The sequence below is a fragment of the Prenolepis imparis genome, unplaced genomic scaffold (assembly GCF_030444845.1).
Source record: "Prenolepis imparis isolate NDT839.2.m4 unplaced genomic scaffold, iyPreImpa1.0 SCAF_16, whole genome shotgun sequence".
NCBI lineage: Eukaryota > Metazoa > Arthropoda > Insecta > Hymenoptera > Formicidae > Prenolepis > Prenolepis imparis.
In genome coordinates this window covers 1,199,431-1,306,694 of record NW_028141174.1, presented here as the reverse complement: position 1 = coordinate 1,306,694, position 107,264 = coordinate 1,199,431, and the positions used below count along the sequence as shown (strand labels likewise).

General features: G+C 37.8%; 5 protein-coding genes and 3 pseudogenes across 5 annotated transcripts; 3 read left to right on the top strand and 5 right to left on the bottom strand.

The window, feature by feature from the left end:
- Nucleotides 1-19,883: 19,883 nt before the first annotated feature.
- On the bottom strand, nt 19,884-30,110 carry LOC145946474 (uncharacterized). Its single transcript, XM_083056085.1, has 12 exons — nt 29,787-30,110; nt 29,642-29,704; nt 27,744-27,947; nt 25,412-25,730; nt 25,093-25,302; nt 24,752-24,805; nt 24,568-24,624; nt 24,399-24,452; nt 24,191-24,283; nt 23,983-24,072; nt 23,714-23,859; nt 19,884-20,009 (listed from the first exon to the last, which is right to left on the bottom strand). The coding sequence occupies exons 1-12, from the start codon at nt 30,108-30,110 to the stop codon at nt 19,884-19,886; spliced, it is 1,740 nt and encodes a 579-aa protein (XP_082912211.1).
- Nucleotides 30,111-43,118: 13,008 nt separating this feature from the next.
- LOC145946473 (uncharacterized) lies at nt 43,119-51,041 on the top strand (annotated as a pseudogene).
- Nucleotides 51,042-57,447: 6,406 nt separating this feature from the next.
- Nucleotides 57,448-58,023, bottom strand: LOC145946472 (uncharacterized). The gene has a single exon (XM_083056084.1). It carries the CDS (start codon nt 58,021-58,023, stop codon nt 57,448-57,450), a length of 576 nt encoding a protein of 191 aa, XP_082912210.1.
- Nucleotides 58,024-61,573: 3,550 nt separating this feature from the next.
- On the bottom strand, nt 61,574-63,117 carry LOC145946471 (uncharacterized). The gene is made up of 3 exons (XM_083056082.1): nt 63,050-63,117; nt 62,009-62,956; nt 61,574-61,934 (listed from the first exon to the last, which is right to left on the bottom strand). The coding sequence occupies exons 1-3, from the start codon at nt 63,115-63,117 to the stop codon at nt 61,574-61,576; spliced, it is 1,377 nt and encodes a 458-aa protein (XP_082912208.1).
- A 15,288-nt stretch (nt 63,118-78,405) lies between these two features.
- LOC145946470 (uncharacterized) lies at nt 78,406-78,988 on the bottom strand (annotated as a pseudogene).
- Nucleotides 78,989-81,023: 2,035 nt separating this feature from the next.
- On the bottom strand, nt 81,024-82,148 carry LOC145946469 (uncharacterized). The gene has a single exon (XM_083056081.1). The coding sequence runs from the start codon at nt 82,146-82,148 to the stop codon at nt 81,024-81,026; it is 1,125 nt and encodes a 374-aa protein (XP_082912207.1).
- Nucleotides 82,149-85,956: 3,808 nt separating this feature from the next.
- On the top strand, nt 85,957-88,019 carry LOC145946467 (uncharacterized; annotated as a pseudogene).
- A 6,529-nt stretch (nt 88,020-94,548) lies between these two features.
- LOC145946466 (uncharacterized) lies at nt 94,549-95,914 on the top strand. The gene is made up of 2 exons (XM_083056080.1): nt 94,549-95,580; nt 95,897-95,914. Exons 1-2 carry the CDS (start codon nt 94,549-94,551, stop codon nt 95,912-95,914), a joined length of 1,050 nt encoding a protein of 349 aa, XP_082912206.1.
- Nucleotides 95,915-107,264: the final 11,350 nt, after the last annotated feature.

The window sequence follows — 107,264 nt, the reverse complement described above, 5'->3', positions numbered from 1 at the left end:
ATAATTATATAATAAACATATAATGTCAAGGCTCTGACTATTCAAAATTAATAAATAAACGGGCTAATAAGAGCCGAGCGCGGATAGAAGCGCGACAAAAAAAGAAACGAACTTAGAGTTACAAAGTTAATTTATTCAAACGTTTCGGTCCCTGATTCGGGCCATCCTCAGTAAGATAAAAGAAAGAAAGAATGATTCATAAGAATCGTGCGGCAAAAAACGGCGAAGAGCCCCGCAGCCAATGTATAATCGCAACAGCGTCACCTCTCATCGTTACCAAACGGAAAGATAACGTTTGTGAATGCATATTATTGCAAACCGATGCTAGAAAACACAGAGGCCTACGGGAACGTGACATATAATTGCACTTGTTAAACGATACATCGCGATGTTTAACAAGTGCAATTATATGTCACGTTCCCGTAGGCCTCTGTGTTTTCTAGCATCGGTTTGCAATAATATGCATTCACAAACGTTATCTTTCCGTTTGGTAACGATGAGAGGTGACGCTGTTGCGATTATACATTGGCTGCGGGGCTCTTCGCCGTTTTTTGCCGCACGATTCTTATGAATCATTCTTTCTTTCTTTTATCTTACTGAGGATGGCCCGAATCAGGGACCGAAACGTTTGAATAAATTAACTTTGTAACTCTAAGTTCGTTTCTTTTTTTGTCGCGCTTCTATCCACGCTCGGCTCTTATTAGCCCGTTTATTTATTAATTTTAAATAATTATATACTTTATGTGCTTGGCTCATAGGCCGAATTTAAGAATCACATTCAGTTATTAAATACTGAGAGCCGATAAAAATATTTAATTTATGTGTAAATAATAAATCTATAAAAAATTTCAAAATATGATAAATAATATCATTCATAAAAAAAAATTTCTTACTTTTATATATCGATATACCTATATTTGAAAACACTCATAAGCACCTATGTAGTCATACATTGTTTTTATGTACTTGGCATTACGATACTATCGCTTTAATAGATGTTCAATATTTTTAAAATTACTAAACTGACAATGAGACATTTTTGTATATTTCAGTGCAATAAAGTCCAGATGATATGCATGATGAATTGTGACAAAATTATATAATCAGAACATTTATCAAAAAAATAATTTTATATAGATTAAATTTCAGGAACAATTTTATATATCGTAATTATTTGCTTTTCTCTTTTTAAACACGTTACTTAACTTAAATCTGTTCTCTGTCTGTGAATCTTATAAATACCATAATATGCTATAAATATGTTTGTGTATAAAGCCATTTCTTAAAGTAACGTTAGTTTTAATACAAGTTTATAAAACGTGATTACACATATTCAAATACTAATTTCCACTTTGACGAGAATAGAAATATTGAATCCAGATGTATGAAAACAAAAATCGAACACTTCTTTAAAATTCTTGTACATCAATGCGTCAGTTTAATAGTTTGAGCGCCTTATATACTTTCTTCGACTGTTTCTTACTACGGAAAGATTATTCGCCGCGAAGCCATCTCGCGGTACAATGGCGGTACTAACTGTGCCAGCGTAAAGCACTCGCGAGAAACTCATTTTAAATACTTAACAAATAATTGCCGTGTGTTCAGACAGATTTACTTAAATAGTAAGTTTTTTCAACAATTTTTAAGACAATCTAAAATATTAAACATAAATTAAAATGCAAAATAAATCTAATATTGAATTTCTAAACAAAATATTGAAGATTGACATAAAAAAAAAATTATTAAATATTGAATTGGAAATAATTATTTATAAACTCTAAACGAGGTTATTAAAGTTGTGAATTTTTCTAATAAAAATAGAGAAAAAACAAACTTAGAAGATTCAGTAAATTCATTAGACATTTAATTTCAAAATATTTGTTGGATGTGTGCTTTGCTCTAATATATTTTACAAAGAACAAGACATTTTTAACATGCTTCAAATGATATTAAAATTATTAAGTCTATATTAAAAGTATACAAAAATAATATAAAAATAAAATGTCAAATTTGTTAAAATACTAGAAATATTAATTGCAATATAGTCTAAGGCTATTATTTTTGACAATTTCGAAGATTGAAGCTTTGAATCTTTAAAAAGATAACGCATATTAATATTTGTCTTCAAGATGTTTTCAAAATTTTGAAAAACATATTTGTGTGAATGACGAATTCATTCAGAGAAAACTAAAAATATTGTAAATAAAAAGAATATACTCATATATATATACAGGGTGGTTTACGTAACGGTTGCCACGATTTTTGAGACATTTCCGCCAGTTTAAAAAAAAGTATATACAGTGAAAATTAATCTGCTTTACGCAAGCTATAACATGCAATAAAAAAATTAAAAAAAAATTTTATTTTATAAACAAATCAATGTCACCTTGAATTTTTAAATGGAACCACCATATTTTTTTTATATAAATCGATTCCTCACAATATTCTACATAAAAAATTATATGGGTAGGATGGTCAAAAAGTGAATAGTTTACGAGATATTTTATACTTTAATTTCACATAATCTTATAAGGGTGGTTCTCGTAACGATAGCCACGATTTTTAGGGTACTTACAATAATCTGACAAAAAATGTCATAAATCAAAAATTTATCAGTTTGGAACCGTCAACAAATTGCAATAATAAAAATTTGCCTTCTTATTCAAATGTGAATCTCAGCGAAAAATCATCGTATCGAGATTATTAAAAAAGCATTTTAAAGAAGAGACTCTGTACTATCATATGCTTTTTATTCCATTGAGTTAGAACATTTGACTCACGCCATGTGCCGTAGCAAACTCGGACCATTATTTTCCAATTTTGCATGCTCTCGTTTTGTTATTCGCCATTTTCAATAAATTTATCTCGCAACATTAAAATGAATAAATTCTTAAAGTAGAGATTCCAAGCTTCAGTTTCGTTTTTTATTATATAAACCTTTCTATCTTTATTATTTACGAAGTTATTATCATTTGAAATTTGATAATTTTTTCCCAAATTTTAATAAATATACCGCTTTTTTTGGAGTGAGTGTATCTTTGAAAAATGCTTCAACTGAGGAACGATTTTAAATCACGATATTGTTCTTCGAAATTGTACAATTTTTATATAAAACATTTTTTTAAAATGTTTTTTTTTATGATAATCTACTGTATCAAATAAAATACCTTGTATATACAGGGTGTTCAAAAAAGACCGGAACCCCTGAATAACTCAGAATAATCGAATTCCAGGAAGAAATACCCCAGACAAAAGTTGTAGGGTTAAAAAAAGGGACATGATGGTGACCTAGAACTTGACCTTGAGGTCAAGTTTAGAGGTCATTTGAAGGTCAACTTGATTTTTTAAAATGGAAACCCCTATTTTTGACCCCGGATTCGGAAAAAGCGGGAAATTTTACGTTTAGAATAGTACTTAAGTCTTGAATTAAGATGACCTTTAGGGGTAATTTAGGGGTCAAATCATATAGGACAGAAGAATCTATCAATAACTAACTTTAATCATGTTCTAGGGGGAAAACACCCCAGACAAAAGTTGTAGCATTAAAAAAAAGGGACTTGATGGTAACCTAGAACTTGACCTTGAGGTCAAGTTTAGAGGTCATTTGAAGGTCAACTCGAATTTTTTAAATGGGAATTCCTATTTTTGACCCCAGATTCGGAAAGAGCGGAAAATTTTACGTTCAGAAAGGTGCTTAAGTCATGGGTCAAGATGACCTTTAAGAATCATTTAGGGGTCAAATTGTATAGGACAGAAGAATCTATTAATAACTAACTTTAATCATGTTCTAGGGCAGAGCTGTCCACGTTTTGCACTTTTCGGCCGATTTCCGAGGCTCACCGCCTAGCGGCCCCCACTTACGCTCGAGACCTTAGCAACTACGGTTATCGGGCCACGCGTTGCTAAGGTCTCGAGCGTAAGTGGGGGCCGCTAGGCGGTGAGCCTCGGAAATCGGCCGAAAAGTGCAAAACGTGGACAGCTCTGTTCTAGGGGGAAAACCCTTAAAACACCCCAGATAAAAATTGTTGCATTTAAGAAACTTGGCTCGGTCGTTACCTTAAACTTGGAGTTTAGGTAAAATGTAAGTCCTCGTGAGTGGCGAAAAGGATTATTTCTGAGCAAGATTAAGTTCAAATTTCATCTCGAGATACTTTGAATTTGTTACGGAAAAGTAATCTAAAAAAATTTGATTTTAAAATAATCTTGTCAATGTGATATTATTTTACTCTCAAGTTAATTGTTTAATGTCAATATAATAAAATCGATATTCTGTGGTGTTTTCCCTCTAGAACATGATTAAAGTTAGTTATTGGTAGATTCTTCTGTCCTATACAATTTGACCCCTAAAGGTCATCATAATTCAAGACTTAAGTACCATTCTGAACGTAAAATTTCCCGCTCTTTTGAAATCCGGGGTCAAAAATGAGGGTTTCCATTTAAAAAATTCGAGTTGACGTTCAAATGACCTCTAAACTTGACCTCAAGGTCAAGTTCTAGGTCACCATCAAGTCCCTTTTTTTAACCCTACAACTTTTGTCTGGGGTATTTCTTCCTAGAATTCGATTATTCTGAGTTATTCAGGGGTTCCGGTCTTTTTTGAACACCTGTATATACGTATTATGTATGTATGCATACATGTATGTAAATATAAGAAATGTATATGACGCATGCAGATATGTGTGCATATATATAAAATATAAAACATAAAACATCTTTAAAAAAATTGTGCAAATGGAAAGGAGGATGGGTAAAATCACCGGATTTTGGCCCAAACGATGGAACCTTTTTTATGCATGTCTTCTTATATTTTTGGATGTGTTGAATTCAAATCAAACGTTATTTTCAAGGTGCACCGATGGGAAAATATTGAAAATCGCATTTAAATTGCAGTTCTGCTCTTAGCATGACCCTTCGTCGTATTTATTTGGAATTGTGCTTTGAACAGCTTGAGTTTGGTCACGATGAGATTTTCTGTAACATATTACGCATTCAAACATATTATCACTTACATGACGATATGATGATCTTGCTTTTTTAGCTAAGCTTACGCCACAAATGTTACAAATCTTATCTATTGCGATCAATAAAAAAATGAAGAAATATATTATAACGCCACGCCGGAGTAATTATTGCCGAAAAATATGAAAAGATAAATCTAAGCGCTCTAATAAAAATAGTTTTTTTTTTAATAGAGCCGAATTTGACTGTAAGTCAGTCTAAATGTGAGAATAAAACTAATTTTTTTCTGAAATATCCCAATAATATCTTGTGTGGCAAGTGTGGAAAACAATGAATTACGTCGCGCGTGAAGTTGTAGCATGAGCCGAAGGCACAAGTACGAGTGTGAATGTATCTTATCATAAGCTGAGGCGAATGCGGTAACTTCACGCGCGACGTAATTCGTTGTCTTCCGCACATGCCACATACAATATTTTTTGTAATGCTTGACTTTTAACACACACACATACACACACACACACACACGAGATGAGATAGCCGCCACGTCTACGTCATTGATCTTGGGTCATGCTAAGAGCAGAACTGCAATTTAAATGCGATTTTCAATATTTTCCCATCGGTGCACCTTGAAAGTAACGTTTGATTTGAATTCAGCACATCCAAAAATATAAGAAAACATGCATAAAAAAGGTTCCATCACTTGGGCCAAAATCCGATGATTTTACCCATCCTCCTTTAAAGTATCATCGAATATGAAATTCTTATGCTTTTATTCCATATATTCCTACAATTTTTGAAGATCTTACATTGAAAATTATTGTACGGAATTCACAAATTTGACATAATAACTTTATAAAAGCGTATTTATTTCGTTCTTAAATCGAATTTTTTTTTTATGCAAAGAATAATATTATAAAATCGTAAATCCCCTTACTAATCTTGATCATTGAATAAATCTCACCATTTATCTACATTTCCCTTCAATCAGAAATTTATATAAATTTAAAATCATACTATATTATCGTATGCAATTAATTACAACTGCGATTTAGTGCGATTATATATATATATTTATAATAAAAATGGAAAAATGTTTATATTTGTTTTATTTGAATATAAATGCATAACGAGAAGACTAGAGGAGACCGGGGCTAGTAGGCTCAGTTCAAAGATATTATAAAATACCTCTTTTGTTATAAAATATATTTTTTTTTGTTTTGAACATGCGTTTTAGATTGGTCATCACTATATTTAAATAAAAATATATTATATAACTAATTTTTATCAGATCTATATTGATATTTTATTTCTTCGAATATAACAATATTGATATGTGTGCAATTGAAAACTATTAAAATCATCAAAAAAGCCCGATCTCTAAAAGTTAATAAATTATATAATTTTTTCCGTGATTCACGTATATGGCACCACTGTGCGACATCACTCTCGCGCTATCTCTCTCACGGTCCCTAGCCTCGCGCTATCTCTCTCTCTTTCGTATACCTCACGCTCTCTCATGAACGCCTCGCGTTATCTCTCGTAAACGCCTCACGCTCTCTCTTTTCTAAGCGTTCTCATGGTCCTTTCCGCAGGTATAAACAAAACAGCGTATGGCGTATAGCATTACGGTGAGCGTTGATGTCCAACCGCTCGAATTTATAAACAGATATTTATTACTACGATTTATCTGAAGGGATGGGGCTGAAGCTTATGGAGAGAGGGTCTGTCTCTGCGATGTTCATCACAAAGTTTAAAGCAGTCGCCGAGCTAAGTATCGCTAAGTGTCGTCGAGCTAAGTTATTAAGTGCAGTGCAAAATGCCTTTTGGATCGGGAGACATTTTGGGCCCAAATTTTTTTTAACAAGAATGTCCTTAGGACTTCATGAAATAATAGACATAATATCTTGGAAGACCCACCTGCTAGAAAATTTATTGAGGACTCTGTTCCTTATATTCACAATGCCGGTAAGTTTTTATTATTATATAATAAATTTGTTTATTGATATTATCTACTAAATTTGTCGATTTTCAGAAGATAACCGAGGAATCCGTCCAAATCGGTGGATACCTTAATCTTCGGCATATGGAACAAGTACGAAATTATCGGTGGTGCGATCGGCAGGAATTGGCCGAGCTATGGGACGACGCGGAGGGGATCGTGGAATGGGCACAGGATTACTGGTGAGATGACGTCTTCTGCCTCAGAAAATTGTTCGGCGAGGAATCATATCCTCCCAAACCTGTCAGGGAGGAATTATGGGTCTAGTGAGTATCTCTTTATAATTTTAAAAATTATTAAAATAATAAAATAATTAATAAAAATTAAAAATGTTTAAAGTTGTTTTTATATCGCTAGTACAATAATCAAAGGGGTAGTTGTAAATTAATCGACCAAACTAGCCAAAATTTGTTTATTTAATAGAAGTTACAACGCTTCGACCATATGGTTGTGGTCCTTTTCAAGTATAAACTGAAATAATAATTAATTTACAAAAAAACGGTTTGAATACAAAAAACAGTAATATACATAAATGGATTTGCTATAAAATTTTGAGAACATACGTTCTTATTGAAACACTTCACAAATTTGAATTAAAACAAATCATTAACATCTTGTTGAATTTTAAAGAGAGAGAAACATTGTATCAGTATGAAACTTTGTCAGTGACTGAAATATAAAAATAGGAAACCAAGCTAAACGACCTTTATTATTTTGTCATAGATTTTATTTAAGCTATCTGTGTCCTTTTGTAGGTTGATTGTATTATTGAATTTTTTAATATACAACATTTCCGCGATTTCTCTCTTCCTCACATATTTCTCATTATGTAATATATTAGGTTATGTCCAAATCAAATTCATGTCCGAATTCCAACTTATGTTTACTTATAACGGAATGATTGGTTTCATGCAATTTTATATTGTTAAAATGCTCTTTCACTCGAGTACGTAAGCGCCTTTTTGTTTGGCCGATATATGACGCATTACAGTTTTTGCAATCTAATTTATATACAACATTAGTTCTCTGATCATTATGTAAACTATCTTTATCACGTTTAATCAATGTATTTAGTTTTTTTTTTTTTTTTGGTTATTTTATAGACGTTGAATGCCACGCATAACACGACATAGATCATAACTCACATCTTTAGCATATGGCAATGAAATAAAAGATGTTCAGATTGTCCACGATTCATATCACAATCATTATTGTGATTACGATTTTTTAATACATTAATTCTTTTTTGTATATGTTGTTTGATGATGTGTTTAGGGAACAATTATTAAGTAAGATATCATTCACCATCTCAATGTTTTTATGATGGAAAGTGTCATTGGATAGTAGAATGACATGATTATACATCCACCAGATCAACCAGATTATAAATAGTATTAATTTTATATTTTAAAGGGTGGTTAGAAAAAAAAGTTTTATCTTCCAGAACATGTAGGTTTCCTGTACCAATTAGTAATGAGTCTATTGTCAGAACGAATGATCGTTGTATTTAGGAAATTAATGGAAGAACTGACTTCAATTTCATATGTGAAATTCAAGCGTTGGTGGTAATTATTAAAAGTCATTAATATCTCATCTATTTTTGTACGTGGCAATATAGCAAAAACGTCATCTACATATCTATAATATATGGGGACAGTGAAACTTAACAAACTTAACATTGTGTCTCCAAATCATCCATCACAATATCTGCTATGATAGGTGATAAAAGAGAACGAGTGATAAACGTTAAAAATATTGAAGATACTTTTATTAATGATAATGATATAATGATATCTTTAGATGTTAGTTCATTATTCACAAATATTCCTAAAGAGTTGGTTTTAGATGCCATTAAAAAACGTTGGATTGACATTGCTAAGAAAACAAATTTCAATTTAGCTCAATTTTTACATGCAATAGAATTGATTTTAGATTCAACTAGTTTCAGCTTCAATGGTCAGTTTTATGAACAAATATTTGGCAGCCCGATGGGTTCTCTTTTATCACCTATCATAGCAGATATTGTGATGGATGATTTGGAGACACAATGTTTAAGTTTGTTAAGTTTCACTGTCCCCATATATTATAGATATGTAGACGACGTTTTTGCTATATTGCCACGTACAAAAATAGATGAGATATTAATGATTTATATGATGAGATTTTAATAATTACCACCAACGCTTGAATTTCACATATGAAATTGAAGTCAGTTCTTCCATTAATTTCCTAAATACAACGATCATTCGTTCTGACAATAGACTCATTACTAATTGGTACAGGAAACCTACATGTTCTGGAAGATAAAACTTTTTTTTTCTAACCACCCTTTAAAATATAAAATTAATACTATTTATAATCTGGTTGATCATGTCATTCTACTATCCAATGACATTTTCCATCATAAAAACATTGAGATGGTGAATGATATCTTACTTAATAATTGTTTCCCTAAACACATCATCAAACAACATATACAAAAAAGAATTAATGTATTAAAAAATCGTAATCACAATAATGATTGTGATATGAATCGTGGACAATCTGAACATCTTTTATTTCATTGCCATATGCTAAAGGTGTGAGTTATGATCTATGTCGTGTTATGCGTGGCATGGGCTTCAACGTCTATAAAATAACCAAAAAAAAAACTAAATACATTGATTAAACGTGGTAAAGATAGTTTACATAATGATCAGAAAACTAATGTTGTATATAAATTAGATTGCAAAAACTGTAATGCGTCATATATCAGCCAAACAAAAAGGCGCTTATGTACTCGAGTGAAAGAGCATTTTAATAATATAAAATTGCATGAAACCAATCATTCCGTTATAAGTAAACATAAGTTGGAATTCGGACATGAATTTGATTTGGACATAACCTAATATATTACATAATGAGAAAGAGAGAAATCTCGGAAATGTTGTATATTATAAAATTCAATAATACAATCAACCTACAAAAGGACACAGATAGCTTAAATAAAATCTATGACAAAATAATAAAGGTCGTTTAGCTTGGTTTCCTATTTTTATATTTCAGTCACTGACAAAGTTTCATACTGATACAATGTTTCTCTCTCTTTAAAATTCAACAAGATGTTAATGATTTGTTTTAACTCAAATTTGTGAAGTGTTTCAATAAGAACGTATGTACTCAAAATTTTATAGCAAATCCATTTATGTATATTACTGTTTTTTGTATTCAAACCGTTTTTTAATAAATTAATTATTATTTCAGTTTATACTTGAAAAGGACCACAACCATATGGTCAAAGCGTTGTAACTTCTATTAAATAAACAAATTTTGGCTAGTATGGTCGATTAATTTACAACTACCCCTTTGATTATTGTACTAGCGATATAAAAACAACTTAAAAAATTTAAAGTTTTTATTAATTATTTTATTATTTTAATAATTTTTAAAATTAAAAAGAGATACTCACTAGACCCATAATTCCTCCCTGACAGGTTCGGGAGGATATGATTCCTCGCCGAACAATTTTCTGAGGCAGAAGACGTCATCTCACCAGTAATCCTGTGCCCATTCCACGATCCCCTCCGCGTCGTCCCATAGCTCGGCCAATTCCCGCCGATCACACCACCGATAATTTCGTACTTGTTCCATATGCCGAAGATTAAGATATCCACCGATTTGGACGGATTCCTCGGTTATCTTCTGAAAATCGACAAATTTAGTAGTAGATAATATCAATAAACAAATTTATTATATAATAATCAAGAGACACATAATAATTACTTTCTTGTTACGCTGCCATCCTACTATTTCTTTCATAAGTATATAATTGTTAATATAAAATAAAGAAACAGTATATTTTGTATATATGTACGTACTCTAATGATTTAAATATGTTTTACATTACAGGTACAGAATGAGGACATTGTAATCTTTTGAAATAGTACTAGAGTTGCTCAAAAAGTAATGCCCTACATTATTTTTTCAGAATATTTATTCAACAATTTATACACAATATACATGGTAATCTCAATCAACTTCTATTTCTTTATGCCAGTACGATACATTATATGTATTTACTTGCCTTTACTGTACCAACTTTTGTCCTTTCCACGTAATCATGTTTTCACATTTGAATCACGCCCTCTTCATCTTCCAAACCGTATTTCGCGAAGTGCATTTAATTAAGTGGTTCAAAAAGTTAAATATTGGAAGCTATCGCTAAACTGTGTTAAACATATAATTTAAAGATCTCTGCGAAACAAGATTGGGAAGATGATGAGGGGATGATTGAAGCTGTGATGACATGGTTACGTAGAAAAAACAAGAGTTGATACAGTAAAGGCATACATATACTTGTATCGTGCTGGTATAAGGTTATAGAAGTTGATTGAGATTATATTAAAAAATAATATATATTTAAAGAGAAGAAATATCCATGTATGTTTAAAAACATTTCAAACCTGTTTAATAAATAGTTTCTGAAAAAAATGGCATTATTTGAGCAACCCTAGTAAATCTAAATCATATACAAAAATGAATGATATCCCTATAAAAACTTACCTTTAAAAAAAAGGTAAAAAAAGGCGCCTAGTACGGGCACGCCAGTAGTGAAAAATTACCCATTGCAAACCCATGTAGAATTGTAGTATAAAAAATTACCTATTGCAAACCCATGTAGAATCATATGAAAAATTATCCATTGCAAACCCATGTAGAATCGTACTACAAAAGTAATGATATAAAAAAAAATTGCGCGCCAAGTAAAAGTAGAAACTTTTGTACCAGTGGAAAATTTAAGTTGCAAACCTATAGAGTCGTATAATGAACCAGTGAAAAATTCAAGTTGCAAACCCATGTAGAATAGTATAAAATTTAAAAAATTATTAAAATACAAATAAAAAAAAATAAAAAAATTTTAATTAAAAAAACTAGGCACTGCTAAATTAAACAATATGCTAAAGTTAATTTTGAAATTTAGCTGTGCCTAGTTTTTTTAATTAAAATTTTTTTATTTTTTTTTATTTGTATTAATTTTAATAATTTTTTAAATTTTATACTATTCTACATGGGTTTGCAACTTGAATTTTTCACTGGTTCATTATACGACTCTATAGGTTTGCAACTTAAATTTTCCACTGGTACAAAAGTTTCTACTTTTACTTGGCGCGCAATTTTTTTTTATATCATTACTTTTGTAGTACGATTCTACATGGGTTTGCAATGGGTAATTTTTCACTACTGGCGTGCCCGTACTAGGCGCCTTTTTTTACCTTTTTTTTAAAGCTAAGTTTTTATAGGGTAAAAACTTACCGGCATTGTGAATATAAGGAACAGAGTCCTCAATAAATTTTCTAGCTGGTGGGTTTTCCAAGATATTATGTGTATTATTTCATGAAGTCCTAAGGACATTCTTGTTAAAAAAATTTGGGCCCAAAATGTCTCCCGATCCAAAAGGCATTTTGCACTGCACTTAATAACTTAGCTCGACGACACTTAGCGATACTTAGCTCGGCGACTGCTTTAAACTTTGTGATGAACATCGCAGAGACAGACACTCTCTCCATAAGCTTCAGCCCCATCCCTTCAGATAAATCGTAGTAATAAATATCTGTTTATAAATTCGAGCGGTTGGACATCAGCGCTCACCGTAATGCTATACACCATATGCTGTTTTGTTTATACTTGCGGAAAGGACCATGAAAACGCTTAGAAGAGAGAGAGAGCGTGAGGCGTTTACGAGAGATAACGCGAGGCTTTCATGAGAAAGCGTGAGGTATACGAAAGAGAGAGAGATAGCGCGAGGCTATGGACCGTCCCCCTCGTTGGTCACCACGTTGGCGTGGTGGGGGGGCTCACCCTTCGCAAAGGGATAGCCTTGCGAAGGGTGCCAAGAGTGACCGGTGCCTCGAATTAGGAGGCACACCTGCCCCCAGTTTCTGGGGGCTCCTCCTGGACTGTGGGAGTCTTTCCACGGCCCGGGGGGACGGGGCCCACTTCCCCGCAGAGCCACGGCTCGTGTGTGGTGGGGGTCGGGGTTTATTCCCGGGAGTGTCCCCCCCGGGGTTTCGGGGTGGGGTCTTGTGCGGCGGGGGCCGCGGGGTGGGTGAACGGTCGTGACTACCCGAGGGGCTTTGCCCGGAGGGAGTCACGGCGGTCAGTCGCCGGGGCCGCTCGGACATATTCCGAGGGGAGGCCCGGCGACGAGTAGGAGCCTCAGGGTGCTGGTGGAGGGTTCGCCCTCGTCCCAGCGTCCCTGGGGTGGGCCGCACCCGGGCCACTCGGAATTATTCCGAGCCCGGGCCGGGAGCGGCGGAGAAGGCCTGCATGGTTACCCGAGGGACTTTGCCCGGAGGGGTTACCCAAGGGGCATTGCCCGGAGGGTGCCATGCGGGTCTGTCGTCGGGGCCGCTCGGACGTTTCCGAGGCGGGGCCCGACGACGAGAGAAGAGCCCCGGGGCGCCGGTCGGGGGTCCCAGGCTAGGTAGCCTGGGTCCCCGTCCCAGTTCCCTGGGGCTGGCCGTTCCCGGGCCACTCGGACGTATTCCGAGCTCGGGCCGGGGCGGCGGAGAAGGCCACGCGTGGCTACCCGAGGGGCTTCGCCCGGAGGGGTTACCCAAGGGGCATTGCCCGGAGGGTGCCATGCGGGTCTGCCGCTGGGGTCGCTCGGACGTTTCCGAGGCGGGGCCCAGCGGCGAGAGTATGTACTCCTGGCCGGTCGGGACCGTTTCCCCTTCCGAACCGGCCGGTCAGGAGAAGGTGTGGCCCTTTCACCGGCAGTGATTAACCGGCGGGTGGGCGGCTGGTCGCCACGGCGTGTAGGGCAGGGCCGGGGAGCGGCGACCCTGTCCGAAGCGTCCGTGGGGCTCCCCGAGTGGCGTCACCTGCGGAGGTGCCCCCGTTGTCGGAGGCGGGGGACCCCTGAAACCCCATGGGGGAGTAAGGGGCTCGGAGTCCTGTGCCGGGGGTGCGGTATCCCCCCCGGCCCGCGACATAAGCCGGCCCCCCGGGAGTCCCCGGGGCACCGGTTTCGGGGGCGATTCCGGTCATGTTTCGGGTCGTCCCCTGGCCGGTGGGAGATACGCCGGCCGGTCGAGCCTCCGCAGGGAGCGGAAACAAGTTAAAATGAGCTGCAACAGAAACACAAACATAAACGAAGAAATGGGGGAGGTGATGATCAAAGGCCCCAAGCCGGGACCGCGATCATCAAAAATCGTTGTGAAAACGATTAAACCGGTCTCGGTAGTTATCCGAAAAGAGGACTTGGTGCCTCGAAAAGGCTCTACGGTGGAGTCTCAACAAGAGACACCCGGCACAGTGAAGGGGGATGAGCCGATGAACATCATCATTGACGATAACGCAAGTGTCCGGTATTTGGAGGGCGAACCTTTCCCCAAAAAGAGAAGACAGGGGCGTCCCGTTACTACCCGGGAATACAGGAAGTTGCAGGCTAGAAAGGCTGAAGAACTTATCGTTAAGGAACTCCAGGAGGAGAAGAGAATGTTGGATCCTGCTGTGCCTTTAACCAACAACCAGGCATGGCAGAGGCTCGATGCAAAGGAAGCCGAGTTCTCCGAGGAGATACTGCAAGCGCCGGCAGTCGACATAACAGCGAAGGGCCTGGAGAGTGTCACGATACTTAAAAGGTGCGCCATACTCTCCAAAAACTTAAAGGGCACTGCACAGAAAGAGATGCAAGAGGCGGCCTGCTTTTTGCAGGCCGCAATAGCCGCTCTGGCCGCGGCAACGCCGACGGCCACAATTCCGGACAACAGAGAAGGGGAGAGCAAGACGGAGACGCTCCAGCGACATAACAGAGCACTTCGGTCCGAAGTGCTCATGCTGAAGAACGAGACCAAACGCCTCAAAGAAGAGGGGGGCAAGTTGTCAGTGGGGAAAAAACCCAAGACAGCCCCTCCTAAAGCAATAGGCGCTAAGGGAAGCGAGGACGTGGATGCGAGGGATGCTCCCCTCCCACTCTCGTCAATGATGGATATGGAGATGGATGAGGCGGTGGATGCCCCACTGCCGGTAGCACCACCACCAATCAACAGGCCTCCGATAAAGGGGGCGGTAAAGAAGCTGGAGGATTACCCTCCAGGCATAAAGGAAGAGGACATGCAACAATACGACGAGTTGACCTCGCGTATCCAGAGGCTCTTAGACCAAAGAGAGGACCTCAAGAGGGGAGCCAAAGGCCTCACACAGAGACCTCCCCCAGGAAAAAGAGCCCTTTCCGTCGACAATCCCCAGTACGCCGTGCCCCCGAAAGGACCGGTCCCTGGAAAAAGCGGCGGGGAAGCAGGAGGGAAAAGGAAGGTAAAAACACAAAGGCAGCAGCTCAAAGAAGGAAGGAATGGGAAACGCCGAGCCTAAGGCGAAGGCCACGACCCGCAAAGCGGACCTCCTCCCCCAGAAATCTCCCCCTCCGCTCCCACAGCCTTCAGCAAATTCCCAGGAATCATCCTGGGTGAAAGTGGTTGGGAGAAAGGAGGCGAAGAGAAATAGGGTGCAAGCCACATCCAAGGCACCCACGCCCTCCTCAGCGAACGGTAGCAGGGCCCAGAAAGCCTCCCCCCTCTCAAGGAGAGGGCCGAGGGTAAGGCCGGCCCAAAGGCTGCCATGAGGAGGGCAAACAGGAGAGTTCCACGGACTGCGGCGGTAGTGATAACCTGTCCCGAGGGACAGTACAGCGAAGCAATATCGCTCGCAAAAGTATTGATCTCTCGGGACTAGGAATCGAAAATGTTAAGGCCCGAAGGGCAGTCACCGGGGCGATTATCTACGAAATCCCCGGGCAGGACAAGGCCCAGAAGGCAGACACGTTCGCGCAAAAGCTTACGGAGGTACTGCAGGGAAGAGGAGTCCGTGTTGCCCGGCCATGCAAGAAGGGCGATTTAAGGATACACGGGCTCGACGAGTCCGCCACGGCTGAGGAGGTCGTGGCGGAAATAGCGCGAGTCGGAGGTTGCCTAACCCCCGACATAAAAGCCGGGAAAGTCCGGTTTAACAAGGGAAATATGGGCACTCTGTGGGTGCAGAGTGGAGAGGGGCCAGTGAGAGATCAATGCAGCAGCCAAGTCGACAGAAGTCGTTGCTGCTATAATTGCGGCTCACCCGGCCACAAGGCCACAGAATGCCAGGGAAGACACGATGTGTCTTGTGCGAGGAGGCTGGCATGCCGGCAAACCACCGAGTCGGCAGCGAGGGCTGCCACCCGAAGAAAAAGAAGAAGGCTGCTAAGAGCAGCAGCAGCCAGAGAGAGGCGAGAGGAGGACCTAAGGGGGGCTCCGGGGATGGCGTGGCCTCCCCCGGGCCTTCCCAAGGCAAAAAAGTAGTAGAGGAGAGAGGAGGAGCCAAGGGGGGCTCCGGGGATGGCCTTGCCTCCCCCGGGCTCGCCCAAGGCCAGACAAAGGAGACGCCTAAACCCCAACGCAAGCGTAGGGAAAGGGGCGCTCCCAATCAAACGAAGAAGGCAGAAGAGGACACGCCTCCAGCTCAGAGCAATGAGCTAATGGAGGTGACCATGGAGGAGGTCTAGATTGCGTCCATTATGACGCAGATAGGCCTCCTCCAGACGAATTTGAATCACTGCGCCAGGGCCCAGGATCTTTTCCTACACACCCTGGCGCAGTGGAAATATGTAATAGGGATCGCGGCCGAGCCCTATCGTGTCCCACCGGATAACCCGTGTTGGGCCACTAATGATGCGGGCTCGGTCGCGATCACGTGGAGAAGAGAGGAGAGCTCTCCTCCCTGTCGCAAGATAGGGAGTGGGAGAGCATTTACAGCCGCTGAGTGGGACCCACTGTGGATCGTGGGATGTTACATCCCCCCCAGTGTGGACTCTGCCCAGTTCGGGGATATTCTCGATGAGATTGCTATTCTCGTGCAGAGAAGACTCCCCGAACCGATCGTAGTCGCCGGGGACTTCAATGCAAAATCTAGCCATTGGGGTTCCCGGCTGACGGATCATAAGGGCAGAGTCTTAGAAGACTGGGCTGCGGTGCTCGGCCTCGTTATAATAAACCAGGGGTCGAGCTGCACGCTGGTTCGACCGCAGGGGGAGTCCGTGATCGATCTAACATGGGCATCACCCTCTGCGGTGAATAGGATCAGCAAGTGGCGAGTGATGGACCAAGAAACCCTCTCGGACCATATGTACATCCGAATGAGGATGGACATCACTCGCCGCGGGATGCTAAACCGCTCCCAAGGGGGGGATCAGGCTCCCAAAAGGTGGGCCCTTAAGAAATTGGACAGGGACAGGCTAATGGCAGCCGTGCTCTCGGTCACCTGGCCAGGCACAGATATGCCAACAGATATAGATGACCAGGTGGCTTGGCTTGGGGACACGATGACGAAGGCGTGTGACTTCGCAATGCCCCGAGCCAAACCGAGGCCGCAAAGGGCGGCGTACTGGTGGACGGAGGAAATAGCCGAACTTAGGCATGCCTCCGTCCGAGCCAGGCGCCGCTACAAAAGAGTAAAGAGACGCGGTCTCGACGAGGGCACGGAGGAGGCACTCGAGCAGTATCGCACATCAAGAAACGCTCTGAGTGCCGCCATTAGAAGAGCTAAGGCAAGGGCCTGGGACGAACAACTACAGGCCTTAAACTCGGACCCATGGGGGCGTCCATATAAAATAGTTATGAAAAAACTAAAATATTGGACGCCCCCCGCGACGGAGGTGATGGATGCCCAAACACTAGAAGACACTCTGTCGACCCTGTTTCCTAGGGTCGACGAGGCTCCCGAACAACACCAAAGGGAGCCCATCGAATGGAGTGAAGAGTTTGAGGTGTCCAGCACCGAAATGACCGGGATTACGAAAAGATTAAGGTCCCGGGGAAACAAAGCCCCGGGGCCGGATGGTATTCCCGGTCGGGTCTGGGTATTGGCCATGGCTCACCTGTCCTGTCCAATACAGCGGCTATTTACGGCGTGCCTGAAAGAAGGCAAATTCCCCCCAGTCTGGGAAAAGGCCAATTTGGTTTTAATTCCCAAAGGGGGCGGTACGAAAGGAAGGCCTTCCGCATATAGGCCGATTTGCTTGCTGGACGAGATCGGAAAACTATTCGAAAGAATAATAGTTGACCGACTCGTCCGGCACCTAAGGGATGTGGGGCCGAACCTTCACGAGGAGCAATTCGGATTCCGCGAGGGAAGGTCCACCACGGACGCAATAAACCGGGTGCGATCCCTCGTGGAGTCCGACACTAGCGAGGGCAGGGTGGTCGTAGCGGTAGCGCTCAATATCACGAACGCTTTCAACACCCTGCCCTGGGATAAGGTGAGGGACGCTCTGTTAGAACATAGCGTCCCTCAATATCTCGTGGAGGTTATAGGCTCTTACTTCCAAGCAAGAGGCCTAGAGTACCGTGACAGAAACGGTACTCTTTGCGGAAGGCGGATGTATTACGGTGTCCCACAGGGGTCGGTACTCGGCCCCATGTTGTGGGACATCGCATATGATAAGATACTCCGTACTGCCCTCCCCACCGGCTGCAGTGTCGTCTGCTATGCAGAGCAGACGACACAATAGTGCTCGCCGGGGGGAGAGACTGGGGGGAGGCGAGAAGGATCGCCGAAATAACGGTGGCCTGCGTTGTGCGCGCAATCAAAGGGCTAGGCCTGAAGGTAGCTCCCAAAAAGACTGAGGCCATCTTCTTCCACGATGGCACTCGAGGGACGCCACCACAGGCCCAGATAATGGTGGACGACATTCCCGTCAGGCTGGGACAAAGTATGAAATACTTGGGTCTCTGGCTGGACGGGACCTGGAGATTTGACGAGCACTTTAGTCGTCTGGTCGGAAAGGTAGATGGGGTGGCGGCTGCACTTAACCGCCTTTTACCCAACCTGGGACGACCGGACGACAGAGTGCGAAGGTTGTATGCGAATACAGTAAATTCGGTGGCCCTCTACGGGGCCCCGGGCGGACAAGGCGGTGGCCACAAGGCGCATCAGAGACGCGCTGCGCAGAGTGTAGAGGAGGGTGGCCATCCGCGTCGTCCGCGGCTATCGAACGGTTTCGCATGCGGCGGCCTCGATCCTGGCGGGACTACCCCCCATGGAGCTCCTGGCTCTTACACACAAGAGAGTGTATGAGCGAATCAGGGAGCTCAGTGGGATGAACTTCATCGTGACGGACAGGGTTCGGGGCACAGTCAGACTCCAGGCCCGGCGACGGATGGTGGAGGACTGGGGGGAGCACCTGTTGGGTGTCCCCCCACGTCCTCAGGGAACAGGGTTGTCGGGGCCGTGAGGCCACTACTGCAAGAATGGGTAGACAGGCCTCACGGCAAAATGTCGTTTCATCTTACGCAGGTGCTCGCCGGACATGGATGTTTCGGCGAGTACTTGTGTAAAATAGGGAAGGAGCGCACAACGCAGTGTCACCACTGCGACGAGGACAGGGACACGGCGCAGCACACGCTGGAGTTTTGCCCAGCGTGGGCAACAGAGCGCCGTGTCCTTGTCCAGGTAATCGGGGAAGACCTCTCGCTCCCGACCATCTTTGCAACGATGGTCGGGAGCGAGGACGCGTGGAAGGCGGTCTCCTCCTTCTGCTACAACGTCATGACGCAGAAGAAGGAGGCCGAAAGAGAGCGGGAGAGACGGGGAAGAAGAAGGAGACTCCCCCTCTCCCCTGAATCCCGGGAGGAGAGGGACGACCCCTCCTGGCTGCCCGGGAGAGGAAACCGCCGTGGTGGGGGCCGGGATATAAAGATATAGGTCTTTCGAGGTTAGGAAATGTGTCAGCGATATTTAATTATATAATCATCTCTCTCATTGCATCTATATTATTAAAACGATTAATTTAATCATATTTTGTGAGCATTAAAATATGTGAATATCATTAAGTTTTAAACTTGACAGAAATTTTTCTCTATTTTAATTAATATAATATAATACAGCGTCGGCGCGTACACTCGCCCGCCCTTCACTGCCAGGACTCAGCGACTTGGAGACTAGGAGGTGCATGCATCGTATCCAGCATCCTTATCAATAACAGCATCAGCGTCATCAACGTCATCGTCAATATTACTCTTATTATTATCCGCGTTATCTTTCAACATCGTACAATTACAATTATGAATACGAAGAGGACGAAGAGTGCGACGACAGGTTTCAACGATACCGTCAGCCTTTGCGAAGCGCACCGGGGACGTTAACGTTTGTGAATCTTCTCGTCAAGAGATTTCTGTGTATTCTCACTTGCTCGCCCTGCAGATTGCGCGGCGCGGCCTAACACGGTGCTGAAACACGGATCAAATTTTCTCAAGAGCGCGCACAATGTAGTATTGCACGCTGGTAAATCGTATTGAAGGTATTCTCCATGTATTTTTCCCTCTCTTAAAAAAAATACAAATTTAACGCTTTAATTGCACTACGATAAGTCTGTATTTGTTTCGCGTTGGCATGTATATGTAAACTTCATTTCTCGCAAAACCTTAATGTTAAAACGGAACAAAGTGTATTTTAATGTGTCTGATGAATAGATAATGATTAAGAGTGTTTTATAAGAAGAATGATTTAGAGAATAACGTAATATAACATAAACGCTGTATATAAGACTGCGAAATTATATATCGTTCATTGCATATAATTAAAACAATTCTCTATTCGAAAGCACAGATAACGTATTTCCTAAGGTTGCAAAATTTTATTTTGGATAATTATTCTTTATTTATAAATTATTTAATCTTTTACAATAAAGAGCAATGATGAAGAGGAATTTTTTAAACAATTAAACGATAATGACCTAAAGAATAGTATATTTATTACACGTAAATAGTAATATATTTATTGCAGGAGTTATTGCACGTAAAAAATTATTACATTACACTCGCTTTATATTAAGGGCCACCGCACAAGTTTTTTTTATAACGCGTTACTTTCAACGTTACGATTTTCTTTGTGCGTTGACTGAAGTTACGTACGAGTTTAAGTTAACGGTCAGTGCTTAATGTAATATAACGCGTTACAAAAAAGCTTGTGCGGTGGCCCTAACACACAACATCTAATTTTGTTGCACCTATGAAATCTACAAAATACTTTTTTGCATAAGAGTGTGAGCACAAAGGCGACGTAACAGCGTAAATCGTAGATGTAAACAGCGCATAAGCTTCGGCGTATGTCGTAAGTTTAACATGCTATATAGTTATTATGGAATTTAATAACATTTTTCGGAAATATTGTAATATTGACTTACGTCTTTTACGTCGCCCTTGTGCTCATACACTTAGACAACGAGAATATGAAGCAAGAAATTAAATAGAACCAAACAACTGTTTCTGCCGAATTAACTAAAATCTACGTCGCTACTTATAAAACGAATCAGAGTCGAAACGCTGTCACAAATACATTCGGTAGTTATAATTACAATAAAAAAAACATTCGATTTTTATTACACATTGTCTTTACTATTATTTTTAATATTTATATGATATATTATAGATATGAATAAGTATCACATGCTCAAATGCACAGCCATGTGTCGGAGAGAGAGATAAAATAAGACCGAAAAAAGATGAATGCCGAGCGTAAAAGAGAACTGAAAATTACACGTTGATGCTATACCAAATATATTTTGCTACAAATCAATCTTCGGGAATCGATCGTACATTTACGGTCGTTCAACTTGGACGAGCCAACTCTCATTTTTCAGAAACAAAATCCCGACTGCTTATATTTCCCGAAAGATTATATTTCTCCTTACATCTCTCTCTCCGCGATCACGCGTTATTATTAGATATACTCGGATCGTGCCGCAAAGCTCTACTTTTTTTCCTTTTTCTTTTTGCACTATGCATACGCTTAGTGGAGATATACGTTTAACTATATTATTTACGCTTATTTCTGCAGGTCCTTCGGTTTCGACAATTTTGGCTTTGTCGAACTGCTATTTTCATTGCAAGAAAAGTTTTATTTGTAGTTTTCGATGAACTGTGAGTATTTCTGTAAGAAATAAATATACTTTTCATGCTTATGAAAGAACTATTGTAGTATTATATTACGTTAATACACATTGACCCGCTGGTATGGAATTCGTTTTGAGTGCACAAGTGCTACTTCAATAGCTAGGCTGCGGTCAAGACTGCACTACGAATGCTTTGAAACATGATTCTATCTTAGTTCTACATTCCATGAGAATAAAGATAGAATGATGTGTCGAAGCATTCGTAGTCCAGTCTTGACCGCAGCCCTAATCGATATAGAAAATCTGTAAGGTCCCTATTTGATAGCCAATTGGTGTGTTCAAAAACCTTGCACTTTTACACTTGAAAAGGATTCAATATCTACAGTTCACTGTACATTACATTATGTACTATATTAATACATTAATAGAGCATAGAATTTAAGGAAACAATTTAAGGATTTTAGCTTCAAGTTTAGTAATAAAATAATTATAAATATAAATTTTTTGTATTAAGTTTTGTAATCAGTTTTGCATAAAAAATTTTTGCTTATTTTGCAAAAAATCTCTTTATAACGACTACGTTTACACATTTCTATTAATCGGATTTCATAACGTTCGTAGAACTATCTGATTCAAAATATTTCTCCTGTTTGTGATCTTAATGTTCAAATGTGAGCCTACTGTGATACCAAAAAGAAGCCTGAGAGCGGCCATGCCACATGATTTTCTTGTGAAGTCTTACGCACATCCACTTTTTAATACTGCTAGAATTGCCCTACTTAGGCTATTCCGAAATTCACTGCCAGTACTAGAAATCTATAGTTTACGTTACGTATATTGTATACACAGCCATAATATGTCTATCTAAAAAAAAAAGTAGCAGCCATAATATATATAAAAATAAAAAATATGGAAATATGTTATATGTACAGATTTTATTGCAAATATAGCACAAATGTTACCAAATAGCAATTTCAACAATATTAAATAGATATAAAATAATTGTAAAATCACAAGATCACCAATGTGATTTCTTTCTCTGCTGCCAAACTGTTTTTTAATAAAATATCTGTTATATTTATAATCAAAATTCGTACACATATTCCATATTTTTGATTTATATATAATTGGATAAACATTTATTAGTAGTATTAAAGAGTGATTAGGCGTCACAAGAAAATCATATGGATGCTTTCAGATTTCTCTGTGATAACCTAAACAGTCGGATTAATCTCTTTTGATATGTACATATATATTAGAAATTGTAAATTACGTATCAAAGTAAGCTTACATTTAAACATTAAGGTAGAAGAAAAATTTTGATTTATATAGTACAACGAATTTTATTAAACCTGATTAACGGAGATATGTAAACATAACTCCTCCCATACAGTAAACATTAAATAACAATAATGTAACATAAGTGTTATAATTTTCTAACAATGTAACTGTTATATACAATAAGACGTGTTATATTGCTACATTGTTGATTGACATTACATTGGAAAATTATAACACACACACACACACACACACACACACACACATTGATGTTATATTATGTTTATTCAATGATTCTATTTTAATTTTGTAGACATAAAATAAAATAAAAATAGTCGGAATAGTTTAATAGAATATTGTATTAAAAATTTTAATTAAAAATTAGTTTTCAAATTGCACAACTTTTAAAGATTAATTTTTATGCATTCAACCATTCCTGTGTCTTATTTTATAATATATAGAAATAATTTTTTCTATTTGTATAAATTAGATACATACGTCTTATCCCTTAAAGGAATCCTTCTTCTCTTTTGAAGTGTATCATCAAGTCTTGAAAGAGAAATTTTTACTTTTTTCATATTTTTAACAGAGATGTAATTGTTATTAACTTTTCCCTTTCCATAAATCCTTCTTTCTGTTAGTATATCACTAGAAATATAATTATTTCCTCCACATCCTGAATTGTCATCATAAACGCAGTTATCTCCTTCATATTCTGAAAAAGATAAAATCATAGCAAATTAAAAATATGTAATTTTAAATTTAATTTTAAATTTTATAATATGCAATGTACATATGTGTGTGTGTGTGTATGTGTGTGTAAATACAAAATATGTACCTGAGACTCTTTCTGTTAGTATATTACTAGAAATAGAATCATTTCCTCCACATCCTGAATTATCATAAACGCAATTATCTCCTTCATATTCTGAAAAAGATAAAATCAACAAATTAAAAATATGTAATTTTAAATTTAATTTTAAATTTTATAATAATATGCAATGGACATATGTGTGTGTGTATGTGTGTAAATAAAAAATATGTACCTGAGACTCTTTCTGTTAGTATATTACTAGAAATAGAATCATTTCCTCCACATCCTGAATTGTCATCATAAACGCAGTTATCTCCTTCATATTCTGAAAAAGATAAAATCATAGAAAATTAAAAATATGTAATTTAAAATTTAATTATAAATTTTATAATATGCAATGTATATATATATGTGTGTGTGTGTAAATAAAAAATATGTACCTGAGACTCTTTCTGTTAATATATTACTAGAAATAGAATCATTTTCTCCACATCCTGAAAAAAGTAAAATTATGAAATATTAAAAACAATTATATAGATTAAATTTCAACACACTTATTACAAAATATTTAATTATATATATATATATATACAAATAAAATTACTGTACCTTCATTTATCATTGTTACTATATTATTGCCATACACGCAGTCATCTTCTGCATATTCTAAGGAAATTATAATTATAGACCATTAGAAATGATTACGTGTGTATATTTCAACACTTGTTATATAATTATATCTTATAATTGTAATTTATATATACATAGGTGTGAATAAAATAAAATGTTATACCTCTGACGCTCTCTGTTACTGTATCATTGGGATAAAAGCAATCTACCGTATATTCTAAAAAAGAAGAAATTTATAAATATCTAAAAATATGTATTTTTTACTATAAAAGATATAAGTATATACATATATACTTATATATATATATATATACTACACACGCACGCGCACACACACACAATGGCTGAGTTCGAAGAGACGCTATTAGTGCTTCTATCTTTGTTACTTATTGAAAGTTGAACAAAGATAGAACGACACTGTTAGCGTCTGATAGCATCTCCCCGAACAACGCCTATATATATATATATATATATATATATATATATATATAAAGTTAGACATACCTTCAGATATTTTTTCTTCACATTCAGTTCGTACAAATATCTGTAAGAATTGTTGCAATGATATTCTTCCAGTAACTAAGTTTATCTGTGCTTGTTCGATTTTTTTGTTTTTATAAGAGTGAAATTTTGTTTGTAATCGTTTTAAGGAGTGGCCAAGCTGAAGGCGTTCATAATTTAGCGTCTGATTAATTATAAGATGATTGACTCCATCTAGACATTTTTGTGATTTTATATTATTGGATAATATATTACTTATATTACTTGTATATTATATATATTGATATATTTGAATTATGAACAACTTATAATAACAACAAACCTAAAAATTTCCACAGATTAGAAGAAGTGGGTCCTAGCTTTTTAATACTCCCGTAAAAACTTTCAACCAAATTGTTTGTACGGTTGGGACATCCATATACGGATACTTTAGATGCAATTGGTAACCATGTATTTTTAATATACTGTATAAAATCAGCAATTGCTGGATATTTATTTGTTAAATTATTAGAAAATATTTGCATAATATTTAATGACTCTTCAAACAAATCACTCGGCGCCAAAGCCATTGTTTTTGCCATAGACAATAATTCACTAGGTGCATCATCCAAACCTAACCGTCGCCATCTTCTAATAAGAGCCTGTAATATCAAAAAATAATTTTATTAAGAAATTATGAAAATGCTGTTGTAAATGCATTTGTAATAAATTTTATTTTATTTATTACAAAATTTATAGTAAAAATTTTCTCCCTCCCTTTTTTCTTTTCTCTCTCTTTATAAAAGAAAACAAAATTATTTCCTAAATAGTAGAGGAATTGTTCCACAAGTGTAATACCATTTTGTTTTTGAGCAGTTTTTAGCTAAAAGTAGAAAATGAGAAATGATGTGCAGATAATACTAAAGACTTCTTATAATATATCAAAATTTTTGTTAAATTATTTTGAAATGTTGAGCATATGACGTTTTTATGAAATGTGCGAATATCGAGGTCTAAGAAATTGCGCATTATAAACAGAAGGAAAAGTTTATTTACACACCATAACATTTGTGCACCTTATAAGCACGGATCAATCAGATTACATAGTTACCCCGATAGGAAAACATTTATAAAATTATGATTTATGTGAATGAAATTTGGAATGCTTCTATTATGTCTCTATATTTAGAACAATACATGTAGAAATTAAATCTTTCATCAACTATATTAATAAATATTTGCACAATTTATTTCTAAATAGTATTTCAACAAAACAGCAGCATTATGGCAAATCATCTTGGCGAAATATTTGCAAAATTAAATTTGGAAAGAAATTACTCAATAATTGATAAATACATTTGTTCTATTACTTTTAAAATGTGAAATAAAATAAATCAATGTATAGTTTAAAAAATGTACAATTATTCTGAAATTATAATTTTGAAATGTTATAATTTAAAATATTACAATCATTATATAATAAATATAACAATAATTGTGAATTATTTATATTCTAAATTGAATATATCAATTTTTGGACAAATATCATTTAGAAATTTTATCCTGACAAAATCGCTGCGTTATGGAGAAGCATCTTAATGGAATTTTATTCTATGGCCGCTACTCCACTATTGGTATACATACTTCCTCTAATTTTTCCAATTTCTTCTCTAATAATAATAATTAATATATTGTCATTTACATATTATTGTACGACACATTTATTGTTTTGTCTTGCATGAGTTTCTATGTGAGTAGATATATAAGTAATATATGTATGTCTGTGAGTCACACATATGATTGATCGGTAATAATATGAAACACATCTCTAACTTTCATTAACAATCACAAAAAAGTTTCATATTTTCAAAATATATTATTTTAACACTAAAGTAAATAAATTTCCAAACACTTCTTCGATTATTAAAATGTACATTGTAATAAAACAGTAACATAAAAAATTACCTAATTCTTCAAAGAAAAATAAATACAAAACAATACAAAGAAAAATAAATATTTATTAGCAGTGACTATTTTTCGATTGTATAATTACATTTGTCAATCTTTTACTACTTAAATATTTTACTTTACTTTATAGGGCTTACAATTCCAGAGAGCCAAATATGTCAAGAAATAGATTTTTGCAAGTATCTAATACAAATTTTGGAAAAATGTCAAAACAGAAATCTAACAAAATCTGTCAAAAAAGAACAATAGCAAATTGACAGCAAAAACGAGAGGTCTTATTCCTAAGACCTCTAAGACGGTCTAAGACCTGCTGTTCTATGACTTTTTAAATGCATTTTAATTAAATACACAACAGACTGTGCGCATTTTTTGCTGCTAATTTGTGTCGTGTCGATAGATTTTGATAGTAAAAAACAAGCTTAACGAAGACACAGATGACATCAATTTTTGTGACTAAATTCTGATCGAATGTGCTGCCAATCTGTCAGGATATTGTTAATGATTTGTTTACTAATAGTAGATATTAATATTCGAAATCCTCTAAAATAAAACGCAATGCTTGTGAAACATCAGCAAATAAAGATTGATAAATGTGATTATAACAGTAATATTTGATAATAGCAATATTTGATAAATTTATATCATAAAAAGCTCTCAAAAATATAACAAGTTATTTAAATCTAATTAATTATTATTATTCAAAATACCTGTGAGTAATGAAACCAGCAACCATGGATAGTAACTGTTGGGAATTGCTCACTCATTGCTGATATCGCCGCTTTCTCATAATCCGCCATGATAAATTTGAGATTTTTATTCAGACCAGGTGCAAGTGAAACAATTTTCTCCCACATTGCTTTATAGAGAGAAGCAGAACGTGCCTCACATAGCACAAAAACTGTTGCTATTCCCTATAAATTGTGTGTCTTAATAAAATGTAACATATACAAAATAAGGCAATAACAATTGCCATATCTTGAATATCTCAGAAAATACATATCATAGCAAAAAATGTTTTAGATAAAAATTGTAAGGCTTCGAGCGTTATTGGTTTAAACATAGATAGTTTTTGAAGACTACGTCAAGGTCAACTTGAATTTTTTAGGATTTTTAAATAGGATCTTATCTTTTATTACACAGAATGATTCTTGTCATTTTGCATAAAAATGTCAGAGATAAACAAGAAAAACATGGATATTTCTGTATTTTGCATCAATCGATTACTCTCGTCTCATTCTACATATAAAAATATTAAAATAAGATCTTCGAAAACTGAGTACTTTACAAGATATTTCAAATTTTATGATAAGTATGAGCATAAAATGTGAAATGCTGACACTTTTATCCGCAGAATGACGACTAGAATCATTCTACATAATAAAAAAATAGGAATTCCCATTAAAAAAATTCAAGTTTATCTTGACTTTCAAAAAGTTGTATATCTCTATGTTTAAACCAATAAAATTATCTTATGTCTCCCTCCAAACCTTACAACTTTTGTCTAAAACATTTTTTGTTATGATGTGTTTTTCTGAGATATTCAACGTGGCAATATAGTAATTGCCTCACCCTGTATATATTATAAACACATATTATAACGCATATATTAAAAACAGTTTATAATTAAAGATGAGATTGCTAACACAATTCATTGCTTGTGTGTTGAGCGTTAAGCGAGAAACGATAATAAAAAGAATAAAATAATTATCTGTGGTCAGCTCTGTCATTGATTGAGGATGTTCAGCGAGAAGGTAAATTGTTAAGTATTGGACTGCATTGGCGATCTCATTCGAACTAAACTTATAACACAGATATTATAGTGTCACAAAATAAATATGCTACATTGCTACCATGTATTCTATTCAAAAAAATAAAACGACTTTGTTTTTAGCACTATTTCGCTGATGTTTTCTTGAAGAGTTAATTTATTTCTTCTGATCGAGTACGGTTTCTCCAATTTAGTAAAGAGCAATAGTTCGTACTGTTAACAACAGTTGAATGCCAAATATCTTGTCATGCATTGCCAATTTAAATAAGATTTGAAAATAAGAATTTAAATAAGAAATAAATTATAATAAAATAAATATTAATTAACAACAAATAAAACATCGAACAGCCTAGTTTTTAATAAGTTGCTTTTATGCAATACAACAAATAAGATAAGGTATAAGTATGTGTGGAAACATTTTTTAAAAATTGATACAGAGCAAGTTTGATAGAAAAAGATATTGAAAAGCCAGAAAAAGTAAAAAAATTTTATATGTTCAGACATCAACTGCGCTAAAAGTATTTGTAAGCATTTTCGTTTAAAAGATTTTGCAGAATCTTAACATGACACTTGGTGTTCAACTGTTATCAACGGTACAAATTGTTGCTTTCTACTAAATCGGATAGAAATTGTGCTCGTTCAGAACAAATAAATTAACTTTTTAAGAAAGCGTTAAAGCGAAAAATTGCAAAAAAAGTTGATTTATTTTTTCGAGTAAACTACATAGTAACAATATAACATACTTACTTTGTGACATCCTGTATATTAGCATATGTATCTGCATCTTATATAAATAAAATAATTTTTTAGTAACAAACACAGGTATGCATTACATACTGTATCTATATAGCGAACGTGTATGGTATACAACTGGGCAATACTAGGTTTCTTTGGCACAATCTGGAAATATAAATGTTTATTTGATATTTGTAAATATAAATAAAAAAATAAAACATTTAAAATATGTAAAAAAACAAATTACCGAAAATGTTCCATCCACAAAAATTTCACATGCTTCAGAGAGTACATTTAATAATACATCATTACTAAAAATAAGCGCTATTTTGTTATCAGACGACGTTGCATAACTTTTATAAATATTATTTGTAGGTATATACGTTTTTAATTGTTCGTGCAAAGAATGTAAATCAGCAGGAATATCTGGACGTGATTTGGCCCTGTAACGACTGAGAATGGATTTTATACCATTGTATGAAATATATGGTGCAACTCTCAAATTATTACGAGAGACTGTATCAAATATATGTCTAGAAGATTCTGTTGTTTCTTTACACAAATGAACCATTTCTTTTTTCATTTTATGAATTTCAACAATGTATTGCTTTTCAGAATGATTATGTCTATGTTTCAAAGTATAAGATTCTCCTTCTTTCTCTAATACTGCAGAACATTTCTCAGTTCTGCGTTTTGAGCACCGATAAATATGATCATATCTATTGTCCCTACAATAGGTATAATTCTTATAAACATACAATTGAGATCCATTTTGTTTTCCTTCTATAATTTCCATCTGGAAACATAATAAATAAAAATATAAGTACTCTGATCACGCTTAGCAAAAATTAGTGCCTAATACATTAATAATTAATTATATTTAAATTCAGCAAAAATTTAAAAGTTAGGGATCAATTACATTAATGAGTAACTAAGTGCTTATTAAAGCATTGATTTCTGCTCAATCTCCAATTATTATTTACTGAAAAAAAAGATTATTTTCTATAATATCTTCTTTCTAACCCAATATTCTTAAAATGAAATATGAAAATTTTCTCATGTCGTAAAAAAATGTTCAAAACAATAATACAAGAGGTATGCCAAAAAGAACTAAAGTAAAATTAAAAAATACATATTTTAAGTCATATAAAACAACACATTTCTCAATTTACTTCATATACAATATGCAACATATTTGCAAAAAATTGTAACAAATAAAATTTACAATAAAATAGAAGACTCTGGTGTTAAGTATTACAAACAAAATAATATAAACATGCATGCTTCTCATGACCCTTAAAACTATTTGCGCACAACTTATCGCACTAGGCTCTTAATTAGCATAGTACGCAAATATTTTTAAGGATCATGAGAAGCATGCATGTTTATATCACCTATTATGCATATTTGTCTTATATATAATAAAGCAAATTTTTTCATCTATTTTACAATTATCTTTATCTAATCTATTGCTGAAGATGGTCCGAAATTAAAACCGAAACGTACAAAATAAACTAAACGTTAACAACAAAGAGATATTTGTGCACAACTTACAGCGCTAGACTTATCAGTCATCAACAGGTAAACAGAGTTTAATACTTAATGAGTGTGAAAATAAGAGAATGAGGTATACTTTAAAATCGTTTTAAGATGAGAAATTCAAAAATAGAACACAAAACACGCGTGTGACGCGTTCAAACACGTCCGATCCCGTCCACGTCCACATAGTCCACAAACGGCACGAATTCATACATACAGGCATCTGCGTCTGCGCAAGCGTCATACAATCACTTTTAACAGTGTTGCCAGATGGCTAAAACTGAATTTCTCCAACTTGTTAATAAATTTTCCCCAAATTTATCATATTTTAGAAAAATTTACCAAAATATACATAATGTGTGTTTATATATAAAAATAATATGCCTATTTTAACAAATGTCACGCTTGCTCTGGGATACACACGCACACGCACGCGCACGCACACGCACACACACACACACACACACACACACACACACACACACACAAAATACACGCCTACATAAGTTAATGAAGTGTAGGATCTACTAGACGCTGCAAATGCTTCAAAGCGGCGTATAGACCAATCACAGTCTTTCTTTCAATGCTTCTAAGCGTTTGTAACTTCAAATAAATCCTAAATAAATATAAAAAAAATAAGGTTTTTTTTTCTGAGACGGCACGCGGGGCGCGATACTCAAAGAATTGTATATAGAGCAGCCAGTACCGGCAGTAAACAAAAAATCGTTGTTATTGGCGCGTAATGTAGTGCGGTAATATATAATGCTTTAATTTATAATTATAATGTTTTAATTGGTACTCATTTTTGCATCAAGAATATATTCAAAATAAAAAAAAAGTAATACGTATATATATGTATATTTGTTTATTAATATTTTTATAATCCCATGTTATTTCAATTGTTCTGATAATAGAAAATGAACTAAAATAGAGTTAAAATAGACTTGATTAAATTTTGAGAGATCCATAGTTATACAATTTTATATAAATAACAAGACTTTATTTTTTAATCAATTTTAAATGAATATGACTTGTAGCAACAGTACAGCGAAAACAATACAGAGATTTGAACAAATGAAATATATTTAATTGACGTAAGCATCCTCATTTGTTTTATCCAGTTAAGATTAGTCTATATATAGACTATACAGACTATAAGCTTGGGATTCAATATGTGTGTGGTAATAAAAAATTATATAAGTATAATTATATAATATATACTATATCATAGATAAACTCTCTTGAAACATTCACTCACCGTTGGATGACGTTATGGAAGCAGCTCGTAATGTTAGAAGTTCTGGTCTCACAAATCTGATTAGTTATACAGATTGGACAATTTTTACTGTAAGGTTGCATTGATTTTTTTCTACTGTAACAAAAATAAATTATATAAATATATATATTATATAAATTTTTTTAAAAAGAACACTCAACATACAAAATCAGGATAATTAAAGCGAGTAATTGTTTAAAGGAGTCAGTATAAATTTTAAATTAATATTATTTTCTCTTAATTTGTTGTGTGTGAGATACAATTTAGGAAAATATAAATAAAAGTTACAATATAAATATTACAATATGTTTATGTTTTATGTTCATAAATTTCATTTGACAGATGTCTAAATTTTTAGTACTCACTAATATTCGTGGAACAAGTAGTTACATCTTCTTTAATCAATGATTCAATATTCTTTTGACCATAATGCTGTATTTTACTGTCTTACGAACAAGTATTTTGGTTTACCAAGTGTGTGTAGTACTTTCCGCTTTACTTGACAAATTCTCCTCACTAGCTGCCATCAAAACTGTCATTCCGGTAGCTACCATTACTGAAAGTATGATATATCTTTACACAACTTATTTATAATATTACTGTAACACATTATTACAAGATTATATTTTTTAAATGATCAAAATTGAGTTTTTATAACCTTTTAGAAAAATATAGGGATTTTCTCCTAACTGACTTATCAGTTTTAAAAGACACAATATATATTGCAGTTAAGTATATGTATCAACATATGTGATTTTGAAGAGCAATAAAAAAATCATACAATTGCTATAAGAAATACATTTTTCAATATTAAATAGACAATGGCTAACAATTTTTATTCACTTAATATGAATTAATATGAGTTTCCTTGCGCTACGGCCACTACTTTACCTTGGAAAACTTTCGAAAGAAATTGTTGGACAATTGAGAACGTAACATAGAGATGACGCATATTATGACTAAGTTATCACAGTTACTTAATAAAAGTAGTGTAAGGTTCTCAATTAGAGAACTCAATCACGTACACGGCAACGGGGCAGGTCAGGAACAAAGGCTTGGTATGCACGTGTAAATGCACATGTCCGGCACACCGGTCTTAAATATGGCCGTCCGTCCTCCTTAACACGCAAATATCTACAATCACGACAGCAGTTACTTCTCGACTACACAAAATTACTCTTCCCGAGCACCACGGAACTGTCTTCCGTCAAAACGCGATCGAACCGCATCCAGAGCCCACACCGGCTCCCACATTTAATAATTAATATCCAAAAAGAACCACAGGCCTTCACGCCTGCATTATCACAAAGACTCTCTCTGTCTCTCTCTGCCAAAACGCGGGAATCGCCACCGCCCATAAGCTACTACTTACAAGAACGGGCGCGTATACATCAACGCAACCAATACACCATCTATAATTCACTATAGGTGCGTTCCGTTTCACGCATATGCGCGCATTTTCTATAATAAACGTAACGTGAATTATAGATAAATGCGCGCATATGCGTGAAACGGAACGCAGCCTATAAGTCAAACCGTTTCTTACAGTAGTATGTGTATAAAATGATATAACACATTCTCTCTCTCGCGAGATAATCGTATAATCTATATAATAAGTTCACGCGGAACATTTATATCATTTACATTAAAAACGAAAACTAATGACGATTGAAGAGAAAATAAACATCTTTTAACAGTATCACTCCACTGAATCACACTGAACACTGAACCGATCATGTCAATGGGCGCGTTTAACGTGGTTTAGCTGAAAAATTTACGTATATCCGCATGTGCAATGAAATAAATTTTCTTAAATCAATTTTTCTTAATAAATCTTAATTGAATATAATGTAGAAAATATATGCAATAAATCATACTTTCACTCATCTTTTCTTATTCTTGGAACAAAGGTATCAAGCATTTAAGCATTTAAGCAATCATGCATTTTAATCAAATTATGGTTTTAATTTATAGCTTTTTATATTAATTTTATAATATTAATTTATTTTTTACTTATTATTAATTTAATTAATTTTTTATTTATAAATTCGATTGGATGCGTAGTCTTTTGAAAATAAACATATAACAAAACAAAATAGGTGCGCTCCGCTTGACGCTATATTTTCGCTTCGAAGAATTGTATAATTGTAAGATTCTTCACCCTATCTAGTTAAAAATTATCCGATTTATGTCATGTTTGATGTCGTTTTAATCGCAAAAATCTCATTAAACCATTAAGATTATTTTCAAGCCGATTAAATGCAAAATAAAAGTTTTAGTTTTCATTTCTAAAAATGTTTACATTCGTGAATTGCTATGGATGGGGAGAGCCCATTGTAAGAGACTTCGGAACTCTTTGATGATAGGTCATCTCGCTCGCTCTCTACTCGCGATCTCGCTCTCGCTCTCACACACGACGAGTAGCGCTAGAACAGCTCGGAAAGATAAGCTGATCCGAGAATCGAGACACATTCGTAAACATGTAAACATTTTAAGAAATGAAAACTAAAACTTTTATTTTGTATTTAATCGGCTTGAAAATAATCTTAATGAATTAATGAGATTTTTGCGATTAAAATGACACCAAACACTACATAAATCGGATAATTTTTAATAGATAATAAATAAAAATGTTTATTACGAATTTAATTAAAAATTATCCGATTTATGTCGTGTTTGGTGTCATTTTAAACATAAACATCTCATTAATCCATTTCAATTATTTTCAAACCGGTAAAATGCGAAATAAAACTTTTATTTTTTAAAGGATAAAATTACATATATACGAAAGATTAGAGATAAAGGAGGCCTCGCAAGAGAGACTTCGGAACTGTTTAATGTTGGTCATCTCGCTTGCTCCTTACTCGTTCTCGCTCCCGCTTCACGACGACTCTCCGGCATCGGGAATCTTTTATTATCTCTCCATTACGTCATTACGTCACCGGTAAAATGCGAAAAAAACTGCAATATTTGTAGATGGTATCTTTACGACTTTTTTTATGAGGGTTCTTAGACATTTTCCCCAAAAAGGTATAGAACAAGCGCCGATGATTGACAATTTTGTACCCTCGTTAATATAATTTTATTATGGAAGCGCCGATGTCCGGCTGCTCGAACTTGTCAACGGAGCGTTCTAGAGTTCATTAAAACTATGTTTCCCATTTTATGGACATTTTATAGGTGCAAATGTAAAAGCGTTGACGTTCGGCAGCTTTGTACCCTCGCGGAAAATCTCCCATAAACGAGTGCGAAACATCTTCCTTAATATTTTTTAAGGAAGAATTGCAACGTATCGGCGCCAACGTTCGGCTGCTTGTAACCGGAGCGCTCTAGAAGCCATAAAACTATGTTTCTCATTTTATGGACATTTTATCATTAAGATATTCTTTTGTGGAAATTTAGGAAATTTTGAGGGGGATGAGGCTGCGACGAACATGTCGAAACGTTATTTATAGGTGAAAATGTAAAAGCGTTGACGTTCGGCAGCTTTGTACCCTCGCGGAAAATCTCCCATAAACGAGTGCGAAACATCTTCCTTAATATTTTTTAAGGAAAAATTGCGACGTATCGGCGCCAACGTTCGGCTGCTTGTAACCGGAGCGCTCTAGAAGCCATAAAACTATGTTTCTCATTTTATGGACATTTTATCATTAAGATATTCTTTTGTGGAAATTTAGGAAATTTTGAGGGGGATGAGGCTGCGACGAACATGTCGAAACGTTATTTATAGGTGAAAATGTAAAAGCGTTGACGTTCGGCAGCTTTGTACCCTCGCAGAAAATCTCCCATAAACGAGAGCGAAACATCTTCCATAATATCTTTTAAGGAAAAATTGCGACGTATCGGCGCCAACGTTCGGCTGCTCGAATTTTTATAAACAGATAGCACTCGATTTTATTACTATGATATTCCTTTGCGATAATTTTGAGAGGGATAGGGCTGAAGCTTATGGAGAGTGGGTCTCCGCGTCAAAAAGTCTTTAGCATTCGACGAGTTAAAGTGTCCTATGCGAAGTGTCAGTGGCACAGTGTAGTGAGTTAAAAAGAAATGGAAAATAATAATTTCGAGAGAATATTAGACGAGTCATCTGATGAAGATCACGAGTTGTCGGATAACAATGTAGACGAATCTGACGAAGATCATTGTTGTTGAGTGACAGTAATTATATTAGTGATCGCAGTGAGGACCTTACGGATATTCACGACAAGGTAGTGTCTAATTCACAAATCCTTGCGCTAAACGGACGTACAAAAGTTTGCGCCATATACTTTTATTATTCTACGGGTGGTGCTCTGGCTTTATGTACTTCATGTATGATCTCTATTCAAGATTTCGGACACATGTATGCTGTACGAAAGCATGTGATTAAATTACACAATGCAGTGGATTGTCGATGGTGTTGCTATTGTAGAAAATCATTGTGTCAGATATTTCCATGTGATATGTGTCCTATTTACACAAAATAAACTTTTGGAGATTGTGCTGGGACACTTAAAGTGAGAATTCTACAAGTGTTGTGAAAATGGCGAGTCAGAAAAAATCGAAGGTGTCTTCGGTGGTACAGTTTCTACGAAATCGTGAACTCGGTGTACAGAAACCCCAAACAAAAGATTTGGCCCATTTTATAGAAATTCATGAAGATATTTTAAGAACAACTGGCGGTTTATCTAAATGCTTCAGAGCACACAACAATATCAAATGCTTTCGACGTCGCTATAAAAGCTGTGTGGTTTACTTTAAAGGATCTGAGGACCCATATATTGGTCGAATGGATATGCCATCACCATCGGCATCATGCGAATCATCGGATTATGATTTTTCGGACCAAGATATTGAGGAACCATTATAATTTTTCAGACCGAGATATTGAGGAACCATATTCTCCCTAACCTGTCATGGAGGCAGTATGTAATACTTGTAAGTATTTATTTAAATAAATTAAAATATTTATAAATTAATAAAAAAAATTTTCTGTTATGCAGAAGGGACCCCTTGCTGTCCCATAATGGTCCTCTACCGCCTCGCTGCCACCGCCCCACCACCTCGCAGCCGCTGCTCAACCGCTTGCCGCCGACGCATTAAAAATTTTTATATTTTGTATTTTAAATTTATATTGTTTATCTATTTATCTTATTATTTGTATTTTTCTTATATATTCATATTATATTATTATATTTTTTATATTTTTATATTATATTCATATTATATTATTATATTCTTATATATTCTTATATTTTAAATTTTAAATTCACATACACACATATTCATACGCACACACACACGCACACACACACACACACACACACACACACACAATTATAAATATTACACATACCTATTTTATGAATAAAAAAAAAATTATTTTAAACATAAAAACACATATTTTACTTTAGAATAATTCCTCTCTTTCCTCCCATTTATATTAAGAATATTATTATAAAAGAATTATTATTATTAATATTGGAAAAAAATATTTAAAAAAAAAAAATCTCCTTCGCATGCACCTCGCGCTATCTCTTTCTTCTCTCTCGCGCTATCTCTCTCACGGTTCCTAGCCTCGCGCTATCTGTCACTCTTTCGTGTACCTCGCCGCGACATATCTCTCCTTCACATGCGCTATCTCTTTCTTCTCTCTCACGCTACCTCTCAGTCTCTAGCCTGGCGTTTCCCCTTCCCCGTATGACGTCAGACCCCGCAAGGACCGCGCAACAAGTTATGTATGAGAGCTGCTTACGGGTGGGAGAAAGATGGAGAATGGAAATGCATGCAAAAATTACATCATAATTTAGACTTTAAAAACTCTTTATTTATATATTTTTTCTTACATATTATGGACTAAAAATTAAAGCTGCCAGCTCACAATCGATGAGTTGATGTTTATTGAAGGCGTCGCTAGCGCGTATTACATTTGATACTTCTTTAGGATTCTCGTTACATTGGACGCGATATTTGAAAATTGTGTAAATTTAACATCTACTGTCTCGGTAATTTTAACCAATCGATCAAAAGATACATCAATGCATGGATCGAGATCGAACATACGGTGTAACGTCGATTCGATCATCATCATGCATACATTTGAAGATTCGAGACTTATGAGTTTGGCGTTGTTAATCGTATGAACACGCATTGTTAGCGGTCCAACGCTTATAAAACTATGGACATCATTAGAGTCGTTCCGAAGAAAATTTTAAAGTATCATCGAATATGAAATTTTTATGCTTTTATTCCATATATTCCTACAATTTTTTTTGAAGATCTTATATTGAAAATTATTGTACGGAATTCACAAATTTGACATAATAACTTTATAAAAGCGTATTTATTTCGTTTTTAAATCGGATTTTTTTTTTTATGCAAAGAATAATATAAAATCGTAAATCCCCTTACTAATCTTGATCATTCAATAAATCTCACCATTTATCTACATTTCCCTTCAATCAGAAATTTATATAAATTTAAAATCATACTATATTATCGTATGCAATTAATTACAATTGCGATTTAGTGCGATTATTTATATTTATAATAAAAAAATGGAAAAATGTTTATATTTGTTTTATTTGAATATAAATGCATAACGAGAAGACTAGAGGAGACCGGGGCTAGTAGGCTCAGTTCAAAGATATTATAAAATACCTCTTTTGTTATAAAATATATTTTTTTTTGTTTTGAACACGCGTTTAGATTGGTCATCACTAATTAAATAAAAATATATTATATAACTAATTTTTATCAGATCTATATTGATGTTTTATTTCTTCTAATATAACAATATTGATATGTGTGCAATTGAAAACTATTAAAATCATCAAAAAAGCCCGATCTCTAAAAGTTAATAAATTATATAATTTTTTCCGTGATTCACGTATATGGCACCACTGTGCGACATATCTCTCGCGCTATCTCTCATAAACACCTCACGCTCTCTCTCTCTCTCTTTTAAGCGTTCTCATGGTCCTTTCCGCAGGTATAAACAAAACAGCGTATGGCGTATAGCATTACGGTGAGCGCTGATGTCCAACCGCTCGAATTTATAAACAGATATTTATTACTACGATTTATCTGAGGGGATGGGGCTGAAGCTTATGGAGAGAGGGTCTGTCTCTGCGATGTTCATCACAAAGTTTAAAGCAGTCGCTGAGCTAAGTATCGCTAAGTGTCATCGAGCTAAGTTATTAAGTGCAGTGCAAAATGCCTTTTGGATCGGGAGACATTTTGGGCCCAAATTTTTTTTTAACAAGAATATCCTTAGGACTTCATGAAATAATAGACATAATATCTTGGAAGACCCACCTGCTAGAAAATTTATTGAGGACTCTGTTCCTTATATTCACAATGCCGGTAAGTTTTTATTATTATATAATAAATTTGTTTATTAATATTATCTACCAAATTTGTCGATTTTCAGAAAATAACCGAGGAATCCATCCAAATCGGTGGATACCTTAATCATCGGCATATAGAACAAGTACGAAATTATCGGTGGTGCGATCGGCGGGAATTGGCCGAGCTATGGGACGACGCGGAGGGGATCGTGGAATGGGCACAGGATTACTAGTGAGATGACGTCTTCTGCCTCAGAAAATTGTTCGGCGAGGAATCATATCCTCCCGAACCTGTCAGGGAGGAATTATGGGTCTAGTGAGTATCTCTTTTTAATTTTAAATATTATTAAAATAATAAAATAATTAATAAAAATTTTAAATTTTTTAAGTTGTTTTTATATCGCTAGTACAATAATCAAAGGGGTAGTTGTAAATTAATCGACCAAACTAGCCAAAATTTGTTTATTTAATAGAAGTTACAACGCTTCGACCATATGGTTGTGGTCCTTTTCAAGTATAAACTGAAATAATAATTAATTAAAAAAAAAACGGTTTGAATTCAAAAAGCAGTAATATACATAAATGGATTTGCTATATAATTTTGAGTACACATGTTCTTATTGAAACACTTCACAAATTTGAGTTAAAACAAATCATTAACATCTTGTTGAATTTTAAAGAGAGAGAAACATTGTATCAGTATGAAACTTTGTCAGTGAGTGAAATATAAAAATAGGAAACCAAGCTAAGCGACCTTTATTATTTTGTCATAGATTTTATTTAAGCTATCTGTGTCCTTTGTAGGTTGATTGTATTATTGAATTTTTTAATATACATTTCCGCGATTTCTCTCTTTTTCACATATTTCTCATTATGTAATATATTAGGTTTTGTCCAAATCAAATTCATGTCCGAATTCCAACTTATGTTTACTTATAACGGAATGATTGGTTTCATGCAATTTTATATTGTTAAAATGCTCTTTCACTCGAGTACGTAAGCGCCTTTTTGTTTGGCCGATATATGACGCATTACAGTTTTTGCAATCTAATTTATATACAACATTAGTTCTCTGATCATTATGTAAACTATCTTTACCACGTTTAATCAATGTATTTAGTTTTTTTTTTTTTGTTATTTTATAGACGTTGAATGCCACGCATAACACGACATAGATCATAACTCACATCTTTAGCATATGGCAATGAAATAAAAGATGTTCTGTCAGATTGTCCACGATTCATATCACAATCATTATTGTGATTACGATTTTTTTAATACATTAATTCTTTTTTTGTATATGTCGTTTGATGATGGGTTTAGGGAAACAATTATGAAGTAAGATATCATTCACCATCTCAATGCTTTTATGATGGAAAATGTCATTGGATAGTAGAATGACATGATCAACCAGATTATAAATAGTATTAATTTGATATTTTAAAGGGTGGTTGGAAAAAAAAGTTTATATATCTTCCTGAAAATGTAGGTTTCCTGTACCAATTAGTAATGAGTCTATTGTCAGAACGAATGATCGTTGTATAATGGAAGAACTGACTTCAATTTCATATGTGAAATTCAAGTAATAATTCAGGTAATTATTAAAAGTCGTTAATATCTCATCTATTTTTGTACGTGGCAATATAGCAAGAACGTCGTCTACATATCTATAATATATGGATACAGTGACACTTAACTAACATAAACATTGTGTCTCCAAATCATCCATCACAATATCTGCTAGCATAGGTGATAAAAGAGAACCCATCGGGCTGCCAAATATTTGTTCATAAAACTGACCATTGAAGCTGAAACTAGTTGAATCTAAAATTAATTCGGTTGCATGTAAAAATTGAGCTAAATTGAAATTTGTGTTCTTAGCAATGTCAGTCCAACGATTTTTAATGGCATTTAAAACCAACTCTTTAGGAATATTTGTGAATAATGAACTAACATCTAAAGATATCATTATATCATTATCATTAATAAAAGTATCTTTAATATTTTTAACGTTTATCACTCGTTTATCGCAGTCTGTAACGCTAACTCAGAAACGACTACGAACGGCTCAGAAACGACTACGAACGGCTCAGAAATGGCTTTGAACGGGTCAGAAACGATTACGAACGGCTCAGAAACGGCTTTGAACGGGTCAGAAACAACTACGAACGGCTCAAGAACGGCAACGAACGGGTCAAGAACGGCTCAGAAACGGCTTTGAACGGCTCAAGAACGGCTACGAACGGGTCAAGAACGGCTATACCTTTTTGGGGAAAATGTCTAAGAACCCTCATAAAAGAAGTCGTAAAGATACCATCTACAAATATTGCACTCAGAAAACTCCCCCTCCTTTGTCGAAACATCCCCCTCCACCCGCGTGACGTCAGCCCCCGCGCCAACAAGGTACCCCCGCCCCGCGTGACGTCATACCCCTCGCCACGGAGAACCCCCCGCGCCCCGCACCCCCCTCAGAGGACCTGGGTTAGAACTGGCATAGTATTACTACTTATTTTGTACGTTTCGGTTTTAATTTCGGACCATCTTCAGCAATAGATTAGATAAAGATAATTGTAAAATAGATGAAAAAATTTGCTTTATTATATATAAGACAAATATGCATAATAGGTGATATAAACATGCATGCTTCTCATGACCCTTAAAAATATTTGCGTACTATGCTAATTAAGAGCCTAGTGCGATAAGTTGTGCGCAAATAGTTTTAAGGGTCATGAGAAGCATGCATGTTTATATTATTTTGTTTGTAATACTTAACACCAGAGTCTTCTATTTTATTGTAAATTTTATTTGTTACAATTTTTTGCAAATATGTTGCATATTGTATATGAAGTAAATTGAGAAATGTGTTGTTTTATATGACTTAAAATATGTATTTTTTAATTTTACTTTAGTTCTTTTTGGCATACCTCTTGTATTATTGTTTTGAACATTTTTTTACGACATGAGAAAATTTTCATATTTCATTTTAAGAATATTGGGTTAGAAAGAAGATATTATAGAAAATAATCTTTTTTTTCAGTAAATAATAATTGGAGATTGAGCAGAAATCAATGCTTTAATAAGCACTTAGTTACTCATTAATGTAATTGATCCCTAGCTTTTAAATTTTTGCTGAATTTAAATATAATTAATTATTAATGTATTAGGCACTAATTTTTGCTAAGCGTGATCAGAGTACTTATATTTTTATTTATTATGTTTCCAGATGGAAATTATAGAAGGAAAACAAAATGGATCTCAATTGTATGTTTATAAGAATTATACCTATTGTAGGGACAATAGATATGATCATATTTATCGGTGCTCAAAACGCAGAACTGAGAAATGTTCTGCGGTCTTGCGGAAAGAAGGAGAATTAATATTTTTGGATGTATTGCACAATCATCCGGAAGAGCCATATTTTATAGAAATTGGCAATATGAAAAGAGAAATGATTAAATTAAGCAAAGAAACAACAAAACCTTTCAAAGTTATATTTGATACAGTTTGCCGCACTAATTTGTTAGCTAGTGCATACATTTCATATAATAATATTAAAACCGTATTGAGTCGTGAAATAGCAAAATCACGCCCAAAGATTCCAAATGATTTATATTCTTTGCACCAACAATTAGAGATATATGAACCTACACAAAGTATCTATAAAGGCTGTGCAATATCAATTGATAACAAAATAGCGCTTATCTTTAGTAATGATGTATTATTAAATGTACTCTCTGAAGCAAGTGAAATATTTGTAGATGGTACATTTTCTGTAAGTATTACATACCCATAGTATATATGTGTATATATATATATATATATATATATGTATACGTAATAAAATATATTAATTAATACATACATTATCACATATATTTTTATTATTTTATAATATTTACAAATATACATGTACATATTTATAGATTGTGCCAAAAAAACCAAATATTACTCAATTGTACAGTATACATGTTCGCTATGCTGATATGGTATGTTTTACTAAAAAATTTTTAATCGTAATATATGTATGAAATATGTTGCGACGCCGTTGCCAATCTCGGAAACGCCGATTCCGAGGGGACAGCGTGCAATGGTGAATAAATCGGTAGCAAATCGGAAAAGTCGGTAAACGGTAATCCGGCGGTATCTCAGTATTCAAAATAACGGGATCGATATTAGTTATTGGGCGCCAGGCGCGATTCCTCGCACCGCGGTAACGATATCAAAATAGCGATACGGGATACGAGTCCGGCAGCTCCGTATATGGCAGAGGGGCGCGGTTCCAGGGGAAATAGCTATACCGGAGAGAACGGTGAGAGAGAACGTTAGGGGAATTAAGACAGATGTTTTACAATAATTAACAATGTATATTTAAATCTAGTAAAAATGAATATTACATGAAGAGTATAGAACAATGATAATTTACACACAACTATACTTAAATATACAGGACAACGAGGTTTTACAGACACTTAAATAATTAAACGGTACTACGATAGGTGATTCGGTCGGGAAACGACACCCGGTACGTAATCGCTATGCTATACAAAATGTGGCGAATAAATACATGGAATTCTTACTTCTCGCGAACGATCTCAGAGCGGACTGTTTCCGATATGCCACGATAATCTTACGTCCTAATCACCTTAAATAATCGGAAAAGAAACGGAAACTTGATCGACGAGAACGTTGATATTGCTACTTGCGTCTCGAGAGTCCTTCGCTCCCGGCGCGAAGGTCGCGTAAATCAGATATAAGCAAAATCGGTACCTCGACTCTATCGGAATCCTAGACGGTAATTTCGTGAACGGTACGACTCTCGCAGAGTTGCTATTGATTCGGTAACGCTAACTCGCAGAGAACGACTCACGCAAATTCCCTCCTTAAGTCCCGTGATTTTAATCTGAATAATTAGAGATAACTCTCACGCTAGTTAATTTTAATATACGGCACGATACAGTACGGTACGAGATGGTAGTACAAATTTTAGTAACTACGACTGTCGGTGGCAACTTCCCTGAGAGGGACACCCTCGCGGTACCCGGTGTAAGCTGGCCTCCCGGTATCGATAATTACGGAACGATAATGCTCCCAAACGAAAGCGGTAATGGAAAATATCTCGTTAATGAGATGCAACGGTATTCCCGGTATGAACGTAAACTCGACGCCAGCCTGCACCGGAACTTATTTCTAGTTTCTACCTGAGCGGCGGCTTACAATATTTGCGGCGCAGTCGTCAGCTGGTCGGAAGGCTTCGGTGTTCGTCCTCACCGTAGTATCGCTCGCCGAACAGTGTCTCTCTTCGAGAGAGTCTCCCGGTCCTTCGAGTCCCGCGCCGATTTCCCGCGCATCCTGTCGATATTCAACCGCCGAGGGGGTGTGGATCCACCCATCGATTGCCCGTCTTTCCACGCGTCATCGCCGTGGATTCCGGGGGTACTATATGTCGTCACCGTTCGGTATCCTTGTGGTTGTATAGTGGTGTACGACGGATATGGCTGTTTCAGGTGTCGGAACTGGCAGGCTGGCCGGGCCTTACTCCAGTTCCTCCTGATGTGGCGTTTAGCCGTATGCGGGGCCCTCCACCCATTCTGCAGCATGAGGGGGCTCGTCGGTATCCTTTGTATTATCCTCGGCAGTATCTATAAAGAATGTGTATTAGAGATCGGACTTTAAGGCGGCGGTAATGACGGGAACTCGATACGTGACCTGGGAGTTGGAGGTGTCTTCATCGGTATCCTTCCAGGGCGGTATCTTCTCTGGATTTCTTGAGTCCTGTTTCACAATTCTTTAAGGTCACCTCCCACTCAGGCAGTCGTCTCGAGACCCCTTAAAAGCTGGTCTAAGAATATCGGTAGGTATCGCGGAAAGAAATAAAATCGGTTTCGAGGTCGCCTCCTCTCAGGTGCGAGAGACGACTCCCGAAGCGTTTTCCTTGCCCCCCCCCTCGGTCGAGCCGTAGCCCTTGTGACGACGCTCCCGAGGCGTCACGTCACAATGTATATGTCAAGCCTAGATAAAGTTATTAATGTAGTTTGCTATCTGAGAGAGACCATTTACGCTAAGCATCATTGTCACCAAAAGAAAATAGGATAATATAAGGTAAAAGTACTTCAACTTCTTAACATATCCCTATTTTTGGACACTTTTGTATAATTTTAATCTTTAAATAAGAACAACAAGTTTACAATTATATAACTAAAACTTTAAGATGCAAGAAAAGAGAATATGTATTATTATTATTATTTTCTATATATTAGAAATCTTGTTATTATTTAAAGATTAAAACTACAAAAGTGTCCAGGAATAGGAACAAATGTATTCAGGAATTCGTACTTTTACCTTAACTTCTTTATTTGTTTTTATTACTTCCTTTTTTTGTTTCGCGCTCAGCGCAAACGACCAAATAGTCGATTGCGTTAGTAATTTTATCTGAATTCTTCCTATGAACATGTGAATTTTATAAACTATTTTATTGATATAGGGCATAGCGGTAGTTTTTGTGTTATGTGAGGTACGTTCTGCTTCTCTGTATAAGGCAATGTGGGAAAAAAATCGTTTCACTTGTACCTGGTCTAAGTAAAAATCTAAAATTTATTATGATGGATTATGAAAAGGCAGCTATAACAATAATGAATCAGCAATTTCCAGCTGCTTCTATTCATGGTTGTTGGTTTCACTATTCACAGGTATATTTAATAATTAAAAAAAAGTACAAATGTTTAATGTTGCATTATGTTAATAATTTTTTTTCTTCTGTGTTCTAGGCGCTTTATAGAAAATGGCGACGCCTACAGCTAAATAGTGCACCTGCCGAATTGTTATCCATGGCCATATCTATGGCATTAGCACCTAGTTCTTTATTTTTGGATTCATTGAATCTTATGCAAAATGTTGCAGATCGCGTTTCTGCAACTTATCCAAATGTATTATTATTCATGGCTTATTTACGTAACACTTGGTTACCTATAGCATCCAAAGTGTCTGTACATAATTGTCCTGTTCGTACAAATAACTTAGTGGAAAGTTTCCACCACATTGTGAATCAAAAAGTTGGTACAGTTCATCCAAATCTATGGGTATTTTTAGGTATATATATATATTTTTAAAATTTTCTTCTGCATAATACATATATATTTTGACAGTTTGCTTATATTGCGTTCACATTTTTACATACATATGTTGCATGTACAGTGATCATTTTGTTTTATAGAACACTTGTCGGAAATTATAACTAACCAAGAAATTGATTATTCTCGCTTGCGAAATAATATACGTGTTAGACGACCACGCACACGATCTAATAAACAAAGAAATATTCAAATTAAAGAAGGACAAAGTGCTCTTATAAATGGAGATTTTTCTTTAGAACATTTTTTGCATATGTTTTCACGCTTTAATCAACATTATCAGCAACCAGAATTACTGCCTGAAGGTAAATATTAATATAACTTTTTTATTAAAATGTATATTCATATTTTAAATAGATTTTAAAATATCTTCTAATTTTTTTCTAGAATTTATAAAAACTTAAATTATATGTAATACTTTATTGATTGCAGCCAATGATCATGAAGAAATAGATGCAAGTTTACTTTCAGATAGAATTCCAGAATCAGGTCAATATGAACTATTTAGCTTATAATTAGTATAACAATTATAGTGTACACACATAGATACAGCTTGAGTAATAAATTACAATCTTTTTATCTTATTCCATGTTTAGTTGAAACTAGACACACTCAAAATTTTAATCGAAGACGACAACATCGTTCTCGCAATAGTTTATCAAGGCAAGAGGAAATTTCTCCATCCATTGAATCTTCAGGTAAAATTGCATTTCAAAGAAAATGAATAATTTTAAAGATTGGACAATTAAAGTAAATCATGATATAAATATAACTTTTCCACTAAATATTTTATAAAAGATATTCTTTGACGCTGTATTATCTTATTTTACATTTATTGCAAATTCAAGTCAAATTCATAAATATTTTAACAGTAAAAAAATTTTTAAATCTATATCTCAGCTATTTGTATTTAAACATAAGAAATTTTTATATTTTTGTAATTAAGAAATTAAATTCTCTTAGTTACAATAGTCTTGTACTAGCAATGCAATATACAAAGTGCCAAATTTGTAATTACCTAGCAAACACAGAACATTGCAACAACATTGTGGCAATGTTGCAACATTGTAGCAACATTACAGCAATATTGCAACATTGCCGCAATGTTCTGTGTTTGCTGGGTATATACCAAAATATCTCTTCTATAATGTACATATCTTAGAAAAAAATTTTAGACAAAAGTTTCATGGTATAAAGTAATGTATTTAGTCGTATTAAAATTTGGGTTAGGTTAGGTTAGGTTACTAAGATCAAATCAAGGTCAACACATACACACTTTGGTTTCTTTAATATAGGAACTCTTATTTTTTATTTTACAAATTGATTTTTTCTATTCATTATATTATTCTGGATATAAAAGTGTTGAGATAATTATCGAAGAGTAAATACTTTATGAGATATTTCACATTTTATTCTGATATTTTTTGATATAAATGAGTAATATCTCATAAGTAACACTCCGATAATTTTATTTTAATACTTTTATACATAGAATGGGGCGGAAGCGGAATCGATTGATGATACATTTTTTGCATATATTTAGATCAATGTAATTGCAAAATACAATCGAATTTTTAAAAATATTTTTGTTTTTATCATTAATTGATTCTTTCCATCATAATAAGAATATTGAAGTAAGGTTGTCGAAAAGCAAGAGTACTTTGTAAAATATTTTACATTTTATGCTAAAAAGTATCACAATTGAATATTTTATAAAGTATTCACTTTTCAATGATTTTATTTTAATACTTTTACATGTGTGAAGAGTGACAAGTAAAATAAATTTGTGTTATAAAAAATAAAAGTTCTTTTTTAAAAAATCAAAGTTGACCTTTATCTAATCTTATTGTTAGTGATGCAACCCAAGATAAAACTGTTAACATGACTAAATATATTGCTTTATACTCTACAACTTTTGTTGGAAGCATTTTTTTCTACAATGCATCACTGAGAACATATTTTGCTATATCACTTAAAACAGATACCCTGTACAATTACTAGATTGCAGATTTTATGCAAATGCATATTTTTATTGAGTTGAATAGAATTTTGATAAATTTTCATATACAAACCATATGTGTATATATGTTATTTTTACTGTATTACTGATATAATAATTACTCGAAATACAAAAATTCATGTGGATTCAATGTAAAATGCGTTTTTGTATAAACATCCGAAATCTAATAATTATAAAATAATTTTTTATTGGTGTTGTGTGCCTCGAACAAGGCACTGGGGTTGCGCCGAATTAAGGATGAGGATCCTCGGGTCGTGCAGGACTTCGTAGGAAGTTAGGAGTGTTGTACTCTTTTCTTTCTCTTAAAATACACTTTTATTTCGGATTGAATATGGTTTCGCTTTATTTCTCGTCCTTTCGTTAAATATATATTCGCGTAACATTCGATGAGCGTATATTCGTATTCCTCTCAATAATTCAGGTCGTTGTTAGTGAGTCTCGTTCTGATGTTCTGGTTTCTTATTAGCGACCACGTCTTGATGTTTAGGAATTGTATTCGAGACTGCCTTCGCGGGCGGGCTCTCCGTCCTATATCCTCTTTGTTTCTTGGATTTCTTTCGGGAGAGGCCCTTGGAAACAGGTCTCTGATTGGTTAACAATACTCACGCGTTTTTGGTCTAATTGCAAGCGAAGCAGGTCGAAGTCCCTGGTCTTCGCTTGCATCTCGCGGTTTCCGGTGCTTCGCGCGTGTCTCGCTGCGTTAGCGTTTTCACGCGACGAGCGTTTGTCGAGAGCGCTCTTTTATAAGCAAAAATGTTTTACAGTATTCTATAAAGATATTCAGTAAATTCTAATTTCTAATAACTACTGGTTATAGTTCGGGCTATAACATTGGGATATCTCTACATTAAATTATCAATATATACAGGGTGTCCCAAAAGTCCCGGACCGATAAAATATTTCGAAAATAAAGCATTTTTGAGAAAAACGTTTCAAATAAAAGTTGTAGGGTTTAAAAAGTTCTATTTATTAGCCTTATCAGTTTGACCTTGGGTGGCGTCTTTCAAGGCCATTTCAGACTAACTTCTTTCGTGTCTAACTTATGTAAATTGACTTAATTTTTCAAAATATAATTGTCTGTGTTTGAAATAGTTGGATAAGGTATTGATATTTTGTTTGGATTTACTAATATGGTTTTTTAACGTTTAATGACACATTAAATTTAAAAACTTTTATCAATATAAAAATATTAAGAATTAATTTTATTTTATTTTTAATTTTAGATACAGAAATAGAACAATCAACTTTACTGAATATTAATGAAAATTTTGTCGCAGAAGAAAGTAATATGTATAATGAATGTATTACCACAACTGAGAGTGTTACAATATTAACAGGTATATTATAATATTTATTTTGTAAAAAATAGGATACTCATAACAATTAATAAAACTAATATAATTTTGTCTAAATTTTGTATATCTTAAAATTTTTCCACTAATTGCTTATATGTACATCGTAATACTTCATAAAATATTTTATATAAATATATAGAATTATAATACAACTTATTTACATATAAATATCTTATCGCATAATACATTATGTATAAATAATATTTACTTCCATATAAGTAATTTTGTTTACATCTTTATAAATATTTTGATATTTTCTTATAGACGATGAAGAAATTTACAGAATACCAGAGGATGGTCACTCCTTTTTGGATGAGAGTCTTACATCACCTGAAATAACATATCATAAAATAGATGATATACAAAAAATTATTGACGACAATAATGAGCCACGACCAGAAGGTAACTGCATTATATGCTTAAGTCAAAAAGCATTATATATATTTGTACCATGCGGACATTTATGTGCGTGTAGCACCTGCAGCAATAATTTAATACATAAAAGATGTCCAATGTGCAATCTACCCTATGATAATTGCATAAAAGCAATTTCATCTTAAAGAAAAGTAAGTAAAAAACATGAGACTTATATGCGCACATTTTAAAACAAACACCCCTAATTAGATTATCCAAATATAAATCCAATTCTACTTAATTAAGCAATTTGATTTATCAATTATTTCAAACGGCACTTACCTAGAGATATCTCGTATACAAGGTGCCCCACTTTAAATGCAACAGTAGAAAATTCATCTCGAAAACTAATCAATATCGAAAAAATCAACGTTTTAGGTTTCGGAGGTTTAGGAGAAGGAAGTACATATAATGGTGATATTAGTATGATCTTGAAAATGTAAAAAAGTTATAAAAATTCCACTGCAACTTGCAATTACAATCTAACTATATGCAAATATTAGTATTAACAATTGATTCTTCCCGCCAATCTATGCATAAAAGTATTATTGTAAAATGAATACTTTACAAGATATTTCACGCTGATATTTCATTTTAAGCCGAAAAGTATTAGAATAAACTAAAATAACTCGTAAAGTATTTATTTTACGATGATCACACCTCAACATTTTTATACGCAGAATGATGAGTGAAATTAATATATGTAATAAAAAATAGTTCTATTTAAAAAATTCTAGTTTATCTTATTAATTTGACTTTCAAAAGATTATCCAAGATCAAACCAATAGCACTATTTAATATCCTTCATAAAATCTTAGAACTTTTGTCTGAAACATTTTTATTAAGAACATGTAGTTTGTGAAATATTTAAGGTAGAGAAAATACCCTGTATAATAGGTTATGCAACTTTCTCTATATATTTATAATATTTTGTCTAACATTAAATAATAAAATTATTTTTGTTATTTCAGAAACATCTATATAACAGAATTCATAATTCTGTAAATACAAAAATTCTTTACAAAAAAAGAGTTCCAAAACTACCAACAAAGCCAAAATTGTCGAAACCGAAGGACCTGCAGAAATAAGCGTAAATAATATAGTTAAATGTATATCTCCACTAAGCGTATGCATAGTGCAAAAAGAAAAAGGAAAAAAAGTAGAGCTTTGCGGCGCGATCCGAGTATATCTAATAATAACGCGTGATCGCGGAGAGAGAGATGTAAGGAGAAATATAATCTTTCGGGAAATATAAGCAGTCGGGATTTTGTTTCTGAAAAATGAGAGTTGGCTCGTCCAAGTTGAACGACCGTAGATGTACGATCGATTCCCGAAGATTGATTTGTAGCAAAATATATTTGGTATAGCATCAACGTGTAATTTTCAGTTCTCTTTTACGCTCGGCATTCATTTTTTTTCGGTCTTATTTTATCTCTGTCTCCGACACATGGCTGTGCATTTGAGCATGTGATACTTATTCATATCTATAATATATCATATCAATATTAAAAATAATAGTTAAGACAATTTGTAATAAAAATGGAATGTTTTTTTTATTGTAATTATAACTACCGAATGTATTTGTGACAGCGTTTCGACTCTGATTCGTTTTATAAGTAGCGACGTAGATTTTAGTTAATTCGACAGAAACAGTTTGGTTCTATTTAATTTCTTGCTTCATATTCTCGTTGTCTAAGGTATGAGCACAAGGGCGACGTAAAAGACGTAAGTCAATATTGCAATATTTCCGAAAAATGTTATTAAATTCCATAATAACTATATAGCATGTTAAACTTACGACATACGCCGAAGCTTATGCGCTGTTTACATCTACGATTTACGCTGTTACGTCGCCTTTGTGCTCACACTCTTATGCAAAAAAGTATTTTGTAGATTTCATAGGTGCAACAAAATTAGATGTTGTGTGTTAGGGCCACCGCACAAGCTTTTTTGTAACGCGTTATATTACATTAAGCACTGACCGTTAACTTAAACTCGTACGTAACTTCAGTCAACGCACAAAGAAAATCGTAACGTTGAAAGTAACGCGTTATAAAAAAAACTTGTGCGGTGGCCCTTAATATAAAGCGAGTGTAATGTAATAATTTTTTACGTGCAATAACTCCTGCAATAAATATATTACTATTTACGTGTAATAAATATACTATTCTTTAGGTCATTATCGTTTAATTGTTTAAAAAATTCCTCTTCATCATTGCTCTTTATTGTAAAAGATTAAATAATTTATAAATAAAGAATAATTATCCAAAATAAAATTTTGCAACCTTAGGAAATACGTTATCTGTGCTTTCGAATAGAGAATTGTTTTAATTATATGCAATGAACGATATATAATTTCGCAGTCTTATATACAGCGTTTATGTTTTATTACGTTATTCTCTAAATCATTCTTCTTATAAAACACTCTTAATCATTATCTATTCATCAGACATATTAAAATACACTTTGTTCCGTTTTAACATTAAGGTTTTGCGAGAAATGAAGTTTACATATACATGCCAACGCGAAACAAATACAGACTTATCGTAGTGCAATTAAAGCGTTAAATTTGTATTTTTTTTAAGAGAGGGAAAAATACATAGAGAATACCTTCAATACGATTTACCAGCGTGCAATACTACATTGTGCGCGCTCTTGAGAAAATTTGACCCGTGTTAGGCCGCGCCGCGCAATCTGCAGGGCGAGCAAGTGAGAATACACAGAAATCTCTTGACGAGAAGATTCACAAACGTTAACGTCCCCGGTGCGCTTCGCAAAGGCTGACGTTATCGTTGAAACCTGTCGTCGCACTCTTCGTCCTCTTCGTATTCATAATTGTAATTGTACGATGTTGAAAGATAACGCGGATAATAATAAAAGTAATATTGACGATGACGTTGATGACGCTGATGCTGGTGTTGATAAGGATGCTGGATACGATGCATGCACCTCCTAGTCTCCAAGTCGCTGAGTCCTGGCAGTGAAGGGCGGGCGAGTGTACGCGCCGACGCTGTATTATATTATATTAATTAAAATAGAGAAAAATTTCTGTCAAGTTTCAAACTTAATGATATTCACATATTTCAATGCTCACAAAATATGGTTAAATTAATCGTTTCAATAATATAGATGCAATGAGAGAGATGATTATACATATAATTAAATATCGCTGACACATTTCCTAACCTCGAAAGACCTATATCTTTCCTTATTTGCTACTAAGATTTAAGGTTCACAATCACTGCAATACATAAGATACAGCAAACCTAAAAAAGAAAAAATATCTCACGTACCGTAGTAGACTGCGTCAACTAATTGGTTCACATAAGATAAAAAATTTTATTAATCGCAGCATTAAATAGATCACGTTCAATAAGATCAATTTCAACGCGTGTCGTGTGTGATGAATCGGGACCGTGATCAATATTAATGTGGTCAATCGGGACCGTGGTCAAAATCGGGACCGTGGTCAATTTAACGTGGTCAATTGCAACGTGGTCAATTGCAACGTGGTCAACCGTAACGTGGTCAACCGTAACGTGGTCAACCGTAACGTGGTCAACCGTAACGTGGTCAACCGTAACGTGGTCAACCGTAACGTGGTCAACCGTAACGTGGTCAATCGTAACGTGGTCAATCGTAACGTGGTCAATCGGGACCGTGGTCAATCGGGACTGTGGTCAATCGTGACCGTGGTCAATCGGGACCGTGGTCAATATCAACGTGGTCAATCGTGACCGTGGTCAATCGGGACCGTGGTCAATTGGGACAGTGGTCAATATCAATGTGGTCAATCGGGAATGTGGTCAATATCAACGTGGTCAATCGGGACCGTGGTCAATATCAACGTGGTCAATTGCAATGTGGTTAATATCAACGTGGTCAATCGGGACCGTGGTCAATCAGGACCGTGGTCAATCGGGACGGTGGTCAATCGGGACCGTGGTCAATCGGGACGGTGGTCAATCGGGATCGTGGTTAATCGCAACGTGGTCAATATTAACGTGGTCAATTTCAACGTGGTCAATCTCAACGTTGTCAATCGGGACTGTGGTCAATATTAACGTGGTCAAACGGGACGCTCCCGACCCGGTGACATTGAAGGGGAACTTAGGTTCCCCAGAAATGTCACCGAGAAAGGGCCGCCTCTTAGAGAGGCGGCCAAACACACCGGGATGCTGGGCGAGAGGCGCGGTGCCCCCCTCGCCGGGCGCTAAAAGGGAGGGCCCGAGAGGGCGAAGTTTGTCTGAGGAGAGCGGGGGTGGGTGTCGCCTGGCTGGCGGCCGCACGGCGTAAGCCCTGCGGCCGGGAGTCGGGCGGCATCCGCCCCCGCCCCAGCCGAGTTCCTCCTCCAGGGGAGGGCCTCGGCGGTGCCCCCGGGCCGATGGTCGAATCCCGCAAAGGGAGGGAACCACGGCTTGGGGACACGGGGATCACAGGGGCTCAGAACATATCCTGAGCCCCATTGCACGTGATCCCCCGAGAAGGGACGCGGCAGGGGCGGCCCTCTCACCGGTGCTTCAGAACGCCGGTGGGAGGGCACCACTGCCTGCGGCGAGGGTTCCCCCCCTTCTGGGGGGAACTCTCGGGAGTAGAGCTCCCGGAGCGTCGGCCGAATCTCTCGTCCCCTTTGGGAGGGAGAGGGAGCCCCGTTCCGGGAGCGGGGGGTGGCGGCTCAATCGGGAAGACTCGAGCCGTGACCCCGCCCCCCAAACTTTTTGGGAGGGCGCGGCGTGGGGATGGTGCCCCCCTGCGCCGCAACCGGGAAGGACCGCAAGAACATTCGCGGGGGGGAGTATCTTCCTTTCGGGGAGGATGCTCCCCTAAGAAGGTAGGGCCAGGGGATGGTAAGAAGTAATGCTTCGGCAGTTCCTTACCATCCCCATAAGCGCCAGCGAAGGCACCCGCTGAGGTTTTAGTGCGGTAGGTCTTGGACCCCACCGCCGATCCATACGTGGATCGACGATGGGGGACAAGGAGTCCCACATAACCCTCATCCCCTACCCAGGGAGTGAGTGGTCCCGAGATTTCCACAGCAAAAAAAAAAAAAAAAAAAAAAAGGAGTCCCACCATCGCTCACCATCGCCCCAATCCCGGTTTTACTGCAATCGTGTTTTGTTGGTAATCTGTGTAAGTTTTTTATTTTAAAATAAATTAAAAAATTAGGAAAATATTAATAAATTTTTTTTGTTATGCAGAAACCGCATCCACTTCGCCCTGCCGCCTCGCAGCCACCGCCCCACCACCTCGCAGGCACCATCGCGCTGCTGTATATATTTTATATTTTTATATTATTGTATTATATTTTACATTTTATATTAATTTATATTTTATATATTGTATATTTTATATTTTATATTTTAAATTCACACACACACAGTTATATAATAAACATTATTTTAAATATTAAAAAATAAATGTATTTATTTTAAAATTCCTCTCTCCCCTTCCTAATCTTAAAATATTAATTTTAAAAAAAATATTAAAAGAAAAAAAAATATTAATTAAAAAAAATACTCTCGCGTGCGCCTCTGTCTTTGCGTTCTCCTTCGCCGCGTTACCTCTCTCGCGTGCGCCTCGCGACATCTCTCTCTTTCTCGCGACCGCTATCTCTCACTCTTGCATATACGCCTCTCTTGCGATATCTCGCTCGCGTGCGCCTCGCGCTCTCCTTCGCGTCATCTCGCTACCTCTCCATCTCGCACTATCTCGCGACCGCTATCTCTCTCCTTCGCGTGCGTCATCTCTCTCTCATGTTCGCCTCGCGCTCTCCTTCGCGTTCCTCTCTCCGCGCGGACCCCTCACCAATCAAGTTACACGCGGTCTTTCGCAGTTTCCCTCCCCCGCAGACCACTCGACAAACAAGCTCCACGCGTTCTTTCGCGGTTCCTCTCTCCCCGCGGACCCCTCGCGGACCATAACATCGCGGACGCTTCCCCCTCCCCGCGTGACGTCATTCCCCCTCCCCATGTGACGTCATTCCCCCGCGCCCTGGGTTCCCCTCGCCACTCACCCCCCCCTCATTGCCCCTGAGTTAGAATTGGCATAGTATATCAACTAACGGCTTATACGGAAACATGACGTCAATCACTATTCTACATATTCGGTAATGAAGGCATCGGTCGTCGAGCGATTCAATCGTACGCTGTGGAACGACATGTGGAAGATGTTTACGCTGAATGGAACTTACAAGTGGATCGACGCGTTGCCGCGACACGTATCGGATTACAACGCGCGCAAGCACCGAACAATCGGCATGCGACCCGCCGACGTCACCCCCGCGATCGCTGATAAACTTTTAAAAACGGTATATAGTAACATAAAGATTGCCGCTCCGGCGAAATTCAAAGTAGGTGACTCGGTACTCGTTAGCAAGTATAATACAAGAAACTTTTCGAGAAGTGTTACACGCCAAATTGGACGACGGAGGTTTTTAAGATTGTTAAAGTGCAGCGTACTAATCCCGTAAGCTATCTACTCGAAAACTATCGTAAAACATCTGTCGCTGGAGCGTTTTACGAGTATGAGTTGCATTGCGCGAATTATCCGTACGTGTATCTTGTGGAGAATGTACTGCGCAGGAGGGGTGATGAGGTTTACGTGAAATGGCTGGGATTTGACAATTCACACAATTCTTGGATACATAAGGACAATGTGATTTAATTCATATAGACTGTATTTATTTTAAGAAAAATATAATTTGTACAACGTATAAAATATATGAAATATACATGAAATATATGAAATACAAAATCTTTATTAATACATCCTTTCCTTTAATCGTTACAATATATGAAATACATAACATTATATCACACACATACACATACACACACATTATATTATATTTTATAAGGGTATCTGGTAATGTCCCCATGGCAATGTGTCAGTCGAATCAGGTATAATATACCGCTTATCGTCGTACGGACTTAGAGCAATTTTTGTCTCGCCGGCGGTATACACTTCATGCAATTTCGATCTAATACATGACAGCTGACGTGTCATTTCAATCTCGTCATTCAGGCACCGCGTATAATCGTCGAATGTTATACTACGCGCTACGACGTTACTTTTGACACCTTTTGCTTTTTTAGTGTCTTTTTTGCCGTCCACCCTCACCGCGTACATTTTTGCTCTAAGCCCAACGAATTCGGTCATTATCGCGCCGTTATTCTCGTCTTTCATCAAGCCTGGCACCTTTTTGTTTGCAAGTGCTATACCGTACGCGTTGTCAATTGGATAATCGCTCGTATCGAATCTAGCGATATCACGTTTCATGTTCTCGTACACATCGTCGCACTCGATGTGATATATTAGACTGTCGGTGTCAGTGTACATTACCCGACATCTTTCACGATAGAGCGGTGACATGTACTCGTAGTGAAATTCATACAGACACACTTTCGATATATCGAGTATACACATACCAACATAGCGAATTCATATTTTTAAGAGGCCAACTTTTCGAGCCACTATTAGGGTGTTATACTTATTAAACTCAAGTTTATTCAATTTATACTATTAAACTCAAGTTTATTCAATTTATTATACAAAACATAATAAAATATAAATGGAAAGAATAAACGTTTCAACTGCACGCAGTCTTCTTCGGTATTATAAAAATTCTTACAAACAACTTAATCCTAAACATTGGCAGTAATAAAATTACTATGAAACGAGCAATTTAGTGAAAATTTATGCGTATTATAATGTGTCATATTCGAATTGTCGCACGTGTATTCGTTGTGATATGATCAATCTCAGAGATGATAAATGAATCCCGTAAAAATTTCATCGTTGATATGCGAGAAATTGTTACTAGTAGAAAGCACTGTGAATGATGAATAAAGATTAATTAAAATGTCAATTGTTATAAAAACCAATACGGAATTGGCACGCTTGCTTACGTATCGCTCTTCTTAACATATCCTTAGACAGACCAGTATGGTAAGACCGCTCATTTCCAACTGTAATTTTGTCTTAATTTGTGTATGTTTTTATGTGTTCGGTTAAGTATGCCTGAAATAATATTTGACCTATTTGTCTGTATATTTATTTTATGTTTGTTAATTTTTCTAAAATATCATAATACGAATCATTTAGTAACTCAGTATCTTTATTTAAGTTTAACCCGTTTGTTTGTTCCTTAATGTGCAACATCTCAGAAATGAGTCTTTTATGATAATTACTTTCGCTGTCTAAAATATTCACGTTGTCCCAGTCGAAAGTATGGTGTTCATTGATTATGTGTTCAGAAATTACCGTATGTTTATTCGAATCTAATCTAATATTGTATCTGTGTTCTTTCATTCTAGTTTATAATTGTCTCTTCGTTTGACCTCTACGTAGGATGCATTACAATCATTGCAATTGATCTTATACACAACATTTGAGATGTGTATAAGATCAATTACAATGATTGTAATGCATCCTACGTAGAGGTCAAACGAAGAGACAATTACAAACTAGAATGAAAGAACACAGATATAATATTAGATTAGATTCAAATAAACATACGGTAATTTCTGAACACATAATCAATGAACACCATACTTTCGACTGGGACAACGTGAATATTTTAGACAGCGAAAGTAATTATCATAAAAGACTCATTTCTGAGATGTTGCACATTAAGGAACAAACAAACGGGTTAAACTTAAATAAAGATACTGAGTTACTAAATGATTCGTATTATGATATTTTAGAAAAATTAACAAACATAAAATAAATATACAGACAAATAGGTCAAATATTATTTCAGGCATACTTAACCGAACACATAAAAACATACACAAATTAAGACAAAATTACAGTTGGAAATGAGCGGTCTTACCATACCGGTCTGTCTAAGGATATGTCAAGAAGAGCGATACGTAAGCAAGCGTGCCAATTCCGTATTGGTTTTTATAACAATTGACATTTTAATTAATCTTTATTCATCATTCACAGTGCTTTCTACTAGTAACAATTTCTCGCATATCAAAGATGAAATTTTTACGGGATTCATTTATCATCTCTGAGATTGATCATATCACAACGAATACACGTACGACAATTCGAATATGACACATTATAATACGCATAAATTTTCACTAAATTGCTCGTTTCATAGTAATTTTATTACTGCCAATGTTTAGGATTAAGTTGTTTGTAAGAATTTTTATAATACTGAAGAAGAATGCGTGCAGTTGAAACGTTTATTCTTTCTATTTATATTTTATTATGTTTTGTATAATAAATTGAATAAACTTGAGTTTAATATAACACCCTAATAGTGGCTCGAAAAGTTGGCCTCTTAAATATATGAATTCGTTTTGAACATTACACGAGCGTAGAAGACTTTCTCATTTGATATCAACATAGATTGGTTTGTTAAATTTTACTTCTAGTTTACGTAATTCAACGGCGATTAGGTTTTCCGCAAAGACGCTCCTACCATGGAAATTTGGTTTCGCGATCATCGTCTCCACACCGTATCGTCCGTCCCACTTTGTCAATAATTTTACATCCACATGATTTCGAACGTTTTCCATAGTTTTGCCGAATACCGCGTTGTTCACCAATTTGTATAAATTTTTCTCAAAATCATTTTTCGCTTGTGTTCTAAATTTTGTATAGAGTTCGATGTAATCGCGGAGCCATGCGGATTGAGTAAATTGTAATACGCGATGTATCTTTACGATACGAAGACCGTGACGTGTGCACTGCTGCAGGTTGCGGTAGTGTATGACGTAACGCTTCTTGTCATATAGCGTTGCGAGAAGCTTATCTTCCCGCCTGCCGGGCGGCTTGTCGCGCGTCGGACAGAACAGTAGGTCAATGTGCGTGTTGTGTTTACTTTGCGGGTACTCCAGATCGACCTCGAGAATATAACCTGTGAGCGAATCCGGAGCGATCGCGCTAACGTCAAAGTTTGAAATGTCTTCGACCCATCGAAAATCGGCATAAGGCAGTGGTTGACACATTGCCCATCCGTACAAATTATACATCGAAATACATAAGGTTCGACGATGGTTTCGATAAGTCTGACTGCATGTACTTGTTATTAGCATGCGCGTATCTGTTGGAACATTGACTTATTGTTTGACCGCCGCGTATACTCCGTTTGATAAACATAACCATGTCGATATCAGTAAGCAATTCAAACGTAATATTTGTATGTTTTAACATGGCGTCCCATGTATACCCGGGAAGAGTATAATAATACGCAGAGTCGAGTCCATAACTCGCGATGCAAGTGTCGCGAAAGTTTTCAAAAATATCTGCTAATAACAAGATATCAATTTTTAAGTACAGATCGCTGTATTCGCCTAGAGTTCGAAGGGAGAATCGATTCCAGACGTTCTCGGCGTGCGCGTAATCGCTCTCGGATACAGTGTCACCGGTCAAGGAACTATAAAACGATTCGCGCGGCGGTAAATGCGTGTCCTGCAGCCTGTCCACGTAGTCAATGTACTCGTACGGAAAGACACCTTTTCGCGCAAATAATTCGAAATTGTGAGCGGATAATGCGAAAAAATTGAAACGTAAAATTTTTAACTTATTTTTATCGAGAAAAGATGCTAATTTGTCAAGACTAGCACTGAGAAATTTGTATGAATCGATGAATCGTAATTTTATACAAGCTTTCCGATCTTTGTCGTCGTCGGTACTATTGACAGTTTTTGTAAATGAAATGTATTTTTTTTTTGTTATTGGAAGCACATCTACGCGTCCTTCGTATGTGGTAGCTATTTCTTTGATGATAAAATGTGCGTCGTAGCCGGATAGATTGTGGAAAACTACAGGAATGGCATAAGAGTCTTTGTAATTTAGATTGCAGTTTGAGTGTGCGGGATCCCTGTATCGCCCAGTTAGATGACAATGATCGCGTACTCGATTATCGTCCGGCGCAAACGGTTTTTCGCAAATGTGACATTGCGTGGCGCTATGAAATTTTTCCCATTCATCTTGTGTTAATTTTGTCATGGGGACATTAAATACCCTTTACGCGATGCGCTAATTCCTCGAGTTTGTTGGCGAACCACGCGACACAATCGGCGCCGCGATAAGATCGGTATGTGGATAATGTTCCATTGTACGAGCATTGCACGTAGTACCCGACGCTAAATACCTCATGATGTTGATAATATGACGTGTGTTTTGGTTGTGTTTTCTTCAGCACATACTCCAAGTCGGCGTACACCACGAACGGAAGCCGCTTCTTTCTGTTGTAGTTGCCGAAGCCGAGCCATTTATCCTTATCGCTTGGTAATCTGATTGCGCAGTCGTTCATTTCTCGACAGTCCACAATGTGAGCCTCCAACTTTTCGCTCAAATTAAAGTAGTGCAAGCATCTGTGAAAGAAAAAAATTACAATTTTATTTACAATTATTTTATATAATTTACAATAAATATACATACTACATACCGATCGCAGATATATTTTTTGTGACCATGTTTGCTCAGTTGCGAGCTTACGAGGCGAGACAGATTTTTTATGTATGCGAAATGTCTAACGTTGTCGTCCTCCTCCTCCACGTACAGCAAATTCACATGTTTTTCTCTTTTCTGATCGGCGAGTCGTATCGGAAGAATTGATAGTTCCTTCTTCCTCTCGATACCGTACACGTTGATTGAGATGTTATTTGCCAGTTCAAACTTTTTTATTTGATTCAACGTCATCGGAAACTCAATGTTTTGTAAATTTAACACCGTCGTATAGTGTGGATATGAAGATTCCCGTTCCACATGTCTTTCAGCGGGGTACAGAGCGGCCACCACTGACCACGCGAAACACGCATTGTCCATTGATAGCACATTAATTACCGCTCTCTTCGCCATAATTTCTCGCGGTAATTTAATATGGCATCCCGCGCGCATAAGATTGCACTTGTTGACGTTGACCGTAAGATCGAGGATTCGTGACAATGCCCATCCGCTATCACGTTCCTGAAACTCTTCGAGAGACGTCAATGTGGTTTCGATGACGTGCCGCTCATACCACTCGTGTAAATCGGACGTGCTAAAGAGTTCATAATTTCTTGTGTTAATACTTTTGTTGGCGCACTTATCACCTGTCACAAACTCACTGTTGAACACAGTATTTACTTTTACACAGTTGTGTATGTTTATAACGTCTTGTACTTGCTCAAGTACTACACTATTAGAATCTTCCAAAAATTGTCGCGGTTCGATGTAATTACTGTTTATTACAGCACCAGTCAGTATACGATTTTCGAACGCGGTATCGATCTCTCGCCAAACGAGTCTTTCCACGTTATTGTCGCCACTGTAATCACCACCACTAGGTATAAACTGTCTCCTCAATCGAGTTTTTGCACCCTCGAGTCGCGCGATTCTAGCAACCAAAGATTGTCTATATCCAATCGAGAGTCGCGGACGCTTGACACGGCTGTTTTCTTCGAGCAGTTTGATAAATTTCTCGCAGCGCAGCGCCCATTCAAAATACTCGCCCAAGGTGGCGGCTTGATGGGACTGCTCCAACAGGTCGCGTTCAGTCTGCTCAATGTTTTCCATTTTTTACTCACACTTTTTAAATCACGTTGCAGTCTTCTACGGAGCACTTGCAACAAGTAATCGCTTTTGACCGACGTATCTGTGTGCTTTCAAATCACATACTATGGTTTGACGCGACCTCATTATATTTCATCTAATCCTTTCTTCCTCTCTTCATGTTTAACGTATGATCGATTGTTTAATTACATCTCGGAAAGATGATCTCCCCTTTTATCGCGTTATCGCTTTTGACACAAAGCGGCCGGACATCGGCGCTCCCTAAACAATGAGAAAGAATCCCGCTTAGGGGGAGGGGGAAGGTACCGCAAAGGCTGCCGAATATCGGCGCGTAATGCAACACGGTCTTTTACCGCGAAAAACACGTGTCCTGACGCGTTCGTCGCGATAAGCGCGGCAACCATCTCCATCCCCACAGATAAAATCATAGTAATATCTGTTTATGAGCTGCCGGACATCGGCGCGTAATACAATACACTGTTTTGTTTATACCCGCGAAAAAACAAAACGCGATAAGCGTCTCCCACACAGCGATAAGCGCCCCCGCCCCGCGTGACATCATCCCCCTCGCCAGCGAGATCCCCCCGCCCCGCGTGACGTCAGACCCCCTCGCCCCGGAGATCCCCCTCGCCCCGCGTGACGTCAGACCCCCTCGCCAAGGAGATCCCCCCCGCCCCGCGCACCCCTCAGAGGACACGGGTTAGAACCGGCCTTATATCACTACTGCGACGTCAGAATTAAAAAGGCCTATCGTCAAATTGTGTCCACTGCCGATTGAAACGTGAGTTGCGCATCACATCGACATCACCATTTGCTTGTAAAAACCGCCTCTAAATCAATTGTAACTCGCATCATTATCTGTTAAGTTTCGTACTTCGAATGTATTTCGCCTTATTGTTACACTCATTCGCATTCATTCTCGAGGTTTTGTGCAAGTATCATCTGTTCAATTGTTATATTGTTACGTCTGCGCGACAGTTTCGCGAAAGCTCGAAGCGCGCAACGTAACGTCACACTCTTACACACACTCGCGCCGAGAAATGAACCAGACGATATATAAAAGAACTCGATAACTTTAATGGAATTAGAATACAAGCGTTAAATAAATGTAACAAGAGACCGCGCGACCGATCAGCTCGACAGCTGTCACTCCAGTCCAAATCATGGCGTCCAGAAACAATCTCGTGTCGGTTGTTAATAAATAATCTCCTTGACGATGTTATCTTGGAAACGCATAGGGGATGTAATCCAAGGACGTAACAATATCTATCAGCGGCGTCCGTCACGCCCCTGAGGCGGGCGGTAATGTTAAAATACTTTATTTCAATTTAAATATATATCACGTCTGTATGTCTATTTTCGTATCGCAGCTGATCGATGTATTGCCGAGACATATTTATGTTTTTTCCGCGTCTCGAGCGTCTCGCCGCGACTCTCTTGCGTCTCACCGCGCGCCTCGCCGCACCATGCTGTTGTCAAATCAACTGGTCGACGATCATAATATGTGAGACCTTCACCAATATCTTTTCCCGAACAAAGGGCCAGAGTCAACGTTCGCTTGTCAGTGAATATATCGTAACGCTTTTCGCTCTCGTTGTTCTCTCGCAATTAGTCGCTGTACTCGCAATTAAATTTGTTCATTATTACTAATCTGTTACTCAGAATAAAACTCTGTTACGTTCAATTCAGTGTTCTCTCAATCATTCTCTGATCTCAAGTCTCTCTCGCGATTATTTCTTAACCGCCGTCTTAATCGCTATCAGGTTTTGAAGCAAATGAAGCAGAACTTTTGGAAAAGATGGTCGACCGAGTACCTAACCCAGCTACAACAGCGAGTCAAATGGCGGGAAATTCGAGCTAGCATAAAGGAAAATACTATGGTCGTCTTGCGTGAGCAAAATAATCCCCGATGAATTGGCGTCTTGGGAAAATTATAAAGGTACATCCGGGTAAAGACGGCTTGATCAGAGTTGTAGATGTGAAGACTAGCACAGATGTTTACCAAAGACCTTTATCTAAAATCAGCATTCTGCCCATTGAGGTTTAAGTTATTTTTAAAGCCAAGGCTTTCAAGGCGGGCGGTATTGTTAAGCATTTTAATTTTTTTTGAATTTATTTTATTCGCGCTCAAAGGTGGCGACACTTTCTCAGTTCTTCTTCCTTAGGGAGTCTGCGCGTTGCGTGCGCAAGTAGTAAGTAAGAAACATTGTATTAACGACGAGTTTATTGTATTGCGAAAAGGTGCAATAAAGATCACATGTAATACGTCAGCAGAAATTATTCGAGTTAATCTGAAGCCATTCACTGGTAAAAAGAAACCACGAACACAAAGTGGAAACAATACTGATATTGAGAAAATGATTTCTTTTTCGCAATAAATTATTTATTAATAGTAAAAATAATTTTTTATAATTAAATTAATAGATACTTCTGTAAAAAAATGATTATTTTGAAAAATTAAATTATTTATTAATTGTTACAACTGTTTACTAAAATATATATATTTCTTATATATCTAATATACAGGGTACTCGAAAAGAATGGGACCCCCCTATGATCTCCAGAAATACGCACTTTCACGGAAAATAACCCGAACAAAAGTTGTAGGGATCATGAAGGACTATCTTTTGGTGACCTTGAACTTGACCTTGAGGGTCAATTGAAGGTCAACTTTGATTTTTTAAATCAACCCCATTTTTGGATCCCGGATTTAAAAAGGGCGGACAATTTTACGTTTAGATATGTTGTCATATCAGTGGTTAAAGTGTCCCCTAGGGGTCATTTGGAAGTCAAATTATTGACAGTCACACAATATGCAACGGAGGGTGGTATCGAGCGAAATGACCCGAACAAAAGTTGTAGGGATCATGAAGGACTATCTTTTGGTGACCCTCAAGGTCAAGTTCAAGGTCAAGTTCAAGATCACCAAAAAATAGTCCTTCATGATCCCTATAACTTTTGTTCGGGTCATTTTACTCGATACCACCCTCCGTTGCACATTGTGTGACTATCAATAATTTGACCTTCAACTGACCCCTAGGGGTCACTTTGATCATTGATATGACAACGTATCTGAACGTAAAATTTTCCACCCTTTTTAAATCCGGGGTCAGAAATAGGGGTTTCCATTAAAAAAATCAAAGTTGACCTTCAATTGACCTGAAGGTCAAGTTCAAGGTCACCAAAAGATAGTCCTTCATAATCCCTACAACTTTTGTTCGGGTCATTTTCCGTGAAAGTGCGTACTTCTGGAGATCATAGGGGGTCCCATTCTTTTCGAATACCCTGTATAATAATCTGCAAGGAAAAATAAGCGCATATAAAAATATATCAAACAATACATTTTTATTTAAATTGATAAATTTTTTCACAATTTCATTATAATTCAAATAAATTTTCGCAAAAATTATAATTATCATGACTTATAAAATAAATTTTATAATCTATTAAATCTTTTTGTTTAATACAAAAAAACTGACCGTTTTCTAATACTTTATAAGCACTTTTGTAACGATTAAAACTTAAAGTAGGAAACTTAATTCTTTAGGGGGGTTAGAGGGGATGTATAGAATAAAAATCTCAAGTATGAGATTATTCCATACAAGACTTGGCAGTATACCAAGTAGTAAAATTCGTGCCCTATGCACAATTAATTTAATTCCAGCGAAAAATTAAATTTCGTTGGAATACGCATCAACATCCGCGTTCGGCTCTTAAGGCCCTATCACTTATATTTGTATTTATTACGGAAGAGCCTTAATAGTAATTCTTATTGTTAAAGTAGGAAGCTTTACAATTAAAAAAAATATTTCTTTGTTTTGATTTAAAATAATATATCGAATCTTTCCAAACGAATGTTCATAAATATTCGTACATATAATATTGTTAATCTCATAACGTGTTCCATTTAATATAATCCAAGATACACAGTCTAATTGTATATTATTTCTGGAGGTAAAACATTTTTTATGTCTAGATAATCGAACGCTTCAAAAAATTTGGATATTTTAGTATCATATTCAAATCGATCTAAAAATCCATTACCGCAAACGAATCGATAACAGTAGGTATACTATGCCGGTTCTAACCCATGGGGCTCCGAGGGGGGTGCGGGGCGCGGGGGGTTCTCCAAGGCGAGGGGTATGACGTCACGCGGGGCGGGGGTATCTCGATGGTGCGGGGGCTGACGTCACGCGGGTGGAGGGGATGTTTCGACAAAGGAGGGAGAGTTTTCTGAGTGCAATATTTGTAGATGGTATCTTTACGACTTTTTTATGAGGGTTCTTAGACATTTTCCCAAAAAAGGTATACAACAAGCGCCGATGATTGACAATTTTGTACCCTCGTTAGTATAATTTTATTACGGAAGCGCCGATGTCCGGCTGCTCGAACTTGTCAACGGAGCGTTCTAGAATCCATAAAACTATGTTTTTTTTTCATTTTATGGACAAAATGTCCATTAAATGTCCATAAAATCATTAGGATATTATGGAAAGGAATGAAGATTTTAGGGCCGACGCTCCGACGAACATGTCAAACGTTATTTATAGATGCAAATGTAAAAGTGTTGACGTTCGGCAGCTTTGTACCCTCGCGGAAAATCTCCCATAAAAACGAGAGCGAAACATTTTTCTTAATATTTTTTAAGGAAGAATGCAACGTATCGGCGCCAACGTTCGGCAGTTTTGTACCCTAGCAGAAAATCGGTCGTAAACGAGAGCGAAACATTTTCCTTAATATTTTTTAAGGAAGAATTGCGATAATTTTGAGAGGGATGGGGGCTGCAACTTATGGAGAGAGTCTGTCTCCGCGACGTTTGTCATAAAGTCTTCAACGTTTGTGCAGTTAAGTACAGTGAAGTTAAAATGGAAAAATGAATTTTGAAAACATTGAGCTTCATGATGATCGGCCCAGGTGGGTCGATATGATATTTCGCGATGATCGACCCAGGTATCACGACTTGAGGTATAATTCGGAGCGTGAGGTGCATATTAGATGGGTGCGGATAGGGCGGGAATACGACCGCTATTACAATGACCAGCTGTGGGGTGACATGGAGGAAGATTACAATGAATGGGACGATGTGTGCTGCCTCCGCAAATTGTTCGGTGAGGAACCGTACCCTCCTGAACCTGTCAGGGAGGCACTATGGGTATAGTAAGTACCGCTATTTTTATTAAAAAAATTTTTTAAATAATAATAAAAATTTTCTGTTATGCAGGAGTCCTGCCTGGTCACTACCGCAGTTGCCGCCACCGCAGTCACCGCCACATCATCCGCATTCGGCCGCCCCACCATTATCCAGCCACTTAAATTTCATATTTTAAATTTTATATACTTTTTTTATTTTTGAATATATATATTTTTCTTTTCATATTTTATATTTTAAATTTTTAACTCACACACATACACACACACACACACAAAATTATAAATATTACACATACCTATTTTATGAATAAAAAAAAAATTATTTTAAATATAAAAACACATATTTTACTTTAGAATAATTCCTCTCTTTCCTCCCATTTATATTAAGAATATTATTATAAAAGAATTATTATTATTAATATTGGAAAAAAAAATTCTCTCTTTTGCGAACACCTTGCGTTCTCCTTCGCTGCATCATCTCTCGCGTGCGCCTCTCGCTCTCACTCCTCGCTGCGCCTCGCGTCATCTCTCTCGCGCTACCTCTCTCATGGTCCCCTAGCCTTTCGGTCCCTAGCCTCTCGGTCCCTAGCCTCTCGGTCCCTAGCCTCTCAGTCCCTAGCCTCTCAGTCCCTAGCCTCTCGGTCTCTAGCCTGGCGTTCCCCCCTCCCCGCATGACGTCATCCCCCGCAAGGACCGTGCAACGAGCTACGTATGAGAGCTGGGACTGCTTACGGGTGGGAGAAAGATGGAGAATGGAAATGCATGCAAAGAAATTACATCATAATTTAGACTTAAAAACTCTTTATTCTTCTTTTAAATATTTTTTTCTTACATATTATGGACTAAAAACTAAAGCTGCCAGCTCGCAATCGATGAGCTGATGCTTGTTGAAGGCGTCGCTAGCGCGTATTACATTTGATACTTCTTTAGGATTCGTTACATTGGACGCGATATTTGAAAATTGCGTAAACTTGATATCGACTGTATTGGTAATTTTAACCAATCGGTCAAAATTACATCAATGCATGGATCGAGATTGAACATACGATGTAACGTCGATTCGATCATCATCATGCATACATTTGAAGATTCAAGACTTATTAACTTGGCATCGTTAATCGTACGAACTCGCACTGTTAACGGTCCAACGCTTATAAAACTGTAGGCATCTTTAGAATCGTTTCTGAGCAGATTCTGAATATTGTGACGTTGCTCGTAGAGTCCCTTCCACGCTTCGAGAGATAGTATCAGTTCCTTTCCTCGATGATCTCCTATGGCGATTTCAACGTAACTCGGTGGATCCACTTTGATACCAATTTCGAGGAATTTAAATTCCGTAGCTGTCAATGCATATCGTCTACCTAGTATACGAACTGCACGAGGCTCCAACGAAATGCTGTAAAAATGAAATTAGTTTGAAAAATAATACAGTTTGTAAAAATATAAAGACAAAAATAGAAAAATAGAAAAAGTTAAACTTACTTGTCGCATTTGTTCTCAAACGATGGAGTTTCATTACAATTCGGTATGTAATTATTCACACGTCTGCCGGAGCCGCTGCTTCTTTCAGCGTAGTACATATTTCCAGATTTTAAAAGTGAAACCACCAGTATGAACGGTTAACGCGACACTGATCGTATAAAATTAAGAATATACGTGACGCTTATTTTTAAAAGTAGTGGGAGATTCTAGAATACTATTGGCGCTATGAAATTTAGGAGAAGGGAGAGACGGTGCTCGGATAAAAAGAATTCTTAGAAACGATTCGTGAGGAAAGGATTGGGGAAGGAGAATAAGAGATAAAACACATTAATGTTTAAATATTTTATTTTTCCAAATCTTGCAATTCTTTCTGGCGTTGCGACCACCAGTTAAATATTTTGAATACATTTTGTAATGCGCAATTCTTAACATGTTTTCCACATCGCATAGTGTTTTTAACATCTAGATTATTTAGAGACTCGATATCGTCGTAATCAGCATCCAAGGTCTCGATAATGAAACCGTTTCCCGCGTCATCCAATATATCGGATAACCATTCTCGCTTTTCAAGTCCTTTTACATATACGAGAAAGGATTCTTCTTCTTCTTCTTCATGTGGTCCACCAACGATAGCTGAGCCATGCTACATGGAACGTTTCCATCTTTCCATTGTAATCCATGATGATTTTGAGTCAACCATGAGGCTTGGTGTCTCTCAGATTTTATGAGCACACCCCATGGTACAGGACATGCGAAAAAATAATGTACCAAAATAAATCCTCTTTTCAGGATTGCCGCTTCATTTACAATGAATTGTTTATTGAGGATAAACTCCTGTAGATCCACAAACGTTGGTACGGACATGACGAGATCTCTCTCTTCGATGCATCAGTTAAAAAGAAGAATGACAACCATCTCATAACACTTTTATTTATATTCTGCTATGCTTCCCCCTCTCTCTAAATTGTTGGTGCGTTTAGGTGATTTTGCGCACAACGTTGGTCAACGAGTTGTACTGGATCACGCGATCGTGTATGATGAGACAGTACGCAGTGGTATTCATCGGCACATTCTCCTTATACTCGAATTCCAATCTCACATCCACGGTTGCGCTCTTGATCGATTTGTTTTGTCGAGAACAACCGATGATCACGAACGGACCGTTACGTAGAAACATTGAGACGGTGAGACTCGGCTCGAGATACTCGTATCCATAATAGTTCTTGCAGAAACGCGCATACGTATCGTACAGAATCGACCATCTGTTTTTATCGAAATCCAGATTCATATCGTCGTACGGATAACATTCCGAGTTTAGATAGAGTTTCACATTGGTCATCTTGCAATTGTCGAATCGACTCATATCCTCAGACATGATGTTTTTCCGACCTGTCTGCAGAGCGAAGATAACATATCGTGGCTTCTCCAGCTGAGTCGCTGTCTTAATGGCCCATGAATGCTTGGTTGTACGCTGCAATAGCGGATACTCATACAGATCCCACGAGCGAAAATCCATGCTGAGGTAATGTCCGCTTTCCAGAGCGCGCAGCATCGACAGCTTCTTAATCTCGCTCAACAACACATGTGGCATTCGCCATTGTATCTTGAATATGTTGATCACAAGCTCCAGCGTCGAATCTCCAACCAGACAATTGTTGTCGTTGCGCGATCGTATTAAGATTAACTCATGACGAGCGTTAATCACCACTCGTCTGTAATCCTCGCAAAATCCCAATAACATGTAGAGCGGTACGCAAAAATTGAAGTGTCCATTCGCAGTAGTCGGATCAGTCCAGCCGGCGTTTCTCATAATCACGCTTCTATCGGATGATATCGTTACATAGTTTTTGAGCAAACTTGTTATTCCCACGTTTCTGTTACGATCAATCTCCACGCCATCGAGTTCGTATCGAATCTCATCGAACATGAATGCGACACAATTATTTTCCAGTATCACAGCAGATCCTTCGGCTGATTTATTTATCTTTAGTTCTCCCTCGATGTATAGGAAACTCTCATACGGCAAGGTATACAGATCCTGTTGTTGTATGGGTATTCTTATCTCATCACTGTGTCCGAATGTTGTGTTAGCGAACGGGTTGTACGTGTGAGTCTCGATCTTAACGATGCGATCGTCGAAGATTGGCTCGTCTCCGATGAGGATGTCGATCATTGTTCAGATGTTTCGCACCGCGAATCCCAAAGATTGTAAAAACGCAACGTTTGATGCGTTCAGTTTCTTTTTCTTAGTGCAACCGGATGATTGGATATTAGCGAATGTCGACATTGTTGTCGCTGGCTCCGTAAAGATTGTGTTATCTCTCGTCTTTCGATCCGTTCAACACGAGCATCTCATACGCCGCACACGTACGTTATCGCTGTCGTCATCGTACGTGCAATCTAATGGATTTCTTCTCCTCGAAAATCGAGCAATCGTCTGTCCCGGTCGACAACGCGTAACGTTAAATCCGTAATGCTCCGCACGATGATTGGCAGGTAAATGATGTGCGCCGGTGTTTCCGATATCTTATATCCTGGTCCTCGGTGAAAATTCATGTATCGTATGAACGAGTTTGCCGTTGCTGTACGCGCCCGCGGTCACATTACATTCTACGCGGATAATGTTCACGTTGATAATATTAATCGGCATGTCCGACTTGTACCATTTTCGCGGCTGCAGTATACGGTTCGAGAATCCCAGCAGCGATCCAATGTTGTTAGGCATGCTAAAATTCATTCTGTAGGCGCATTTGATCTAGCTCCTCATCGTATTGTAATTAGCGCGGAGCACTATCGGATATTCTCCATCTTCAAAGGCACCGTCGTCATTCGTCCGAATATGCGTGGTGTCAGCGTGTTTTTTATCATCGTCACGAACAGCGTGTCGCGGACGTTTTCGTGAAATTGCATGTTTCAAAAACTCATGTATCGCTTGCAGCTCGTACGATCCCTCGGGAATCGTAATTTCCGCGTCATCTTTGCCAAAGTAAAATTTATTATTCGAGGAATTCAATTTCGATACCATGTGATAAGTCTCAAAATCCGCTAGACCTAGCTCGTATTCATCGTCGCTCAAATCTACGGCGGGAAAGTAGTTTACCGCGAGAACACTACTCTTCCCGGTCAGTGTGAATGTCATAGACATGTTGACAAAACTGTTAAACGAATACTGAGTTAAATAGCGCAATGTCAGTCTTTAAATTCACGTGCATCGACCGCTCGGAGAAACTGTAAGCACAATTGTCCACAGATGCTTTGATTGTAAGTTTGAACAGGTGTGCAATTGTATTGTATCTATGTCACATTTAAATATCGCACCAATTCATTCGGCGGTCGAAGATTGCCGAAACTGTCAAAATATATAGCGCGATCCTCCCTCTTTGCATACGCTACCCAATGAGTATCCGATCCTTTAGCGTTATCCAAATTTACGATGCCACTCTCGTTTCGATATATACCACCAATCGGTAATGAATCACGCATGAAAACACCTCTAAAATACGGAATGTGCATACGTTTTGCCAGTTGTAGCAATTGTATGTTGGTAGTTACGCCCTGCGGCATTTTTAGCGTCTCTTTGACGTTTTATTTTTCCTTTTTCTCGTTGAAACTCCTCGTCCATGTTTGTATGGAGCGAGATACAATTCGTGACCTTCCATGGCGCGATTGTGACGTAGCATCTCTTGCAACTGACGTTGTGCAGCTTTTCCGTCGTTCACCATCTTTGCTACACCAGCCGCTCCACCGACCAGAGATCCGAGCGCGCCCAACATTGGTAGAATCGGCAATACACCCCCACGTTTCGCTACCGGAAGTATTCGTTTCTTCGCCATCTTTTTCTTCGTCTTCGTCTTTGTCGTCTTCAAGCCCATACCGAACTTCGTCTTGGCTTTTATCGCTGCCCAGACAGCTGTGGCGGCGGCTCTCTCACCGAGAGTCGAATCTCTCGCAACGATGCGAGTTTGCGCTTCTTTGGCGAGTATCCTATCTGCCGCGTGTCTCTCGATGAGATCGTTGCTTCGAGAGTACGCTATATCGTGTTCACGGCACGCCGCGTCCAATGGGTTGATACCTCGATCGCCTCTAGCTAATCGCTTTTGTAGTCGCGTGCCCGGACCGCAAAACTGATAGCCGGGGATATAGAATTCGATCGGAAGGGCGTTTATCGCCTGATTTAATAGGCCTCTACCTATTTTCGTTGACATTCGCTGCAATCTTTTATCATCGGCGCTGGACCGTCAATGTGCGTTCGCTGCCACGGCCGATTGTAATGTTCGAAACAGCGGCGATAGGTTTGAATCTCCAAATCCGCCTTTATATGTTCCGGAAGCTTGTCCCACACGCAGTGGACGTAATTGCCGCACATTCGCAATAAAACTGTTTTCGACACAAATTGTAGCTGTTCGGCGCTCAAATTACAAATATCGTAAGGACTTGATAGCAAGACAAACATTTTTTCGTTACTGAGCAATTCGCGGTTCCGCGCAGCTATAAATAGGCAGACGTTCGATCCAGTGAGGAGTGTGAACATGAATTTCGTGCGACAACCTTTCGCGATACGCGTGACGAATTACGACGCCAGATTACGATCGATGGGGGACAATGCGGAGATGCGTAGACACGGTACGATACTGCCGACTACTATACGCGCGATCGTTTGCGGCCCCTCGAATTGCGGTAAAACTAACGTGTTGATTAGTTTGATAGAAAGCCCGCACGGCGTCCGCTTTGAAAACGTGTACGTGTACTCAAAGTCGCTGCAACAGCCAAAATATCGGTATCTGGAGAATTTGTTGACGTCGATCGATGAAATCGGCTATTTTATATTCTCCAATAACAGTGACGTCATTCCACCGAGCGAAGCATGTCCAAACTCGATTTTCGTTTTCGATGACGTGGCGTGCGACAAACAAAATACGATCAGAGAATACTATTCAATGGGACGCCACTCGAATGTCGACTGCTTCTATCTCTGTCAAACATACGCAAGAATACCGAAACATCTTATACGCGACAACGCAAACCTGCTAATCTTGTTTAAACAGGACGGTACCAACTTGAAACACGTGTACAATGATCACGTGAATACCGACATGTCATACGAGGTTTTCAATGAATTATGTCGTACTTGTTGGCAGCAAAAGTATGGATTTCTAGTGATAGATAAGGACAGCTCGCTTACGAACGGCCGATACAGAAACGGATTTAACGTGTTCGCGATACCGCAAAACAATTAGTCGTTGCCGATGTTCTGTCGAGAGATGTGAAACACGAGCGTTCGACACTCTGTCAACATGGCTGAGAGCGATAATATTCGCGAGCGTGAAAAGATAGCGAAGGAGATTGCGAAAACGAATGAATCAATCCGCAAGAAACATCGCGCTTTGAAGACCGGTAAGATCGATGATCGCGGTCAAGACCCATTTTAGACCTATTATTGAGCCGCTACAAAGGATTGTCGACAACTCGATCGCGGTGAAAAACGAGCCGGAAAGTACCGCAAAGATTAAAATCTTACCCATCAAGCGGTACAAGGAGGAGGAGGAGGAGGAGAAAGAGGAGAAAGATGATGCGACACCGAAAAAGAGGAAACGGTCAAACCCGAATCGCTCATCGACACCGAGTACATCGGATGCTTTACTGGATGAACCGATGACAACCTTTACACCGTTCGCAACAACGAGAATCGTACAACCTATGATAGCCGAAACACTCGCAAACGAAAATGTTTTCGAAACCTGGGGCAGCACGCTCGAAACATCGTTTGTTCGAAACACATTACAAACGCTGGAAGGTCAAGAAATGTTGCGAAAGCACTTGGGACCACTGGGACAAGAGTACTTGAGCACTCTCCTCGGTGGCGACAAAGAAAGGAAAATCGATCACGTATACGGTGTCTATTTCGACAAGGATGAAATGCGTCTCGGTAACAAACGATTCGACATTGACAAATATGACTCTATAATTATAGACAAAGTGAGGTACATTGGTACACCAGGATTATACGAGTTGTTCTTCAAGAGAATTCCCGATGATGACATTTACACGGAGGATGATATGCATAAATACAAGAGCATATTATTGGCGACGAACGCGCATAAACGCAATTATGACACACAAGGCCAATTACGAAGCAACAGGGGATACAAGTACAAACATATAATCGCACCATTGATATGGATTGAAAAGAAAAATTCTGGAAAGGTATTCATGCCTCACGCGGTGGCGCTAACCGACAATAAGATCGATTACATACACTGGGATGACCCCAACGAGCTAGTGGATCGGGTACGACTGCTGGACGCTTCGCGCCGAGCTGGCCACAACGCTCACGACAATGAGATCCTGTCGATCATCGAGGAACTTCGCGAAGCAGGCATTATTATAAACTGAATGGTGTCTCGACAAATCTAATCAGTCGATCAGCGTCACTCGTATCGGGAGAAAAAAATGCCTATCAACAAATTTGGATTATTCGAACCAAGAAATGATGCAACCGGCACAAGCGGTTCTTGGGATAGATTGGTGAAAAGTTATGTGCACGAAAACGCTCTGTGTCGCGTCGTTACGGACTATGACGCAAGGTCGCGGAAGATTCGTCGTGTAGCGCAACCTGAGGCTGACACCGATGCCGTCAACAAACTGTATGTGGAATCCTGCGTTAAAAGATTGATGAATCAACAGAAAGAATCAGATGAGAAGCTGACTTCGTTCGAGAAGGATGTGCGGGCAATACAGATTGTGATAAACGAACTTCAACGCGCGGCTAACGCTAACTCAGAAACGGCTATCAACCTGAATGAGCAGCAGTGAACGGGTTAGGAGCGGCTATCGAACGGTTATCGAACATCTACGAAGGGTTATCGAACGGCTACGAACAATTATCGAACATCTACGAAGGATTATCGAACTACTATCTAACTACAATGAGTGGTAGTGGTAGTGAACGGCCTAGCAACAGCTGCGAACGAGGCTACCAACAACTCAAGCAGGGCTGCGAACGAGGCAATGAACGGCCTAGCAACAGCGAACGAGGCTACCAACAACTCAAGCAGGACTGCGAACGAGGCTATGAACAAGTCATTAACGGCTACAAACAACTCAAGCAGGGCTGCGAACGGGTCAGTAACGGCTGCGAACGGGTCAGGAAAGGTTACGAACGGGTTAGAAACGACTGTGAACAAGGCAGCGAACGAATCAAGAATGATTTTCGAATGGGTCAAGAACGGAAGTAAACAACGCAAGAACGGCTCAAGAACGGCTATGAACAACTACGAACGGCTCAGAAACGGCTTTGAACGGGTCAGAAACGGCTTTGAACGGGTCAGAAACGACTACGAACGGCTCAAGAACGGCTACGAACGGCTCAAGAACGGGTCAGGAACGGCTGCGAACGGGTCAGGAACGGCTACGAACGGCTCAAGAACGGGTCAAGAACGGCTACGAACGGGTCAGGAACGGCTCAAGAACGGCTATTGAAGAACGGCAAACGAAAATGAATCATAAAACGAGCGACAAACGGCGATCGAGAAAAACCGACGAAGCGAAGAAACAACATAGTTTGGAGAGACGGCAGTTGGTGAACGAACTGCACGCGCCGGCAAGGAAAAATTTTCCCCGAAGACACGTCATAGTGCGGGGATACGATGATCTGTGGCAAGCCGAAATCGTCGAGATGCGTCCGTATTCTCGTTTCAACAAAGGTTATCACTACATACTCACCGTCATCGATGTGTTGAGCAAATACGCGTGGGCCATACCACTCAAGAGTAAAGGTGGAAGCGAGACGGCTGACGCTATCGCCGAGATAATTCGAGATAGCAAGAGATGCCCGAGAAACATGCAAACCGATATGGGGAAGGAATTTTACAACGCCGACGTGCAACGGCTTATGCGGAAACATAACATCAATCACTATTCTACATATTCAGTAATGAAGGCATCGGTCGTCGAGCGATTCAATCGCACGCTGAAGAACGACATGTGGAAGATGTTTACGCTGAACGGAACTTACAAGTGGATCGACGCGTTGTCGGAACTCGTATCGGATTACAACGCGCGCAAGCATCGAACGATCGGCACGCGACCCGTCGACGTCACCCCCACGATCGCTGATAAACTTTTAAAAACGGTATAGTAACATAAAGATTGCCGCTCCGGCGAAATTCAAAGTAGGTGACCCGGTACGCGTTAGCAAGTACAAGAAACTTTTTGAGAAGGGTTACACACCAAATTGGACAACCGAAGTGTTTAAAATTGTTAAAGTGCAGCATACTAATCCCGTAACCTATCTACTCGAGGACTATCGCAAAACATCTGTCGCTGGAGCGTTTTACGAGCACGAGTTGCATAGCGCGAATTATCCAGACGTATATCTCGTGGAGAAAGTACTGCGCAGGAGGGGTGACGAGGTTTACGTAAAATGGCTGGGATTTGACAATTCGCATAACTCTTGGATACATAAGGATAATACAATTTAATTCATACAAACTGTTTATTAATTCCTCAATATTAGAAATATTTATATAATGTGTACAACATATAAAAAATATTTGAAATATTAAAATATACATGAAATACAAAATCTTTATTAATACATCCTTTCCGTTACAATATATGAAATACATACACATATGTTACATTATATTACATTATATTTTATAAGGGTATCTGGTAATGTCCCCATGGTAATGTGTCAGTCGAATCAGGTATGATATACCGCTTATCGTCGTACGGACTTAGAGCAATTTTTGTCTCGCAGATGGTATACACTTCATGCAATTTCGATCTTATACATGACTGCTGACGTGTCATTTCAATCTCTTCATTCAAACACCGCGTATAATAATCGAATGTAATACTACGCTCTACAACGTTACTTTTAACACCTTTTAACACCTTTTGCTTTTTTAGTGTCCTTCTTGCCATCCATTCGCAAAGCGTACATTTTTGCTCTAAGCCCTACAAATTCCGTCATTATCGCGCCGTTATTTTCGTCCTTCATAAGACCCGGTATCTTTTTATTCACGAGCGGCATACCATACGCATTATCCACAGTGTAATCGCTTGTATCAAATTTGTTTATGTCACGCTTCATATTCTCATACACGTCTTCACATTCAATGTGATATATTAGGCTGTCTGTGTCGGTGTACATTACCCGGCATCTGTCACGATACAGCGGTGACATGTATTCATGATGAAATTCATATAAACATGTTTTGGAGATGTCGATGCACATACCGACATAGATTGGTTTGTACAATTTTACTTCAAGTTTACGTAATTCAATGGCGATTAGGTTTTCAGCAAAGACGCTCCTGCTATGGAAATTTGGTTTCGCGATCATTGCCTCCGCACCATATCGTTCGTCCCACTTTGTCAATAATTTTACATCCACATGATTTCGAACGTTTTCCATAGTTTTACCGAATACCGCGTTGTTCATCAGTTTATACAAATTTTTCTCAAAATCATTTTTCGCTTGTGTTCTAAATTTTGTATTTAGTTCGATGTAATCGCGGAGCCATGTGGATTGAGCGAATTGTAGTATACGATGTATCTTTACGATACGAAGATCGTGTCGCATACATTGCTGCAGGTTGCGGTAGTGTATGACGTAACGCTTCTTGTCATATAGCGTTGCGAGTAGCTTGTCCTGCCGCTTGCCTGGATGTTTATCGCGTGTTGGGCAAAACGGTAGGTCAGTGTGCATGTCGTGAAGATGTTGCGGATATTCTAAATCTACTTCGAGGATATAGCCTATAGGCGAATCGAGTGTGATAGATGATATGTCAAAATTAGATATGTCATCGACCCATCGAAAATCGGCGTAAGGCAACGGTTGACACATTGCCCATCTATACAAATTATTTACATCGAAATACATAAGGTACGATGATGGTTTCGATGAGTGTTACGATTGCATGTACTTGTTATTAGCATGGGCGTATCTATTGGAACATTGACTTAAACCACCGCGTATACCCCGTTCAATAAACATAACCATGTCGATATCGGTAAGCAATTCGAATGTTATATTTGTATGTTTTAACATGGCGTCCCACGTAAAACCGGGAAGAGTATAATAATACGCAGGGTCGAGTCCGTAACTCGCGATGCAAGTGTCGCGAAAGTTTTCAAATATATCTGCAAACAACAAGACATCAGTTTTTAAATATAGATCGCTATATTCGCCTAGAGTTCGAAGGGAGAATCGATTCCAGACGTTCTCGGCGTGCGTGTAATCATTCTCGGATACAGTGTCACCGGTCAAGGAACTATAAAATGATTCGCGCGGTGGTAAACGCGTGTCCTGCAGCCTGTCCACGCAGTCAATGTACTCATACGGAAAGACACCTTTTCGCGTCAATAATTCGAAATTGTGAGCGGATAATGTGGAAAAATTGGAACATAAAATTTTGAGTTTATCTTTGTTTAAAAAAGATGCTAATTTGTCAAGACTAGCACTGAGAAATTTGTATGAATCGATGAATCGTAATTTTACGCAAGTTTTCCGATCTTTGTCCTCGGTACTATTGACAGTCTTTGTAACTGAAATATATTTTTCTTTCGTTATCGGAAGTAATTCGATTTCCCCTTCGAACGCTGTAGCTATATCCCCGATAATGAAATGTACGTCGTAGCCGGATAAATTGTGGAAAACTATAGGAATGACATAAGAGTCTTTGTAATTTTGATTACAGTTTGAGTGTGCGGGACCTCTGTATCGCCCGGTCAGATGACAATGATCGCGTACGCGTGTATCGTCTTGTACGAACAGTTTCTCGCATATATACCAATGCGTCGCGCTGTGAAATTTTTCCCATTCATCTTGCGTTAATTTTGTCATGAGGACATTATCAGACAAAATACCCTTTACGCGATGCGCTAATTTCTCGAGTTTGTTGGCGAACCACGCGACACACTCGACGCCGCGATAAAATCGGTAGGCGGATAATGTTTTATCGTACGAACATTGCACGTAGTACCCGACGCTAAATACCTCGTGATGTTGATCGTATGACACGTGTTCCGGTGTCTTCCTCAGTACACATTCCAAGTCGGCGTATACTACAAACGGAAGCCGCTCCTTTCTGTTGTAGTTGTCGAAGCCGAGCCACTTGTCTTTATCGCTTGGTAACCGGATGGCGCAGTCGTTCATCTCTCCGCAGTCTACTGTATGTGACTGCAACTTGTCCTCCGATCCGAAATAGTGCAAGCATCTATGAAAGAAAAAATTAAAATTTTATTTACGATTATTTTAATATATAATTTTATTGCAATAAATATACGTACCGATCGCAGATATATTTCTTGTGATCATGTTTGCTCAGTTGCGTGCTGACAAGCCGGGATAGATTTTTGATGCATGCGAAATGTCCAACGTTGTCGTCCTCCACGTATAGCAAATTCACATGTTTTTCTCTTTTCCGATCGGCGAGTCGTATCGGAACAATTGATAGTTCCTTCTTCCTCTCGATGCCGTAGATGTTGATTGAGATATCGTTTATATGTTCAAACTTTTTAATTTGATTTATGGTCACTGGAAACTTAATGTTTTGTAAATTTAGCACTGTCGTATAGTGCGGATATGAAGATTCCCGTTCCATATGTCTTTCAGCGGGGTACAGAGCGGCCACCACTGACCACGCGAAACACGCATTGTCTCTGGATTGCACATTAATTACCGCTCTCTTCGTCATAATTTCTCGCGGTAATTTAATATGGCATCCCGCGCGCATTGAATTATACTTGTTTATATTTATAGTCAAGTTAATTATTTGTGATAACGCCCAACCACTATCGCGTTCTTGAAACTCTTCTAGCGATGCTAGCGTGGGCTCGATAACGCGGCGCTCGTACCACTCGTGTAAATCGGACGTGCGAAAGAGTTCATAGTTTTTTGTATTGACACTTTTGTTGGCGCGTTTATCACCGGACACAAACTCGCCATTAAACACGGTGTTCACTTTTACATTAATGTGTTTTTGCATCACTTTCTGCACGTGTTCGATCACAATGTCTTTGGCATCCTCGAGAAATTGACGAGGTTCGATGTAATTATTGTTTATTACCGCACCGGTTAAGATGCGGCTCTCGAACGCCGTATCAATCTCTCGCCAAACGAGTTTTCCCACGTTATTGTCGCCACTGTATTCACCACCACTGGATATAAACTGTTTCAGCAATCGAGTTTTTACACCCTCGAGTTGCGCGATTCTAGCAACCAAAGATTGTCTATATCCAATCGAGAGTCGCGGACGCTTGACACAGCTGCGTTCTTCAAGCTGTTTGATCAATTCCTCGCAGTGCAGCGCCCATGCAAAATATTCACCCAAGGTGGTGACTTGGCGGGACCGCTCCAACAGGTCGCGTTCGTTCTGCTCGATGTTTTCCATTATTTCTTTTATTCACTATTATGCCACTGACACTTCTGACACAAGAAAAGTAGCCACTAAACTTTTTTTCACCGCTGCATCTATGCGCTTTCAAATCGTACTATGGTTTGACGCGCTCTCATCCTCCTTATATATTTCACCTAATTCTATCTCCTTTTCTAACATTTGGCGTATCTCAAAAGATAGTTTCCCAAGATATCGGTTTTATGGATAGAGGAGTAAGGACACAAGCTGCCGAACGTTGGCGCCAATACGTTGCATTCTTCCTTAAAAAATATTAAGGAAGATGTTTCGCTCTCGTTTACGACCGATTTTCTGCGAGGGTACAAAACTGCCGAACGTTGGCGCCAATACGTTGCATTCTTCCTTAAAAAATATTAAGGAAGATGTTTCGCTCTCGTTTACGACCGATTTTCCGCGAGGGTACAAAGCTGCCGAACGTCAACGCTTTTACATTTGCTCCTATAAATAATGTTTTGACATGTTCGTCGCAGCGTCGGCCCTAAAATCTTCATTTCTTTCCATAATATCCTAATGATTTTATGGACATTTAATGGACATTTTGTTCATAAAATGAAAAAAAACATAGTTTTATGGATTCTAGAACGCTCCGTTGACAAGTTCGAGCAGCCGGACATCGGCGCTTCCGTAATAAAATTATACTAACGAGGGTACAAAATTGTCAATCATCGGCGCTTGTTCTATACCTTTTTGGGAAAATGTCCAAGAACCCTCATAAAAAAGTCGTAAAGATACCATCTACAAATATTGCACTCAGAAAACTCCCCCCTCCTTTGTCGAAACATCCCCTCCACCCGCGTGACGTCAGCCCCCGCACCATCGAGATACCCCCGCCCCGCGTGACGTCATACCCCTCGCCATGGAGAACCCCTCGCGCCCCGCACCCCCCTCAGAGGACCCGGGTTAGAACCGGCCTTGTATCACTACTTATAAGTAATGGTAAAAAAAAAACGTAGAAATTGCTTATCTCAGCCTCAGTCTTTCTGAAACCTTCTCGTAAAGTTTACTGTAAAAAAATTGCTCTAAAAAATAATGTCACTTTAATTTTATACAATATAATTTAATTGTACAATATAATAATTATAATTTTCTAGAAAAATAGATATAAAAAAAAACTTATGCTGTAAAATTAATATTTCTAAAAAAAGTAATGATATCAAAAATTTGCGCCAAATAAATAAAAAATTATCCTATAAAATCTTTTATTATTATTATTATTTTATTACTAAATTTATTTTTTTAAAAAGAAATATTTTAACCAAAAATATTATTGTAAAATAATTGTTTAAATTTCCTAGAAAAATTATATCAAAAAATTGTGCCAAATGAATAAAAATTTATGTTATAAAATTTATATATTTTATTATTTCCAATATTTATAAAAATGTATCTAATAAATTACAATATGATTAAAATAAGGTGTATAGTTAAAATAGAGTTATTTTATAATTAACAAAGCACAATTGTAATATATATACACATCACTATTATATATAATACATCTCTCTCTTTTTGGGATATATTTTATTATAAAAAATTATATAAAATAATATAAAATAAAAAATTATATGTATACATTCCAATAACTATATATATTCTAAAATGTTTAATAAAAAAAGATAATATAAAACAGAAAACAAAATTAAAAATTCATACAAAAATTAAAAATTAAAAATTTATACAAAAAATTAAAAATTCAAAACTTATGCGAAAAATTAAAAATTAAAAACTTATGCGAAAACTAAAAATAAATACAAAATTAAAAAGAATAAAAAAATTTTAGTTAAAAAAACTTGGCGCTGCTAAATTTCAAAATTACTGCAATCTATCTGTAATATCTGTAATATATCTTATCTATCTGTAATATATCTTAATGTAACAAATAATTAATTTGGCTGTTCTTCCAAATGGGGCACACCTCCGATGGGGTCCAATTTTTTCAGGTGACTTCAGGAGATCATATTAAAGTTAGCTATCAAGGTCTAAACCGTGGCTTTTTATAATTCAAAAGTTATAAACAAAAATATCACTAAAAATTGTTAAAATCGTTAATAGATTTAAGAAAATCAACCCTTAATGATCTTGACTTTGACATATATGTAAGATTACTATTAATTTATCCATTTATTTATTCATTTATTTATGTTTAGTAAATCGAACATGTGTTTGCAACTTTGGACGCGAAGCAAGGTTTCACATGTCCCCCGCAGGGGGGCGGAACCCACTGTGTCCGCGCATACACTTTCCACGCGAAGCGAGGTTCCACATGGGTTTGCAACTTTCCACGCGAAGCGAGGTTCAACCCGAACCTATGTGTCTAGTTTTTTTATAGTGGAACCCCCCACAGGGGGGCGGAACCCACTGTGTCCACGCATACACTTTTCTACGCGAAGCGAGGTTCCACCATTGGGTTTGCAACTTTCCACGCAAAGCGAGGCCATATATTGGGACTTCTACGCAGTACTGTCAGCCTTTGTATTATAGTTTTCTACGTATAACGGGACTACGTATCTGTGTTTTTACATACTTTTGAATTTTCCAGTATTTGATAAAATAAATTCAAAAAACGTCAATTTTTGACGATTTTTTATGGTTTTCACCATGAAAATGAAAGTTGCGCCAATTTTCACTATCATATTCATAATCAGCACGTCAAAATACGTAAGTATACGTAGTTTCAAAAAAATCGGAGGTATGCCCTTTTCGGAAGTTTATCCGAATTTTCTTTCAAAGATTAAGAATTACAGTTTTTTATGAATCATTTTTGTTCGTAACTCTTTCGTAAACAATGAGCGACGTCTAAAACTTTTTGAATGTTAGTCAGAACATAGTAATCTTGACAACATATGTCAAGGTCAAGATCATTGAGGCTTAATCTTCTTATATCGATTTTAATAATTTTTAGTGATATTTTTGTTTATAACTTTTGAATTATTGAAAAGCCACGGTTTAGATCTTGATAGCTGACTTTAATATGATCTCCTGAAGTCACCTGAAACAATTGGACCCAATCGGAGGTGTGCCCCAATTGGAAGAACATCCTTTTGTTAGTTGACAAAATTTTTTTATATCTATTTTTCTAGAAAATTATAATTATTATATTGTACAATTAAATTATATTGTATAAAATTAAAGTGACATTATTTTTCAGAGCAATTTTTTTACAGTAAACTTTACGAGAAGGTTTCAGAAAGACTGAGGCTGAGATAAGCAATTTCTACGTTTTTTTTACCATTTCTTATTATCATTCTTAAATACCAAAATACACAGATTTTCGCATTTTTTCCCCCATGTTTCAGAAATTCTTCTTAGAGATAAAACAGTATTTCAGCCTACATCTTAAACAATTATATAGGCTAGATTTTATTATATTTACGCACTCCTACATCTTTTTTGAAACACCGTCCGGCTTCTTTTGCAACATTTTATTGTTATAAAATTTATCTTGGAATAGCTTGTAAACATTCGCGTTGCATTTTTGTCAAATACAGCTGTACAATCTTAATAGTTTATACTCTACGAATATTCTGTTTTTTTATTTCTTCTAAATTGTTTGTAAAATTCCATATCAGGGTTGTTTTTTATTATTGTGCGCGCGCATTTCCCATCCACTTTTCTATTTTATCTCTTTTCCTGTGGTTATTCAGAATGATTAATATCATTCGGTCGCCGACATCCAAACGCTCAGTTTCGTTAATAAGAAAGTTTACGGTTCTCGATACTTATTCAACGAATACTTCTCTCTCGGCGCATATTCGATAATTTTTTTCGAGAAGAAACAATTATCATGAGTAATCACGAGGAAATTTCGAATTTTGCGAAACCATCGGCTTCCAACTGTGTTTCCAAACCAGGATGCAACAACGAGGAAAAAATAAATCAGCCTATGCTGTTGTCCACAACGTATGGATTGAATTCATCATATACAAAGAAACTTCATGTGGGACTGTTGGCTGTGAACGGAAACGAGCTGGATTTTCAACCGATTGTTAAATTAACATCTCATGGAGCGTCAGGGATTTGCTTCGATATGGAATCGTGGCAGAAATTTCAAGAAAATATAGAATGGGTGTCTGCACTTAAACGGTGATAAAATTAATTTGAGTTCAATTATTATCAACAATAATTATGAATTTTACCACCGCGTATGGGGCAAGAGCTGTTCTACTAGCGTATCGTGAAAATGAACAAGGAGATACTTCTTCCGATAACGTCGAAGATGCGGAAACAAACGCACCAGTAGCGAAGAAATGAAAAACTTACAACATCGCAATAGTGATGCAGAGAGCAACTTTTTTAGGATTAGAAAATATAGTTGATTGTGTGAACGCAAATTTGAATCAATTAAATTTAATTTCTTGAAGTGTTAATGAATGTGCGCGGTATATAATTAATGAGAAATAGAAATTAATCTACCGCTCAATAAATATATTAATAACAGCGTTATAAAACTTACAATCAGAGGTAATAGCAAGGAAATAGAGCATAATGTACGCACACAAATAAAAGATTTGACATTTCTCGATGTATATTTTGAGATAACATTTTTGGAATTAATCTCGCTTTACTTCAATCAAATAACAAGTATAATAGTGTTTTTTTTTTTTTTTTTTTTTTTTAAGACTGGAAATGCGTTTACGCACTCGTCCGGCACCCCTGAGGGGGAGTAACCGGACTTGTGGGGGACTCACAACCTGACCACCGGTGCGGCCAGGCTGAATACCACACGGTACTAACCCCGATGTTAGTACCGATGCCCTAAAACCAGTCCGTAGCCCGTAGCCGAACGAGGAAACACCCGGAACCGCTCGCGCATAACCTCAGGTGCTTCCCCATGGCCTGACCCGTTTCCGGGCCCTTCCCGAAGGGAGATCTCCCCCCCTTACCCAAATCCCGTGCTCTTACGAGCTAGAGAGGAGGACCAGACTACCAATCCTCCTCCCCTCGTCCCAGGGTGACGTGCAATGGAGTCGAGAGCCCTCACTCTCTTCCCCTGCCAGCCCCGAACGGCGAGCCGCACAGCGACTCGCTCTCACTCACCAAGCATACGACAAACGCGTATGGACTAAAGACAGAGGGCGTAACCGGACCAGCCGCTCCCTCCTTAGAGGGGAGACTTGCTGGCCGCAGCCCCCATTACCACACTAAACTTCACAACGAAACGTTAAGTACCAAGGACGGAAGGCGTAACCGGACCACTCGATCCCCGTTTCCGGGGAGCAGGTAGGCCGCAGCCCACATATAAACACTAGACGTCACGAAAAACCACAGACAGGAGACTCAACCGAGCCAGCCGCTCTCCCCCCAAAGAGGGAGAGAATGCCGGCCGCGTTCCCCATACACAATATATAAACTAACAACGACAACTCATTCGCTCAACCACGCAAAACAGGAGAGGAAGGCAGCCCGACGCTAGCCGGGTCCACCTCCATCTCCTGCGACACACTCACAGGCACACCCTTAGAGGACCCCCATCGGGGCGCCCCGGGGCCTGCCTCCGACCCTTGGGAGCGTTCTCGCGTCCCCCATCACCCCGCTTGGGCGGAACGACCAACTTGGCACAGCTGGTCGAACCCAATCTGTGCTTCGCCGGCCGCCCACGCCCCGCGCACACTACACAATATGGAGGGGCCGCGCACGAAGCTGCCCGGTGCCCCTCCTTGCCGCATCTGAAGCAGCACGCGGTGCGATCTACTGAGGACTCACACCGCGATGCCGCATGCCCGAAACTCAGGCAGCGGAAGCACTGAATGGGCCGGCGACTCAACGGATGGACCGTCAGAGTCGTCCAGCCCACGCAGAGCCTCCGCGCCACCGCCAGTCTGCGCGCCGCCACAGCCGGACACCTAAGTATAATAGTATTGAAACAAAAATTGTATCCATGAATATTATTGTAACTTTTTGTGTAATAGCAACATTATTTTATATAAACCACATATATTTTTACTCAAAAAAGTCTATTTCTTTCTTTCCCTCCCAACCAAAAATTTTTTCATCTTGCATGTTTGCACGTTCCTGTTCACCTCTCCCAACGACGAGCCGCTTCGTCGTACGAACAACAATACACATATCATCATTCCCGCGTAATCTCTTCCTTTTTAAACAATGCACGTGTTTGTTATTAGGACTCTTTTTGTTACCTGAGGTGCCGATAGTACCCGTACAATGCGACGTTGAGTAAGCGGTTAGCCATAATTGTAAACGGACGCTGGCCGATAGTATTTTTTGTATATCTTTTTGTTTCCTTTGCTTCCGACGATATCTGTCAATGCGACGCTGAGTAAACGCTTAGCCGAAATAAATGCTTGTGGTTTTTGTTAATTTTTTCAGCGCTATACATGGTTGCCGGTGCCCATTCGCTCTACCGCAAGAGGTAGACGGGGGATGTCATACTCCCTACAATGATTTCGGTATACCACGGCGACTTCAGTTTTTTATCGTTATTTTGTCGGATAATTTTGTCACCCATCTGTCATGTCATTGGTCGTCTACTTAAATATAATATTGCGTAATCTTTTCCTTTTCAATTATTTCTTACCGTAATTATTATCGAAGATTTCCTTCGACGCACCGGAACCTATGCAAATACATTTTATTACCCTTTTTTGTTTCACCGGCGGGACCAATCGGCATTCCGCCCACCATTCCCCTCTCTTGAGTCAGCGGCCGAGTGGTGGGGGTTAGTTTGACGGGCCATGTCTGACAGCGTCAGTGACCGAGTGGTGGGGGGCCGGCGCCAGTGGTCGAGTGGTGGGGGTTTATTATGACGGGACATGTCCACTTACTACTACCATGGTTTTCATTGTTAACAACAGTTTATTTTTTTTTGTAACTGACTAATTGCTACAATAAATAATAATCTAAAAAAATCTGAGAAAAAGTCTCATTAAAAATAATAAAAATATTAAAATTTGATTGTAAACTTCAAATAATAAAAACAACATAATTAAGTTAACTTTAAATTTATACTACCCTAATCTTATTTATTATGTCTTATAATTACCTCTTTCCTAAATAAACATTTTAAAACATAGAAACTAAAATAACTAACAATTCACAGTATAACATATGTGGTTCATTGTTTACACACCCCTGTACACAATAAACCATTTCACATTTTTTTAAATAAATTGAAATTGCGGTTAAACTTAAAAAATAACTTATAAGTTATCTTCTACATTATGTAGCCAACTAAATTCATAAACTGTATGCAAAAATACAGATCTCCAACTCAATAATTGAAAAAGATATAAGCTTCTGAAATTTATATAGATCATTGTTGGATTATCTACTCTACTCATATTAATTTAATAAATGTAACACATACACACAAATATTTTTATTAATATTTTGTTACATTTTCGAAGTATTATTTTAATTAACTTTAATGCTTTCTGATGTGATTGATTTTTCTTCGACACAGTCAGCGAGACGTTTATCAAGATCATTGAGTATCTCCAAATTAATATCAGGATTTTCGACATTTAACAACCAAGATTGCTGTAAAAATAGGTACAATACTTTGAATAAATTTCAAAAGAATATCAAAATTAAAAAGATTATATCCAGAAAGTATTAACACTGACAAAAAATAAATTTCGTCAAAAATACAAAACTGCAAATTATAATATTTAATACATACAGGGTGGACCAAAAGTTTGGATACAGTCGAATATCTTATAACAATGCATTTTAAAAAAATTTGCTTAACTAGCAAATAAGAGCCATATGCGGATGGTAATGCGTATCAGAATCAATAAAAAATAATTTTTTATTGAACTGATTATTTTGTGCACTGGAATTTTATTTAGTGAATATCAAGATTTTTTTAAAAATCAAATCTCAATTCGGGATTTTCAATTTACCCCATTAAAAATTATTTTTCATTGAATCTGACGTGCGTTACCATCTGCGTATAGCTCTTATTTGTCAATGAATTTATATTTAATATACACAAAGCCTTTAATTCTTAACTGTTAGTTTACGTCGGAAAGATGGCGTTATTATGAAAGATATTTATAGGCAAAAAATATTGAGAAATATCAAGATGAGGGATCTATGAATAGTTTAGTGATAAGAGCAGAGTTGCTCGACAAGTGAAAGACTCCCGGTTCCCGGTTCAACGAATTTGCTTCGATATGTTTCTTGTCTACGTTTCTTTAGAAGGGTCAGAGGGGTAAATTAAAAATCTCGAATTGAGATTTAATTTTTAAAAATCTTGGTATTGCAATAAGTAAAATTCGTGCCCTGTGCACAAAATAAGCAGTTTAATGAAGAATTATTTTTTTCTGAATCTGACGCGCATTACCATCCGTGTAAGTTGATTGAAGTTTGGAACGTTCCTGGAGCAAATATTAAAAACGCATATAATTAACAAAATACAATATATATACATATGTAGAATAGTACAGAGTATATAATATTTATGTATATATGTAGTATATATGAGTATATATGTAGTATAATACAGAGAATATAATATTTTGACATACTCATCCGAAGACACCCTTATACCTAAAAAAAAAAACTGCACCCCAGATCCCAGATCATTAAAAAAAACTAGTTTCGTAAAAAATCATTTCTCCCACTTCTACGGCTACACACGGCGCTTTCTAAGAATTACGCACAAAACAGAATTAATACCGATTCGATACATCCTGCGGACGATACCCTTATACTAAAAAAAAACTGCCCTTCTGATCACAAAAAAATTCTGCTTTTGTCAAAAATCATTTCTCCCACTTGTACTACTACAAACGGCGACTTCTGTCATGCACAAAATTGAATTAAAACCAGTAAAATACACTCTGCGGAAGACACCCTTATATTTAAAAAAAATGCCCCTCAGATCACAAAAAAATTCTGGTTTCGTCAAATATCATTTTTCCCACTTCTACTGCTACATGGCGCTTTCTAAGTTCCACGCGCAAATAAGAATAATAACAGTACAACATATCCTACGAAAAACACTATTAGACTCGAAAAACTCCTTCCTAAATCACTAAAATAATTCTTATTTCGCTGAAAATGATTCCTTTTATTTCTACTGCTGCCGATGCAAGTTTTATGTGCAATGCACAAATAAAGAAGTATTTTAATCTAATATATTTTCCGACAAATATCTTTATTGCAGATGATACTAGTAAGCAGTTATTCAATTATGTAAGACGTATTAATATACGTATTAATATACGAATTAATATTCAAATATGATATGTGATTACGTTGGATACACATAAAATGAGCTCATGGAATTATAAAGAGAAGAAATAAATAAAATACACATTAGTAGTGATACTAGGCCGGTTCTAACCCATGGGGCAATGAGGGGGGGTGAGGGGCGAGGGGAACCCTTGGCGCGGGGAATGACGTCACGCGGGGAGGGGGAATGACGTCACGCGGGGAGGGGGAATGACGTCACGCGGGGAGGGGGAGGCGTCCGCGGGGAGGGGGAAGCGTCCGCGATTTTGGTACCGGGTCCGCGAGGGGTCCGCGGGGAGGGGGAGGCGTCCGCGAGGTTAGGGTCCGCGAGGGGGCCGCGGGGAGGGGGAAGCGTCTGCGATTTTAGGGTCCGCGGGGAGGGGGAGGCGTCCGCGAGGTTATGGTCCGCGAGGGGTCCGCGGGGAGGGGAGCGTCCGCGATTTTATGATCCGGGAGGGGTCCGCGGGGAGGGGAGCGTCCGCGATTTTAGGTGACGGGTCCGCGAGGGGTCCGCGGGGAGGGGGAGGCGTTCGCGAAAGACCGCATGAAGCTTTGTTGGTGAGGGGTCTGCGGGGAGAGAGGAACGCGAAGGAGAGCGCGAGGCGCACGCGAGAGAGATGACGCAAGCGAGGCGTATATGCAAGAGCGAGAGAGATAGTGCGAGATGGTTAGGTAGCGAGATGATGATGCGGCGATTGAGAGCGCGAGGTGTTGCAGCGAGGCGTATATGCAAGAGTGAGAGAGATAGCGCGAGATGACGAGAGGTAGCGAGATGACGCGAAGGAGAGCGCGAGAGCTGATGCAGCGAACGAGAGCGCGAGAGGCGGACGCGAGAGAGAATTTTTTTTAATAATATTTACAGTAATTTTAATTAATAAGATTTTAATAGGAGGAAGGGGAGAGGACTTATTCTAAAATAAATACATTTTTTTTTTTAATATTTAAAGTAATTTTTATTTATAACTGTGTGTGTGTGTATATTTTACAAAATGTTTGTGTGTGTGTGTGTGTATTTTACAAAATGTTTGTGTGTGTGTGTGTGAATTTAAAATTTAAAATATTATATACATATACTTATACATATACTTATACATAAAATATATAAAGCAGCGCCATGATGATCGAAACACATGGGTCGATATGATATTCCATGACGATCGACCCATGTATCACCACTTGTGGTACGAGGCGGTGCGTGAGGTGGTGGTTGCGAGGTGGCGGTGGGGCGGTGGCTGTGAGGCGGCAGGGCGGAACTCCTACATGACAGAAATTTTTATTAAATATATTTATTTTATTAAACAATTTATTATTTTAATAATTTTTAAATGAAAAGAAATACTTACTAGGCCCATAATGGCTCCAGAACATGTTCGGGAGGATAAGGTTCCTCCCCGAACATCACTTTTTAAATCTCCAGAGAACGAAGAAATAGTTTTGTTAGCTATATCTTATTGGGAAAGAAATAATTAAACATAGATTAACAATAAAAAATATTTTATTTGTTACAAACATCGTGAAGAATATCATTTACAGCACATGTTAATATTTCACAATCTATGAGTGATTCACTATCGTATGCATCACTTTCGCGTATCGCTTTTACAGCATCACATACATTAGTAATATTATTGCGTTGTAAAATAGTTGCAAATTGTTTAAATTTTTCATTCACAAGATGAGAAATTGTTAAAATATCGGATTCAAAAATTGTAAAATTAACATTATCCAATAATTTTTTATATATGAAGCCATCGACTCTATTACATTTATTTGAGTTTGAAAAATGTATAGATCATGTGTATTTCTGGCTATGTGAAAATAATGTTAATTTTACAATTTTTGAATCCGATATTTTAACAATTTCTATTGTTAGATATCGAATCCGTAATGGAGTTTGAGATGATTGTAAAAATCGTTCAATGTCCGCACGTTTCCGCATTAGTGATATCCATGTTTCAATAGGCAATATTATGTGGTTGCCTCGATTATCACCAAGAGCTAATTCCACATATGATACAGCTCCAACGCTGATTCCTATTTCCAAATATTTATAGGATGTTGCGGTTAGAGCATATCTTCGCCCAAGTATACGAGTCGCACGCTGAATGCTATAAAAATAATTAGAACAATATTTCAAAAATTATTTAAAAATCATTATTTAAAAATCTTTATTTTGACAAAAAAAAAAGAATCGAAACTTACTTGTCACTTGTATTCTTAGACATTTCTTGTATTGGAACGTAATAATTCATGCTGGCGGAGTACATTTTTAAAAGAACCTTTCACATAAGTGATTGATACAATACTAAATCATTATTACAAGTTTTTATTGATACAAAGCAATGGGGTGGGGATTATTGCTGACACAAAATTATTTTTAACCAATCATCAAAGCGCCGATGCACGGCTGCTATGACATCATCCTCAATGAAATATTAAATGTAAAATAATACAACATATCCAAAATTTCAAGCGTCAATGTATGACTGCTATGACATCATCCTCAATGAAATATTAAATGTAAAATAATGCAACATATCCAAAATTTCAAGCGTCAATGTACGACTGCTATGACATCATCCTCAATGAAATATTAAATGTAAAATAATGCAACATATTCAAAATTTCAAGCGCCGATGCACGGCTGCTATGACATCATCCTCAATGAAATATTAAATGTAAAATAATGCAACATATTCAAAATTTCAAGCGTCAATGTACGGCTGCTATGATATCATCCCCAGGTGTTCAAAACGTATGTAACAAAATCACGAGAAAATGCAACATAATTAAAATTTTCGAGCGCCAATGTACGGCAGCTCTCATCTTGAGATGAATCTCGCGAAATGTACAAAAATGTATCAATTTCAAGCGCCAATGTACGGCTGCTATGATATCATCCCCAGGTGTTCAAAACGTATGTAACAAAATCACAAGAAAATGCAACATAATTAAAATTTTCGAGCGCCAATGTACGACCGCTCTCATCTTGAGATGAATCTCGCGAAATGTGCAAAAAATGTATCAATTTCAAGGTCGATACATCATTCGTACGTAACAAAATCACAAAGTGCAACATACTCGAGTGCCAATGATCTCTACGATTAAATAAAAAGGATGGTAAAGAGGCATACTATGTTAGTATCATTGTCAGAGGTTCAGCAAGAGCATCTCAAAAATGGCACAATTGGAAGCAAGTTTGATGGAGCAATCAGCAAGGGTGAATTCGGTGGAGGAATATATTGTGTGGGAGCAGCAATGTGACGAATACATCGAAGCGCTGGAAGAACAAAGTCGAATAAAACGTCCACGATTACCGATCGGAGTTCGACAATCGCTTGTCTCCCAAATCGCACGTCTCGAAGGGTTGAAGAATTCGGTACGCAGACGTTTTGTACACGCAGGTGCCGGAAGCAGTTCGCGAGACATCGGACTCATATGGCGAGAGATTGATACGGCGTTCGAGAGCCGCATCTTGACTGGTGCGGTGATAAACAGCAACCACATCGAACCTCGTCAATTTCTAGAGGATGCCAAAGACATTGTGATCGAACACGTGCAAAAAGTGTTGCAAAAACACACTAGTGTAAAAGTGAACACTATATTTAATGGTGAGTTTGTGTCAGGCGATAAGCGCGCTAATAAAAGTGTCAACACTAAAAACTTTGAAATCTTTCGCACCTCCGATTTACATGATTGGTACAAACGCCGCATTATCGAGCCCACACTAGCATCGCTAGAAGAATTTCAAGAACGTGATAGTGGTTGGGCATTATCGCGAATAAACAATTTAACTGTAAATATAAACAAGTATAATCCAATGCGTGCGGGATGTCACATTAAATTACCGCGAGAAATAATGATGAAGAGAGCAGTGATTAACGTGCAATCAAAAGACAATGCATGTTTCGCGTGGGCGGTGGTCGCTGCTCTGCATCCAGTTGCAAAATATAGTGAGAGAACGTCGTCATATCCGCATTATACGACAGTGCTGAATCTCCAAGACATTGAGTTTCCAGTGACTGTGAATCAAATTAAAAAGTTTGAACTATCAAACAACATTTCGATAAATGTGTACAGCATCGAAGAAAAGAACATTGTATCGATACGTCTCAGTGAGCAGAAGAAAGACAGACACGTCAACTTGCTGTACGTGGAAGACAGCAACAGCGTTGGACATTTCACATGGATCAAGAATCTCTCCCGGCTCGTGAGCTCGCAATTGAGCAAAAAAGATCACAAGAAATATATCTGCGATCGGTACGTATATTTAATTAAAAACGCAATATATAAAATATATAAAAATGTAATATATATATATAAATTATATATGTATAAAAAAAAAACTAATTATTTGTTTTACAGATGCTTACACTACTTCCATTCGGAAGACAAGTTGCAGTCACATATGGTAGACTGCGGAAAGATGAATGACTGCGCTATCCGGTTACCGAGCGATAAGGACAAGTGGCTCGCGTTCAACAACTTTAATCGCAAAGAGCGACTTCCTTTTATCGTATACGCAGATCTCGAATGTGTGCTAGCAAAGACGGAAGAAGAAAAAAACTTTCAACATCACCAAGTATTTAGTATAGCATATTATGTACATTGCTCATATGACGATTCATTATCCGAGTATTATTTTCGTCGTAGTGTAGATTGCGTTTCGTGGTTTTCCAAACAACTACAAAATTTAGCGATACGCGTAAAGAATATTTTAGCAACTAACGTCCCCATGGTAAATTTAACATCAGACGAGTGTGAAAAATTTCATAGCGCGACGCATTGTCATATATGTGAGAAACCATTCACGCAAGATGACGATACACGCGTACGCGATCATTGCCATCTGACCGGGCGGTACCGAGGTCCAGCACACTCAAATTGCAACTTAAATTATAAAAACTCTTTTTGCATTCCAATAGTATTTCATAATTTATCCGGTTACGACTCACATTTCATAATTAAGGAAATAGCTACAGCGTTCGAAGGAGGAATCGAATTACTTCCAATAACTAAAGAAAAATATATATCATTTACAAAAACTGTTCAAATTGCTGAAGACAAATCCAGAAATATTAAATTACGTTTTATCGATTCATATAAATTTCTCAATACTAGTCTCGATAAATTGGCATCATTTCTAAGTAAAGATAAACTCAAAAATTTACAATTGAAATTTCAAAATTTATCCACCGAAAATTTCGAATTATTAACACGGAAAGGTGTCTTTCCATATGAATACATTGACTGTGTCGACAAGTTGCAAGATACGTGTTTACCGCCGCGCGAATCATTTTACAGTTCCTTGACCGGCGACACTGTATCCGAGAACGATTACGCGCACGCTGAAAACGTATGGGAGCAGTTCTCCATTCGAACGCTGGGCGAATATAGCGACTTATATTTAAAAACTGATGTCTTGTTATTAGCCGACATTTTTGAAAATTTCCGGGATAAATGTATCGAGAGTTATGGGCTCGACCCCGCATATTATTATACTCTCCCCGGATATACGTGGGATGCCATGTTAAAGCATACAAATATTACGTTTGAATTGCTTACCGATATTGACATGGTAATGTTTATCGAACGGGGTACACGCGGTGGTCTGAGTCAATGTTCAAACAGATATGCACACGCTAATAACAAGTATATGCAGTCGTACGATCCATTGAAACTATCTTCATATCTAATGTATTTCGATGTAAATAATTTGTATGGATGGGCAATGTGTCAACCGTTGCCATATGCTGATTTTCAATGGGTCGATGACATGTCTAGTTTCAATTTATCATCTATCGCGCTCGATTCGCCTACAGGCTACATCCTTGAAGTAGATTTAGAATATCCACAATGTCTTCACGATGCGCACACTGACCTACCGTTTTGCCCGACACGCGACAAGCCACCAGGCAAGCGGGAAGATAAGCTTCTCGCAACGCTATACAACAAGAAGCGATATGTGATACACTACCGCAACCTGCAGCAATGTACGCGTCACGGCCTTCGCGTTGCAAAAATACATCGCATATTACAATTCGCGCAATCTCCATGGCTTCGAAATTATATCGAACTTAATACGCAATTTAGAACACACGCAAAAAATGATTTTGAAAAAAATTTATATAAATTGATGAATAATGCAGTATTCGGCAAAACGATGGAAAATGTGCGTAATCGGGTTGATGTAAAACTTATCACACATTGGGAAGGAAGATACGGTGCAGAGGCAATGATTGCGAAACCAAATTTCCACAGTAGAAGCATCTTTTCAGAAAATCTAATCGCTGTAGAATTACGTAAACTCGAAGTAAAATTTTACAAACCAATCTATGTTGGCATGTGCATACTCGACATCTCCAAAACATGTTTATACGAATTTCATCACGAGTACATGTCACCGCTATATCGCGACAGATGCAGGATAATGTACACAGACACAGACAGCCTAATATACCACATCGAATGTGAAGATGTGTATAAGAATATAAAGCGCGACGTAAGCAAATTTGATACGAGCGATTACGCTGCGGACAATGTGTATGGTATACCGCTCGTGAATAAAAAAGTGCCAGGTCTAATGAAAGATGAAAATAACGGTACGATAATGACCGAATTTGTAGGGCTTAGAGCAAAAATGTATGCATTACGAGTGGATGGTAAGAAAGATACCAAAAAAGTAAAAGGTGTCAAGAGTAACGTTGTCGCGAGAACGATAACGTTTGATGATTACACGCGGTGTTTGAATGAAGAGATTGAAATGGCACGTAGTCAGTCATGTATAAGATCGAAATTGCATGAAGTATACACCATTCGCGAGACGAAAATTGCTCTAAGTCCTCACGATGACAAGCGGTATATCATACCTGAAACCACTGATACATTACCATGGGGACATTATAAAATACCTTTGTAAATAATATTTGTTGTAAAATATGTATATTTTGTATATTTTGTATATGTATATTTTATATAAATATGTATATTATATGTATATTTGTATTTATAAAATTATTAGATAAATATATTGTAAAATAGTGTGCAAATATTTTAAATAAATGTTTATAATAAATTATTTTTATGAATCCATGAGTTGTGAGATTTATCCAGTCCCAACCATTTCACATAAACATCATCGCCTTTTTTCCGCAAAACCTTTTCCACGAGATATACATCGGGATTTGCAACATGATGTAGCTCATACTCGTAGAATCCTCCGGCGATGGAATTTCCGCGCAAATCTTCAAGTATATATGTCGCAGGATTAGTTTTCTGCACTTTGATAATTTTAAATATTTCAGTAGTCCAATTTGGTGTAAAACCTTTTTCGAAGACGGTCTTGAATTTACTCACGCGTACCTGACAGCCTACTTTGAATCTTGCTGGAGCAGCAATTTTTATGTTACTGTATACCGTATTTAAAAGTTTTTCGGCAATCTCCGGAGTAACATCGATAGATTTCATACCGATAGTGCGATGTTTTCGCGCATTGTACTCTGCAACGAGTCGGGACAGCGCGTCGATCCACTTGTAATTACCATTAAGTGTAAACATTTTCCACATATTGTTCTTTAAAGTACGATTAAATCGTTCCACTACTGAGGCTTTCATAACAGAATACGTCGAGTAATGATTGATGTTGTGTTTTTTTACGAGTTTCTGCACATTTGCATTGTAAAATTCTTTTCCTCTATCGGTTTGCATGTTTCTCGGACATCTCTTGCTATCTCGAATTATCTCAGCGATAGCGTCAGCTGTTTCGCGTCCGCTCTTATTCTTGAGCGGCAGGGCCCATGCATACTTGCTCAACACATCGATGACGGTGAGTATGTAATTGTATCCTTTGTTGACTCTTGCATAAGGACGCATCTCGACCACGTCAGCTTGCCACAGGTCGTCGTATCCATGTACTATGACACGTCTACGCGGAAAATTTCTTCTCGCTGGAGCGTGCAATTCCTCCACGAGTAGCTGCTTTTCAGAGGTGTTTGATCGAGGCATATTTGTAATAATGTGATATAATTTTCACGTACAGTTCTTTATGTATCTTTTGATGTAGTCTGCGTTACAGCCATTTTATCCAGCGTTAATAATAGCGCCTGCATATTCCTTTCAAGCCTGATTATTTTTTTCTCAATTTCTTTGAACTTTCTGTTGATCTCTCAAAAGCTTAACACTCGCTTCGACATATCGTTTGTTGGCTGCATCATTATCATCTTCTGGTTGCGCTACACGTCGTATCTTGCGCGACCTTGCGTCATAGCCGGAGGCTGCTAGACACAGAGTATTATCGCGCACGTAATTTCTTAGTAATCCATCCCATTGATAATATGAATTATTATTCGACGTTCCAAGTGATAATCCAAATTTATTAATCGACATTTCGATACCACTAATATTGACAGACTGACTCGTATCGTGGATGTATAACTTATTTTATAATAATAATACGAGCTTCGTAAAGTTCCTCGATAATCGATAATATTTCATTACTGTGGGCGTTGTTGCCGGCTTGACGTGAAGCTTCGAGCAATCGCAGACGATCTACCAACTCGTTGGGATCATTCCAATGCACGTAATCAATCTTATTATTGTTTAAGATCATAGCATGCGGTATACCTTTTCCAGATTTTTTATCAGAGAATAATGGTGCGATTATATATTTATATTTGTATCCCTTGTTACCTAATACAGGCTGATTCACATTACCATTTCGTCTGTGAGCATTTGTTCTTATTAATATACTTTTATAGTTTTGCAAGTCATTCGCAGTATATATTTCATCGTCGGGAATTCTCTTGAAAACCAACTCGTAAAGACCTGCTGTTCCAACGTATTTTGACCCATCGATAATTATATTATCATTTTTATCCACATCGAAATTTTTATTACCGAGCGTCATTCCTTTGTCGATAAATTTAACACCGTATACGTAATCCATCTTGGAATTTTTATCTTGACTCAATATAGCTGCCACATATTTTTGAGCAAGTGGACCCAGGTGATTTCGCAATGAATTTTGACCATCTGATGTTTGTAATGAATGTTGAATTGATGTCACAAGCGATTGAGGTGAAGTCTCGAAAATTTCCTCGATAGATGTCTTATCATGCAATAATTGCCTTGGCTGTACATCTAGTATCGGAGTAGAAGTAGTTGCATCCAATAATTGTTGCATTCGCCTGCTTTTGATTCGCTTTGGAGTAGAAGTTATACCGCTCAATGATATATTTGATCGCTTTGTTTTAAGCTCTTTTTTCTCTCCGAGCATACTCAATGGTTCAATCTTTTCTTCACCAGACTCAACACCAACTGTATTTTCAACAAGCTGTTTCAGAGGTTCAGAGATTGGTTTAAAATGCCTCTCCAATGCATCGTCCTCCTCCATTTTACCAGTTTTCAAGAAACGATATTTTTTACGGATTGAATCGCTCGTTTTCGCAATCTCTAACACAATCTTTTCACGATCGTTATTCATAATGTTACAATTTAGACGTTGCTCAATCAATGCATCGAAAGCGACTAAGTGCTTTGTGGTATTGCAAATTCATTAAATCCTTTTCTGTATCGTCCATTAGTCAGCGGACTGTCCTTGTCAATCGCTGCAAATCCATATTTATGTTGCCAACATTTCTGACAAAATGTGCGAAAATTATTGTATGACATATCTGTATTTACGTGATCGTTGTACACATGTTTCAAGTTTGTCCCATCTTGTTTAAATAAAATTAATAAGTTTGCATTGTCACGTACAAGATGCTTGGGTATCTTGGCATACGTTTGACAAAGATAGAAACAGTCGACGCTCGAGTGTCGCCCCATTGCAAAGTACTCTCTTATCGTATCTTGCTTGTCACATGCCACGTCATCAAAGATAAAAATGGAATTCGGAAGCGCATCACTCGGTGGAATGACATCACTATTATTAGAGAATGTAAAATAACCAATTTCTTCTATCGGTGATAGCAAATTTTCCAAATATCGATATTTCGGTTGTTGAAGCGATTTCGAGTATACGTACACGTTCTCGAAGCAAACGCCGTGCGGGCTTTCAATCAAACTAATCAACGCGTTAGTTTTACCACAATTCGAAGGACCGCAAATGATTCCGCGTATAGTATTCGGTAGTATGTTTCCATGTCTGCGTATTTCTTTATCCGACATCAACCGTGTTTTATCGTCGAAATTTGTAACTTTGATTATCGTCGATTGCTGAACGAACCGCATGTTTTCTCTCGAATGAATGAATGAGTCATGGAGAGCCTATTTATAGCTGTGCGGAACCATGAATCACTCAGTATTGAAAAAATGTTTGTTCTGCTAACAAGTGCTTCCGATATTCACGGTTTAAGCGCCGAACAGCTGCAATTTGTACCAAAAGCATTTTTATTGCGATATGAAAATCACATCCACTACGTGTGGGACAAGCTTCCGGAACACATAAAGGCGGATCCAGAGATTCAGACCTGTCGTCGATGTTTCAAACATTACAATCGACCGTGGCAGCAAACGCACATCGACGGTCCAGCGCCGATGATAAAGGATTGCAGCGAATGTCAACGAAAATAGGTAGTGGTCTCTTTAATCGCGCGATAAACGCACTTCCGATCGAATTACATATCCCCGGCTATCAGTTTTGCGGTCCGGGGACTCATTTGGAAAAGCGATTGGCTAGAGGTGATCGAGGTATTAATCCATTGGATGCCGTGTGTCGCGAGCACGACATTGCATATTCTCAAAGCAACGCCCTCAGAGAACGACACGTTGCTGATAATATACTCGCTGCGAAAGCGCGAAAACGTATTACTGCGAGAGATTCGACTCTTGGTGAAAGAGCAGCCGCTACGACTGTTTGGGCAGCTATGAAAGCAAAGACAAAATTCGGTATGGGGATGAAGACGAAAAAATCTTTGAAAAAGAAGAAGAAACGAATACTGTCTGTGGCGAAGCGTGGTGGTATCTTGCCAATTTTACCATTGTTGGGAGTTCTCGGTTCGTTGGCCGGTGGAGCAGCGGGAGTCGCAAAGGCTGTGAATGATAGCAAGGCTGCGCAACGTCAGCTTGAAGAAATGCAACGTCATAATCGCGCTATGGAAGGTCGTGGAGTTTATCTCGCTCCATACAAGCGTGGACAGGGATTCTCAACTAAGAAAAAAAAAAAAACGTCAAAAAAAAACGCTAAAAATGCCTGTGGGTGTAACAACTAATGTACAATTAGAACAACTGGCAAGACGTATGCGTATACCATTCTTTAGAGGTGTTTTCATGCGCAATAATTTACCAATAAACGGTGTGCGACAAAATGAGAGCGGTATTGTAAATTTGGATGACGTTGATGGTTCCGGTACCCATTGGGTAGCATATGTAAAGAGGGGAAATCGATCAATATATTTCGATAGTTTTGGTAATCTACGACCACCCAAAGAATTGGTGCAATATTTAAATGTTACGAAAATAGAATACAATCACACATCCTATCAAAATTATAATCAGAATAATTGTGGACAATTGTGTTTATGATTTCTTCAAACGGTTGATATAAAACCTGTCAATCCATCATCACGATTCAGTTTGACAACATGTCGCTAACACTAACGTTGACTGGCAAAAGTAGCGTTCTCGCTGTAAGCTACTTTCCAGCTATAGATTTATCGAATGGTGATTATGAGCTCGGTTTAACAGATTTTGAAACTTATCATACGATTCCGAATGTAAATTCTAAGAATAATAAATTTTACTTTGATAACGATGACAAGGAAATTACAATACCCGAAGGATCATACGAAATACATGCTATAGATGAGTATCTGAGACGTGCAATTTCACAATATCCTTCCAATAAAGAGCAGAATGAAGATGCAATAGCGCTTCGCGCCAATCATAATACTCTAAAGAGCGAAATCAAATGCATCTATAGAATAAACTTTAATAAACCACACAATATAGGATCGTTGTTGGGATTCTCATCGAATCGTATATTGCAACCTCACAAATGGCATGATTCGGATTTACCTATAAATATTATTAGCGTGAATATTATCCGTATAGAATGTAGCGTCACCACTGGTGCGTACAGTAATGACAAGCGCGTACACACGATACATGAATTTTCACCGAGCGTGCCGCCAGGATATAAGATATCGGAAACGCCTGCACAGATCATTTATCTCCCGATCGTCGTACGGAGCATTACTGATCTAACGATACGCATTGTTGATCAAGAAGGACGATTGTTGGATTTTCGAGGAGAGGAAGTTACTGTAAGATTGCACGTACGGCGTCGACAAAATTAGCGTGTGATGCTCGTGCTAAATGATACGGAGCACGTGAGAGATAATAATTTTACGAGGGACATTACGAGGGACAATACTTTTGCGAGAGCAACTGCGGCAGTGAGCGACAATAATCAGAGATCTCGTTACACTAAAAAGAAACTCAGCGCATTGAATCGCGAATTTTTAAAATCATTGGGATTCATCGTACGAAAAGATGATTGATATTTTGAATATTGGTGATGAACCAGTCTTTGATGATCGTATCGTCAAGGTTGAGACACATACATACAATCCATATGCTAACACATCGCTTGGACATAGCGACGAGATACGGATACCTATACACCACCAGGATTTGTACACGTTGCCGTGCGAAAGTTTTTTGTATGTCGAGGGAAAGTTGATAACATCTAAAATAGATGCAAATGAAACGATGATATTAACAAATAATTGTGTTGCGTTCATGTTTGATGAAATTCGATATGAACTCAATGGTGTGGAGATTGATCGCAACAGAAACGTTGGAATAACTTCAACGATGAAAAATTATGTTTCTTTAACAACCGAGAGAAGTAAAATCTTGAAGAATGCTGGATGGGATATGACACATAATGGGTCATGTAATGAAATTTGTATGTTCAACTTTTGCGTGCCGCTCAACATGCTATTGGGATTTTGCGAAGATTATAAACGTGTTGTGATTAATGCTCGCCATGAATTAATTTTGATACGTTCGCGCAACGACAACAATTGTTTGTATGGACCTGCTGAAGCTGCTATTGAATTACTCAAGATACAATGGCGTATGCCTCATGTACTATTGAATGAGGTTAATAAACTGTCCTTGCTACGAGCATTGGAAAGCGGGCAATTCTTAAACATGAGTTTTCGCGCTTGGGATCTATACGAATTTCCTCTGCTACATAGTACAACCAAGCATTCATGGACTGTGAAAACTGCTTCTCAGCTGGAAAAGCCGCGATATGTGATCTTTGCACTGCAGACTGGTAGAAAAAATATTATGACAAAAGATGTTACTGTATTCGATCATTGTAAATTAGCCAACGTAAAGCTGTATCTAAACTCTGAATCTTATCCCTATGATGATTTAAATTTAGATTTTGAAAAAAATAGATTCGCACTCTTGTTTGATATGTACTCTCGTTTTCGCAAATCTTATTACGGGTGTGATATTGAGAATGTACTAACTATCGCGAAATTTCTACATTGCGGTCCTCTCGCAGTTATTGATTGTTCGCGACAAAATGATTCTGTCAAAAATTCTACTGTGGACGTGAGAATAGAGTTTGAATGTAAGGAAGATGTACCGGCAAATACTACAGCATATTGTCTCATCTTGCATGATCGTGTTGTCGAATATTGTCCTTTGTCCAACGTAGTTCGTAAAATTACATAATCAGCAATTATCCCCTCCTCCGATGTAATATAAATGATTGAGATTTTTAACAATCTGCATCAGTCGTCCAACATTCTTGCAACAAAATGGTTGTACCGACGTTTGTGGATCTGCAAGGATTTATTCTCAATAAACGATTTATCGTGAAGGAAGCGGCGATTCTGAGAAGAGGATTCGTTGTTTCACATTATTTTTTCGCATGCCCCGTACCATGGGGTGTGCTCATAAAATCGGAGAGGCGTCAAGCTTCATGGTTGACTCGAAATCATCATGGATTGCAATGGGAAGATGGAAGCGTTCCATACTGCATGGCTCAGCGTTTGATTACAACAGCTATCGCTGGTATGATACAAGAAGAAGAAGAGACATCCTCTCTTGTGTACGTAAAAGGCCATGAAAAGCGAGAATGGTTGACCAATATAATGGACGATGCGAGAAACGGTTTCATTATTGAGACCTTGGATGCAAACTATGAAGATATTCCTGCATTAAACAACTTAGATACTACCTATAGCCTACGTTGCGATAAACATGTAAAAAATTGTGCTTTAGAAAATGTATTTAAAATATTTAATTGGTGGTCAAATCATCACAATGATTCGTCACACCCTTTTTTTGAATAAATTAATATTGAAATAATATTATCTTTGTTCGCTCATTTTCCTCATACGCATACAAGTATTATATGTCCACACGTGCTCGTATTAATTTCAGCATGTGACAGCATTCTTATGTTATAATTTTTTAAATATAGTCGATTGAGGTTTGAATGTGGTTGATTGACGTTCGATCGAGGTACGAACATGGTTCGAAAGTGGTTCGAAGGTGGTTGATGGATGTATGTACGTGGTTCGATTTATGTTCGATCGAGGTTGATTGATGTTTGATCGAGGTTCGAAGGTGGTTCGATCGAGGTTGATTGATGTTTGATCGAGGTTCGAAGGTGGTTCGATCGATGTTCGAACGTGGTTGATTGACGTTCAATCGATGTTCGAACGTGGTTGATCGAGGTATGAACGTGGTTCGAAAGTGGTTGATTGACGTTCGATCGATGTTTGAACGTGGTTGATCGAGGTACGAACGTGGTTGATTGACATTCGATCGATGTTCGAACGTGGTTGATCGAGGTACGAACGTGGTTGATTGACGTTCGATCGATGTTTGAACATGGTTCGAAAGTGGTTCGAAGGTGGTTGATGGATGTATGTACGTGGTTCGATTTATGTTCGATCGAGGTTGATTGATGTTTGATCGAGGTTCGAAGGTGGTTCGATCGAGGTTGATTGATGTTTGATCGAGGTTCGAAGGTGGTTCGATCGATGTTCGAACGTGGTTGATTGACGTTCAATCGATGTTCGAACGTGGTTGATCGAGGTACGAACGTGGTTGATTGACGTTCGATCGATGTTTGAACGTGGTTGATCGAGGTACGAACGTGGTTGATTGACGTTCGATCGATGTTTGAACGTGGTTGATCGAGGTACGAACGTGGTTGATTGACGTTCGATCGATGTTTGAACATGGTTCGAAAGTGGTTCGAAGGTGGTTCGAACGTGGTTCTATTGACGTTCGAAGGTGGTTTCAATTTTAAATATTATTCATATGCTTATTCTCATCATGGAATCTTTGTCTCGGACCATCTGTTTTCTTATCTCATGTGCCGAGTAAGCGTTCAAGCTATTATGTCATACATCCCCTACTTTTCCTACCGAGAGCGGGTCTGTCTCCGCGATGTTCGTCATAAAGTTTTTAGCGTTTGACGCGTTAATATCGTAAAAGTTTTAAAATGAATTTTGAAGAAATAGTGGGCCATGATGATCGACCCAGGTGGGTCGATATGATATTTCGTGACGATCGACCCATGTATCATGACTTATGGTACGAGTCGGTGCGTGAGGTTGTGGCTGCGAGGTGGGTGCGGATAAGTCGGGAGTATGATCGATACTTTAACGATCTGCTGTGGGGTGACATAGAGGAAGAGGTCCCTGATGGCGAATGGGATGATGTGTGGTGCCTTCGACAGTTGTTCGGGGAGGAACCTTATCCTCCCGAACATGTTCTGGAGCCATTATGGGCCTAGTAAGTATTTCTTTTCATTTAAAAATTATTAAAATAATAAATTGTTTAATAAAATAAATATATTTAATAAAAATTTCTGTCATGTAGGAGTTCCGCCCTGCCGCCTCACAGCCACCGCCC

Bases quoted from the DNA above. Each gene is read 5' to 3' on its own strand.
- LOC145946472 (XM_083056084.1), bottom strand. From the start codon at position 58,023: ATGTGTATACTCGATATATCGAAAGTGTGTCTGTATGAATTTCACTAC.
- LOC145946474 (XM_083056085.1), bottom strand. From the start codon at position 30,110: ATGGTTCATTTGTGTAAAGAAACAACAGAATCTTCTAGACATATATTT. The intron at 27,948-29,641 runs GTATGTAATGCA...CACAATTTATAG, and splicing joins ACGTTCGCTATATAGATACA to GGAATAGCAACAGTTTTTGT. The intron at 25,303-25,411 runs GTTTGTTGTTAT...AAAAATGTCTAG, and splicing joins TAATCTGTGGAAATTTTTAG to ATGGAGTCAATCATCTTATA.
- LOC145946471 (XM_083056082.1), bottom strand. From the start codon at position 63,117: ATGGAAAACATTGAGCAGACTGAACGCGACCTGTTGGAGCAGTCCCAT. The intron at 62,957-63,049 runs GTATTTTGAATG...GATTGGATATAG, and splicing joins CAAGCCGCCACCTTGGGCGA to ACAATCTTTGGTTGCTAGAA. The intron at 61,935-62,008 runs GTATGTAGTATG...TTTCTTTCACAG, and splicing joins AAAAAATATATCTGCGATCG to ATGCTTGCACTACTTTAATT.
- LOC145946469 (XM_083056081.1), bottom strand. From the start codon at position 82,148: ATGGAAAACATCGAGCAGAACGAACGCGACCTGTTGGAGCGGTCCCGC.
- LOC145946466 (XM_083056080.1), top strand. From the start codon at position 94,549: ATGGCACAATTGGAAGCAAGTTTGATGGAGCAATCAGCAAGGGTGAAT.